The sequence below is a fragment of the Anser brachyrhynchus genome (genome assembly GCF_964034855.1).
Source record: "Anser brachyrhynchus genome assembly, chromosome: 2".
Lineage (NCBI taxonomy): Eukaryota > Metazoa > Chordata > Aves > Anseriformes > Anatidae > Anser > Anser brachyrhynchus.
The window spans coordinates 138,210,503-138,325,208 of NC_137695.1; the positions used below are offsets into that span (position 1 = coordinate 138,210,503).

General features: G+C 40.5%; 3 protein-coding genes and 1 long non-coding RNA gene across 11 annotated transcripts in view; 2 read left to right on the top strand and 2 right to left on the bottom strand.

The window, feature by feature from the left end:
- The window catches only part of LAPTM4B (lysosomal protein transmembrane 4 beta), a 61,499-nt gene extending 40,094 nt beyond the window's left edge, over positions 1-21,405 (top strand). Inside the window, exons 6-8 of one of the 3 annotated variants that reach the window (XM_080583139.1) lie at positions 1-57; positions 19,332-19,406; positions 20,544-21,405. The exon at positions 1-57 is cut by the window's left edge and continues 39 nt beyond it. In XM_080583139.1, coding sequence (XP_080439265.1) covers positions 1-57; positions 19,332-19,406 — 132 coding nt within the window. In that variant the 3' untranslated portion in view covers positions 20,544-21,405. The other 2 variants (XM_080583140.1, XM_080583141.1) reach the window with 2 other exon arrangements.
- Positions 21,406-30,613: 9,208 nt separating this feature from the next.
- On the bottom strand, positions 30,614-37,710 carry LOC308191099. The gene is made up of 3 exons (XR_013947698.1): positions 34,984-37,710; positions 33,458-33,674; positions 30,614-33,080 (listed from the first exon to the last, which is right to left on the bottom strand). It is a non-coding gene; the product is annotated as an uncharacterized lncRNA (long non-coding RNA).
- MATN2 (matrilin 2) lies at positions 33,923-102,607 on the top strand. Of its 6 annotated transcripts, none has more exons than XM_080583123.1 (27): positions 33,923-34,137; positions 43,603-43,770; positions 55,882-56,451; positions 59,954-60,076; positions 64,630-64,752; positions 69,485-69,607; positions 74,056-74,178; positions 78,024-78,146; positions 80,817-80,939; positions 82,515-82,637; positions 82,790-82,912; positions 83,262-83,384; positions 83,476-83,598; positions 83,810-83,932; positions 88,138-88,260; positions 88,355-88,477; positions 88,568-88,690; positions 88,866-88,988; positions 89,211-89,333; positions 89,474-89,596; positions 89,763-89,885; positions 91,661-92,074; positions 95,549-95,701; positions 99,868-99,939; positions 100,518-100,628; positions 100,874-100,960; positions 102,261-102,607. In XM_080583123.1, the coding sequence occupies exons 1-27, from the start codon at positions 34,008-34,010 to the stop codon at positions 102,311-102,313; spliced, it is 3,972 nt and encodes a 1,323-aa protein (XP_080439249.1). In that variant the 5' UTR covers positions 33,923-34,007; the 3' UTR covers positions 102,314-102,607. The 6 variants fall into 6 exon arrangements, with proteins under 6 accessions (XP_080439249.1, XP_080439251.1, XP_080439252.1 ...); XM_080583127.1 differs by lacking the exon at positions 33,923-34,137 and adding an exon at positions 34,195-34,691; XM_080583124.1 differs by lacking the exon at positions 33,923-34,137 and adding an exon at positions 38,474-38,704.
- Positions 102,608-103,991: 1,384 nt separating this feature from the next.
- Positions 103,992-107,517, bottom strand: RPL30 (ribosomal protein L30). Its single transcript, XM_080583143.1, has 5 exons — positions 107,409-107,517; positions 107,266-107,316; positions 106,308-106,453; positions 105,455-105,585; positions 103,992-104,170 (listed from the first exon to the last, which is right to left on the bottom strand). Exons 2-5 carry the CDS (start codon positions 107,284-107,286, stop codon positions 104,121-104,123), a joined length of 348 nt encoding a protein of 115 aa, XP_080439269.1. The 5' UTR covers positions 107,287-107,316; positions 107,409-107,517; the 3' UTR covers positions 103,992-104,120.
- Positions 107,518-114,706: the final 7,189 nt, after the last annotated feature.

The following is a 114,706-nucleotide window of genomic DNA, read 5'->3' on the forward strand; positions in this document are numbered from 1 at the left end:
ATTAATGGCAGGAACAACTCAGATGTGTTGGTGTACATTACCACCAATGACACTGCGGTAAGGGTGTTAGACCACAGAGAAAATATTTGTCTGATATTGTGTCAATATCTCTATTTTCTATTAATTTCTAACTCCTTAGTTCGCCATCTTCATTCCTTCAAGAGTCCTCCTCTGTTGGTTATGTTTAGACTTGAGTTTTAATGGCTTGGGGTGCTGTTGTTGAAGTGACACCTGTTGCTAAAGTACTGGTTTTATTTTATGCATGGTCTGCTAAAGAATCAGTGTTAGGCATAAACTACAGCTGATCTCATGGGCCCAGGAATGCCTCCAGCCCTGAACTCTCCAGCTGTGTGATAATCTCATGTTAAGATGTGAGATGGCACAGCCCCCACTGCTGTGTGGGATGAAACGGGTCATTTAGCCTGGAAGACCACACCATGGGATGCCACAGCTGGAACTACGATCAGTTCAGGGACTGATTAGGACCCAGGGATGCCATGCTCTACACCTGCTGCGAAATGTGAATTTAGCTATAGAAACTGTGATTTAGGGCACTCAGCACTCAGTGGTAGCACTTTGCACCAACACAGAGAGGATCTAAAAAGCAACACAAGTTCAGTGATTCATCTCCCAACATGTGATGGGTTTTGTAAAGTAAGGAGACAACAAAACAAAGAGCAACATGAAAGAAGTGAATAAACAGATTTTAACCACAAAAGATGGAAGATATCGGTTCACTTTATAGTATCTTAGTGCTGACATGCACACGTGCAGAGTACTACTGCTAAGCAAAGTCTTGCTGGTTGTAGAAGGCAGTGAATGAATGCAGTCCATGGAAAGAGCTAGTTCTGCTTGCAGTGATCTCTGTGGAGCTGCCCCACATTGAGGGCAGTGTGCCAAATCAGTCCCTGGGTGACACCACTGGTTTATGGAACAAGTTTATGTAAATTATGTCTTTACGTAATTTATATAACCGAATGACAGCAGCATGATCGTGGTTCTTGGGATCATTTGGGTAAAATTTCAGGACTGCCCTCCTCAGGTTTTCCAGAAGCATGGGTGGTCTCCACATGCTGAGACATTAGACCAACAACTTAAAACCTTGAGAATGAGTGACTCCTGTGTGGATTCAAGGGCTAAAAAACTGCTTTCACATGAAAGCTGTAATTCTCACATGATCTCTGGCTCTAAGAGAAGCATAGGAAGTTTTACAGGCTACGATCAGAGCTGGCAAACAGGACATTTAAGTATAAAAATATGGGTTTATTGAAAGCTAAAACATATTACTATTTTCTTAACCGGAATCTACTTTGAGTAAAATCATGAGTTTTATGTGAAATAATTTTGATAGCCCTTTTTTTCAGCCTGTAGGTTGTTGTAACTCATCTTGAACCATTGCTAACTACACAAACCACAGCACTGGCAGGCTTGGCAGTGGGAGAATGTCAGCTGAGCTATCTAGGAAACTAAATTTACCAAGGCTTTTTAAGACCTGGGTTAAAAACACATGCTCCACTGCTTCCTTTACAGAGCAGAAGACTTTGGTTTTTAGACATGCATGGCTATGAGAATTTATCTCAGTACTTCTGTGTTCACTATAAAATTACGTGTTTAATTACCAAAGTAATCTGAGCTGCCTCCTCATCTTTAAATTTCTTGTGAGTGTTTCTGTGGGGAAAGGAAGCCCTTTCACCCTGTTTTACATATGGCATATTCTTGCACTGAGAGTTTAATTTAACTTTGCTTATCTTGATCTTAAAAGACAGCTACCGCACAGGCAGGTTTTGAGAAAGGCTGCATGTCCCTGGCTAGTGCCCTGACCATTGGACATATTTTCCTTCCCCAGTATTTACATTCTCTTCATGTGAACGTGGCCAGAATCTATTGCTTTCAGCTACAACGTATTTGTTCATTCCTTGTAAGTTCAATGGGATGATGTTAGATCAGGTCCTGTAGAAAGCGCTGTGTGGGAATTTCTCAGCTAACCATCTTCTTCACCACCAAATTCTGGTTCAGGAGTACAGAAAGGCTCAGGAGCAATGCCACTGGAGAAGAGTTTCTCAGGCCCTGCCAGAGAGGCAGGAAGGGAGAGTCACTAACAGTCTGGTTTTTGAACGCATTACTTGGGATGGAGGCAAGCCTCATGCAAAGCCATGTCTGAGTGCTTCTCTCCGGCCAGGATGAGTTCCTTCACCTCCAGGTGATGCAGTCAGGTTCCAGCCCTTGCACATCTTTCCCTGACGAACTCCATGGCCACCTGCCAGCGCCCTGCACTCAGGGATGTGATGGAGGAGCTGATGTACTCCTGAGCAGCCCTTCTTTCTTATGCTCATTGCTAAGCTTCAGCAAGGAACAACAGAGTTCGTAGGGTTAAATCATCATCCTCCTGTGCTTTGAATCAGAAGATTGTTATTCCCTCCCTTCATCTCCCAGTCTGAGGACTGAAAAAGATTATTTTTTTCACAATGCATAGGCTGAAAGAGATCATCAAAAATCTCTTTTCACATAATTTTTAAAAGTAAACTCAAGACAATTGGAAAAATGTGGTTTGAAAACGAAGCATGGAAGAATAAGACTTAGAATGTTGAATGCTGAGGACCTTTGAGAGTTTAGGATTCCTGAGTAAGCCTCATAAAATTTGAAATGTTCTGATAGGTCACTGCTGTCTGCTGAATTGTATAACATTCCCCCAACACTCAAGTGTATTTATGTATGAAACGATGGGTTTGATGATAGGAAACTTCTTTTGGCAAGGCCCTTCACCCCAACGTGCTTTTTAATTACAAACTACAAGTTTCTGAAAAAATGTGGGTTAATCTCTGCCCTCTACTTCAAAAGAAATGTATCATTTTTAGAATCAAACCTGCTGCCTGAATTCCAACAGAGCTGTAGGTCCTAGCTGTAGGGCATATTCTTGTATTCAGGGATTTTTTTTTACACATACTTGTCACTAGCACTAGCTAAAAGAATAGCAATCCATACAAATGGAAGTAAAAATCTGAGCTTAAATATGGGACTGGGCATAATAACTACATTTTAGTGTAACAAGGTTTAAATATATCCTGATACTTCTAAAATCTAGAGATCAGGTCCCAGCTATTATTTCCTAGTATCCCTTGTGCTATATACAATGTGCAAGTAATGCCTCTCATCTATACGCTGCACCCAAGATTTTTTTTTAAAGTTATTAAGTTTTCAATTGCTAGACATGGCATTACCAAAAACATACATACTTCATACAGGCCAACTGTATGAGGTTCAATAAGGCCAAGTGCCGGGTCCTGCACCTGGGGCACAACAACCCCGTGCAATACTACAGGCTGGGGGAAGAGTGGCTGGAAAGCTGTGCAGAGGAAAAGATCTGGGGGTGTTGGTCGATATCTGGCTGAATATGAGCCAGGAGTGTGCTCAGGTGGCCAAGAAGGCCAACAGCACCCTGGCTTGTGTCAGGAATAGTGTGGCCACTAGGACTAGGGAAGTGATTGTCCCTCTGTACTCGGCTCTGGTGAGGCCGCACCTCGAGTACTGTGTTCGGTTTTGGGCCCCTCAGTACAAGAAGGACATCGAGGTGCTGGAGCATGTCCAAAGAAGGACAAGAAAGCTGGTGGAGGGTCTGGAGAACAAGTCTTTTGAGGAGCAGCTGAGGGAACTGGGGTTGTTTAGTTTGGAGAAAAAGAGGCTCAGGGGAGGCCTTATTGTACTTTACAATTACTTTAAAGGAGGTTGTAGTGAGGTGGGGATCAGGCTCTTCTCCCAAGCACCGAGTGATAAGATGAGGAGAATTGGCCTCAAGTTAAGCCAGGGGAGGCTTAGGTTGGATATTAGGAGAAATTTCTTCACTGAAAGGGTTGTGTGGCATTGAAACAGGCTGCCCAGGGAAGTGGTTGAGTCACCGTCCCTGGAGGTCTTCGAGAAACTTGTAGATGTAGAACTTCGTAGCATGGCTTAGTGGTGGACTTCAGTACTAGGTTAAAGGTTGGACCAAATGATCTTAGAGTCTTTTCCAACCTGAACGATACTATGATTCTATTTAGTATGGAGTTCAGACATGGACTGGAGCACAGGTTTGTTTAATGTCAAATTTGAAAGATCTGGCATATATATTAGGATGATTAGAAATTCAAAATCTCCCTGCAGTTATGTCAATATGTTCAATGAAGCTAAGAAATTTACTGCTACAAACATTGTATTACTGTGCCTTACAACAAATTTGGGGAGAGCTGTCTTTGAAAAATATGTTAAAAAGGACATGTACCTTATTTCTATTGTAATTTGCACTCAGGGAAAATAAGTGTCAGTAAGAGATCAATAACAAATCATCAGCAAACTCATCCTTGAATTCAAAATTCTATGTACCAACAGGATTTATCCTGAAAATGGAAAAAAATGGGTAAATCCATGTTCTCTAATATCTACAATTACAGACAAATTGCCATAGAAAATTGCTTGAATCACATTTGTGTTATGATTGCTTGATGACTGCTGTGTGCCACATTTTGAAGGGACACCCATGCCTGTTGCAAGAGAAGATGTGTCAGCTACTATATTTATTCTTATTTATTCTCTGGTCTATTAAAATCTTGGCAAAATCAAATTCTTGGATGTTCCATTGACAGATAAATATGAACTTACTTATAGCTTCATAAAGATAATTATTTTCCCTCTTCTGATGTTTGAATAGGGAGTTGCCTGTTTTACCTGCTTGAAAATATATCTAAATTCAAATTTAAATGGAAATATAAAATTCCTGACTGAGATTTTCTCGAGAAAAAAATCAGATCCATACTAGCTGGGATGTCGTGGTACAGAGGTAAAAAGGGTCCATAGTTACTTTCTGACTGCAGCAGCTGTGAACCCTTCTGAGATGCTTGGATTACAGGTCCCTTTCTTACAAAAGGAGGAAACATCTTTAATATAGAGCAACAGTGTTTGGTTCAAAAGAGCAAGAATCTGTGATTTTATTTAAGTGGCTCTCCAATCCAGCATGTTGTTCTGAAAATAATAACCAGATTATCTTTTGTTTTACTGCATTTCTTAATTTACCACTGGCAAAGCGCATAAGCACACCTGCACATCACATCCAAACGTGATTAGAAGAACGGGCAATTCCTTAAGCACAGTTGCGTGGGCCTTCTTCTTGTTACTTACTTGCTCCTTGGCTCTGTGCGTTTGGAAGTGCTTGGTGGGTCTCACAATGAGTTACTCCGTTTCTATCCAAGAGCAAGCCCGTCAAGAATCTGAATTCATGTCGAGTGTATAGGTCTCAACAGCAATACTCCTTCATCTTCTTGGCTGGCTTCATGGTGGAAAACTACAGGTGTTGCCTTCCAAGAGACGAGCTTTTGTCTTGTCTGCCCTCACACAGAACTGCTCTGCCAGTCCTTGTCACCAGCACTCCCCTGCATATGCTCTACCTTCTCCCACGGTCCTTCTGAGATCCTCACTGCAGGGATATTTAATTTTTAAAAAATTCCAGTTGTCTCCCTCCCTTCCTTCTTACTGTCCAATTCTCATGCCACTAAAATACGTAAGAATAATTTCAGTGTGGACTAGTTTGGTGGGAAAATTCACAGCACAGAAATTTCCAGTTAGTTCTCCCTGACCAAACTGTTTCTTATAAATAACACTTGTAGATCTGTACTGTAAGTAACCTGATAGCTATAGTTATTAGCTACCAGATAATCTGATTTTTGTCACTCAGTGTAAGTGGTTTAAGCCATACTTTTTGCAAGCGTGCCATCTGGAACAAACGAGCCTCCTCCCCACTGCTGGCTGTGAATGGGATGCTCACGTTACTCCCGTGAGATGAAACATCCTCATTCTGTGGCCCCTGATCTAAGTTTGACACCAGAGCAGTGCACCCAGGTTGGCTCCATGAACAGTGTGTGTTATGGGGTGGGGGGACCAGCTGGTGCTGGGCTGGAGAACAGCCTGGACCCCAGCCGATGGGAAGACGTTACCCTGTTATGCCCAAGGGGTTGGTAATGGCAAAAGCTGGAGGTCCAGCTGTGTACCTTAGTCACAACAGCCTCAGGGTTGCTCAAGAATACCTTATCATCTCACCCCTCTAAGCTTTATTCCAGTACTGTAAAAGATGGCAGTAAGGTGGCTCCCACGCAACAAACCATGGTAACCTGAAGGTTACTTTTTCTACTTTCCCCATCTGGGATTGCTTTTTCCTGCCAACTGCTTCGAGCACTCCATGGATGAAGATCAGTTTTCTACACTGATTTAAACTGTGACTGCAGTACCCTGGAAATGACTGTCCGATTTGGAAAAACTGCCAAGTTATGAGTGTGGAGGATTACCCAAAGTTAGACATTTTGTTCTCCGTAGGAGGAATGGCTCCTTTGTTCTCTTGGACAACCGGGGAATTTCATTATTTTATTTTTAACACTCACCATAGCCAATCAGTGGAAGCCAACCTGGTCATGCTGCCAGTGAGGATAAAATGTAAAGCCGTAAATCTCTCCTCAAATTGGGATTTAGATTCTTACGTACTTTACCAAATTGCTCTAATGGATCCTATCTGACATACATTTATCTGCAATGGTTAATAAGTTATTTGGTAAGTTATTCATTTTTGGTTTTGCTTTCAGCACAGATACAGTTCTTTTGTGGACATGACATCAACCGTGTAGTTTGAAATTAATCTGCCAACACTCTTCTTTCGTTTGTTCTCCCTTTCTCAAAGCAATAGGAACCTGTTTGAGAAGTGCAGAGTTCGGTCTTTCATTCCTGCTGGATGATTCCTCTGAGCAGAGGCAGGAATATTCTTTGGTGAGGTTGGAAGAGCCACTCTTTGTGTTATTGTCTCATTCTGCATGTGTGGAGGGTGATTAGTTTGTGTACAGAAGGAGAGAAGGATCCTTAGACGCTTGCCAATTAAACAGACAGAAATGTGAGATGGAGCCCAGAGGCAGCCAAACGGTGCCCAAGAGTTCTTGTTTCTGATAGGCTCTTTGGGACCTGTGATTTCCAAATACTGAGCCAGTTTTGAGAAAGTACGTGTCTGAGTTCAAGGTACCTTTGAGAAAATTCCTGCTTTAAAGGTATTTTCCATAATGCAGCATAAAATTCCTAGAAACTTGGCAATGCTCACCAAGGAGTTGGTCTTGCATGGTGGTTTGTATGCATACCGTTATGGCTGGGCCACTACATCAGAGGCATCTTTTTCCACTGAGTAGTAACCATGAGCATACTTTACAGTGAGCACACACCACAAATGAATACCGCTGCCATGACTCACTCTCTGAGCCCTTCTCGGAGCCTCCGGCTGCGTGCAGGCAGAGGAGTTCCCACCTTCCCTGGTGGAAACTGTCTGATAAAACCTGCAAGAGGGAAAGCAGGTAAAAACAGGAGGCAGAGAAGAGAAAGAAGAAGCAGAGGCAAGAAAACAAAAACAAAAAACCACAGCATATAAGCAGAACTACCGAGCACTTGAAGTAAAGGTGGTAATTAGTTAGTAGCCATGAGTAATAGTCTGCATGTGATCTGGAAGTGTTGCTTAAGGGCTGGATCTGTTTCTTTGCAGAATGGCTCTTACGAGCTTGAATTGTACATTCCCACAGCAATGTCTTTAATCAGAGAATCTTCAAAGGGCTCAAGTCCCATGTGGATGCCAGCATTCACGTCTCTCTCATGTGTGCGTGCGCTTCCTCTTCTAATTGATTCCGAGTTGCAGAAAAGTATCCTAACAGTCTGCTTCTGCCAACAAACAGCTATACGGCTGCTCCAGCACTTCACATTCTACCTGCAGTGAAGTCTCATCCTTTTTCAGTTGTCCTTTAATCTTAATGAAGAGATTTTGTTGCTCCTTCGTCTTTTTTTTTCCACCTTTCCCATCTTCCTATCATCTATACACAGCTCTTTCTTCCACTGCTTCTTTGTTTATGCAAGGATTTTCTCTTAAATTCCAGCATTCCCTGAGGTCAAAATTGCTTCATGCTACCTGCTTGCTCTGCTTTTTTGGGCTATTTGCTAATCACAGTTTTTGTTACAGGTCTCACCTATCACTTACTGGCTGATGTTAGAAGCCAGCTGTGCTGCTCAGACAGGCTATTAATGGTGTCAATTTGGGGCAAATGCCCTCCAAAGATTAAAAATAAGGTTTCCAGAACATTTTCACTTGTCATTACAGTCATTACACTTACACTTACATTTACTTACAAGTTGAATTAGAAATCAAGATACGTGTTTACCTATTTTCCCCAGTGTAATTAAAAAATAAAAAATAAAAAAAATCTAGTGCTGTTTGCAGCTCTGAGAGCTCAAATACTGGAATTACTCTAACACATGAAAATCAGTAAGAAGTTTGAAATAGAAAGAGATAAATCTGTTTTCACTGTTCATAATTAAATTTAAAAAGAAAAGACATAACAGAGATGTGTAATTTGAATCTTCCAAATCTTTTTCAATTCACTAATTAGGAGTGTTGCAATGTAGGAAAAAATAGAGTGTTTATAAAGTTGCAGAGTTTCTTTACAGACCCTTTTTTCTTTTTTCCCTAGCAGGCTCAATTCATTACCATCTGGCGGCTGCTGTTTTGTGGGCTTGAAAAAATGAGTTGAAGTCTTAGGTATAATTCTGAGGATATGTATCAGTGCGGCAAAAGCTGATGACAGCTTAAATCCTTACTGCCAAGGATATACGGGTGTACAAGCTGAGCCCTGTGTGAGTTTTCCAGGACAGGCTCGAGTTGTAGTTACACTGTGCAGTGAAGAAGAGGGGAAGCCTGAATCCGCCCCAGCAGTGTTGTGCAGACCAGGAAGTGCAGCAGGATGTGAGATGCCAAGCCCTGGCAGCAGTCAGCCATGCTGTGGCTGTATAGCCACAGAGCTGGCCCATGCTGGGAGCCCTGCTCCTCTGCTAAGCTGCCTTTCATCTTTAAAATTAGCTCCGCTTTTGCATCGCACCCCCTTGTACAGCGCGAGCCTGGCCATTGCCAAGTGGAGGAGCAACTCCTTGCATGTCCCAGATATTTTAGCCCTGAGCCTCTGTGCCAAAACTCACCCAGCACCCTAAGCTGTGTGGATGCAGAAATAACATCCTCTGTAACTTGGGTGGGAGGGAGCTGCCGCCGCCGGCAGTTCAGTAGGTGGCATTGTTCTCCTAGAGATTGTACTGAGGCGGTGCTCAGCACCGTATCACGGGGGAGTACAAGCAGCTGCAGTTGTTTTGCCGAGGGTGTGACAACAATCCAGAAGGCTGACTTCCTGCAGTTGTTAGCTTCTGGTGATTTCTGGACCGTTCTTCCAGTCTGCCTTCGTTTTCCACAAAGGCGATAGCTTCCAGTAGAGCAACTGCTTTCTTGCCAAGCCTCCCTCAGGACTCTTTATGGACATAGGACTTTCTCCACTGCAGCCTGCCCTGAGCTGCACAGCGCTTACGGTCTCAGTCCTCTGTCTTATGAGCAGTGAGAAAAGCGATGTCTGCTTTAATTGGACTCCATGACAAACCCTCCTTAACTCTGGAAAGAACAAGGCTGAGCTGTCAGTCGTGTGCCAAATTTAGATGTGAAAAAAATCACGAGAGCTTCTGTTTGACAGGTGCTTTACAAATGTGATTTACTAACATTAACAGATTTCCACATAAACATACGGCTTTTCCCTCAAGCTGTCAGTTCATCACCTTTCATGACACCACTGCTTTGTAGTTTTAACACAGCATTACAATAATTCTGTTATAAACAAGGGCTTTCATTCAGCTTTCTCTAGGAAATGCCTAAATGCACTGTGCAATATATAAATATTTTTTTTTTGTATTAAAATAGTAATTGGTGAAAAATATTTATGGAAGACAGAACTAGGCATCTCAAAGTCCCATATCTTACTGCCCCCAAATGTTATGATGAGATTTCTACCCCCAAATTTTACAACTGGCCCATCTCTCTGTTGTGGTGCCAAAGACCAGTGTTCAATCACCCCACATCCCTGGGCAGATAGGGAGGTAAAAATGGTCCATCTGGTGAGATGAAGATAAAATGGAAGCCTTTCCAGCAGTATCTGTAAAGCAAGAATATCTCCCACGAGATGACCATTTCTATTAAACAATTTGGCTGCCCTGTGTGAGCTATTTATAGGTTCCCATCTTTTTAACTCTTGAGTGGCAGCAAAATGTAATTATAAGAGGAGACAAGGTTGGAGATGCATGTTAGTAATTAAAAAGTCCATCAAAAGATTAGTGTGCTCTCACAGTCTCTGCGCTCAGGACAACAGACCAACCATTTGGTACACAGGGTTGTAATATACTTCTCCAAGTCATCAGTACTGGTGACATGCAGTCAAGTACCCCTTAGGAATCATATATTCATCCAGCAAATGCTCATTTTGAAAGCATGAAGGATGTGCTCTGTCCACACACGATCATGATGCACGACAGGAGGTACAGCAGAAGAGGGCTGGCCAATATGTAGGAAAGGCTTTTGTGGCCTGAGGTGAACTATCACTCCATGCCTTTGAATGGGGAGGGTAATTACACCATTATTCTGGATGACTTTTATGAGGTTGCGCACGATGAAAAAAGACAATAGTTTCCTCAATCCAATTTTCTTCCCACGCAAGAGCAATCACAATCTGTCCCTAAATATTGCTGTGTCCTAGTAATATATACATTTATTCATCTATCTGTAGCGCTGAAAACATTGTGCTGCTTCATTACAGAAATCCATAAACTCATGTAAAGTAGCTGAAACAGTGTCTTAGAGAGCTGGTGGCTTGGAGTAAATAAGCAGTTTTGAGAAAGGAAAAAAAAAAACACAAAACAAAACAAAAAAATACCAACTCTAACTCTGTACAGATGATTTTTCAGCATTGAGGCCTACTTTTTGTCTGAATGGAATTATGAATTATCTCAGAGCTATTCTGCTTCCAGTTAGTCCATCTGTAATCATTCTAGTGTGGTTTCTAATGGAAATGCACATATATAAACATACAAACTTCCTGTCCATGTCGGGAGGAAGGTTTCCTGGGATTTATTTGACAAATAACGAATCATGAAACACTTAAACAAATTGTAATTAACTAGCATGTTTGGGGCAAACTTTTCAAGCAAATGCGGCTGTCAATAAAACAAAGAAAAACATTTCCTATTTGATATTAAATACTATTTGGTTCTGACATGAAGCTCTGGTCCTATATCCAGGGCTTTTTTAACTGGGGATAGGGGAAGGAGAAAAAGGCAGATGGGAAGTTTTTTTTGTAAACATTGCTCTCTTAACTTCTTCAAAAACAGTTCCTTTGGTTGCACTCGTGAGCAGGGCAGCCATTTACACTGTAAACAGCCACCTTGAAAGCAGATATTTCTAAGCAGCAGAGAAAAAGAATTGCTTCCACAGGGCTGTTGATCTCATCTGGAAGAACATAGCTAATACAGATCAAGTGGGAGAAAGTGCCTGGTCCTCTCTTGAGCACGGAGAAAGCTTCATTCAGATGGAGGTCAGCTCCCTCCTCAGCACCCCTCTTGCTTCTCTAACTTGCCTGGTCTTGACCTTGCCAGTAATGACCTGCCCATATATGCTTGCTTCGTCTTCATTTCTTTTATTAATAAATTTCTTTTATTTAAGAAGTTTCTTTTATTAAGACCTCTTGCTCTTCTCTTTCTTCAACATCCACCACTAATCACTGTGGTCTGCATGGACCTCTCACCTAATCCAGCAGAGCTGTCCATACATGTACATGCTCAGCTGCAGCTAAAAAAGCTAAGCTCTACGTCTTTCTCCAGTTCTTACCCTGCATGAAACATTTAATAATTGCTTCTTGCCTTAGAATTACTTGTATTTTCCCTGGTTCTCCACTCTGAGGAAAAAGCTCGCTCTTCACCAGAAGGCTGTCAGTCTTTTCATACAGTCAACATAAAGTGTGTCTTCATGCTCATGGGTTAAAAGGCTTTTCTCTGAATTCTTAATGGATTTTGTTTTAATACTTCCTGATTCAGTCTATCTCTCTCTCTTGACAATCTCGGTGTGTGTAATCCATTGTTCTTCCAGGCCAGATTGTCCATCCAGTTGTATTTTCACCCAAATCTGCTAGGTATGCTAATAATCACCCTAAAAGTTTATGTTAACCCATTTTAATTTTACATTTTCCTCTGTCATCTGACTTCTCAAAAACAAAGCACAGAAAGAAAGAAACAAAAAAGCACACATTGCCAACTTGACAGGAAAACATTGCAAAGAGAGAATCATTCTCATCCTTTTCTGCGTGCAGAGTGAAGCAATCAGAAATGCACACAGAAATCTGCTTTCCCCCAGTGACCTTCATAATATTTGTCTCCAACACGAGGAGAGGGCTGTTGGGATTACCTTGAACCGGACAGGTCATGTCAGCAGCCTTCCCTTCAGAGCTGTTTGTAGGCTGTCTGCTCGCTCCACTGCAGCTGAACGTGGTTTAGGTTGCGGTTAATGGCTTCTCACGGCACCGCAGCTGTGGAAGGAAATCCCTCTCCTCTTGGTCGGGTAAATGACAGGAGAGAAGAGAAGTAAGCACGGAGTTAGAGAATGTGATTGCACACTGTGAAACCCACTCCAGACCACACAACAGTAACACCTGTACATTTATCATGCCTTGCGTCTGTCGGTACAAGTAGGTGCTGGGTCTCATGCTGGGATTATTGAGATAAAAAGAACCCAGAACAGAGGATTTTTGCAACTAGGCTTGTGTGGCTTGAGGCTTCATATTGCAAACAAGCTGTCCCTGAACCTGATGCATTAGCCCTGTGCAACATTGAGGAGAAATTTTGTCCTGGATTTGGAAAGGAAGGGGAAAAAAAGGCTAGTCGCAGCAGAGGAGACCTTCAGTAGCTCTTTATTTCAGCCCGCAGCTGTGCCAGCACTCCTCCCGTCAGCACGCCGGCGCTGCATGTTGGGCAGAAGTTCCCGGACGAGGAATTCCTGTGGTTCAGCACTTTTACCCATGACTTGGTCCAGCAACACTCCGGTGATTCCTGCCCAGGCCCTGCCATACTCTCCATCACTTTGTGGTTACTCTCCCTCCCTTTTTAAGTAAAGAAAGGCCTGTACTCATTGACACTTTGTACATCAGCTGCATGAGAGAAAAGGCTCCTTTTGCCCTCTCTCTCTTTCCTCTCTGCGTATCTGCATGGGCCTCCTGTAGGGATTCCTGGCAATGGTCTGGGTGTCTGGGATGCAAATGTCCCTTCTGCAGGAGAAAGAGAAGTACTGCACACATAGCTGTGGTGGAGAGTGTGGGGTAAACATTTCCAGGCAGAGGTCAAATATTTAGCAAATATACATTTATTTTGTAAGTATTTCCACAATTTAGTCCATGTTTCACACAGTCATATGCAAGTTTCACCCAAGAGAGTTTTAAATCTGTCTTTAGGTCTGGAACACTTTTCAGGATGTTTCAAATAATGTGCCTGTTTTACAAATGTGAAATCCTTCTGCAACCAAGTCAAACGATTTGTTAAAACTCAAAATGTCAGAGACAGGACCAGGACTGAATTGCAGTAGTGATGACCCTAATCCTACTCAATCATTCGTTGTCATCTGTCCCTCTTTATATATCGTGTATTGATGTAGTGTGAAGTCCTTTAGTGTCAAGGTCTGAAGCTTTTATTGAAAAAACTCTCAGGTGCTGTTTGCTGCGACCCCCTGCAACGTGTTCACATTGCTCCACAAACTCTCATAGTAAAGCTGGAAGTTGCTGCACCTTGGAAATGCTCACCAAGGTTATAGAGAACAGGAAGATGATCACTTGTTTATGAAGTGCTAGAGTTCAAGCACGTATCCCTCCCAAATTCATGAAGTGATACTCTTGTGTTTCACAGCACAGTTGTTGAAGTACAGAGCATCCATAAGGCTGGTCCCAGAACATGCCTCTCACTTCAAGAAGCAGGGATGGGTCTTGGCTGAAGGAAGAGTTCTCAAACACTCGGCAGCAGCTCACTCCTCTGTATTTCATATGTAAAAAAAAAGAATTTAAATTATTTTACAGTAAATCTGTCTTTTTTACATTTTTTTTTATCCAACCTGATTGATGCATAGGATGTGTTTGTTTGTTTGTTTGTTTGTTTTCAAAGCTATTCTATAATTTATAATCCTGGATTTACAGACAGGAGATTGAAGGGCTGATGCATCTCCAAGCTGAAGTTTGAGAAAACATCTTGAATGCTGACTACCACCATCAGCACATACCATAGAAATTTTTAATCTATGGCTTTTTTTGGCATTATCAAGTACATTTCTGTGCTAGGAATTCTCAGGAAAAATATAGTTTAGAACTGTCTCTAACAATGTTTGTTTCTAACAAGAAATCAACAAGGTATTTTGCCATGGGAACTCACAAAAGCCTCACATAGCTGCTGCCAGCCAAAATATTGTTCAAACCAGAAGCTGTTTTGTGACAATTGTACCATTGCACTCTGTGAAGAGTACAAATGGCTGTGGGAAAATGTTATTCAACGCTCTCTGAAGACACAGCAAGATTGCTGTTAAGTTCAGTGAGTCTTGGGTCAGGTCCTCAAGAATGCAGAAATAATCAATTCATCAAATTTTTAAGTTTACTCACACAGGACTAAGCACATTTTGTCCTGTAGAAATGTACTAGACACCAAACATATCTAAGATCTTGAGTTCAAACAGGAATACATGCAGCAATATGATAGAACTTGCACATATGCTGAAGAAAGAAAAATTTCTATTGGAAATTCTGCTAAATGGGGAAACAGCTGCAAAAAATATAGAAGGATTATTGAAATGATGCAATCCCCCCCCAACCCCCCAAAAAAACAACAACTTTGGGCCAAGATTAATTCTGAACTATTTGAATATATAAGTATTTGCGTGTGTTTCTTTTTAAGCATATTTCTAAGCAATAATTTTAAGAACTTCCACTCAAAAACAGATTAAACAGGATGTAAAAAATAAGAAATGACATATGCTTATACTAACTGAATATGTTATAGCTAGTGGGAAACTTATATGGTAATTATTTCTTCCAGAGAAGGTCATTCTTTATCTTGCACTTTAAAATAGAGAGAAGCTTATGTAATACAATTATCCAAATACGTTGGATGACACCAGCTAAGTCAGGACCAGGATTTCTTATGGGTCAGTTCTGGATTATTTCTGTGTATTATACAAGACTGCTTATCACAAAATGCTTAAATGGTATTGGGAGCAAAGCCCAGCACCCAGGACTCTCTGTCCCACTTAAGCACTAACTATGGGGTTATGGAGCCACACTTTCTCTTATTTTCTCTCCTTCCCAATGGATTATTGCACACTTGGCTTTGCTATAACAACAGAAATGTGGAAAATGGCCTTCCAACCTGCCTGATAACCTTGTGTCTGAGGCATTCATATGAGAGATGGGCAATGTGGATTCAAACCATCTTGGTTTGGGAGCCCCTAGACCTCTGATCTCACAGTCTCTGGGCAATGCTTTTTATCACTAAACATTATACAAACAGCAAGTAATGTCAGCTCCTTTTTTGGATGCATATTAAAGGATGATATTACAATCATCTGTAGTTTTTAAATACTGTTTTAGGGGTTGTGAAAGAAGTTGGGAACTTCTGTCCTTTGGATTTTAGGCGTCCTATAGGACTGGACCCTAATCTTCCAAACGTGTTAGCTGGTCTAGCCATAAAACCCCAGAATTTCACTTCACAGAAATCACTGTGTTCCATAAAATCGGGGCCATTTGTCTTTACTCTTCATAATGACTTTCAAGTGACAATCTCAAACACTCTGTGAGCATTAGTCCCAGAGCATTCAGGGGAACAAACATACATTTTACTCAATTCACAACAAACAAACAAGGAAATGTTCTAATGTAGTGTCCAGGAAGCAAAATGCTTCAGTTGTTTTAGTGCATGTTCTGCCTTGGGGATACCATGGACCTAAAGTATTTTTGACATTCATTAATTATTTTAGACTGCATCCATTCTATTTAGGTTCTCAGATAAAACTGAATAGTGAGTTTCTGTCCACTTTTCCAGCTTCTGAATTCACCCTTTGGCTCAGTGACTGGCTTCCTTTTTAAGTCTCTAGAGAACATAATGTTTTGCCAGAATAATTAAGCAGTTTTATGTCCAAGGAACTTATCTGCTTCCATTAAGCCATGCTGAGATTTAAAATTAAGACAATAGATGAGAAAAATACCATCATCCAGATTTTCATCTCAGCCACTTTGGTGTAAATTCATCCATTAAAATTCTGAAGGAATTCTCTTTTTCTTGAGATTTTTCTAGGTGGTTAACTGTTTTAACAGTAAACAGTTAAAAGCTGAGGTAATTCAGCTCTTATCTTTCTCCCTTTGGCCAAAATGGACTTAACTGAAAGGACAGAAAAATTATTAAGGGAAGTAATGGCCTGAAACTGTTCCTGTCAAAAACAAGGAAAATGTAGTCTTACAGGCAGAGTTGCAAGATTTATAATTATAGTGTTTTAAGAGTTATTAAAATTGTCTTGGAAGCTGAATGATGACTATTTATACTTACAGTTGACAAATGATTAAGTAACAGTAAAAAAAAAAAAAAACACCGCACTGAAAGAAAACCAGTCCATATTTTCTTTGTCTAACTCAAACGCTGCTAGGCAAAGGTAGTAATTTTGAATAGTGCTTATTCTGCACTCATTGGTTTTTACAGCTCACAATTCTGTTCATGTCAAGGAAATGGATGATGAGGGTACTCCAATATTTAAACACAAAAATGAGTGTGGAGTAAGCCTGTAAACTCATCACTGATGGAACTATTCACCAGCAATAATAACCCTTGCCAGCAATAAAGTGACCCTAGACCTTACAGAAATTTGAAAACACTCTTTAGCCTTCTACTGTAGACAATTTATTGTGAAACTTACGGACCTCTTTAGTGACCTCCCCAATTCATACCTCACACACGTTGAATTTTCCAACAGAAGTCCATATGCCTTAGCATATCACCAATGGCTTCTCCAAAATGTCTCCTCTAGGTACTCCTGTTTTCCCTCTCTTCTTGTGGAACTGTTGGGAAGACAGAAAGCATTTTCTGGGGCTCCTTGGGGTCATTGACCCACATATGATTTTGGGGTCCATGGAGCAAAGCAGAGCATTCACCTCCCCAGAGCATGGTAAGAGCCTCGCGAGGAGGCTCTTCTCCTACCTGAAGGATTTCGTTTCACACAAGAGTGAAGGCAGCCAAGAAGCTCACTCGTATCAGCAAATCCTTCAGGAGACCTATTGCAAATGACAGTAACCACAGTGCTGAAGTAGTAATATTGATGTAGCCACAGTAGTTTTAGGATTCATTGATCTAAAAGAGAGAGGATCAGAGCACAGGGAGAGGTATTGTTCTTTATTAATCAACTGGTAGACTTGGGAAATGGACAGCTTTTTGGATTGAGTCTGCTGTCATTCATATTATGCCTGATGAAATGGACTCTGAACCTAAAAGGAATAGACAACAGTTTGGGGCTGAGCAGTACAAGAATGCAAAAAGAAAGCTAAATCATCACAAAGTGAAGTTAATTCATTTTTAGTCATCTGTGGATTAGATTTAATTAATAATTATATTGTTTTATATACAACTAATGAATGTGTTTCAATACGTTTGAGAAACTAGTGCTTTTTTCAGAAACACGAGGATTTTACTAGAGACCCTAGAAAACTGTTAAACTAGTGATCGGCACCAAGGATAGGATCTCAGTTTTAATGTTCTTCACAGTTTACATGTTCTAGCAATGTGATTTACTGAGGTAACAATGTAACACGAATTTATGATTTTTTTATCACAACATTTATATAAAGTTCTATATGTTGTTCTAATTTCACTAGATAAGTATTCTGCCTTAAGTTGTTTACACTTAATTGTTGATGCCATTTATTAAATGCTTATTAAATGCTTGTTAATACAGAGCTTTTTAGATTTTGTAGTGGATGTATGCATCATGTATTACATTTACAAGTTCAAACATATGGTATTCATAAAGAGCAACAACACTGACAATTTCCTTTTCTAAATGGTGAAACTTTTTTGATTAAGGGCTGAAGATGCGAAGGTATCTGTTTTGTAATCCAACAAACGTGCACAGATGTACTTGAACACACAGTGCATGTTTGTAAACTCACGTAAGGACAATGTGAATCACCCTTGGAACCATCCTACAAAGGACTGATCCAAAGCCTATTTAAATCTATAGAAAGATTCCCACTGATTTTATTATGTCGTGGCTGATGTCCAAAACAGATGACCACGGATGTTTCTTCACAGAAAATGTATTATCAACTTCTTTAAAAACTGGTGAAATCCTCCCATGGCAAAACTCCTATCAATTTTAATGGTGTCAGGGTTTTCCCTGTGCATGTTTAGACATTCAGCTTCATGTGCCCTTTAATGACCAAGAAGTGATGTTGATATATCTGGAAACTCCATTGTGAATAATTGATTTTCAGCTGCATAAAGTATCTCTGCCAATGCACCACAGCTGATATTTTTACACCCTATTGATAGGTTTTAGGGAATGCACACTCATTCTTCATTTAGACATCCATTTTACTCTCAGTCCCTGCTGGGATTCACAAACCAAGTGCTCTTTCACCTTCTCACATGCAAGCTATTTAATGTCAGTGCTGGTGACTCTAAAAAATTGCATGATAGCTAGCATGCTGGCTTAAAGAAGTAGAAGCCTTGGTTCAAATCCCTCCTCTGCCCTGTGTGGCCTGAACTTGCACCTCCCATGTCCTAGGAAGCTGTCTGGCCTCCCATGAATGGGGATGATATATGATTAAAGCTGTCCTAATTTCTATCAGATGTTTAAGTATTTACTCAAGAGCTTATGGTAATGTATGTCTTCCCTCTCACAGCTGAGAGCCCCTAAAGCACAAAACTGGAGATTTATTTAGACGTTGGTAATTTGTTCTCTATTTTCTTTCCTTCTTGCCACCCCAAAGTAAATCTTAGCTATTCCAGTGAGAGATCAGAAAGAGAGGTTTGGGGGACATTCCTCACTCTGGTTTAGCAGCCTGAGCAGTCCTCCAGGAGACATGGTTTAAGCACTCTAGACAGAGGACAGCTGTGGAATAAGCAGCTACTGTCACCGTCAGATTGAAGAAATTCAGGTACCAGCAAGCAGTGGCCTTTGGCTGAAATCAATCTGTCGCTGCAGTCAATAAGAATGAGAAGAAATATTTTCCTTCCTAATGAAAACCAACATATAAATTGAAAAGGAGGAACTTTAAACTAATACTGTTTCATTTTCTAACTAATCAGCTCCTGATAACTCTTTTTTGTTATTTTTTAGCACAAGGACTTTTTTTTTTCCCTTGTAATTTTTATCAGCTGGCTTCTTTTTAGAAAATATAACTTTTTTTTTTTTTTTCCTGCAGGTGCTGTTGCCACCATATGATGATCCTGTGAACGGAGCTGCTAAAGATCCACCACCACCTTATGTGTCAGCATAAGTGAGAGTGTGCTATGTACCTAGGGAGGATAGCTTTACTTTTCAGACACTGGAGCAATAGTTTGATAATTTCACTTCCAGGGTATAACCTCTATGGGTTATACATTGCTGTTTTGCTGACATATTGAAACCTAAATTGTATGATTAAAATTCTGTAGATAGTTTTAATAATTTGCTGCAACTACAGTAGTGTGCTGAACTAGTTTCAGAACAATTCTGGGTAGCGATAAGGTTACAGTAGTTGCTGAATAGCTTTGCCCACCATGTCTGACATGCAGTGCTACAGGATAGAGAACTGGCATTCTCAATCAGGTTCAGAGTGTAATGTCCTTTTTTTTTTTTTTTTAATTTATAAAACTTCCAAAGAATTATAAATGCAATTCTCAGATGCCCACTTTGACCTTCAGAATACAGACCAAATCCAAAAGGTGACATTCAGCTTCATTCCTGTTCTGCAAAAATCTATGAGTAAGCATACTTACTCATATGAATAGTGATGATTGCAAGAAGAATGAAAGTTATGTACTATTCTCATCAACCTGGCTAGTAAGAAACCAATTTAATGGGGAAAAATAAGTATGGGAAATCAGAATAGACAAAGCACTCTGTGATGTGTAACAAGGCAGAACCTGTGGTCTACAACGACTCAGTCCCAGCCTGTAACTATTCTAATGGTCAAAACAAAACAAAACAAAACAAAAACAAACAACTTCTTACCAACTTCTGGTAATTTTCTTTTCCTGCCTATACACCATTTTTCTCTCCAGAAACTTCTCAAATAGCATTTTGAGGTCACAAACTCCCTGTTTTTAAAGTCCCATGGTTAGGTGGCAAAGCTGCATCTTTCGCACTCGATATGCAAATGTTTTCCCATTGGAATGTGCCTGTAAATATCGCAGTGTTCTGCTGGGTGTGAAGTAAATTATGCAGATTCCAAGATATATGTTCCCAGCCTATGGGAAACTTATGCATGTACCTTCCTGGAGCATTAGCAGATACGTTTAGCGTGTTTCTCGTATACATCAGCGTGAGGATTTCAGATTCCTTTTATAACTGAACTGGTTATGCTGAGAATCTTCCTCATGGGACTCATCCATCCACGAATGCTTGCGTGAGGTATTTTTTTTTTCTTCCCCAGAGAAGTGCCTCCTGCACATGTAATTTTTTGTTGCTGACGAAGATGCTACTTCTAACTGAAAAGGATCAGGACAAGGAAATACAATGTCTATCTCTACCTCTCACCGCTCCCCCCTGTCGTGCCTCCTCAGCATTTGGGGTGATTAAGCAGGTTGAAGCAAGGCTGATGCCACTGCACAGAGGAAAATTGCAGCGCAGAGCTGAGGGATGGTTTGGAGGGGCACCAGAAGAATCCAAGGGGCCATCGCTCCTGTGGCTGGGCTGGCACGTGAGCCCACACCCTTCCCAGGGAGGACGTCTGTTCTCGCATGCAGTGCATTGACTCCATCCTGCAGACTGAAGAAGAGTGGAGCTTTTCCTGCCTTTTTCTGGAAAAGACCTTTCCAGGGGAACACAGGACTGACAACTTCTTTTCACAGAGGTTCTCACCGTGACAAGTCCTTGCAGAGGCCATGGAAGGAAGGGTCACAAGCTCTTTCTGCCTGTCTTTTCCACACCTCTGGGAAAAAGCACGTCCCAGTCTGCCTCTTGGCATCTTACTTTGTGGTTCATTCACTCTGAGTTCAAACTAAGCAATGCTTTTGACTGAACCAACCCTGAAGTCCATCCATTGATCTCTGTCACAGTCCCGTTGCTTCCTTCAGAATAACTCCATGTATAATGATCTCCTTGCAGTTATCTTTGGGAATTAGTCCGAATTTAGGGGGTTGGGCTGGCTGGTTGGGCTTCTGAGCTTCATCTTCTTTCATTCTTGACAGATTTGTGAAGGATTTTAAATAGTCATCTGTTTGAGAAAACCTGGTTGTAAATACATTCCATCTATGTATACAAACTTCTCTACAATAAAGGGTGTTTCCTCAAAACTGTGGAAATCTTTTTTTGCTGGTCTCCCAAGCACAAACCTACACTGATTCCTCTCCAGTCAATCTGACACGGCAGGATTTTCTCTGTAAATTAAGTAAGCAGCAGTTTTTCATCCAACTTTCCATCCATATTGTGTAAGAGGAGAAAAGAATAGTATAAATTTATCAGATAATTTATTGTACGATAAAAACAAGAAATAATTGAAGTTTCTATTTTGTTGTCCAGAACTGCAGACAGTTTCCCAGGTCTGATGAAGTATGTGATGCAGAACAGGGATATACTGAGCTCTACTGAAAGCTATGACTTCTTTTTTTCCACCTCATTACCGGGATAATATTGTGCTAATTCACATGAAATTTCTGTAGACTCTAGCTTGTCGAAATAAAAAGAATTCTTCACGCATACCATACATGCATAAGTGTGACTGCATGCGTGCTCCTGCCAGTACTCCTTGTGTCTTGGAGCTGGGCCAGTTTGAGTTAAAGGAGGCAGGGTTGTGGAGGGGGCAGATAATGCAACCTACGTTCAGCTCTGCTGATGTATTGGAGGACCCATGGGGGAAGACGAGTTGCCTTGCTCTCAACGAGGCCAGATTCTCCGGGTCACATGAAGAGAGAGAACCCCAGCTGAAGGGATTTTTTGTTCTCACTTGTTGAATTCGTTCTCCATTTCTGTGTCTAATCCTGGGGAACTCACACTACAGCTTTTCTGTAATTCATTTTTATTAGTCAGTCATCTGTGACACACAAAGCCATTAAAAACCTGGCTTGTTAAGTTGTTAGGAGCTTTGGGGACTGCTTGCTTTTCTCACTATTCCTTGCAGTTTTCCATGTCTCCTAGATATTAGGAGTGTATACTTACTCAAATTCTCTCCTGTTTTCTTATCTTAAACTCTATTATGGCAGTTTATTACTAATAATATCTGGTAACTTGAAGAGTGGAAAGAAAATATTTTCAGGTATGTTCTTATGGAACATCATAAATATGGAGTCAAAGTCAGCAAATAGCAGTCTAAACCTTGACAGTACCAGAAGTGTAAGTAGATCTTTTGCTGAGGTCTTTTTTTTTTGATTGATTGATTTTGTTTGTTTCTTTTAATATCAGTTGCAAGGCATCGTAGGCTTCGCAAAGCCAACACATGCTAAAGCACAAATCCCATTTCTCTCATCTGTGCCTGGTGCTCTTATTCCTGATGGAGCAATGTGGCTTCCCTTTCTCAAACACACATCCATGCATCACACTGCAGAAAGTAAAGAGGAGTTCAAGAGGAGATGAATCATGCATGTAGCAGGGCTGGCTACCTGGCTTAGAGGAGAAGCTTGCTAGCCAGTAGTGTGGCACTTGTAAGTACATGAAACTTTCTAAAACAATTATCGACTATTATTTTAGTTGCTAGTCTGTCTGTATTTCTTTGGGAAAGCCCTTGGTCTCTAAAAACAGCCCAGACTTGATATTTTACCAAAGGCCACATCAGATGAATTCATGGCCAAAAAAAGCTTGGCAAGGAAGCAGAGGGAAAAATAATGTACATCCTTTAAGCAACACAGAGAGACAGGTGTCATTGCATTGAGAGGTTCACTGCTACAAAACTGGTTGGTTTATGTGCTCTCTTTCTCCCATGTTATGGTCAGGAGAAAATATAATTGCTCCTGTAACCTGCTACGTTAGCTGTAATGCCAGTTCTGATTCAGATTTTCATCGCTGGAAAGGATGCTGCCTTGATTCCTACCAAACTGTCTGGTTTGACAGAGGACTCTGAGCATATAGTGGCTGCTTCTCTGGAGCTAACCTATATCCTTGCCATTTATATGTCTATACTGGGTATACTAGGTGCAGAATTTGCAGTCAGGTACCACAAAAAGGTATTTCTTGCAAAATGTTGGTGCCTGTGGCTACAGATGTTCCAGCACTATCTCAGTTCACAGCTCCGAGAAACCCCAAACAGCAGCCCTAGCTATGTAAAGGGAGGCTTGGCTCTGATAAATCGGGATTAGAGTTCTTTCAGGGAAGGACTCTGGTATTTGTAAGTGATGGCTCCACACCCATGGATTTGACCCAAAATGGTTCTGCAACGTGGCCAGTTTTTCAGCTGAATAGCTCAGCAGGGTGTGGAAGCCAGATCTGTGACCTTCTGCCTGCATCCTCCGTCTACCTCCAGCAGGATACGAAACAACAGGAGTGAAAACCCCATTGTCACTCTGCCAGCAGATATCAAGTCATTTCAAAGCAAAAAGGCAGTTCTTCGAATATATCCTAGACAATGATCTACTACAGTAGCTTATTTTAAACAAAGAGCTTATGTGAAATTCAATGCAATAATTTGTTTTCTTTCGGTTTATTCAGACCTTGCTGATAGAAGGGCTTTCAGACAGTCCTGAAACATCTTTGTCCTCTGTAGCCAAAGCTGGACTTAAGTAATTGGCCTGAGCTGAGGACACCGGGTCACTTGGAAGGCTGAATAAACAGCAAGGAGATGAATCAGGCATGTAGCAGGGCTGGCTACTTGGCTTCAGGGAGAAGCTTGCTAGCCAGCAGGGAGAGGAGCTGTGAAGCTACTCTAAGAGAGGGAGCTGCAGCACAGTAGAGGCTTTGCAGCCATTCCAGGTCTTCTGCTTGCTCTTCCAGGTCAGCATGACCAGGAATATCAGGGATGAGCAACATGCAGCTTTTTAGCCCCGAATTTGGGCACCGTTCCAGTACCTAAGTGCATCCTGCTAATAACTCTAACAAGGTTCTGCTTTCATGTAGACTATTTCTGAGTATACAAATACTTTTTTTTTTTGATGTGAGAGATTTTTTTGAGGTTTCTTTTACTTCATCATCAGGAGCTCTGGGGAGTTGATTGCCTGCAATTTTGAAATTGGTTCCCCCTCCAAAGTGCCCCATTTCAAGTCCATTAACAACAGCAGGGGAGAGGAGGTGATTGGAGCCAGAGGTCCAAAACTGGTAGACTCTTAGCATCAAATCCTCTTAGCACGATCAGTGTCAGGATGAGCTCTCAAATACAGACACCGTCCTAATAAGACAGCCACGTTCTACTTTCTGGACGGCAGATCTTTTGGGCTCCTCTCTGGGCCACGGGCAAGCACAGACAGATGCCTCATCTCTTATGGAGAAAATGTGGCTGTCCAGACAACTACTTTTACAGTTATATTTTGCATATCACCCGTACACCAGTCTAAGACTGGTGGGACGCTGGGAAATTGATGTTATTTGTGTTAATGATGTCATTCTCAGCAGTAGCAGGTGCACCCACCTGAGGACAGCAAGGGCAATAAAAGTACAGGAACAAAGGTGAGAGCTGGCAATTAGTTGCCCATATTTATCTTTTGTGAGTTCCTGAATTCCTCTCCTCACCAAATCATTAGAAAATTGGAATTGGTTTAATTTCCTTCATTGCATTGGAGCCAAAGATGAAATTAACTTTATCAGTTGCACAGGCCAGCTTAAATTTCCTGCTATTGTGTGATCCTGCTTCTTTGCTTTTCATAAAGAAAAAGCAACTAAAGCAGTTCAAAACGCTTTTAATGAAGCAAAGTAGTTGATACAGCAATTCGTTGTTCTTTTTCCCCCCAAATAAAGAAGTCTGTTTTAACTAAAGTGTCTGTGGCCAAATTTTCATCTTAGGAAAGCTGGTTGGTTTGCACTTTAAAAGTATACTTTCTTTGTGTTTTTTTTTTTCTTCTTCTTCTTTTTTTCCCCATTTTATTTTGGTTTGCTTTGTTCTGTTTTACCTTGTGAATTACCAACAACAAACAAAATAAGCCCATAGCACAGCACAATACATGATAGATGGTTATCTTCTTGTTGCTTTTTCCTCTCTTTGCAATTCCATTTTTCAACCTGGATAAAAAGCTCTGATTCAGTGTTTTGCAAAAATAAAGTACAATAAAATGGATGCATCATTATGCTGAACAGATGCTGTGAGCACTGCAGGGATCTAGAAAAGAAAAGAAAAGAAAAGAAAAGAAAAGAAAAGAAAAGAAAAGAAAAGAAAAGAAAAGAAAAGAAAAGAAAAGAAAAGAAAAGAAAAGAAAAGAAAAGAAAAGAAAAGAAAAGAAAAGAAAAGAAAAGAAAAGAAAAGAAAAGAAAAGAAAAGAAAAGAAAAGAAAAGAAAAGAAAAGAAAAGAAAAGAAAAGAAAAGAAAAGAAAAGAAAAGAAAAGAAAAGAAAAGAAAAGAAAAGAAAAGAAAAGAAAAGAACCCAGAGAAACATGGACCTCAGAAAAAGAAAAACTTGACTGTAACTGCTGTATTCCTATTACCACTGGGCAGTACCCATATGCTCCCATAATTTCAGACGTGTGGCTGTGCAGCCACATTTAGGTAAGTGCTATATCTAGTCCGCAGAGCCGCCTTGCCTGTGGCCTCCTGTGAAAGGCTACTGGGGCAGCAGAGCCCATGGGCGTTGAGCTGGGACCAGTTTATTTTACACAAGTACCCTGAGGATGGGCTACAAATGCTGGTGTCTGAGAAAAGCGGGGAGGTGAATGTGTCTGAGGAAGTACAGCTTCACCTTCACCAGGTGGAATCATAAGCTGGGAGAGTTTTGAGATACGGTCCCTGATCATGGGTTTGTGTTGTCCGTATATATCCATGTCGACGAAGAAGATGTCTTCTCTTTAGTTCATAGCTAGCATTTCTGCATTATACTTGACACGGATAACAAAGTCTGTAATTAATTCTACTTTGCTTTTGAAGCAAAAGGAGTTTATTCATTTTATTGTGAGTCTGTGAGTTTTCTCTTTTGGTTGGACTGGATTTGAGTTGGATTCTCTTTACTACCCAACAAGGTTTACTGCAACTACAAGCTATACTAAGAGGTTACTACAGATCTGCTCATAGCTTTTATTTCACTGTAATTTTGCTCTGATGCCTTTTTCTGTGAAATACCATCTTATATTTGGATAGATTTTCCAAGTATTTGGGGGTAGGGAGGTTGAGGACTTTTTTTTACATCACTAGGAAGACATAACATTATTTAAGATATGCTATAGCTACAACTGTATAGTGGTATTTTCAAGAAATCTTTCATCTTCTGTGCTTTCAGCACAAAGAAAGTTTTCTTTCTCTTCAGTCTTTAAAAGCACAGTGGTCCTGTGCATAGCCAAAACATTGGCAAATGCCACCATTGCCAGTGGTGGTACTCAAAAATCATGTTTTGGAGAGTTCCTGAATTAGAATTTTTAGACTTCAGGTACACTGGGAGATTCATCATACATAACTATAACCTAGAGGGGCTGAACACAATCCTTGGGGATTTTTTTAGGTCACCTCCTACCTAAATTTGTCTATAATTGTGTGATCTAGTGCACAAAAAATATATATATATAATTGATACAGAACTGCTTGTGGAAACAGACATTGTCAAACTATCCACACTATCATTTTTTTTTCTTTTTTTTTTCTTTTTTCCTTTTTTTTTAAATGGGTTATGAAATGGATCGATACGGGCTTCAGTGCAACCATTATACGCTTGGGTATTTCTTAGACACTTTACTTGGTACAATATAATATTTTGACCAGGGAACTATAATGATATAGCAACAGCATTGCACATATGAAATAGATTGCAAAACAGCTGATAAATCTCAGCTGTAGGTAAGCAACGAATTCTCAGCGAGTGACTGTTTCAAGAGAAATTCTGCAGGGGTCAGTTTTTGACTCCATAGTATTTAAAATTCTTAATCCATGACTTTAAAGAGCATACATCATCAATAAAAAGAAAAAAAAAAAAAAGACCAGATTATATTTTGCCTATACCTTTAGCCTGTAAGTAATTGAAGCAGAATGTTTAAAAAAAAATAAAAATAGAATGGGTTGGTGAAGAGCTGAAGGAGCTATTAGAAAATATGCCATCAAGGGAAAAACTCAGGAAATGCAATGTCTTTAATAACTCAGATTTAAGAGGTGACTTAAGGACACAGTATAAGTAAGTGCATAGGGGACAAAACTTTAATAAAAGCTATCTTAAATGTAACAAACAAAAGTGTAACAGAACCCAATGGCAGAAACCTGCAGATAGAAAAATCAGACTAGAAACAAGCTGGCTTTCTGCTATCCTACACCCCATCCTTCATATTTGATAATGTTTTGTAAGGGCTTTTTTACTTGTTAGCAATTTTTTTTTTTTTAGTAATAAAGGAATGCTGTTGCAAGGCAATTCATAAATTAATTCAGGAATGTACTAATGCAAGGAAATTCAGTCTCTTTTTATGTGTAGGAGGTTTAAACAAGAACTTGGATATTTTATTCCAAAACCGATGTCTAGACATGTTCAATGGCTGTGTACCCTTACAAATGCTTAAACTTGCTAGATGTTTTGCTGTTCCCTTGCTGTCTGCAGTGCTGCATGGTGCATTGGGTTTTCTGCAGGCTGTGGAGCCCAGCATTCACCTGCTGCCTAGGCCTCAAGGGGATCCAGATAAGGAAAAAGGTCTGATAATTGTGTTTAACTCCGGTTTGGACAGAGACGAGTGGGCTGGTGCCCGGCCCATGCACAAGCTCCCCGAAGCCATTCAGCCACCTGAGTCCCCCTGTGTGCTCTTCCAACTCACTCAGCACAAAGAAATTTGCTCCCAACAAAATGCAAAAGTGGCTTCTAGCTTATTATGCAGCACAGCCCAAGGTGCAGGTGGGACTTGGCTATTACTAAAAACTGCTATTTACACAGAGGCTTGGATCATCTGCCCTGGAAACATGTCTGGGAAAGTGAGCATAGGACGATGAGCGCAAGGACTTGCAGAGAGCGGGGTGGACCTGCAGTCCTCTCCTGGCTCTTGGTGTCCTCTGCACAGCCTGGCAAGGAATACGGGACCAGCCCTGACAGCAAGGACCTGCCTTTTTTCATCTCTTACCATGGAACAGGTTTGGCAGCACCTACGTTTTCTCATGCACTCTATAAAGCACCAAGTTCTCCAGTGACTGTTGCCACAAACCTATGTGTTGCAGGACCAAACTTCCAGGAGTAAAATCCATTTTAAGGTGATGATTGTTTTTAAGAAACCACCAAAACATCTGAATGCATGCTCATCTTGAAGACTGTGAGTGATCTCTTTTGAATCTAAGTTCAGCACAAGCTTTGATGCGTCCTGGATGAGGCCCTGTGGACATACCCCTTCATCTTCTCAAGGTGGTTAGCAAGTCAGACTTAACTGGGTATCAGCATCATAGCAGTACCACAGCTTCAGTCTGCAACGTTTAATTGACACCACAGTGGTTCATAATATCCATAGTTCTCTGTATCAATTAATGTACCTTACCATAACAGCCTTTTAACAAAATATATTTCTGCTGGGTTGCTTGGAGGCAGGTAAATTGAGTCATATTTTTTGTATTAACATTAAAAAACAAAACAAAAAAACCAACCAACCAAAAAAAAACCTACTCTGTGTAAGTACTGTATTTTTCTTGACACCTGTTACAAGACAGTCTGCTTCATTATTATATTCTATGATAATAGAATATTCTATGGTTTAATGTTGTCAATTTATTTCATTAAAGATGAAATCAGGGCAAATCTCAATGACAATGGCAATAACAGATCAGCCAGGCTGGTATTTCTGCTGCAAATGATGCCACAAAAAGCACCCAGGGGTAAGGCTGGCTTAGCAACTCTTTATTTGCTTGGCACCTAAATCATCACAACTTAAATGTTGTTGTCATTTTCTTTTTTTCATCTTGGAACTACAGAGTTCTGTACAAACACCACTAAGAGCCAGATGGCTTCAGTTCTGCCAAAGTTGTAGCTTGGATGAAACTCAGGTGCCTGTTTTGAGCATAACACAAATATTACCTAAGATTCCCTAAGAACCTTGTTATTTTGCTTACGGTCCAGAAACTGCTGAAAACTGGTGAAAAAAATTGGAGTTTTTTTCATTGTGCAGGGCATGACTTAGAGCTAGCAACTTGTATGCTTTCTGGATCATGTTGTAGCCTAAGTCTGGCTCCTTGTGTATGGTGATCTCAATTTTATCTAAGAGCTGAGTAAGCAAATACTCAATTTGTCTCTGAAAAAGAAAAAAAAAAGGCTGAATTTAAGCATGGCATGGCTTAAGTTGCCTAGTGAAATGTTGCAAATGCAATTTTACTGTACACATGTTGAAAGTTACATCAAAAGTGAAGTGTGTGAATATAGCTGGCAGAGTGGCAGTCCCAGGGCAATGTTTCAGCCAGTTAAAGTAGGTAGGTGCTTTCTGCAGTTGAATACAATTTTCCTGAGGATAATGAAGAAAGGACTTAGCCTACATATGAAAAATATTGGCTTTTCAAGTGCCAGCTGCGGGAGTTCTCACTTTCTTCTTCCATAACATTTGAAGGAAACAAATGGATTCTCCAGGAGAATTTCAGTAGGAAAAACTTTGGTGACTACAATATCTGAGCTTCAAGAAACAAAACTTTTACCTTTTGCCCAGTTCTCTGAGCCACTGCAGGAGACTTTAGTCGCCTATCCACGGCAACTAGAAATATGGAAGCTTCAGACTGCTATGGTGGGGAGAGATAAAAAAGAAGAAAGACCAAAGTGAGGCTGTATAATATCTGGCCAGTGTGTTACTTGCCTTTTTCAGATGACTTAAGAATATTAAGTGATTCTTAGAACTACGTACAGCGCCAGACAAAGTCCTAATCCTCAAACATCTGGACCTAAAACACAGCAAAATCAACACAGAAGTGTGGGAGAAAAGTAGATGCATGCTCTCTACAAATTCATACTCCTTCAAACCCTTTGATCCATGTGATCCATGTCACTCTCCCTAGTTTTATATATATATAAAATGAAGTTGACAGAACAGAACCATGCATCACTGACCCATTGCTAACCCTCAGATGAGTCTTTTCAGCCAAAAGCATGAAATAAATTCTTTGTCAATACATTTGTGTTTGAACCTGTACTGAATTTGTTGTCAACCAGCAGCACATTCCTGGAATGATGGGGAGTGTCAGATGAATGGAAAGGATCCATGCAAAGAAACAGTATGGATTTTCAAAAATATCTTTCATCCTTTCTTTTTAGAAGCTATATAATGTATAAAAAGAATCACACAAGCATCAAGGAGAGAGCTACCTATGGAACAGCTGCTTAAAACAACAAAGAAAAGAAGTTAAGTACACACCATAGCAAAAGGATAAATTTTTTTTTTTTTTCTGGAATGATGACATTTAGCATGTTAACAACATCTTCAAGATAACAGATTAAATATAGCCTTGAACCCTATATGCTTATCTTTTATTTAAGTGGTAACAACAAAGTATTGTGCAGTAATTGACAACTACTTTATATTACAGTGGCTATAACCTCAACAGCCATGTAAGCAAAAAACAAACAAACAAACAAACAAAAAACCCTGCCTTGTCTTTATTTAGGAGGAATAGTAGTGAAGCAATGATGAATACAGTTTTACTTCTGAGCTACAGTAGAAATGTGAAAATCTACTAGATCTAACTAGAAGGAATTTGTGTTGCATGTTTTTTAAGATACTAATTACCAGCAGAGCCAGCATTTCAGGAATCAGTGCAGACCGCTTAATTTCAGTGAGCACTGGTCCCAGGAAAGAGCATCTCTTCTAATTATATAATTAAGCCTGGTGCTTCCATTGATGGACTTCAGTTTGCATATGCATTGTGAACTGTGCTTGGTTAATTGCAGTGCAGCATGGCTTATAAACCCTGCTAGCTACTCATACATATACATTATAACATTTCCAATCATACGGCTGTCAGGAATAAACTTTTGAAGTGACTTAAAAAATCTGCTTTGATTTCACTACAGATTAATACAGATTAATTAATAACTGTGAGCTAAGTATGGACCTAGCTAATGACAATACGAAAATGGGATGCAGGAGTGATCAGTGGGGGAAGATAAAGAAAAGTTATTAGTGATTTCTAAAAGATCAGTTTAAAAATTTTGTTAACATTCAACTTTTTCACTTATGAAATTGGCAGTCAAAAGTGGAAGTTTTCTAGTAAAACATAAGAGAGTCAATAGATATTGCAAATGGAACAGAAAAGGAGGATCTCATTTGGAAAGAATTGAATGATCTTAAGAAAGAAAGAACTAATAGAGAGATGAAATGCCATAGTATAAAATGAAAGATCATATATTAGCTAGGATTCATCCACTGGAAAACAGGTGCAGCTGCATATATTAAGGATACAAGGATGACCATCTGCCAGCAGTGGCAATGCAGCCAATTAAAATGATAATGAAATCCTAGACCACATCAGGCAAAGTATTTCCAGTAAATAGAAACGTTCTGGTGAGAGCTCACGTGGCGTATCATGTTCAGTTCTGTCACACACCTTCACAGGAACCAGCTCAGCACATGCACAGTGAAATCTTGCTTGTTTAGTGAAACAAGAAGAAAGGCTGAGAGAGAAAATGATTGCTGTCACTACATAAGCCAGCTAGGAAAGCCTTGGAGAAGAAAAAAGAGCTATTCAGGCTAAAAGACAACATTGGTGCTGGAAAATAAGTATTAAATGGTCATGAATACTTTTAGGCTAGACATCCATAGGAAGTGTCCAACTATCAGAAAGAGGAAGGTCTGGAAGAGTCCTCTAACAGCCGGCACAAAACTAGTTCCCTACTGTTTTTAATAATTCCCTATTCATCTGCTTTTAAGATGGAACTTACTTTCTGGAATGATTTACATTATGTCATGGCATGTGATAACTAGAAAGCAGACTACATCACTGGGAGTTTCTTCCAGACTGAGAACTGTCCTAACAGATACTGAGAGAAGCCAGGAAAGGGAAGAGGAGACATAGAAAGCCTCTGATATCTCATTGGCAATCTTCAAGCAGCTTAATAATTGCTGCAGATCAAAGCATAACTTCATAGGAGCTTTTTTCCAGGTTTTTTAACGTAATATCTCCCAGCTTTGCTCTGCCTATCCTCCCAAATGTTGGCAGACTGAGCAAAGTCTCTCACAAAAAGAGAAGTACCACAGTGGGAGTGGAGGGCAGTAGCTCAAGGAAAGACAAGTAGTGAAGAGACAGTGAGAATCTGCAACATGGAAATACAGAGAACTTTGGATACCCTATTAAATAAATGAAATAGTTGATCAATAAAGTCAAATGAAAATATAGAGAATAAAATGCCTTTTTATATGGAGCAGGGACCACAGAGACATTCTTGCTCATGGCAGAGGGAAAAATAAAGGTTGCAAAAAGTCTCTGATTCTGGGAGTGGGGTGTTGCAGTGTCAGCCCTTGAAACAGAGAGACATGAAGCACAAGAGCTGTTTGAGGAGCTTGGACAGAGAGATGCAAGAAGTCCTTGGTGTACGCCGTGAGCCTGACTACGCACGTGGTGGAAGGTGTGACCTGCACAGTCCCAAGAGAGGCCATGTAATTGCTCTGTGCCAGGCTCATTCATCAAGCTGCTTGTCCAGCAAAGGTCTCCCTGTCTTCTAAACTCTCTCTCACAAAACAAATAGATGCCTTAGCATGCTGACTCACTGCCTTCATACCCCTGCCCATCTTCTCCAGCTGTGATACCTTGCATGTGTTCAATCTGCTAAGAGCAGCAGGCTGCACAGCGTCTGCGAATAGCTAGTGCTGGGATTTCTTCTGTGTAAATTGGAGCTGAAGCTGCCAAGCTGAGCCTCTGCATGCTCATGTCGTCTTCTCATCACGATTCTTGCTCTCCTGCTTCGTGTCTTTCTCTAGCAACCTGGTAAATCAAGCCACAGCACAATAAAATCTTTGGGATACAGACTGTGTATTTTGAGCCTACAGAGCATTAATGGGCACTGTGGCTGGGGCCTCTTCCTACGCTGCATTACAAAGGATGAAACAGAACATGCAAACTGTTCTGCACCTGGCTTCGCTGAGTTTGTTGTAATGTCTATCCACAGGACTGTTAGTTTAGCTGTCTTTTTATTTTTACTTTTTCCTTTCTTCTAGCTACAGGAGAGATTCAGGAGACAGTGCTCAGCAGGAAAGATGGGGTGAATCTGGTCCCTCTCAGTTTGAGATACACTTGTCATTTACACCTCTCTTTCTGGGGATTAGATTTCGTACACAATTATTGTGCCTTGCCAAACTCACCAAAATCAGCTCAGCTGATTTCCAAAGCCTGTTCACCTCCCGAGCAGCACTGGGAGGTACAACCCGTCCCTCTTTGACCTGGCTGGCACCCCATGCAACGTGCATTCTTGTAACGTGAATTTGCAGGGCTTAGAGATTTCAGAGCTTCTTGTTGGAAGTGACGAACTCGGTTCGTCTTTGTTGTGCTTGCTTTTGCTGGTTTTGCTTGTTTGTTTACCTAAAAAAAAAAAAAAAGAAAAGAAAGAAAGAAAGAAATAACAATTGCTTTGGAACAAAGTTGTATTTTTTGTTCTTCTTCATGAGTAATAAAGCTGTGTTGATGTAAACCCCATGCTTTGCTTTTTCCACCTGGACTGCTGACGGTGCAGCTGCAGGGACAGCTAAGCAGTGCCCCTTCCCTGTGCCCGACCCCCTCACCCCGCCACCTCCCGCGGCATTTCCCCTGACGGGGCTCCCACCAGCTCGCTGCAGATGCAGACGCCGCGGCGGAGACACCGCATGATTCACCAGGGACTGTTTGCCTTGGCCCTGGAGGCCCTCCGTGCGGGGAATGGGATTTCCATTCCCCAGCTTTTCCCTCGGCAGGCGTCCCTGGAAAGGAGCACGGCCCCGGCTCTCCTCTGCCGGCGGCCTCGCGTCCCCCTGCTGCGGGGAGAGCCCCCGGGACGGGGCAGGGACAGGTCTGACAGGGGAGGACAGCGTGGGGGGGGAAGGGGCCGAGGTGGAGGGGGGGCTCGGGGCTGAGACCTCAACCGGTGGGGAGGGATGGAGGCAGGGAGAGGGGCCGGCAGCCCGTGTCCGTGAGGGGGCAGGCGGCGGGCAGCGGGTCCCGGCTCCGTGAGGGGACGGGCGGCGGGTCCCGGGTCCCGGCTCCGTGAGGGAAGGCTTGGGGCCGTCAGAGGAGGGAGGAGAAGGAGCGGAGCCGACGACCCGCGTCCCGTGAGGGGCTGCCGACCCCGCTTCGTCCCTGCCGGGGGGGCGGCGTGCGGACAGCCGCGTCCCTGTGAGGACCGCGTCCCTTCGGGTGCGCGCTGAGGAGAGCGGCGCCCCGGCCCCCCGCGGCTGCCTCCCGGCGAAGAGGCGGCCGGGGCGGGTCGGGCAGCGAGCCTGGTTCCTCCCGAGGGGCCACCCCTCCGCCGGACACCGCTCGGGGCCGCCCGGGGCCGTGCCGAGGAGGAGGAGGCGCTGCCCCGCTCGCAGCCGCCCCGCGGAGCGGCCCCGGCAGCCCCCTCAGGTAAGGGCGGCGGGTGGGGGGCGGCCGGGCCGGGACCCCCGGGGTGGGCAGCGGGAGGGCGAGGAAGGGGGGTCCCGGCTGGGGAGGGTGCGGGCAGCGGGGTCCTGCCGAGGGGCTTCGCTGCTCCCCTTCCCCAAACGCTTCCGTGGCCCTCGGAGGTGCGCGGGGTAGGGAAATTTCCCCTCACGCCCGCTTCCTCGTCCGTGTTTCACTAACTCATGCATTGTCCGTGTGCCGGGAGGAGAAGCAAAACCCGGGTTTTAAGCTCGGTGAGGAATTGGAGGCACTTTACCTGGAAGGATTTATTAAGGAGATATCTCGCAGGTGTCCCCTCCGGCTTCTCGCAGGACGGGGTGCAGCAGGGCTCGGCCTCTGCTGTGGGGAAGGGGCGAGGGGCAGCGTGCTGAGGGTTATGTGCCTGCTCTGGGAACCCGGCCTAGGTGGTGCTCTTAATCCTATAAAAATCGCGGTGGCACCCTTAATGACCACCTAGTCCTGCTTCTGAACACAGTACTTGCAGGGTTATACCGACCCGTGCCATTACGCTCGACGGTGGGGTGGAGTTGGCTCAGAAGGAAGATTGCAACCCCCTGGTTAATTTAATGCTTCCTAAATGCCTGGGTTTTCTTTCTGGGTCATCACTCAGTGATCCTGACTGCAATCTGAAAAGGGGGCATGCTGCTTTATGTGTTATAGCTGTGCTGCTGTCAGGAAGCTGAGGACTTGAGAAGAAATTAACATACTGAGTCCCATCAAGAGCTTAATGAAATACACATTTGTCTTTTTCACAAAAACCTGAAACTTCTGATCCAAAATAATTTTCGAATGATACACTATTCTTATACATGTATCAGCTTTAAGCACCAGCTTTTTTATCTTTTTCTCGTGTACTATATACCAATATCATTATAGGCATATCCATCAAATTAAATTTATTTTACATCTTTAGAAAATGCAGCACTTAATTACTTATGGCTAAGACCTTAAATCCTGCGGACAATATTCACATAGTTTACGTGAGTCTTTCCATTGACTTCACTGGGATTTCTCACAAACAAACCCTGCACAAACACACACTAGTGGTTAAGAGCTGGGACCCGGCTGTGATTGTAAAGATGCTTCAGTCAGTCCGTGCAAACTAGGGAAAGGCTAATCAGATGTAAATGCTCTCCCATGACTTATAAACTATCTCCATGGGAAGGTAAAGCACTAACCACTGCTATTTAATTATGATCTGCACATCATTAACAAGCTCCTTTAATATAGTGTACTCATTGTGAGGTGGTGCTTTCTTTATGAGTAAGGGGTTTTGGGAATGGAGTGTTTTATAACCCCAAATTATTGTTTTGTGTTGGTGCTGGTACTGGGGTCAGTGTGGGTTTGCGAATATGTTTCAGAGCTACTGGATCTTTTTTGTAAAGAAAAACTTTCTGTTTGCAATTAGGAGCAGTCCATTATGGTTTGTGACTGTACTTCAAGGAGACAAAACTAAGCAGCCCGCATACATATTATATGTCGTATAATACATGCTTTCATATAATTTCCTACTCTGAGTTGTAAAAGTGAAATTTCTCAGCTTTGCCATGCTACTCTTCTGCGAACTTAGTGGAAACTCTGATGTCTAGATCCAATTCAGAACCAGAAAGTGCAAATAAGCCTGCCCCTAAAGAACAAGATAATGAAAAGGTCTGTTGTCCAACTGGCAACTGAAGAAAATTGTAACATGGAGATTGATGCTGTCATAAAGTAAGAATTCCCACTGCAAAGGCTTGCCGTCTGACCACTGGAAACTATGCAGAGTAAACCATACTATGGGTGCACTGTTCTACAACATCGCTCTTAATTTTTATATGGCAGGCTTCTGAAATGATTGAAATGATCGTCAGCTTCCGCTCCGAGCAGGGGTTGAACCTGATGACCTCCAGAGGTCCGTTCTTACCTCAATTAGTCTGTGATTTGGTGATTTAGTAGTTATTAGTTCTACCATGGTGTTACCAGGAAGTCTATCTGTGATTTAGATGAATGAGTTAGAAATAAGAGATCTCTGAGTGTTCCTTATTTCGTTAGTAGAGAATTAAATTATACCTGTAGCACATGTACTCTAAGCCCTTTAGATAATCGAGTCCATTGTGTAGAAGTCCTAATATGATATTTATACCTCACAACAAAATGTAATGCAGACTTAGAATATTGCTCTTTGCTTTTTCTGATGAGCTGTGTGTTTTGGTGTGCATACTCATCATACGTGTGTGTTTCTGCCCTCCATGCTCAAACAGGCAAGCTGTTTTCCCCTCATCCACAGCACTTCTTTGACTGCTGCCAGAATGTGGCTGCCCTTACATATTCCGTAGCATCTTCAGCCACGCTGCATATGGGAACTCATGCATATTGCAGGGTTTGTGGCAGTAGCTGGCTGACCACCTCATGTCATTCACCTCCCTTCTAGGAACTGCTCTGGAATGTGGTTTGGGTCTTCCCTTTGCTGTTTTGAGATGTAAGTTTATTCCTGTTGTGGTTTAACCCGGCTGGCAGCTAAACACCACACAGCCGTTCGCTCATCCTCCCCCCTCCCTCTCTGGGATGGGGGAGAGAAACAGGAAAGTGAAGCCGGTGAGTTGAGATAAAGACAGTTTATTAAGACAGGAATATAATAATAACAATAATAATAATAATAGTGATAATGATAATAGTATTAGTAATAATAATGTGTAAGAAACAAGTGATGCACAATGCAATTGCTCACCACCCGCTGACCGATGCCCAGCCTATCCCCGAGCAGCCGGCCCCCCACCCCGGCCAGCCACCCCTATATATTGTTTAGCATGACGCCAGATGGTATGGAATACCCCTTTGGCCAGTTTGGGTCAGCTGTCCTGGGTCTGTCCCCTCCCAGCTCCTGCTGCACCCCCAGCCTGCTCGCTGGCAGGACAGAGCGAGAAGCCGAAAAGTCCTTGGCCTGGTGTAAACACTGCTCTGCAACAATTAAAACATCAGCATGTTATCAGCGCTCTTCTCATCCTAATCCAAAACATAGCACCCTACCAGCTACTATGAGGAAAAATTAACTCTGTCCTAACTGGAACCAGGACAATTCCCCTGCCATGTTTGATTTTATTAACACAGGACACAACTCGGGTGTGGGCATTTGCAGCAGCGCCCAGAATAATTAGGTACACAACTTCTGGTTCTGAACCCACTGCAGACCTGGGTTGCTCTTACTGTCTGGACACTTGTTACCTTAGTTTGGTAAGGGAGTGTTTGATGTTGCCGAGTCAGCAATTAGTTTTATACTGTGGTGGCTTGCAGTGCTGTTATGGAAGGTCTTTGCATTTGGGTTGTCTGTCTCAGAATACACCTGAATTACTAACTGGCTTTTAGATAATGGTTTTCCCAAGTTCTTCTCATGCTACCGACAGCACAAATGGCCAAAATTAGCCCCTTAGAAGGAGCTACTGAATGTGTTAACGAGGGAGTGCTGCTCTGCTGCTTTCTAGGACTCGATGTCGTCCTAGGTAGGTTCGTGCACACTTCTGCAGGTAGTGCCTGCCATCAGGACTGGGGAACAGATTGGGGATTTGCAAATGTGGAGCACCTGCAACGTTGTTCCCTCTCAATGGCTTAACTCTATCAGTGATCTGTGGTTGATAGCCATGGTTTTAGGGGAGTTGTACCCATGCTGTTCTGAGCCTAACGAAGACCTGCTTGTGCCACAAGGAGCCATAGAAACTCCATTTCATCTGGGGGAACAGGATTATGTAGAGTGCTCCTTTGTAAGGACGAAGGCAAGATGGTGCTTCTTGCTGACGTGCTAAATATCCTCCTGATTGTGGCTGGCTGCCTCCACACAACACCTGCATAGCTAGGGACAGATATTTTCCAGTGCGGGGCTCTGAGGAACTCCACAGCTATTTTTCAGAACTGAAAAGTGCCTGCATCAGCAATCTGGTCCAGAAAGATGGAGGAAATTATTAATACGCTGTGTCCTGACACCCATGCCACACACAGTGATTTCAGTGAGTAATGGACCAGTAATGCATGTGCTGGCTTGTGGTAGTGGAATACCTTGGAACATGTTCTAACTGATAGTTAACGGGGCTCTGAAGTGCCTGCAGTCCTTGTTTTTATCCTTTTTTTTTTTTTTTTTTTTAAATTTCTGAGGTGGTAGAAATGAGAATGAGGTATTTTGTGTCTTGCATGTAATAGGGGCTGATTGGTTTTCCAAGTAGCTCACAGTGCTTGCTGACCCAATTTCATTGACTTACGTTGATCGCTTGCAGGTTCTTTAACTTCAGGAAAAGCTTTTAGATATAACCACAGTTTGCTGTTATCTTAAAAATGGGTGGATGATAAGGAGTGCTGAAAGGATTTCAGAATGTTCTTGCTTTTATGCGCTTGTGATCTTTGTATCAAGAATACCGAAGTTAGATCTGCAGGCAGCTTAATGGAGATAAATGTCTGTGTCTTTTAACTATCAGACAAGGAAAGCTGAAGGCAGCTTGTAGCAGTCATAACAGCTGTCGGTGGTGCTTTTTTTGTCCTTTTCCTTCCCATATATGATGAGAAACTATATAGGGTTCAAGAGAGGGGATGTTATCTGCAGTTACTAGAGGTGTTGAAGTCCCACATAACTGCTGCAAATTGCCCCTTCTGTGCACAGAGCCGGTTTTGGTAGCAGCTGGAGAAGGTGGTGGGGCAGGGGTTTGTGGGGTTACAGGGTCTGATTTAGCCTCCAAAATGAACTCGTCCCACACAAGAAGGAAGGAGACCACCCAGAATAGCAGTAGGCTTGAGCTGGAACATCTTACTATCCTGGTTTCCTGATTTCTTTTTGGACACGATCTGCCCAGCAAGGACCTGAATGAAAATGCGGTGGCCTTCAAAGCCAATGGAAAGTTTTCCTAATTCTCTGTATGAAAGAAATTTCCCTGCAATGGAGTAAGAGATGGAAGAACTCCGACTTTAGCACGAGCCACAGAGCATCTCTCCTCCTTTGACAATGTTTATGAGTTATCACAGGAAAGAGGACAAATCTTAGAAACACGCACCATGCGATGGAGAAGGTCATTGATTTATCACCACTGGCACTGAATATCCAGTAGAGCCTCTGCTCAAAACACAGCCATTAATCCCCTGTGAGAAGACTTCCATGGAAACATATTTTGAAGGATAGAAACAGGCATGTGGTGTTTGAACGTTGTCCAATGAAGGAAGTATGTATTTTAAAGATGAAGTCACAATTTCATTTTTTCAATATTCTTACACTGTAATTCATGGAAGTTGAAAAATGCATTAGAGGGCTTAAAAAAAAAGTTGGTTGTATGGGTATACGACTAAGTAAGCACAGGTAACATTGATAAGAAAAGGCTGTGGCAATGTTGAGTTCTTGACTAGCAGCCAGTTAGGGAGCAAAGGAAACCTGAAAAGAACAAGAGAACCTGTCTATTTACTTACTGTCTTCTAGGAAAATTATCCTTTTCTGTACCAAATTTCTTCAAGATTTGAAGCAGATATTGCAAACAGCCCTTCAGGTTGTACCTCTGTGAAAACGCTGCTCAGGACCCTCCTCTTCCTCTCTCCATGGGTGGAAGGAAAGAGCACTGGAAGCCTGGTGATCAGCCTGGGTGAGCCATGTGTCTTGCCACACCTCTTCCTGGTGCCTTTGGCTTTCGAGGTGTTTGGGATGGTTGTCATACACCAGCTTGATTTTGGGGCTGCCCCGGTGAGTTGTCTCCTGATGGCACAGTCATGAATACTCCTGCTGTAGCAGCCGGAATTGAAGGGCTTGAAACATATTTTCCAGAGAGTCACTGAAAGTAGGTGTTTGTAACTTGGGGAACACGCTTTTAGCTTGGTAGAGCAAGGGTTAGCCAGCAAAGCGATGCTACAGAGAGCTGTGCCAGCAGCCTGGCTTAGCCTGCTGGGAAAATGAGGTGTTAAATACCAAGTGTGGTGCAATAAACACTATCCAGCTTCGCCAGTGAAGACAGCGGACCTTGCAGAAGACCCAGAAAATAAACAGAGAACTGTGGGAGGGCTGTACACATGGAAGCTGTGCGACCACAGTGCAGGCTGGTCGTGTGAAAACACAAGCAGCAGTGGACACAAATATGTACCTGGAACTAGAGCAAAGCACCCCAGTCCAGAGTGCCATCACCGCAGGAAAGTGGTACAGAAGTTTTGAGTTCGGATTCAAGGTGGCAAGAGAAGAGCACAGGTTTGGATTGGTGGTGCCTTCTATCACGTATACTTACATGCTCTCACATGTACTTCATATACTATACTTTATACACGTCCTATATAGCTTTTGGATTTGGGAACTCATTGTTTTTTCTCATTTAAAATTGATGCAATTTCCCTTTTATTTTTATTTTAGATTATCCTTGTATATCAGAACTTGGAGATGAGGCAAATAAGTCTCTCCTCTGTTAAGCACTGGTTCCTTTTGAAACAGTAGTTTAAAATGCTTGTGAAGGTAGGAGTACTTTGGTAATAGGGCATTTATTGTTGGGACTGTAAGTAGGCTAATTTTCTAATTTTCAGACTGGTAAGGGTATTGAGATCTAAGGATCTATGTTTTCTGAAGCAAAATGAAATGCTATGAAGCAGTAGAAGCTATGCTAAGCTTGAATATGAAGATCTCCAGAAAACTAGGTACTGTTACTCAATTCTTCTGTTTCTTTAGTACCCCTTTTTTGTCACCGTTGACTCATAAAATCATGTAGAATTGAACATTAAAAAAATTTTTTTTTCAATATGTTTCATAATTCAGTGACAGCTAATGAATGATTCCTTAGGCATTTTGGTTTATCTGGTCAGCTAATCATATATTTGCATGCTTTATAAACATTTTCCTAGTAGAATTCAAATATTTAGAGCCACAGCAAACATTTTGTTTTTCTGATTTCTGAAGTTGCTTGTGGGCAGAGTTGATCCTAGTGAAGTTGTCACCAAATATAAAAGATTGCTGTGAAGGTATAAACTATGTTAAGGGGCAGATCGTAGGAGAGTTTAGTTGGAGGTACTTTGCAGAGCTGGGAGGGTGGTCCTTAATTCTTCGTCACAGCTTTCTTTGCTCACAGGACAGTTCAGGGATGCTCTCTGAAGGTGCTCTGCCACAGCATTGTTGGTTCTCTGCTAATGCACCATCAGGAACAGGTGAAATGACTTCACTTAGAGAACTGGCATGTCCTTGAGGTTCGTTTGCCTACTGGTCCTAACCAGCTGGCCAGAAGGAAGGAGGCCCCCTTGCAGAGTCCCGTGTTTGTTGCTGATGGCCTTGAGAAGTGAGAAGACGACCTGGGAGCAGCTTTCAGCAGTAACTACTGTTGCATCCAGCAAAATTTGGTCCCGTTTTGAGCAGTGCATGCCGTTTACAGAGTCCATCTGTTTCTGACTAGAGCACTGGAACTGCTCTACCAATAATACCATCCAGCTGTCCACGCTGCTGGGGCTCCAAAAGTTTACTGCTTTGTGGCAACTGTTATAAGTGGCAACTATTTACATAAACTCTGCCCTGTTTTGAATGTTCTTAAATCATATGTTACTGAGTGACATTAAACATTTAAACATGGTTGGGCAAAAGCCCTGTTCATTTTGCCCTATGGCATGTACACCAGAACATTGTGTTCGTATTTGGGGGTGCCAAGTAGGAAACACAAAAGGAAAAATAGATTGGTGCACAGAAAAGTAGTGCCATGTGTATACAGTTGTGTAGGACAGACTTAAGAAAAATGGATAAAAACCTTTTTATTAGAGAGAAAATATTTCCATAGAATTCTGTATTCTGCTAGTGGGTGCCTCACGGTGGTGAAAAAATGTAATTCTCTTGCTGAACCTGGGCATTTAGTTGTCTTCTGTTACAGATCTGTGGCTCTGTGTAACTATGCTTATCAGGCTTAGGACCCTATTAAAATTGTTTTCATTATTTCAGTTATTTAGCCAAAATTTAGCCTCACTGCTTGTGAGGTTGCCACCATTTCAGGTAGGACAGTCCTGTTTTTGTTGTGAAAGTGGGTAGCTTTATCCATCTCTTGCATCATCTTTTGACCAAGCTTCCACAGTACATAACAATCGTGTTTTGGGGGAAGGTAGAAGGAATAGCCATCTGAAAATGTCACCTACAGGGGACATGGCCAGAAGATGAGCTTTTAGCATCTCAGTCTTAGCTTTCTGCTTGTGGGCAGAGTCAGCCATGGCTTTTGATGGTACCTTAAGAAATTCCTGGACACGAATCATCTCTTAGTAGAGGGATTTTGCTGGTTAATTTGCTCATTGTTATAAAAAAAGCTTCTTAACTTGGGGAAAGCTCACTGCTAATCATCAGAAGTCATCTTCTTGAGTAAACAAGGTTTGTTCTGCTCTTTTACCTTCATGCTAACAATCAAGAACTGTCTTTTGAAAGAGAAGCATAAGCTGTTTCCAGTTCATGTTCACAGTTACTGTTTCTGGAGTATATTAATTTCTCTTGTCTTATTCTCCAAAATTTTCTGAAGCAAGTATCTGTCAGACCACAAGAACCATTAAACATGTGAAAAAATGCACACTACATGGACTGCTGAGTAGAATAATGAAAATTTATTTGTGTCCTCATATCCATCTGTGCTAACGAGCTCACTGAAAGAAAGTTCCTTTCTTGTTTTAAAAATAATTGATTTTTATGGATGTGTCTAAGAGTTGATACATTTACAATTTTAGCTACAAACTTCAACTAATAATATACATGAAGACTATGCAGGGTCTGCTAACTGCTACTTTATTATATAGATCTTCCTTCTTGAAGGTGTAGGCATATCATTAGATCTGACTGTTGGTGTGTGATGGGAGGGAAGCAACACAACTGTATGGTTGACATGGTTGTAGTGTATCTTTTTGTGTAATCACAGAGCTCATCTCCTTCTCTCCTTTACTGCAGTTTTGCATCCTGGAATGTCCCTTTACTTCTTGAAAATGATGAAAATGGTGGCATGCTTCTTCTTGCTGTTCGGGCACGCTCTGCTTTCCACTGGCTCTGTCATGGCAAAAGATCTCCCCGGAGGACATTTCATCCGAAGAAGGGATGTTAACTCACAATCTCTACTAGGTAAGTTACAAAAAGAACAAACCAAAGAAAAATAACAACCACCACTAAAAGCCATCTCAAATATAAAGATAATAAAGATAAAAGGCATAAGCACTTGGCCAAACCTTGGCTGAGTTAGTTTGTAACAGTTTTCAGGCAGGAATATGAGAGTTTGTTGACCTAGCAGCTATTGAAATAAGGTGTTTACTTTTGGGATATTAGATCTATTTTATATAAGTGCCATGAAATAAACATTTGCTACAGGACTCTTGTACTGGAAAAAAGGCCTTATTTTCAGTGTTTAGAGAAAATATGTTTTGGTGCATGGAGGTTCTGTCAAAGCTGTTTTTTACTATGCAAGCAACCTTTAGCTTTTTATATGTGCTTTGGGTAAGGGTGACTGAACTAAAATCATTAGCTATTGAAATGGGGCTTCTTGTTACATTACCTGATGTTAATCCCTTCATTCTGTCAAGTTGATTTTATTCATAATGAGTAGCTTATTTTTCCTGTTTTGCCAAAAATCTGAGGACAGAATTTGGCAGTTAGCTTGTGTCTGTTGTATTTTAAAACATAGGTTCATCTCTCTCATTGATCGTTGCCAGTTCCCTTTCTTACTGTCTCTATCAGAAGTAATAGATGTGGTCTTGAGATGCTTGGGGTTCAGCAACTGGAGGCTGAAAACCACAGCTCTGGAGACCTAGTCCATCAGAAGGCATGGATGTGAAACAGCAAAGAGAAACACTCCCATTCACTCCTTATTCAACAAGACTCTTAATCTTTCTAAGATCTTAAACTCTAAAATGAGATTAAACAGAAGTCCCTCCTGAAACTTTCAGGGTCTCCAGCAAATATCCTATCTTATTATTTCAAGAAATGAACTGTCTCCCTACAAAATGAATGCAATAGGTGCAATGTGGAGAAACTAACAGGTGTCATGTTTCTCAGCTTGGCTTTTTTCTGTGATTAAAAAAAAAGATCTTCTATAGTCCCTTTTTCATATTTTAAATGGTAGAAAATACATTAAAAGTATTAGCACCAAATATCAAGTCAAAAGGTACAGATTAAATTATTTCTTTCATATTTCAAAAGCCGGGCAATTTTGTGGCCCCTGCATTTGGAAATTTCTGTATTCCTATTCGGTTTGGCATGTGCAGGATGCAAACAGTATTGGCAGCTCTGGCTGAAAGAACCTTTTCGAGACATTAAATGATGCAAGAAACTTGGGACATTCTCTGGTCCAGCCCATAAAACTACGTGGCAGTTTGGAGTCAGCCTTCTGGACCTTGCATTCTGTTACAATAAATTAGGTCACCTGCTTCAAATTCTGCAGTTGCATATGAGCAGTGGCATAGTTAAAACGTGCCTCTCTGCAAAGAACAGAATGTGTAAAATGCATGCCATTCTGCTCAAAAGCTGCACTGTTCTTTAAATGACACTAGAAAGAGCTGGGCCAAATCATGATCTCAGTGGCATCAATTTTATTGACTTAATAAAATCACTCAGACTTAGAGCAATTTAACAGGGATTAGAAGCTGTTCCATTCTATATAATATATATATTACAAATAGTGGCAATGACAGTTGCTGCTGTTGTGGAAAGACTTGGTTGGCAGGCAAAAATGAGCAATATAGCTGCAAAGAACCAATGGATATGTGGAAAAGCAATTCAAGTTCAAGTAGTTTTTGTTGTTTTTGTTGGGTGGAGGTCTCTGTTTCTAGGACTAGAATGAAGGATTGTGTGTTGTAAGTATTAGTAACATCAAAATTTTATTCATTTTTTTCTCTATTACCAATTTTTAAAACAAAAGTGCACTGCTGTGACAGGTATTTACTGGTAAAATACTAGTAGTGGCTATATACAGAAGAAAAAGTCCTTGCTGCAGGAAACTGGCAATATAAATAAGCAAAATGGAACAGATGAAAAATCCTGTGGTATTATCCAAATAGAGATACAAGTACTTTGGGATCCAGCTTCAGGAGGATTTAGCTTTTTTGGCAGCCATACACTCATTCTTCATAGAGCTGTTAATTGTCTTGTTAGGGCTAATGAACTATAGGAAGGAAATTCTAAGAAAGCTTTCGGAAGGAATGAGCTATGTCTTTTCTGTGTTCTTATCCCCAGTCTTTCTGCTAAACCTCAATGTGTATTGGTTTCATTTTGTAGAACTTTACTGAGCTTATGATTTATTAGCTATAGTAATAATTCTAAACATTTCCATTAAAATCTGGTGTCTTGTGTGCAATTGAACACAAAGCTTTTGGAACTCAGCGTGGCCTTTGAAAGTCAAACTGCTTTGAGTAGGTTTGACTTTTCACGCTTCTCTTTCCTTAAACCCTGAAACAAACTCCTGAGTATTTAAAACCTGTCAACTGTGCTGATTTGATTAACTTCATGAACATTTTCCTAAATCATCCTTGCAGCATATTAGTTGCAGAACATGAGTAGTTTGTTTAGAGAGAGAAAATATTTGCGTATTTCTCATATTCACAGAACATATATTACATTGTTGGAAAGCAATGTGTTAATGTAGGTGTATCTGTGTTTGGAGTGGAGTGGTGTCCTGAAAGACCATGTGAAATAACAGAAAGAGATGGGATGGCCCATGGAAATCTATCTTTTCTGAAGCAGAGAGCAGTCCCCTCTCCCGTTAAATGACATACAAATTAAAACCTACCTTCTCTTTCCTCTTATCAATAATTTGATCCTGAGTATTGGATCCCTTGGCTTATCCTGATACCTCAAAGGAAATTAATCTTTTTGATTCAGAATCTTCTAAGGGTTTTACGAGAGCTCTGAAGAGTTTTTACTTAGCTGTCTGACGAAATCATTGTTCCTGCTGAGTGCAGCTGTTTTGTTAGATTACACACAGATCAGTGAAAGCGCAGTTTGCCAACTTAGTGTTGCTTTTTGGATACTAAAGAAAAGCAGTAATGGGAATATAGCTGGCTACATGTTTTTAAATATAAAATGAAGTCTATTACATTAGCTAATTTCCTTCAGGTATAACTGAGATGGACTTCTGCACTTAAACAGGCTGACTGGGCAAGCTCTCAGTCAGTTGCTCAGAGAGGTAATCCCAGTACTGGGATTTCAAGGAAGTGGTCTGAAGTCCACAGCACTTTTCAGCAGGTTCCAGGTTCAGAAGTGGCACATACCCAGTCCTTGCAAGATGCAGCTATTTTGTGCTTGATGTTGTGTGTCGGGGGAGGTGAGGAGGGGGAGCAATGGTTATGCTGCATCTTAGGCATTTATTGTAAAACAAAGCAAAGTAAAATGTCAGAACTGTGCAAAACCCACAAGTTTTTTGGGGGGTTGGCTTTTTTTGGTGAACTCTGTTCTTGTAATCAGGGCGTATATTTCGTGTCACGTCATAGGCATATTTCTTTGGAGATCTCTGAAGTAGATGCATTGGAATAATTGAATAAGCTGTGGATTAGTATTATAAGCAATGACATTCCATCTGTTCCTTAGGAATATAAAACGTGCACCTACCTGTTTTTGAAAATAACAACTTAAGTGAATGAAAAACCTAATCTAGGGGGCATTTCTTTAAATGCTGCATGATACCAGAGGAAAGAAACTACAAGAGATTTACTATACTGTACAAAATTGAAACAAAGGGAGGGGAAAGGAGGCCAAGAGGGAAATGTTCTTGGCCCCTGTTCAGTAGAAACTGTGGCTAAACTCAAGTGTCCTTGTCTGTGTTGAATTATATTTTGCAGCAAAATATATAATGATTTATCTCTTGGTTGTATGTATAGGGTTCCACTAATAATATGAGGGGAAGTAATTTGAAGTACACATGGCTCACTAAATTTATGAATCACTGCTAGTCTTTTAAAATTATTCCAAACATTCTTATATCCAACTCAGTTCATAAGCTTGTTTGTATATAACTTCAGGGTTTGAAAGCATTATCCAGTTAACTTTTCTGGGTTAAATTTTAGCCACAAGTGAGAAGGGAAAATACATGATGAAAGTGTGTACAGTCTGTAAAGCTTCTGTGGAGTACAGAAAAGATTTGTGTAGTTTTGATTGAGTTTATTGGACATTTATACCCTCAGTGCTGGCCAGAGGTCTCTAAATCCTGCTAATGTGGACTGCTGAACCACGTGATAGCAGCTGTAGGAATCTCATTCACAGCCTCAACATGTGTGTTCATGTAATTTCTTCACACAAATGCAACCCTGCCAAGTTTTTTTGTCCTCAAAGACGTTAAGCAGGGTCATTGCAACTGAAGTCTGCATTGCAATTGAAGGCAGGATTGTGCCATGATAACTGCAGCATGTTCCTGACAAGCTACGCTGATATATCTGGGGAAGTCAAAACTATTCCTGGTTATAGATAAAGACAGGAAGAGGTTGTGAATTACATCTTCTGAATTATCACATATTCAGTTGCATTTTAACTAAAATCCTTCTCTAATTAAAAGGTAACTAAATTTTTATAAGGATATAAGGTATTCAAGTACATACAGTTTAGACTCTTGCTAATCAAATCATAAAATTGACATTTAAATATAGATTATGTTACTTGGAAAATGAGAGCAAAGCATTTTATAGTCTGCAAAATCACTTGTTTCTTCCTTCTGAGTAGTGTAGGTACAATCAGTGTGCTGTAGTGGAATATTAGCAATCCCATGCTTTACTTTCCAGTAGTGATAGCTGGGAGGTCTCCTGTGGTCTTTATACTAAGGCTTCAAGCTTCAGCTTTCATCTTAATATCTCAGCTGTCAGCCTCTTCCCAGCAATAGCTGATACCTGTTATCTACCTGGTCTGAAACAGCAGCAGGAGTTTCACATGCCCAGACCCTGGTCTGAAGCAGCAGCAGAAGTTTCATTTGTCCAGCCCCTCCACTCTTTAGGCTCCTGAGTTTTGTTGGCAGTGAAAGGCCCTCTCCTCTCTCTGTGGCTCTCAGGCTTTGTGGTCTGCCTTGTGGCTTAGCCTCCCAAAACCCAAACAGGAGTCTTGGAGTCTGGGGAGGCAACAAGTGAGTGGTGACCGTACCCCTACCTGGGTAGTTGTTCCTGCAGAAGTTTTTATCCCTAAAACAGCCCAACTAATGAGCATTGTGGGCTAGCTGGGGCTGTGACAGGCTTCAGGGATTTGTGTCCTGAGTCTGCTCATGTGCAGCCAGCTGTTAGGGAGATCAGAAAGCCCGGCTTCTGATTTGTGTTAGCAATTCTTAGCCACATAACAACGTTGTGCTTGCCAACTGTTGTATTTGGATTTCACAGTTAATTTTTTAAGTCATTTATAAAATAGCATTCAATTTTCAGCCATTTAAAGAGCAATTCAGTAATTAATTTTGTATGTGATATTGGATTTCTAGTAGCATGAGGAATTTTCAATTTTTTCTGCAATAATTCTGTATTGCATAAGTATAATGTATAAGATTTCCTCTGTATAGTTATTTCCTCAAAGCCTTTATGTTTCTCACTTTTATCTCCTTCCTTCTTCCTGTCTTCTCTTTTTGTTTCATTTTCTTATGCTCTTATCTTTTTCCATTTTTTCTTTTTCTTTTTCTTTTCCCTTTTCCCTTTTCCCTTTTCCCTTTTTTTTTTTAAGCGTTTTGTAAGTTTTCCACATGGAGGAAAGAATATCTGTTGCTACAGAAAAAAACTGAGTCATGTACCAAGCTGCAAATGCTCTTTGTATTTCTGAAATTTTGTTACAACCCCCACAAATTACTGTGAAATGCCACTTCTGCTTGAAAAAAGAGTTTGTCCTGACAATAATTTGCAGAGTAAAATAACAGACTCCATTTTATTATGTATATTCTCAAAGAGTTCAAAGCCTCTTTTGCATTTTTATCTGGAAGGAAGATCAGGCCAAAAAAAGAACACTGAATGTTCAAAAGTGTGGTGTTGGTTTCAGTGTGAGTACTTCAGCTTAAGAATTAAAACAAACAAAACAACAAAAACAAACAAACAAACAAACAAAAAACAAAACCCACATATGTGCAAAATTAACTTGAAAAGCCTGGAAACAACATTTGCATAACCTAAGGGATAGCTCATTTTACAGGCGTGTGTGGATAATCAGACAGTATTGTGGCTGAAGAGGGGGATTTGCTCTTTAAAATGCTTTGGAAGCTGGAGAAGACCTTATTTAAGTACTGCTGAAGTGGTAGGACTAATGGTTTGCCAGTGGGTATGATGCCCTATGCATTTTTGTGGGTAGTGGGAGATGCTATATGGCAGTATCCCGTGGTGCTGTTTCTGAAGCTATTCTGGAAGAGCCTAGTACTTAAACTGTTACCAATGGATAGAAATATGTGGTTTCAAGTCAGCTGATCAATGAGTAATGTCGAGGTTGCTAACAGCTTTCCCCATAAACAAAGACACAAGTGGCTTAAAAAAAGTATGGATAGGAGTTTTTAAAATATTATGCTAATGTCCTGAAAGGAGGACAGCATAAACTTATTAGTCAGCTCTTTCCACTGAATTTTTGACACTGCTACTAACAGCTATTTACTTGTTCTGTCTGTTCCTTCTGTAGTAATTTCTGTGTCCCTTGAGTGGCATCCAAGGTAGCTGGGGCAAGATAGAAGTTTCAGATCTTCGAGGAGAAAGATATGAAGATCTCCTATAAAGCTGCCTTTTTTGTGTTGGTTATGATGGATTTGTCGTTTCACAGATTTGTGCAGGAAACAACAGTCGCAGGCAGAGTAAATGCCTCCAGGTTTTCTGGATTCAAAGTGGCATTACCTCTGTATACCATCATGTCTCAGAAAACAAATTCCTCATCGTTTATGTGTATGAACTACACTCAGCTGAGAGCATACAACATTTGATGCTGGTAGGATGCAGTGGGTAGATGTTGATGCTGTTGGGACTGACATAGGGATACCAGGGTGTTTCATCTCTCTGTCCTGGTGTTCCCCTGCTGCAAAGGAAAGCAACCCCAGTTCTCTGTCCCTGGTCCTTCTGGCTATGAAAGCAGCGAACCAATAGTTTCCATCTCAGAAATGATAAAATCTGTAAGAAGAACTGAGAAGCTTGAGAACATCCCTACAACATACTTTAGTTTCATACCAGAGGCAGCACCAGTCTCGGTAAAGAAATGGAGATGTATTAGGAGTCAGTTTGGGACTTGAGTTAGAGAGACTTTATGCTAATAATGACCTTGTTACTTTGGAAAAGATGACAGGGAAGTAATATAAATAGTGAGGTGAAAGGAGAGCAAGGTAATGCAACTCTTGCTGTGACTAGTAGTAGAGAACTTGCATGTGGAAGGAAATGGAAAAGTGTGGATAAGAGCCTACTGCTGTACAGTTCTCCCAGAAATTTTGGAAGTTCCGAAAAGATTTTGTCAGAGGCAACAAAGAGATTTCTGGAGGCTGTGTTCCATTTAGAGAGCGCTCCCAGATGAAGAAATGTGTAAGGAGGAGTGGGTGAGCTGCCAAACTCATAATGAATCTTTGGGTTGGAGCCAGAGGCCAGTGAGTTTGGGAAACATCTCAGAGCAAGGATGGGGCCAGGGAGTATGGGGGCAGGTCTTGGACCCGTGGTCTGTTCCACAGCTGGGAAGAGGTGGAGTCACCTGCAGGACCAAGTGCAGCACATACATGTGCCAGGTAAGGGGTACTGAGCAGATCCCAGCACCTACTTCAGGAGCTAGGGATGGTTATATCTGAAATCCATCAAACCACTCTTTTTCATGTGTTTCAATTAGAATGAGAAAAGAGGTGGAAGTAAGCTTGCAGAAAGTATCTCACTAGAGCCAAGAAGTGCTTGGAATTATTGCTATTTTTAATTTATTCCTGGCAACAGCCACAAAATGTGTTTTCCAAACAGGAACAATGTTAAATTTACTGCTGTGTGCTTCATGCTTGAGTTTTGCTAATGAAGCTACTGCACTTTCCTAGAAGGTGTATGTAGACAATAGGTACGTATGCCTTTCTTCCCATCAGAGTGTCTTACTCCTGGTGTATGTATGAAAGAATTGCAAATTTGAGTATTGTGTGCTTGCTCAATTGTACAATGAGAAGGTCAAACCTTCTGATTGAACTGAGAAATCTTTTGGAAATATCCGTACCTGTCAAACCCGATCTTTCTGGCTGGATACTCAGCCAGGGAAAACCACAATTCTGGAACTTTAAGAAGAAATAATTGATACCATCAGGTTCATGCATTTTGCAACAAATTTGGCAAGAGTTGTACCAAGGTTTGTAAAGAAAGAAGTTGTAAAGAAAGAAAATTTTGTAAGAAGAAGTTTTGTAAAGAAAGAAAGGCAAGTAAGGTTGAGGGACAATGAAGTAATAAAATGACAAAGAAAGAAAGGAAATTTAGGAAGAAGTTTTATAATGTGCTAGCTGGGAGAATAGTCTTCTCCTGTTATTTAATTGAGTGAAGACTTCGGTTCTGTTATTCAGATAAAGATAAAAATCTATAAATAAACCTTGTTGTTGCTGGCAATCTCACACATGTAATTTTTGTATATACATCACTGTAGAGTGAGCTAAGAAACGCAAACTATTGAATCTTAAAATTGTCACTAATGCATCACCTGCTCAGGCAACAATTTGTCTACGATCTCATTTTTTCTTAGCTGATCTCATCTTTCCTTTTGCTTAAATTGTCTTAGTCTATAGCAAAAGTCTTCATGGAACTAGTATTTACTTGTTATAAATTACTTTTTCAGTGTTTAAATATCTTAACACTGGTGTAGTATTTACCAAATGGAGTAATTAAGGAATTGTAAAGATGTAGGACAACAACAGAACATAAATAACTTCATTTTAAACAATCTTTTCAAGGGAGACAGCTTGCAAAAACTGTTGAAAAAAATTATCATCTAAAACTTGGATCCTCTGAGTGTGTTCAGCTTGAATATCCCAAAATGGAAATGTTAGAGGATACCGATAAATTAAATAATGCCAAGGGACATTTTTGGGCATTGGGACTCCACCATTATTATTGTTAAATTTTTAGAGCTGTCTCTGGCCCATGTTGATTAGCACTCCCCAAGCAACTTCTGTGCCTGATGCAGAGGATATGGGGGGCAGGGGTTATTCCCAGCAGGCAGTTTGCATGGAGCCACTCTGTTTTAGTGGGAAGGTGAATTTAATGCTGTGAATGTGGGGCAGCTGACCTCTGAGCTTAGTTTCGATTACTGAAAGTAACTCAATAAAATTTTCAGCTTTAGAAATATGAAGTACTCTTTTGAGCTGTACTTTATGAATCTATCTCTAGTTGGAACCCAGCTGGATTCTTCCAGGGAGAACCAAAATGTCCTTGCATTGTTCATTTGGCAGAGGTGGCATCACAGTAACTGTCATTTCTAGAGAAACTGGGTATTGAGCAGAGGAGGAGAACGTGTTTACTCTTGACCTGACCTTTCCTTTCCTGGCCTTGCCTTGCCTTTGGATAATATATCTCACATTTTGAGGCTTTTTTTTTTTTTTTTTAACTTCTGTGTTGGCAATACAAAAACTGTGCTGACTTAGATATAGGTTTCTGGATGAGTAGCTCTTCTCAATGAATGTGTCACTGCTCATAAGAATTGTAGAAGGGAGTTACTTTGTGGTTTGAAGACGTTTGCCAAACTTCTGAGAAAGTTCTCTGTTTAAACTTAAGAGCTGGTAGGAGGAAGAAGTTATAGTTTGCAGGGCAAGTGCAAAACCATGGAACTGCTAAAAGGGCATCATTGAAAGTTTATCTGAGGGGATGAGTGTTCAGATCTGTTAGCCATTACTGATTGCCACTCCTCAAAATACCACCCAACTGGAGTTTCGCTTAGTAAAAGAGTTATACTTTATATTTCATGGAACCCAGCTGAATCAACATTAATAATTACAAGTTTGTTAAAAATCCCCAGAAGGCAAAGACTTTAAATTTTTTTATTTATTTATTTTGAAATGTTTGGCATTTCTGTAGATAGAATTTTTCTATTGAAAGTGGTTTTGAAATATACTATATTACATTCTTCTGCATAACTAATGTTGCACAATGGGGGGTATTTCTGGTAGTACTATCTACTAATGCTCTCCAGGTTTCTTCCCACCAAGATTCATTCCTGACTTCAAAATCAGGAACTGAGTCTCTTCAGACTGGGATCCGAATCTATACATTCAAATTGAAAATCCACCCTGAAATTCAAAAAATTCAACAGCAAGGCTTGTGTTTTGAAATAGCAGTCATTTTGCCCTCCTCTGTCATTCCCCTCATAGGCACGCACACATTCTTGGCCTTCTTTCTGAATCAATCTTTCTCCTTGCCCTGCTCCATCAAGTCTTATCTTAGTGTTACCTTTGTATTATAACTGTGCTGGGATATCTCATATTAGTAAAAATAATAATTAGATATGTCATTGATCTACTAAGTTGTAAAACAGTTAATGTGTCAGGATATATGTATTCCATCAGAACTGGGATTTTTATTTTTCTGCTCAGTTTGGCTTGCATTCAACATGCTCTGATTTTGAAAGACTAAGCAACTCGAGCATATTCCTACACTTATGAATAAAGCCACACTGTAGACTGCAGAGTAATAAATCCAAGCATTTTTATGTCATCAAAGAGCATTTTCATTCTGTGCCCACAAATGTTCTTGGTAATCTATGAAAGAGGCTTCTGAGTTAACAAGTGAGAATAGGCATCCTTCTCACCCCTTTCCTTGGCAGCTATACGTGGTTAGCATTCATCAGCAGTCACAATTGGGCTCGTGTAAAGGCTTGTGGAGAGGCAGATGTTGTTCCAATTGAGTCTTTGATTGGCCCACTTGTACTTGTGCTGTATGACACGGCCTTTAATTATACAATCAAATAACTACTTTTTTCACAGGGCATCTGCCTCACTCAGCGCACAAGATGGGTAAGAGTGTTCTGGGAATTGAATTGGGTTTGGCAGGGAGGGACGCTCCTGGTTAAGAGCACCTCAGCTTAGTAAGGTGAGGATGCTACTGCAGTTTGGTGAGTTTTCTCACTTCCTGTAATCTTTCTATTAAACCTCAATTCACTTCATATCACCATCATCCCAGGAAGTATTTTAAAGTCCTTTTAAATTTCTACCATACACAGCCTCCTGTGGCAAGGCTCATAGCTCACGTCCCTCTGCTTGCCATAAGCCTGCCATGTGCTGGCTTCCTGTATAGGAAAAGCCAGTGAACGGCCAGTCCTTATCCATTCTCACCCTGCAACTCGCATATGTCAGCAATGGATGCTGAGCAGAAGCCAGGGGGTGTACCCAGGGCCTTGGAAAGCTCGTAGCATGCCCAGAAGGGGCAGCCTTCGCTTCTGCTGTTACCCACGATAGTTTCATCTGCCCGTCTGTGCAGTTATCATAGACATACCTTGTGGTATTTCAGCTTCAGTGGCTCTTGGAAAAAAAGGCTGTGTTGATGACTGAAACAGAAAATTTCAGGAAGTGTACGAGCGGTCTTTTTTCCAAGTCAAACGCCATTGTAGAAAACTGGATTTTGTCTCTGGTGCAGCCACAGAATTTCAGTGTGATGCTGAGCTAGTCCAATAGACTCGACTTTTCCCAGATGGCCATTAATTATGTGTTTGAAATCATGGGGTTTGATTTGCAGAAGTGCTGAGCACTCACAGCTGCAGTTGACGTCATTGAGAGCTGTACTTTGTACATGCAAATTGCTCCTTAGTGCCAAGTTCCCTGAAAAATCAGCCCCTTCACGTCTTGGATCAGTCACTCCAATTAACAGATGCTTTTGACCTGGATTTCTCTGTGTCTGTTTCTTTGTTTTTAACAAAGGACTAATACCACCTTGTGTCATTGGAGTGCTATCCCGTTAGGATTTCTCAGTTCTCAGGCACTACAACAGCAAGCATTGAAGTGCAGCCCACTACAATAATAACTATGTAATTCAGAGAGGGTTTCCGTCCTGCATGGAGTATGCGGTCAAAGTCTCAACAGTGCCTGTTCTGAGCACTGATCTCATGAAAATAATATACTCATCAAGTAACAGGCAGCTACTGCTGTTCACCAGAGACCAAATTCAGATTGCCCAAATAGCTTTAGTTCTGGCATCTCCTATTTTTCCTGTATTTTGCCAACACTTGTCAGGGTATTTGTTTAGACAGCATGTTTGACACTTCAGGTCAAGCTAATCTGATCTGCATTTCAGAATTCTTGTAAAGAATTGTTGTTTTCGTTTTGTCCTCTAGAAAATACTTGTAACAGAAAACGTCTGGATCTTGTCTTCATCATTGACAGTTCTCGCAGTGTACGTCCTTATGACTTCGAAAAAGTGAAGGAGTTCATTTTAACCATCTTGCAGTTCCTGGACATCAGTCCCGATGCCACCCGAGTGGGCCTGATTCAGTACGGCAGCACTGTCAAACACGAGTTCTCTCTGAAGACGTTCAGGAGGAAGCAGGAGATCGAGAGAGCAGTGAAGAGAATGATGCACCTGGCGACTGGCACCATGACTGGGCTGGCTATTCAGTACGCCGTCAACATCGCGTTTTCAGAGTCGGAAGGGGCTCGACCTCTGAGCCAGAACGTGCCTCGCATTATCATGATCGTGACAGATGGGCGACCACAAGATCCAGTGGCAGAGATTGCTGCGAAAGCTCGCAACTCAGGAATCCTGATTTTTGCCATTGGAGTGGGAAGAGTGGACATGAACACGCTGAAGTCCATTGGGAGTGAACCGCATGAAGAGCACGTATTTCTGGTTGCTAATTTCAGTCAGATTGAAACACTGACCTCTGCCTTCCAGACTAAAATTTGTGGTAAGGCTTTTATACGTAGGTTTGAATACATAGATTGGAAAAAAAAAAAAGAGGAAAAAAAAGTCATGCATTGTCATTTTTTTGTCCTGTGGAACCTATTCTGTTAGAATATATATGCTGAAAAAAAAGGGAGGGTAGCTAGACAACATTCAGAACAACAATCATACATATGGGGAAAAGCTAATTCTACTGCTACGTGCCACAAAATGTGATGTAATTCCTAACGGTCATAAGCAGCGAGGCAAACACACATACCATGATTTTCCTATTCGTTGCATAACAGCAGTTAGTTTACAATCCTCTGCTATTTGAGCATTAGATAAGTTGTTTCATCTAGATTTAGATGAAAAATCCTAGAGATTTAGGAAAAACCTTTACCATGATATTATTCATTCATACAATAAAGTAAATAATATTTTAATAGGTGTTAATTTACAATAGATAAATCACTTCCATCTGTAATTCCCTGATACAAAATTACCTTTTACAAATATTTTGGCATATATAATTAATTTTATTCCAATCTTTGTACTTAATATAATGGCATGAAACGGAGGCATTTTCAGCAGAGTCCAGGGAAAGAATGCATGGTGAGACTGAATGCTCACTCATCTCTTATGATGCCTTTGCCAGGAAAGAACTGAGGCTTATTGTCAGGATAGGCTGGAGAATTTTCCTTACTTGGTCTTTTCCAAAACTGTTTCAAAGAGCAATAGAGCTCCAGATGAACTGCATCAGCACAGAACATCATCACAGACATTCATCAGATAATAGATTTTTTCCTGTTTCTTCCTTGCTGTGGTATTAGCTGGCGTAGTAAAATACATTTAAAAACCAAGAGAGAGTAAACTAAACATGGATTGAGAGTTTAAATGGAATGAACAGCAAATGCTACAAAACTCCGTTTTACGGGATTTTTAATAGCATTTTAGAAATGAATCCAGTACAAGTACTACTTAATCTTTTTCTGACTAGGCAGTACCCAGTAAATGTATTAAAGTTTGATAGTTCATCTTAAATCCAAATACACGTGATCCTCAATAAAACCATCCCCCTGCAGATGGAGGAGTATGGAGGCAACAAGGATTGCTGCTGCCTCCTTTACTCAGTGAATGCCTCCACACCATTTGCTGTTTCAGGAGCTGAAGGTGAGATCCAAAAAAAAAAACTAACAACATCAAAAAAAATCACTTAAAAACCCAAATTAAACACAGAACTTAATGTGTTAGCATCCTGTGGATTTCATCTTAAGGAACTAAACATCAGATAGGATCCTTAATGTCTTGTTGAGTGTGGGCTGTGAAGCAGCATTCGGCTGTCTAAATTTGAGAGAGAATCTAAGCATCTCATAGCCTGGAACACCTAGGTTCCTCCCAGGAAATGGGGTTAGCTTTTAAAAGTTCTCCCTGCTGTGGACCTAGAGGGATTATCATTGTAGCTGAGTCAAACATCTGGACACCTTGCTTCTTTCCTAGAGCAATCAAGGCACCCCTCTCTGGTCAAGTCTCCCGGCACACAGTCTCCTAGGCTTCATGCCTTGGGAAGAGAACTTGACTCCTGATTAGTCTTTGGGTCTGGGTTGCCCTGGTGTCTGTGGGAATGTGCCTTCATGGTTCCCATGAAGATAAGAGAACTTGGCCAAGTGATGAAGCTCAGTGGACAACATAAAAAGTAAACTGAATTAACCACTGTTTCCCATGGATAGCAGAGATGTCCCAGACCTTAGCAACTAAATTCTCAGAAGAATCCATTTAAGCTGACTGGGCTTCATCCCCTGCTAAGTCAGACTGCAGTTGCTGCCTCTGGCTCCTAAAGATTCAGTGGTGTCAGACATAGCAGTTGAGACCCAGGGATCCTGGGGGCCCCTTTTTATTTCTATGCAGCAAGGTAAAGGAAAAGGAAGCAGTATCCTGGGAAATCAGAGGCATGAGGAATGAGACAAGAGCTGGAAACTCAGAATGGAAATAGAAGAGGGAACAGAATCCAGGAATGGAGATGTAGAATGAATAAAAGAGGAGTGAGAAAGACACAGAAGTCAGGCTGGAGCCATCAGGAGTAAAATAGTCTTTATTATTCTCCTGAAAAGTGGATAATGGTGTCATCCCCATTTCACACTGGAGGAATGGAGGCACAGAAACAGGGCTAAAACTATCAAGACCGTCCACTAACTTTAAATCTTTGACTCAGTGCATTCAGTGGTCTGATTTTCTAGATCATTTAGCATTTTAACATAATAGAATATATGCTTCCTACATACCCTTCACTTGCAGCTGAAAGAGGTCCAGCAGCTTTGTATTTACACAGATAAAATACTTGAGGAGTTTTGTTATGGCAGGATATGAAGAGTTCAAAAAAAGCTGATTGGGAGATTTGGCAATTGTGGTGGTTTGTATATTAGTAATAAATGCATAACTCTGGCAACCATTCCCAAGACTGGATACATAGCATGTATCTCAAAAAAAACCACTTTTTTTTTCATAAGTTCCACACGTACCACATGTTATTTTTTAGGCTTCTGTTGTAGCTACTAGATTACCATTGAATATCTATTCCATAAATTTTGGTGTTTGTCAACCTAGCACAATAAGGAGCACATCAATCCCTAACTGTTATTGAGCAGAATATATTATTTTCCTCACATTGTTCTCTGAGAAGTAATTCACCTGCTCATTATAGGAATGACATACAAGCAGTGCTCTAGCAGAAGGAAAACATCAATGAGATTTAGTAATTCCCCAAAAAGTGCTGATATGGGGAAAAATAGTTAAGTAATGAATTTGACAGAATAGGCTCACTATTCTTTTTTTTTTTCTTCTTCTTCCTGTCTCAGTCTGTTGCATTTTACTAGTTGCTATTAGAGACATAAAATATAAACAGATAAAAAAATAGAGTCAGGAAGAGTTATACGCTAGCATGTAGCTCAGCTCAGCTCCTCCTTACTGAGTCTTGGAGATGCTTCACCTCATTATAGTCATACATTGCCCATACATTCCTCAAAATTAATAACTAAGCAAGCAAGATTCTTCATTGAGTTGTTTTCCAGTCATTCTTCTTTCGTATTGTGCTGTGGGGTTATTTTCTTCATTCAGGAAATTAAATGTTCTCTAGAACAGTTTGTACTTGAGTTACACTTATTTTCTAAATTTGAATGTGGTAGGTTTGTTTCATTGTTTTCAGGGAACCACCAAGTAATTAGTGTTTCCAGATACTCTGTTGTAATTTTTTTGGTTTGTTTATATCTCCATTCCACATGTAATTTCATGTCCAAAATCATGCCACCAACATCAGCTAGACAGCTAATATATAAATTCCTATTTTTGTTAGGAATAGACATATAACACTGTTTGGTAAACCTACACTCAAATGTAAGTTTAAGCTTCCATTTTTGTGTTGACTGTTGAAATTTAATTTGAAATTTTTAAATGGCTTTGGTAAAGCTTTTTAAACCGTATATTATTTAGTTGTGACACGCAGTTAATAACCTCTTACTTTTTTCTTTCAGTTCCCCATATGTGCAGTATAGTTGAACATCGCTGTGATCACTTCTGCATAAACACCCCCGGCTCCTATGAATGCAGATGTAAACAAGGATACATCCTGAATGCTGACCAGAAAACTTGCAGCAGTATGTTATCTTTTTAACTTTTCTCTTTCGTGCTCCCAAAAAGCACTTAACATCCCATGCTCTTTGAGCTGGGCTCATAAAGGACTGAGCTCAGTATGTAATTAATGCTAATCATTGCAAAGAGTCCAAAAATGTAAAGTCGTATTTCTTTTGCCTTTTTTTTTCTTTTTGTAAATGAAGTTTTCATAAGCCTTTATGAAATACATCAAGCTAATTTTTATACATGACTCTGCAGAAGTAAACTGTAACTACATGAAGTTGCTTTTGAAATTTATTGGTGCAATAAGATCAAGAATGAAACAACAGTCAAAGAAGGAACTGTTTCATCATCCCACATGAAGTGAGTCAAACTAACTTAGTAACCTGTCTAGATAGCAACCAATACTAAGTGGTACAGAAAGGTGGAATAAACCCCATACTGGAGAACTGGGAAATAACATGCCATTCTGGAAAATTCTTCTCAACCTCTGCTTGAAGTCTAGCCTTAGGACCTTTAAAAAAATAGTGTCAAAAGTCTTGCTTATGCTCTCATTTTCTTTTTTAAAAAGATCAACTTTTTCAAGTTTAAGTTATTGTCTTTAACTATAGTTTATAGTAACAAACTGTACTTCAGTTTAATTCTGATCTTTGTAAGCAGTATTTCTTTTGTCCATTTTGACTTGCTTCCTAGTAATTAACAGCAGACTACATAAGATGGGTGTGCCAAATTTATTTCTGTATCCACCATTATTTTAAAGCAATTGTGAGATACTGTTTTTTACCACTTAGGGAAAATGCACTTACAGTTTCTTACCCCACAACGCTCCATGGATTCAAGCCAAATTTGCCAAACTGATTTTAGCCAGAAGAATAATTTTGGAAAATGTTTTTTCAAAAAGCTGGAGGAAACTGTCATGGTGAGAGCATAGTATGTCCCCATCATAATAGATAATTTAGAAGTGAGGTGAAGGATGCATGCTCAAATCCTGTTCTTGTGTTTGGAACTCATATGTTCAGCATCTTAAATAATCAGCTAGTTTGGGATTAGAGTTTGTTGTTGTTGTTTTTTTGTCTCCCTTGTTTAGTGTTGTATTTTACATCAAATACTTAATGACCACTGAAACAATGGGAGTATGTTAGTATCTGGGAGGACTCTGCTGCTTGAAGATTAGAGTCCTTACATCTGCAACAGGACACAGTTTCAGTCAGAGCCTTAGCAAATAGAAATGGGGACAAAAGGATGTCAGCACTGGAGTGATGTGGGCATTTTTGCCAGTGTGTGGGAGCGTGTTCAGACCCCTTGAGCCCAATAGGACACTCCTTTTGAATTGTTCACCTCCCATGCTGTTGAGCTATGGGATGAGCTAGATTTAAGAATCTTTGTTTTCATTGCCTTTCTTACCAGCATCCCTTACTAAATGTAGACATTTGTCATATGCATGTGTGAATTATAGAGGAATACTTAGTATTAAATTTAACACTTTATTCCAGGTTTTGTATCCTCAAGAAGAAGAAGAAAAAATCAATCTGAAATATATTCTAATTATTACTTGGTTTAGCAGCTAAGCCAAGACAAGAACAGTGACAAGAACAACTTTTAACACAGCCTATTCTCTATGCTTCTGCACATTTGTTGTAGCTCTCCCAAAAAAGGGCGGTCAGAATCCCAAATGAGGCCTCCAACTATGCAATCACATTTCAATAATATTCCCTAGCCTCTTCTTTCCTTTGTTTCCCTTTTAAAATGCTACTCATGCAAAACTTTTGTATCCTATAAACCTTTCTTTTAAACCCTCCTTGTGCCCTTGATTTTCTTGTATCAAAGAATTTTAAGGAAGAATTCTTCTGCTTTCAATTTTCTGGAATTTTTTTTAAATACAAAATTTATCTTTTTGAATTTTCTCTTACACATTTTTTCATATCTTCACCCCTAATGTCACTTTGGACAATTGAATTTCAAGAATAACACTGGAAAAAAAAAAAAAAAAGTGGAGAATCAATTAGATTTAAATAATGGAGAAAAATTGAGAATTTTATTGCAAATATGAAAAAATGTTTCTTTATTGTGTCTTCTGGTTTGTTGTGTTATATTTCCATAGTTTTTATCAGCCAGTAGTTCAGTTTTTGTTCATTGCACTGCTTCATGTTACAGATTAATTTCCAAGAAAGTTTTGGAATTGTGTGTGGTCTTCCTACTGGTGACCCATGCACAGTAGCCCTCGATGTGTTGCTTTATACACTTTTTCAAATTCCACTGCTTCTTTTTCTTCTTCTTTTTCTTCTTCTTTTTCTTCTTCTTTTTCTTCTTCTTTTTCTTCTTCTTTTTCTTCTTCTTTTTCTTCTTCTTTTTCTTCTTCTTTTTCTTCTTCTTTTTCTTCTTCTTTTTCTTCTTCTTTTTCTTCTTCTTTTTCTTTTTAAGTTATGACTCAGTCTTACTTTACTTTTCCCTGGTTACCTATCTCACATGATATGCTTAACTATGTACTCGTTTTGAGTAGGTTTGATTTTCCTAAATGTGGAAAGGACATGAGTCATTCAATGTGTTTGCAGCCTACTTCTAATGGATATTTTTCCACATCACCAAACTATAAGCTAATTTTAGCAATAGTGTACTGGACATCTAATATTGAGAGCCATCATACTGACCATAAATGTTCTAGGATGATGCAGATCATTGATGAAGGAGGGAGATGATGAAGGAGGGAGCAGTCTACCAAGGTCAGACCATTACGTCTGAAAAGTCCCCAGAGAGGTAACAGCATTCGTGAGCAAAGGGGAATGAAGCTAGACAAACTGGAGAGCTTATTTGTAGAGGGAAGCTGGAGAATGGCGATGGAAAAACCCCCAGTCTGTGACCGTTTTAGTTACTTTCATTGGCTGCTGATTTTTCACCCATGCAAAGAGACAGCATGTTCCTCACTGAACCTCTAAGTAAAATAAATCTTCATTATATTTATGTTTAGTGCAGTACATGGTCAACATACAACAGATGTATTTATCTAACTTTTGGATGCACTTGTCAACTTGTTCATGAACAAATAGTTTCCTTACATATACATTTTATCACTTGCTAAATTAAGCAACACATAAAAGATGAATGTTATGGAACTAAAGACATACTCCTTTCATTTTTCTGAACTTTTTTTTTTTTAATGTTGTGAGAGTACAGCATATCAGTATTCAGTTCTTAAAAGCTCTTAACCAAATGGCTTAAATCAGCAATAAATTAACAAGTTTGCTTCAGGTTGGAAAAGGGTGCATTTGTCTTTTGAACGGATGGTAGTTTTGTGCCATAATGCATTTCAGTGTTGCTTTGAAGGAGAAAAAAAAATGCTATATTTGTGATTTGTTGCCTTCCACATGAAAATAATAATTAAAAAAAAAAAGGCAACTCAGCTATCTTCCAAAACAAAGCCAAGAAAAAAAAATCCTTTGTTCAACTTAAAATATTCTTTATTATTCTTTATTTATGTCATTTAGCTGGTTTTGCATCCATGCAAAGGATGGAAATCATTAACATGGTTTTACATCCATGCAAAGGATGAAAACCTACTATTGCTCCTCTTACCAACTCTCATCTAAATTGTCTAGAGAAGAGTGGTTGTGTCAGATAATGGCTGTTCTGTACTCATTACACTGTTGGTGTAATTTAATCTCTTTCATTCTTCTCTAGATATACTCAAATCTTATACTAATACACAGAGTAGTACAAAAGAGCAAATGTGGCTGAAAAAATTATTTGTAGAGTTTATATTGGAACAAGAGAGTTAAACAACTGTTTATACTGTTCATCATGCCGCATGATATGAAGCAGAGCACTATAAAAGAAAATTCATATTTGCTTGGCTAGTTTCCTTAAATGTGTTCCAAAAGCCTTTTTTTTTGCAGCTGTAAATGGTAATTATGTGTTGAGCAGTCTCCGGGCCTGATCCTGAACAACACAAAGTACTCTGCTTTCCAGAAGTTTCACTGGTGAAACTTGGGGTTCTCAGAAACCTTCAGTCTATTGTAAAGAAAGCCAAATGTGCTTCATTAGACCAGGAACTGAACTGACCTCATTTGCTGTAGAAATTTTTCCCAAGAGATTTTTTGCTTGGGAGGGGTAACTTGCTATGGTATGTTGCACAAAACTGAAAAATGATAAAACTCAGAAATGAAAGGCTTTTGGTGCCCCATTTTCTTTTTCGTTCCTTTTCTATCCTCATCATAATTTATTAGGGTTGATTGTACACAAAATTAAAAAAAAAAAAGACAAATACAAAAAATATTAAAAAAAGAGAAGTACACCCATTAAATGTTTCAGAGATATATTCAGTCAAGCAAGTCCACTAGGCACCAGTGTCCCAGTAATTGTTGTTGCCTTCAGCTGAAGGAATAACTCCTCAGCTTTGAGTGGTTGTTGTTGCTGTTATAAAAGTTTCACTATGTGACAGAATATCAGCATGTTCTGTTTTGAAATGAGCTCAACTCTAAAGAGCTGTTCATAGATTTCTGAAATTTATTTCCAATATGCAGTCTGCCTGTACAATATGGAAGGGCAAAGAACTTCATATTCATGCAATTATGTCTTGTAGCTCAGGACCTCTGTGCTGTGGAGAAACATGCCTGTGAGCAGATTTGTGTGAACACGCCTGGGTCTTACGTCTGTCAGTGTTATGAAGGGTATGAACTTGATGCAAATGGAAAGAATTGCATTGGTGAGTATGAGTTTAGCAATTCACTTTTATCTTTTGACACAAATCAAAGGAAAATTAAATGTAAATTAATGTCCAGTTTGGCCATAAACAATGATGGCAAAGCTGTCTTCTTCTACATGGGTGGTAGATAAAGAAAAATATATATTTACATGATTGTAGGCCCTTACTTATAAGGAACAATGACTGGGAAAAATTGTTCCAATGAATTTCACACAGAAAAATAACATTGCTATCTTGAAACTAAGCATCTAATGTTTTATTTTAGATCCATGCAGGTGGCCAGCACGGTACTGGCATGTTATATATGGCCATTCAAAAACAAACAAAAGCAGACGAACTTGGTAGTTCCTTTTCAGGCAGAAATTAGACAAACACAACGTGAAAGTGGACAAATTATTACCATTTCTCACTTGGTTTTATGGTTATGCCAAGAGAACTTTCAAACTCTTTGAAAGGATGGCTTTAAGGAATGGTTGGTCCCCATTAAAAGAACCCATCCAATAGGTGTCTTTAATTTTTACTACGGGTAGTACAGAAGCAAACATCAGGTCTAAGACAGCTCAAAACAGCAAGCATGGAAATACAGTACAAAAAATTTTGGACAAAAAACATACTTCTTTTTCTATTAGCATATAAGTATCTCACTTTTTATTTCTTTTCTGTTTATACACAGTAAATATTTTTAATATAATTGTGGTACATTAGGCTATTGCCCTTCTCATAAATGTTTCATCCCATACTACATTTCAGAAAAATGCTGTCTTCTGTAATCCACCACAAACATAACCTGTCTCTTATTACCTTCACAGTTGCTATGCAGAATAATCCTATTTTGAGGTGCAAAGTAGATGACAGTTTATGGAACTGAGCAATCTGCTTATAGTTTCACATGGGGCACACAAATGAGGTTTTGAGGTTTTTTAGACTTGGAATAATAAATGCATTTTTAAAGAACATTGACTCTACTTCTCTGCAGAAATGTTTACCGTACATGTAGCCTCACGATCCTCATAGGAGTGTTTACAGTTCTTAACATAATTTTGCATCAACATAATTTGGGCACTAACATATCCCTTTAAGAACCTGCATTCTGAAGTTGAATTGTTTTGAAAATGCAGCTAATAATGGTTGCTCAGGCAAGAAAGCCTTTTAGATGATTATAGCCCAAATTTCTACATCTAACGCTCCACAGGATTTCATCCAGTAACCTTAGCCTAATCCTCATGTCCTTCACCTGTGTCAAGGTCAGACTTTTCTCTGCTATTGATGTGATTATATCACTGAAGGGAAAAAATCCATGACTTCTCTTAGCAGATTTTTGTATCCCTAATTCTTTTTTACCATATATTTAATCTGAGATATTCATATTTATTGTCGTCAGCTGTTATTGCTATCTTGTTACGTTCTCTTCCTCATTTCTGAAGGGCTAATTTCTCTAGTTAAGAATTGAAGGCAATGCTAACTGCTTTATTAACACACCTGTCAGCCAGTTACCTGGATGGCAATAATTAAATAAAAGCTCACAACCAGCAACTTACAATGCATTCATTTAAAGTAACCATTGAATGGTGGAGTAATCTGAGTGTTTGCAACACACTGTTTATGATAAAATGTACAGATAATTATGGTTAGCAAAGCGCTACGATTTTGCCTTTTAAAACAACTTTTCATGTTAACTGTCTGCCTTTCATATGAACAAAATCCTGCCAGTTATAAGTTTGGTGGCGATGAGCCCTTCTTTCTACATTATGCTGCTGAACACACAGCCCTCTCAATCTTGGTCCCACTCTCCCCATCTTCTTGGTGTTGCTGGCCATGGTGTCTTCTCTTCCCTGGCACTGGTGCTGAGCTGTCCCCATACTGCTGCAGCTGTTGGGCGTGGGCTCTTTTATCCTGGCAATGATTTGGCTGCTGGCACCTGACTGCAGTCCTGGCACTGCTGCATTTTTTGGCTGTTTTCTAGGTTTTAACAAGTCTTCCATGAGTCTTCTCTTCTACTACTCCACACTGTTTTTCATTCTCCTTATGCCTTTACTTATTTTGCCACATTTTCTTCCTAGGCTTTCTTCTACCCTTCTCCTTAATTTAATTAATTCTCAAAAAAAAAAAAAAAAAGAAAAAATACATAAACATCACAGTAGTAAAACAGCAATATTAGAGAAAGGTAACCTGTGCTGCTCACATATCGGAGAGGGCAACCTGAGCACCTAGGGTGTGAAATTGGTAACTAGATGTAAAAGATAGCTCTCATCACTTAGCAACTAATTCCAAGCAAGAAAAACATGGTGGAACAAAGATAGGGAGATGACAACTGAATTTATTGCTTGCTTGCTTAAAAATATCATTAATTCAGAATTAATTAGAAAAGTTTCTTATTGAAATAGGCATGGGCCAAAATTAAGATTTCACATTCTGGTGCCTATCCCGCGACTCTTGTGACAATAAGGAAGTATAAGTTTTATTATTTTTAACAAAAATGAGGAAAATATTATTTTGCTTTGGTCTTATACAGCTGTTATGCATTTTCTGCAGGATTGCAGTGCTTCAGTATAAGAAATGTAGATTTATAACTCTTTTCAGTCTTTTCAGGAAGATTTAAGTCCTCCAGCAACTTACTTGCTGATTGACATGCTGTTGACAACTTTCCCGTCTAAGCAAGTACCACCAAAATGAAACGTGAAGCTGAAAGTGAAATTAAATTCTAGGTAGATTACTAATGCCAGTCTGCAAGGATAAGCCTGCATGGAATAAGGGACTGGGGGAGGGAGTGGAAATAAATAATACATATCTCCAAAAGCAACTGTCAAGAGAATATTCTGACTTCCTAACTGTCAGTGGAAAGGCTTTATTTAAATTGATATGCTCATTATTGGTAGAGGCCAACAGACCTACTTCTATGAGTAAGAGGTTCCCAGAATTAATATATGTGAAGCAAAGCAAGCCTGGTAAATTCAGCATCTTGTATGAATTATTTATTTTGAGGTGTTTCTTTTTTTTCCTTTTTTTGCCCACAGTACATTAGCAGCTGCATAGACCTAAGAAGGCACAGTCCTTCCCTGGAAGAGATTGTCATCTGAAAGTGCTTGAGGCGATAGTTACTCAGATGTTGATAATGAAGCATTCTAAGACCTGTTGAACCATTCAGATGTCTCTCAACTTCATAATAATTAGTTGGGCAGTTACAGATGTTCTGGTAGAAGTGCATGTTCATTACGGTTTAAATGCAGAGGAGCAGGTGACTTTATGGAGGGATTTAAATAGGCTATTTCCCAGGTATGGTGTTGTATAGAAAGAAATTGTATATTCTTTCACTTATTTATTACTGTGTGTTTTAAAACACTTGAAAATGTGCATGTGGTTAGAATTAATTTAAGGGGAAAGCTGACTAATTACATGACACATTATATCCTTGAAATATATATTCAGCAAATACATTTTTATATGAAGCTATTCAGTGTGGAAACAGGAATGTACTTGCCAGGAAAATGGTCTCACATGGTAGACAGTAAGTAATCTAATTTGACATCATTCAACACATTTATTCCTAAGAATAAATCTTCCTAAAGAAGCTCTTTCAAGGTCACTAAATGTATTATCTGCTTTCCTGACCAGACTTTGACTAAATATCTTAGCACACCTGAGTGTGCATTATTTGCAAAGGGAAGGCTATTAAAGAAAAAAATTGTTTTCATTAAAACAAACTTACAGCCTCTTAAAACAGTTTGGGAGTATCCACAATATACAGCAATAAAAAAATTAGTCAGTTGGCAAAGAGGGGGAAACTTTAAACATCTGTGAAGCTGGGCACATTGCTCTCTTCTGCAGAAAGAATTAGGTAAACTTGCCTAATGTGGGCCTGGAAGCTTTTGGGGGGTCAGAACACCTGCCTCGTGACTTGTCTTTGATTTCTCCTAGGGCTTTCTGTGTAAAGAAACAGCTCAAACTGCAAAGAAATAATATAATTTATTTTGCTCCTTTAGCACTTTGAAATAGGCTCGTCTAAGTAAACTCTAAAGTGTTATATTATCACCCTTCTGGCAATCTATCTTGCAAATATGGATTTGTGTAATAGGTGACCAGACTTACGAAATACGTGACTAGACTAACTATGATGTTTGATTTCTCTCACACAAAAGGCATTATATAAGCAAAATATCAGTGGTGAAAATCAGCTGAAGCGTCAGACTTTGTAGCTGCACCTGATTTGTACAGGATGATTTTGGACCAAGGTAGAGGGGATAAATGTGTCATGACAGTCTTCAGTGTAGGAGGTATTGCCATAGGTCTCTTATGTATTCAGGCTACTGGAACTAGTCTTGATAACTAATATAGCTAATATTTTAAGGAAAAGTAGAACAATTCCAGGTCTGGATTTGGAGAGACAGAAGACAAAACTAAATCAAACAAACTTTGCTTGGCCCTGGTCTCTGAACAGAGTTGCTGACTGAGTCATGGTTTCCAGATCGGAGAAAACGCTTTGAGAAGTTTCCTGACAATAAGGGAGCTGATAAATGTTCAAAGGATAGGAGAAACAATCTGGGATTCAAATGAATCTGATGTACCAACTGGTAAAGTACACTGCTTTCTGCAGAAAGGTTGTTCAGGAGAAAAATGATGTCAGTTTTTCCTTTTTTTCTTGTAGTTACTGTGTATAACTAGTACCATAATCTCTATGTGTAATAGTTCTAACTTTGTTTTTCTGATTATATATGTTGCTCTTGTTCTTTTTCAGTTGTAGACTACTGTGCTGTGGATAACCAGGGTTGCCAACATGAATGTGTTAACACTGAGGACTCCTATTACTGTAGATGCTACCCAGGGTTCATTTTAAATCCAGACAAAAGAACTTGCAGAAGTAAGTAGTGATAAGCTTTAATTATGCACAGTATGTACTCTTTCTGTCCAGTTCTCAGCAGTAATTCTCCCACTGTTCCTGGGAACACTGAATAATATGTTAGGTATAGAAAATGTTGGAGTGCCCTTGAATCCAAAGGTCATAAAAGCAATGAAAGTTGTTTTTGGAGGTAGTTTGGATTTTAGGGGGAGAGAGTAGGTGGAGGGGCCCCTTCTGTAAACAGGAAGCATTTAACATGAGACCAGGCTCCTTTTTCAATAGTAAAAGCCAAAAGCTTTGTCTTGCATATTCTCTTTGATTATCCATATATTTCATTTCGAATATCATCTCCCTAGCTGGATAAACAAACAGGTCTGTACAAGACGATTTATAATCATCTTGGTTTGTAAGACAAGCTAAAATTAAACAGAGTGAGTAGTTCCACAATCAGAGAAAACATTGCAGCCTGTTTTGCTATGGATTTTCCTCAATAGAGAATTCTTTGATACTTGTGCCAAAGCTCTGGGAAAATCAGTAGCCTCTATAAAACTTCCATGTTTCCACCAGCTTATCATAACTTCAGAGGTTTCCTTGTTTGTCAGACTTGATTGACACTGGACTAACAAGTTCAAAAGTTACCAGAGCTGGGGGGGGATATAAAGCGGAAGAGAACTAATAGACCAGAAAATACTCTTGCTAAAGCTTCCCTTAATTGGGAAAATAAGCTAAAACCTCTGTAGTATGTAATGTCATAACTCACTTCAGGAAATGTGAAGGGAAAACTTTAATGTATACTCCTGGTTACCTTTTTTCATAAATGCAGACCTTGGTAATGAAACTTTAGTGTCGCAGCTCTAAGCTGACAAAACCCTTTAGTTTTTAGCAAAGTGAAACTGCTGATGCCATTGATGAATATAATCCATACTGTCTAATAAAGTGAACAAACATTATTTCTGTAGCACTGTATTTCAGTGGTTTTTTTTTAAAGGCTTGGGGGCATTTCAACATTTAGTGAAAGAGATGAAGTTAACCTATTGACTACAGTGCATATTATGCTTGTTAAGTCACTTAATTTTAACATTTAGAAAGAAAGCATCTAATTCAGACTGCACATCTGACCTTATGATTCAGGGAAAGAGACATACCCTCAAGCAATTCTTCTTGCTGAACTTCAGAAGACTTCTGTTTGTCCAGTTGTAAAGTTTATCAAGGTTTCTCTATACTGCCGTTTGCTTTCAGACAATGTCCCTAATTTAATGTCACCCACAGATTTGCTGAAGGCATACAGATGGAGTATTGCAATGGACGGCTACAAACTCTTCAGAAAGGATAGGCTAGGAAGGAGAGGCAGGGGGCTAGCCTTCTATGTTAGGAAATGTTTTCATTGCCTACAGCTGAAAAATGGTGATGACAGGGTTGAGCGTTTATGGGTAAGAATCAAGTGGAAGGCCAATGAGGCAGATGTCATAGTGGGAGTTTTCTATAAACTGTCCAACCAGGCTGAAGAGGCAGACACAATATTCTATAAGCAACTGGGAGCATTCTTGTAGTAGCTAGTGCTTGTTCTTGTGGGGGACTTCAACTTACCAGAAGTCCCCAAGGAACAGCACCCCGCTGGATCTTTTGCTTGTTAACAGAGAAGGACTTGTTGGAGATGTGAAGGTTGGTGGCCATCTTGGGCCTATGCCCAAGATGATTATGAATTAATAGAGTTTTCCATTCTTGGAAAAATTAGGAGGGGGGTAGCAGAACTGCCACCCTGGGCTTCCAGAAGGCAGACTTTGTCCTGTTAAGGCAGTCCTGAAGGGCAAAGGAGTCCAGTAAGGCTGGACACTCTTCAAGAACGCAATGTTGAAGGCGCAGGAGCATGCTGCCGCCACATGCTGAAAGATGAGCTGGTACGGAAGAAGATTGGCCTGGTTGAACAGAGCTGTGGCTAGAGCTCAGGAAGAAAAAGAGGGTTTATGACCTTTGGAAGAAGGGGCAGGCCACTCAGGAGGACTACAAAGATATGAGGCTGTGCAGGGAGAAAACTAGGAGGGCCAAAGCCCAGTTTGAGCTCAGTCTGGCTACTGCTGTTAAAGACAAAAATGTTTTTATAAATACATAAACAAGAAAAGGGAGGACTAAGGAGAATCTCCATCCTTTATTGGATGTGGGGGTGAAACATAGTGACAAGAGATGTGGAAAAGGCTGAGGTACTTAATGCCTTCTTTGCCTCAGTCCTTAGCAGCAAGACCAGTTGTTCTCTGGGTACCTAGTCCCCTGAGCTGGTAGGTAGGGACAGGGAGCAGAATGAAGCTCTCATCATCCATCAGGAAACGGTTAACATCCTGCTGAACCATGCAGATGTAGACAAGTCTATGGAGCCAGATGGGATCCACCTGAGGGTACTGAGGGAGCTGGTGGAAGTGCTCACCAAGCCACTTTCCATCATTTATCAGCAGTCCTGGCTATCAGGGGAGGTCCCAGTCAACTGGCGGCTAGCAAATGTGACGTCCATCTACAGGAAGGCCAGAAGGAGGATCCAGGAAAATACAGGCCTGTCAGTCTGCCCTTGGTGCTGGGGAAGCTCCTGGAGCAGACTATCTTGAGTGCCATCACACAGCACTAACAGGGCAACCAGGCGATCGGGGCCAGTCAGCATGTGTCTGTCAAAGGCAGGTCCTGCTTGACAAACCTGATCTCCTTCTACAGCAATGTGACACGCTCAGTGGATGAGGGAAAGGCTGTGGATATGGTTTGGCTAGATTTCAGTAAGGCTTTTGATACCATTTTCTACAGCTCAAACTCTCAAACACTTACTAAGCCACTTTACCTTACACTTGATGTCTTCTGAGCCTTGCTAATAAAATAAATCTTGAAGAAAAGAAGAGGGTAGATTTTGATGCTAACGAAGTTGAGACAACATGAGAGCTCTTCAGAGCAAAAGTGTGTTCTAGTTCCCATATGTTATGAATCACACTGCCTTTGAGTTCACATAAACAACATGAAGGAACAAACTTCAGAACACTGGATTTAAAATGTTTGTAAATTAAAACTTTTAGCATAAATTTCTACATGTTTGGCTTATGTACTGAATCTCAGTGACAGCTGCCAACTAGCCAAGACTCACACCCATGCCAGACCAGATCACTCTATCAGTAAGCAGGCCTGGGCCAAGGGCTCCAGTTTTTGAGATCTTGTGATTATCAAAGAACCGTGGTTTTCTGTTCAAAAACAAAAAGTAAAAAGTAAGCTTCAATGCTCAAGGCTAAAAAAAAAAAAAAAAAAAAAAAAGGCATGAAAATGTAAATGTTATCAGTACAGTCATGCATGTCTTACAAATTTTCTCTGGGAATTACTCCAAATTTCTCAGAATGAAATAAAAGGAACATGGCTCATTAGGGGAATCCTGCCAACACCAGCAGAGTACTCTTTGTGTGGCAGAAAGAGAAGAGGGCAGTAAATTCAGATTGTCAGTGAGGAAGGTAGAGGTAATTCCCAGCTGCTGAGTTAACTGTTAAGAGGACTTTTGCTACTATTGCTGCTTGGTCTATTATTAGTGAAGGCTTTCATCACATATAAAGGCTCGATTGCATTAGTCTACTGCATATACTAGAAAAGAACAGTTCCTGCTTCAGGAAGCTAATTATCTCTGGGAATAATAATTAAGCACTGAATTTCGGTTTTCAGGTTTAATGAAGTGTTCAAAAGTGCCGGATGTTATTAAAAATATAACTTACTTGATTTCCGACTCATTTATCTATTTTTACCAGTGATGAAGGATTAAAACCGTTCTTTCCCTACAATAAATTTGTTAACTCCCCTTATATAAAGCTAAGAGATGGCCACATATCACATCTAAGTGAATGTCAGGTTCTTTGACTTAATAGTGGTTAGCGCTACAGGGTAAATAGCCCAGTGCTTACTGCAGTATTATCTTCCCTTCTAAGGTACTTTGTACAAAAGTAGTAGCTGTTTCTAGAGTTTGCTCATCTTTCCTATGATGAGCGTTTTAAATGGAAGAGCTATGTAGCAAGCGCTCAAGGCTTTTAAAAACACTGATGCTTTTGATGACCTGGTTGTCCCGCTTTGATCTAATGAATAGCATTCAGAAGCTTGGTTGTGTATTTATTACAGATCATATCAAACTTGCTCTGAGTAAAATAAATAGGCAATTTTGATGCGGCAGTGTATAGGGCTGAGCTGTGAAATGTTGAGAAATATTTAAGATTCTAACTTCTGTACTGCACGTAGTACATGTGTTCTCCAAGAATTCATTTAAGAATACATATCAGGTCTACCCTAGTATAACAGATTATTTGTCAGAAAGGAACATTTTATTTTCACAGTTTGAAACAATATGGTAAAAGTTCTAAATGGTGCACAAGGAAAAAAAATAAATAAAAGAAAATGACGTAAAAGTTTTTTGCCTAGCTTATATCTGAGGAATTATATTTCTCACTGACACAATTTTTTCCATTTAGGACCAGACTATTGTGCTCTTCAGGACCATGGCTGTGAACAAGAATGTGTTAATACAGATGATTCCTATTTTTGTCGATGCCAAGAAGGGTTTAGACTTAATCCAGATAAGAAAACATGCAAAAGTGAGTAATCCTTTGGACATAATGAAGTTCATCTGCTTTTATTTCTTAAACCAGCTGTGAATGGTTTCCTTTCTGAAAGGATGAAAGTTTTCTCTATTATAAAGGTTGAAACAAATCTTTCTTTATAAACTTGAATTTTAACTGAGCCAGTCATGCTAGAAAAATACATAGTTTGCTGTTTCATAGACTAAGTTGTATATTACACATTTTTTTAAGAGATGCAGGAAAACTTAAAGTATAATATAGAAACCACAGTGGCTAAAAAAACCAAAAAGTTTGTTTCTTATTTTCTGACTTTCTGACATTGTCCTGTAGTTACACAAACAGCTTTTTTTTTTTTTTTTTTTAATTTTACCTTGCTTTGCTGCTGAGTTGCGTTAGCCAAGGACAGATGTATTTCATTAGCTTTGAGAAAGTAATGGATTGGTAATGTAGTTATGAGAAGCAACTTAAAATCACACATGAAACCCCATACAGTTTTCTTCAAACTGTATTAACAGCCTCAGCAATGGTAGGGTTCCAAACCAATTGTACATATTATTTACTTCACAAAGCCTTTTGTGTTACAGCTTGTACTGAGTTGGGGTCCAGAAACTCAGCAAGTTTTCAATGTAATGCTGTTAATAAAGAACTATCTTGACCTGGTGAATCAGTTCTAGGGGGGGAATTGTACTGATATTTTATAAGTACGAATCTTGATTAGAGCAACATAATTATATTTCTAGACCCTCATAAAATTTATCTGTTTTTACAACTATGTTTTCTTTCAGTCTTAAAGATGTTTTCTCATGAAGCATCATTATGTACACAGTGTGGTTTTTACAGCAATCCATACTCTGGCTTTTATTATCTGTATGGTATTTTAATACATCCAGGTTTTTATAGAATGGATGTACCTTAATCAGTATAGGAGTAAAAGAACTATATTGTCTGGAATACTTATTGCTAAGGATTTAATTAAGAATTAAAGACAAATCATAACTCTCTTTTGGGGTACTTTTCCTTAACTTTAGGGGACTCTGGATTTGGCTGTAAATCTGGTGACTTTTTCAGGATTGAGCTCCCATTCCAAAACTTGTTATAACAAAGCTCATGTTAGATAAACTTGTAAAGTAAAGTAGAACATTTGCATATATGCCCTCATTATAAATCAGGAAGAATACATCGCTGGTGACCAGCACCAGGCATTCCTCCTCCACCGTGCACCATGGTGCATAAATTGTAATGACTACAGGAGCAGGGGTATGGAGTCAAAGTGCAGTCTTGCTTAGCCAAGTATTTGCAGTCAACTCACAGATCCACGACTCACTATCAGATGTGCACAGTTTTAAAAGCTGTCCAAAGCATAGAATCTGGTACCATTCAACAAAAGTGAGTTTTTCTAAGCTGTTTTACTTCAGAAACCCTCACGACTGGCTTGAATTCTTTAGTGCTTTTCTCTCTACAGAAGTAAACTTCTGTGATTTTGGTCAGCATGACTGTGAACATGAATGCATTAATACGGAAGAGTCACTTGTGTGCAAATGTCATCCTGGATACACCCTACAACACGATGGCAATACGTGCAGAAACGAGTATCTCATGCACTGCAGCAACTAGTTACTGCAGTGGGGTGAGGTGTGAACAGAACGAGAAAATGCTCCTGAGTCCCTTCTGAGATCTTTTTGAGCTATGCAAACCTATGTTTCTGTAAAGTCAACCACAAGCCAGCCCTAATGAAGTCATGATATAGTAAGATCCCAGATTCAATATGGAACTAAAACATCATCTTCTCCAATACAAATAACTGGGAAAAGGTGTTCAGCCATGGTGTCAAACACAACGGCAGAGCTTACTCTGGAACATCTGTATCATTGCTATGAGCTATTTAACTGCAGCACACTTAAAACTAATGTATGTAATGTAATGTAATATGTGGAGATGTGTAGAAATCTCCCCCTGCAATATGTTTGCACTTTCATCAATCTGTTTAATAAAGTGTCCTCTGTTAATAAGAATGCTACTAAAGGAGGGACCAGTGTTGCACCAGAAGACACCAACAGCACTACCCACTTCCCGTCACCTAGTTTTCAGCAGATACTGTTGTTGTTTTTTCCAGAGAACCATTTTGCACGTCATCTAAAATATTGGTAGCGTTTTTGCCTGATGTACTTATGATAAATTTTTCCAAAGGAACACTCTGTCACTGAAATTAAAAATAGTTTATATGCTAGGGAGTAATTATTTTTAAATAAACTATGTGTGATAAAGCCGTATTTAAAGATACTTGGATGTGTTGCAAGAACTTTTTAACAATTATGTTTTTAGGCTATCACAAGTTGAATATCTAAAAATAAGTATTTCCCAAGACACAATTTTTTTTAAATACAGACCTTTCCCCTTTTCCCTCCCTTTCTCTTCCTTAAAAAAAAAAAAAAAAAGGCAAATATGATGAACAAATTTACAGTTATACTATTTCTTAAAGCCTGGAAATTAGTTGCTTTGTGAGTACTCCACTCCTTGAAAGCATGTGTTAAAAGATTCTGCATTAGAACCCAAAGTATTTAAATGTTAAAATTCACATTAGTGTGGATGTTTGTATTGTAAAAGATGGTGCCAAACTACAGATGCATTTTTTCACAGACTCTTTTTTTTTATTATTATTTTCTCCTTTTTTCCACATTTTTTGTGTGCTCTGAGAAGTTACACAAGCCTCTTCATGGTGATGTAAACCCTTGGAATAAGGAGACTGTTCCAGCTGGAACTTGCTTCAACTAGTAAAAACTTATACCTCAGCTTTGCTTGTTCAAGCCAATGTTACCTCTCCTTACGTATTATGGTAAATCTGGACTGACTCCTGCAAACGCATTGCCTAGTTAAATAAACTAATAAACAGCAATATTTAAACCTAAGTAATTTTATGTTAAGTATAGGATTTTTTTTTTTTTAAATGTAGACAGCTACAGACGTGTCTGTTCACATCTGTAAATGATTTGCAAATAGAGACATGAGACTCTGTTTGTGTCTGAGGGAACTCCACTACTTTTGATCAAGTTAAGCTAAAGTGATTTGGGCCTATATAACTAAAAATAGCCATTAGCAAGATGTGAAAAAAATCTTATGAGAAAGTTCAGTATAAATCTTTTTTCCTAAAATGTGCTTTTTCTATACTTACGGAGTCAGCAGATTACATAGTACATTTGCAAGTGCACGTATCTCACTCTAAAGCTTTGCTGTCTGTTCTGTGGACCAGTTTCATACAAGATTCAATAAATATTCCATTTTATCTGACTTGGAATCAGAATAGAAATAGGAAAACAAAGTAAATGGAACAAGTTTAGACACTCCCATACTCATAATTTGTATCTTTTCTCCACTGGGCTTGAACTGCTGTAACCTGTTGGCAGGATAGTTTTAATTTGTGATTGCTCATTTGTTGAAAAGATTTTACTGTTTATGAAATAATCTGGAAGCTATAATTTCTTTTACGAGAGTTACTAATATTCCTACTTCTCTCTGAGAAAATTTTATGGTGAACAAAAGAGAGAGTCTTGCCTTTTAAAGAAAGAAAGCACAATCCTGTGGGTAATATGAGGCAGGACGCTTTGCCTTAGTTTCTCTTTGTGACATTCGGCAAGTACTTCATCAAGTTTGTCGTCTGCTGTGTGGGGTTGTTTTATTCATTTCACTTAGGTGTTGTTAATTAACTCATGTTGTTCAAATAGGTGGGAATGCTGCATAAATAAAAAGCTGTATTGATCTTTTCCCCTTGGCTCTGCCAAGGTATTGTGCACAAACTACAATGTCATAGTGTTTGTACCTAAAACTCCATTGTGCTTTCTTCAATTATGAACACAAATCAATAGGAGTGGACCACTGTGCTGAAAGTAATCATGGCTGTGAACATCTGTGCCTAAATACCGATGATTCCTATGTCTGTCAGTGCTTTGAAGGATTTGTCATTAATGAGGACCTAAAAACCTGCACACGTAAGTCTTCTTCTTGATCTCAGCTCACCTGGGAAAGGTTTCTGTTTTCATACAGGGAAGAGGACACACCTTCAGCGGAGGGAAGTGATACCATCCAGAGGGACCTCAATAGTCTTGAGAGGTGGACCTCTGTAAAACTCATGAAGTTCAACAAGATGAAGCACAAGGTCCTACACCTGGGTCAGGGCAATCCCGAACTTGAACACAGACTGGGTGATGAGCTAAGAGAGCAGCCCTGTGGAGAAGGACATTGGAGTACTGGTGGATGAAAAGCTCAACATGAGCTGGCAACGTGTGCTTGCAGCCCAGAAGGCCTACCATATCCTGGGCAGTGTAGCAGCAGGAGAAGGGGTAACAGTTTTAAACTAAAAGAGGGTAGATATAGATTAGACCTTAGCAAGAAATTCTTTACTCAGAGGGTGGTGAGGCCCTGGCACAGGCTGCCCAGAGAAGCTGTGGATGCCCCATCCCTGGAGGTGCTCAAGGCCAGGCCGGATGGGGCTTTGGGCAACCTGGGCTGGTGGGAGGTGTCCCTGCCCATGGCAGGGGTGTTGGAATTAGATGGGCTTTAAGATCCCTTCCAACCCAAACCATTCGGTGGTTCTATGATTCAATTTATTCTCACAGATTGAATTTCAAAAACACATTAATAATGCTTTGAAAGCAGACACAGAGAGTAAAAGGACTTGGGAAAAGGCACTTGTCAAGATGACTGTAAATTCTAGTGTTTGCAGCAAGTCTTGGAAGATATGTCCATCCCCAGTTGTTGAGGACAGTTTTCCAGTCACATGACACATGTGTCTGACTGACATTTTAAGATTCGTGTTCCCCAGGCAAACTGCATCATCTGATCTGGGGCAGAAGTGTAAGTCCCATACAGCTTTACCGCTCACATGGGAGCCCTAAATAAATGAACAAAAGTTGTCCTGACAGCTCTCCACCCTTTATAAATCTAATGATCACTGAGAATCATTGCAGTTTCACAAATGGCCATATTAGTCTTTCATTGGAAAAAAAAAAATATATAAAAAGGGCCGGGAAGAGAGGAATGTGATCATATTTTGCCTGGTTACTTTTCCTGGACCTGTCGTCTTTGATGAGAGAGTTTTGGCCACCTTTTCTGCAGATTGCAGAGGTACATTGTTCTTCAAGCTTGTTGAGTGTTGGAGTAGCTCCAGACTTAGCTCCTTTACTTGCACTTGGGCCACACAGTTTTAACAGAAATCAAAATGATACAAAAATAATCTTGGATACAAAGATAATATTGGGAAAAGTGAGGCAAATCTGCAAAGGCAATTTGCCTTTGTCTTTAACCTTATCTTTGCCTCTGTACTACCCTTTTTAGCCCCACGCAACATCTTGGCAGATACTGCTTCTATCACTGCAAAAATCAAAAAAGGGACAGATAGTAATGCAAAATTAGTACTCTTATATTGTACATATAATAGGGATTGGGGTGTGCTAGAAACAATTTATCTGAAAATTCATCTAAAAGAACCACTGGAAATTCAGAAAGAGCTGACCTGTTTTTAATAGTTGATCAACTTGCGAATGGAAAAATCCTTTTCCTTTGTAGTAAAAAGAGGTGTTTTATTTCACTCAGTCATTTTCCTCCAGGCTGTAGTTGGAGACCCATCAGCAGCATTAAAACTGTGCTGTGGCTTCTGGAATCCCTCCATGCAATAAAACTGAGAGATTTTGAATGGTGGTTCTTCTTGCCAGTGTATCCCTCCCCTCATATTTATTTAGGAATAAGATTTGTCCTATTCCTGAGCTCCTGAGATGAGTCGCTGAGATATTGTGGGTTTTTTAGACTGCCATGAAAAGAGCTCTGGCACTTGGGATGTCTTGAATGAGTGGCTGAGTGGGATTAGCATTTAACATATACCACTCCTAATGGGAAAACATCGGGGACATGACAACACTGGTGTGATATATAGAGGCACAGGTATCTTAAGACAGCTGGAGGAACACCTGAGTGGTAAACAGATTTCTGCTTTGACAGCTTAGTACAAAACAATGAGTGGCACTGTGTGTGTAACCTATAAAGAGCAGTGAGTGCTGTCTGCGGATTCCTGGGGATATTGTGTCTTTGTACTATGCAGAAGAAACACTCAGGAAATTTGAGATGAAAAAATGGACCACATTTGACTGTTCTTGTCATTTTCAGTTCTTTGCAAAAGCTTGGATAGCCTAAGCCAAAGACCACTGAGGTCCCAGAGAGGTTTTCTGCTTGCTGCCACAGCAGCTAGGTCAGGCACACAAGCAAGTTCTGGGGAATGCCATGTTTACCTCAGATCATTTAGAAACCATTTTTGAAGAGTGTTCACAAGGTAGCTTTTCTGTCTTTGCCACTGTCTTTTATAAAATCATTGTTAAAGTGCTGTTTTTATTATAATTCTGTTTGTGAGTACTGAGGCATGGACTCTCTTGAGTTATTCTAAACATTCTCAACTCTGCTTACAGCAGTCAATGCAAAGTGTACCACAAAGCCTTCTTAAATTTTATTGAAGGTGTATGTATATTATCGGATAAGGAACAGGATTGTTGCTTAAGTGATTCAATGTGTTTATATTTACTTGCTTATATGCAATGCAAATACTAGGGATGTAAATAATAGTTTAATTAATTATTAATATTTAAAAAAAATAACTTTCATTGCTCCTGCAGGAGTTGACTATTGTGCTCTGAGTGATCACGGCTGTGAACATTTGTGTATAAATGGTGACAGATCTTATACTTGTCAGTGTTTTGAAGGATACAGGCTTCGGAATGATGGGAAAACTTGCAAACGTAAGTTATTATTCAGCAAATCAGTGCTAGATTTTTATTTCACACACACAAAAAATCTGTAGGGTAGGATTTGATTGCCTAAACATGGCTTTCATTTGTGTCATTTTAAATGCTCTAGGATTGCAGAAGTTCACAGTTTCCCCTTTGGTGTCCTGTTTGCCAGCAGTATGTCAATGTCTTGGATACTCTAAAGGGGCACTGGGTGCAAACTTTTAGGCACCTGAATGACTCCCTGAATGTCTGGGACATACAAAAAGTAGCTCTGATGCTGGTCTGTTGTGGATCCAAAATTATTTTACTCCAACTTACACCCTTATATCAGACAACTGTAATTTTCTTCTCAAATCAAGGCAAAAATATATAGCATTTCAAAAGACTTATACAGCACAAAGAAGCCTGCAATACTAATGGAATGTTCACTTTTCCCCAATGTGGTATAAGGGTCATTGCAAAAGAGATACCATAATTGCATTATACATTTGGCTACGTTACGCAGTTCTGAAGAGTGACAGATATAAAAAGGAACTGAAAATTTCTCTCCAGTATAAGAACACACACTACGTGATCAAAGAAGAATTGTGCATAAGCCCTTAGAAAACACAGAGGCATGAAATACTTTATAACTATAAACCAAATCATATCCAAAGATCTCATCAACATCTGCTGTTAAAAGTTTTTTTTGTAGATGTTTTTTAAAGTCATCCAGGCCCTAACATGACAAATTAAAATCTCCATATTATCAGTTTGTATTACACATACCACATCAACAACCTACTTTGTTAGTCCATGCGAACAGAGACAAATTTTGCCTGTCTTAAAAAGTACTGACACTTTAACATTGCAAAAAGCTAAAAGGAAGTGAAATTTTGTGTCCATGCAACAGTCTTGGCAAGAAAATAAAGGGTGGGGAGAATAAAGTGTAAGTAAGAAAGATGTTAGTTTATCCAATGTTAATAAATAGACAATTTAATTTTATTTTGAAATATAAGTTGTAACTAAATCACCTATCAGGAAAGCCCACTGAACATCAGCTTACCCAACTATAGCTGGCAATTTTCAAGAATGCCACAGCAGGATTATACAGTTGGTCTTTCTCATTACATTTAAACACTACATAAACTGAGCTTTTGTAATTCTAGTTTACAGAAAAATGACAAACACCATCTGAACTTAACCACAGGGAAAGAAAGCATAACTACATCAGGTTTGAGCAGGTTAATTACTGAAGATAAAATGATGGTGATGGAAAGATACGTTTCTCACCAGAAAGTTTACTTGAAATGTGGATGTGGGATTTAGGTATCTTTGGAAATCTCTGTGGGTAACTAATCTTCATGCTGGGGACACATGAAATTATACAAACTCTGGAACCAAAACGGTGCACTTTTCCGTAGTAATAAGGTTATAAAATTTGTACAACAAAGATGTACCTTTTTGTTACAACAGAAATTGACAGCAGGTGGTATAAACGATTTGCAGAATTGAGTCTGGAATACCAGCAAGAACAAGAACATTCAGTAACTGAACATCCTGTCCTTAACTAACGCAATTCTTAATCTGTTAAATTACTCTCAGGTAAAAATGTCTGCAAATCAGTCAACCATGGCTGTGAACATGTTTGTGTTAGTGCTGACAATTCCTACATCTGCAAATGTCGTGAGGGATACATATTGAGAGAAGATGGGAAGACATGCAGAAGTGAGTAACCAATATATATTGAACATTTTTGCACGTGCATTAGGCAAGGAAAGAAAGGAGTTTATCACTTCTCACTAGAAAACATCATTTTGATACCTACATTTTTAACATGTTTTCATTCAAAACCATATTTATATCTGAATCATTCTCAGGACAGGACATCTGCAAATCAGTCAGCCATGGCTGTGAGCATATTTGTGTTAACAAAGATGACTCTTATGCTTGTGAGTGTCATGAGGGTTTCCTGCTGAGAGAAGATGGCAAAACATGCAGAAGTAAGTACTCTGGTAATTACTAGTAGACTTTTATCTACAGTACGTAGATCTGTGGAAGTGTTTTAACTAAAAGCAGTAGTTTATTCATGATATACTATTGTTATACCTGCCAGAAGCTTGTAAGAGACTCAGTGGACAGAAATGGTGTATTTTAGTAGCTAAACTGATATGACTGTAGACAAAAAAGACCCGCAAATTTTCAGGTACCAAGAGTTAGAAGTGTTAGCTGCCTAAATTTTTGTCCATTTCTTCCAATGATCTCAGTAGACCTAATGAAAGCTATTACTTCTCCCTGCATAATATATTCATTGTAGATGTGCTTTAACCAAAAACCGTCAACTATTCTCAGATAAAGACATTTGCAGCTCAGTTGCCCATGGCTGTGAACATGTTTGTGTTAATGCTGATGAGTCATACATCTGCCAGTGTTATGAGGGATTTGCATTAAGGGAAGATGGAAAAACATGTAGAAGTAAGTATCCTTATCTTTAATAGAAGTTTTCCTTATAATCTGTGCATTTGTAGACATGTTTTAAAGTCTGGCACCATTATTTTTTTTCCAGATAAAGATGTTTGCAATTCTGTTGACCATGGCTGTGAGCATGTTTGTGTGAACACTGATAATTCATACATTTGCCAGTGCTATGAGGGTTTTGTATTGAGGGAAGATGAGAAAACATGTAAAAGTAAGTTACTTGATGTTAATGTGTTTTTTACACTCAGGGGTCTACTGGAGAAGCATGTTGTGTTAGAGGTAGGTCTTATTTATGATTTTACCTGACAAAAAAAGAGGATAAATTCATTATTTTACTAGGAGGTTATTACTTTTAGCATTTATATTTTTGGAAATGTACTCATTTATTAAACTGTAGTAAATAAAATCTAGATTATTCCTAGGTAAGGACATCTGCAAATCAGTCAATCATGGCTGTGAACATCTTTGTGTTAATAATGACGACTCATACACTTGCCAATGCCATGACGGATTTGTACTGAGGCAAGATGGGAAAACATGCCGAAGTAAGTAGCTTATGAATAAAAGCAGATATTTCATTTCTCTTTTACTTGGAAATTATTCAGTGATTCACAGTGGTCAGAACGGAATATTGTCCTGTATAGATCATAAGATTTTTAGGAATTAATTATTGTTGGAACTAAAGCTGTATTTCAGAAAATCAGCCAGTTTTAAGTCTTTATGTGGCTTTTAAAATGTGAACCTCATTTCTGGACTATGCCAAAATTTAATCTTGAGCATAGGATGTTGCTACATTTTACTTTGATGAGTTGAACTTCTAATTGCCACTGTGTTGTTCTGTGTATACTCATGTGGACCATAATTTAACCTGTTCCTTAGCTTAACCTCTTATCATGGTCTTTAGTACATGATAAGCAGATGAAACTCCTTCAAGCTCTTTATATGTTTTCTTATCTTTTCATAAATCTCTTCTTGCTCTCCTAAAGCCTTTTGTATTTATCAGCATCCTTGCGGGGACACCACACTGGTACAAAGTCTTACAATACAAGGTACAGTAGGGTCTAAGGTATAAGAACTATATCCCTAATTCTTTTTTGAATCTACCCTTTTTTTTTATGACCAAAGATAGCATTAGTCTCTGACCATACAACTCTGCTAAAACTCATGTGTAGCCAGTTATCTACCATGACCATAGCCATATAAGGCTCTCAGTCACACAAGTGTCCCACATCCTGTGGGAAGTATAGCCTTCATTCTTTTTTTTCTAAATATGTAACTCTAATTCTGGCTATTTAAAAATATATATGGCTTGTTGTTACTCAGCCTGCAAAATATTCCCATCTCCTTATATCAGCAGCTGCTCTATTTTTATTTGCCATTCCTTCAACTTTGGAATAACCTGCAAACTTTGTCAGTGATTATTTTATATTTTCTTTAAGATGGTTCATTAAAATGTTAAATAGCAGAGAGGCATTCCTTAGAAAGAAAGCCACTTGACAATTCCCAATTTACAATATATCCTGAAGACCTCTCTAGCCACTGTTAATCCATATAATGTTTATTTTGTAGTTATTTTTGTTTTGTTTTCTTAATCAAAATAAATACCAAGGCTGATACCTTACTGGATTCTCCATTGTATGAATAACCTGAGCTTTACAAAACAGCATCATAGTCAATTTAAAAAGATACTTATTTACTTTTCCCAGATCTATTTTTCCATAATACCAACTTGATTAATTTTCTTTCTTTGATTTTCTCTAAATCAAGGTCGACATTATCTATTCCATTGTTTTAATGCAGATTAGTGTCAAGCTGACAGGCTTACAGTGAATTATTTGTCCTTTTCAAACACTGTGTGTGTATGCACAAGGGATGGAAACTCCTCAGTGTTTTGGGGCTTCCTTGGAGTTCTGGGAGGTAACAAAAAAATAACACTAAGCAAAAAATAACACTAAGCCAGCTCTGTTACACCTCTTGGCTGCAAGTGATCTGGAGTTACTGCTGTTTCTTCAGTAGGTGCTGTGTGACCTACTACTCAGCTCATGAAACATCATTCCAACAATATTATCAGTAGCCTATTTCATAAGTTCCAGTTTGAATATACTAAATCTTTTTTACCTTTTCTGGATTAAGATTGACAATTCTATTATTTCTGTCTACTAATTAACAATATACTGTTAGAATGATTTGGTTTTTTTAAATAGCCTTTAAATAACTTACTCATACTACCTTCATTTTGTTGGTCATGCATTCCCTTTTCCTTTATCTTATTATTTCCATGTTTTTGAATTTCACATTTTCATTTTCAGTAAATAATGTGAATTTTCCTTTCATTCATTATTCATATCTTATAGCTGTTTTCTGTTTCAATTTCTAAAGGAGGTTGGTTTTTAACTACTCTGGTATTCTTTTTTGATGATGTGACTAAGTTTTTTTGGCGGTATCTAGTTAAAGTTACCTAAAATAACCTTATATAATGCAGTCATCATTACTTTTTGTTTTTATATTTTATTTTTTCCTCCCATCACAAAATCCATAATTGCTTTCAGCTATGTAAAATTTATCCTTGTGAAGTAATAGCTGTTTGTTGCTGGCTTGTATTTCATTCTGTTTGAAATCAACAAATATTGCACACAGCTGTGCATAAGCTGATGCTAACTGATGCTAATTTTTACTTTCATAACCATTTCTTGTTTACCTGCTAGAACACGATCTAGTCTAGATTGTTATGTCTTGAATGTAATGCTTGTTGAGTTAGAACATTGTCCTCTATAGTGTTTTTTGGAATTTTTGTATTGGCAGCATGAAACTTCCAGGTAATGCGTCTCAGACTGAAGTTCTTGTGAAAACATAAATGTCTTCCCTACACATTGAACTTACTTGCTCTGCTAATTGCTAAGAACCAAGAGAAGACAGTTGATGTAATCTGGATTTTGGCAAAGCTTTCAATACAGTTTCTCACATTATCCTTCTGGACAAAATATCCAGAATACAGCTAGACGAATACATAATACAATGGGTGAACAGCTGGCTGATGGGTCAGTCTCAAAGGGTGATAGTGAATGCGGTTACATCAAGCTGGCAGCCAGTCAGTGAGGGTCCACAGGGCTCCGTTTTAGGGCCAGTTCTCTTCATTGTGTTTCTAAATGATCTGGACAGGACTTGACTGCATAAGTAACTTTGCAGATGACACTAAATTAGCAGGAGCTGTTGATTGTGGAGGGTTGAGCAATCATGAACCACATGAAATTTAACAAGAGTAAGTGCTGGATTCTGCACCTGGGATGGGGCAACCCCAGCCATATGTACAGACTGGGGGATGAGAGGCTGGAGAGCAGCCCTGAGGAAAGGGATCTGGGAGGTTTTGGTCGACAGCAAGTTGAACGTGAGCCAGCAGTGTGCCCTGGCAGCAAAAAGGGCCAACCATACCCTGGGGAGCATCAAGCGTGGCATTGCTAGCCAGTCAAGGAAAGGGATTGTCTCGCTTTGATCTGCACTGGTGTGGCCTCACCTCAATTACTGTGTGTAGTTTTGGGTGCTACAATATAAGAAGGACATAAAACTGTTAGAGTGTCCAAAGGAGAACTATGAGGATGGTGAAGAGCCTGTAGGGGAAGATGTATGAGGAGTGGATGAGATCCCTTGGTTTACTCAGCGCAGAGCAGAGGAGGCTGACAGGAGGCCTCATGGCAGCCTGCAGCTCCCTCACGAGGGGAGCGGAGGGGCAGGCGCTGAGCTCTGCTCTCTGGGGACAGCGACAGGACCCGAGGGAACGGCATGGAGCTGGGACAGGGGAGGGTCAGGCTGGGGGTTAGGGAAAGGTTCTGCTCCCAGAGGGTGGTCGGGCACTGGGACAGGCTCCCTGGGCCTGTGGGCATGGCACTGAGCCTGCTGGAGTTCAGGAAGAGTTTGGACAATGCTCTCAGACATACGGCCTGATTTTTGGGTTGTCCTGTGTGGAGGCAGGAGCTGGACTCCGTGATCGATGTGGTTCCCTTCCAATTTAGGATATTCTATGGTTCTGTGATTCTGACCAATCTGAACTTTGCTGTCAGAGGTATCCACGGTTATATTTCCTATGTAAAGGTAGTTCTGCATTAGCAACTGGGAATATATTTTTTTTTTTGTTGCAGTGAAAAAGCAACAGGGAATGCTGATAGATGGCTTGACTTCCTCCTGTACTTTCTCCTCCTCTATCCTTCTTGAAGAGGTTATGATGAACTGGTTTTAACATTGCACTCATACAAATTCCCCCATCAGTTTTCAGCAATTTATTTATCCTCTTAAATGAGTAGTTCCTATTCTCCTGGATTTTGCTTATGCAGATTCTTGGCATTGATGTAAGAGTCCTAAGGAATTGTTTTGCTTTGTGTCCTGTGGTGTTTTGCTTAATTTTGTTTTCACTAGCATGAATTTATGCTAAATGACTATGCTAAATTACTCCTTCCTTTTTCTCTTACTGCTGTTAGTGTAGTGTCCCCCTTAATCTAGTCAGATTAATCCTAAAATGATTCATTGTCAGTGGGAGACCGTCCAAACCGTGCAGTTCTTTCTGCTCAGATAGTAAAGAACTCGTGCCCCATGTGAGCTAAACTGCCAATCATTCATCTAGCCAGAAATTTGCTTTCAGCATGCATGCTTCCAGATTTCTGTGCTCATGGGATTACCCCTACAGTCTTTATATAAATATAAATATATATATACAAGTTTAACTGGGAAATCACATTAAATATTATCTGACTATTGCTAGGCAAGGATATTTGCAAATCAGTCAACCATGGCTGTGAACATTCCTGTGTTAATGCTGGTGATACATTTATTTGTAAGTGTCAGGAGGGATTCCTGCTACGAGAAGATGGAAAAACATGCAGAAGTAAGTAGTCCAATATTTATCAGCAAACTTTTTATCTGCAGTTCATGCTTGTGTGGAAACGTATTAACTAGCAAGAGCTGTCATCTATTCTCAGATAAAGATCTTTGCAAAGCAGTTGACCATGGCTGTGAACATGTTTGTGTTAATACTGATGATTCCTATATCTGCAAATGCCATGATGGGTTCCTGTTGCAAGAAGATGGGAAAACCTGCAAAAGTAAGTAGCATGATAACTTAATTTGGTGAATGACGCATATAATCAAGACCTTTGCTGATATATGTTAACTACTGACTCTTTTGTTTGCAGACAGGGATGTTTGTAATTCAGTCAACCATGGCTGTGAACAAGTTTGTGTGAATACTGAAGATTCCTACATCTGCAAATGTAATGAAAATTTCATACTGAAGGAAGATGGAAGGACATGTAGATGTGAGTAGCCTGAGCCATAAGAGTATGGTTTTTTTTGAGGCATTTAAGTGTTGCACCTGTGAGTGTTTCCACATGTGTATGTTTATTTGTGATTTCTAACTACTTGAGCTACATTTTGAAGATATTATCTCTCCCTAAAGAATCTCATCTAACAAGCTCCATCCATTCTCCTCAGATAAAGATGTTTGCAAATCAGTTGACCATGGCTGTGAGCATATTTGTGTTAATACTGATGATTCCTATATCTGTGAGTGCCATGAGGACTTCATACTGAGGGAAGATAGGAAAACTTGTAAAAGTAAGATGTTTGATCTTCATTACGTACTTTCTGATCTGTTCATGAAACATATCATGTAGTGCGTTCTTTCTGTCTTTAACACAGCAATAACTTCATAAAATAACATGCAATCAACTTAATGGAAATGAGCTCCTTCATGGAAGATTATTGCTCTAATTTTTATGTTTTGTGAAAGTTATTTACCTGGATAACAGTGTTAAATATTATTTTCATTATTCCCAGGTAAAAATATCTGCAAAACTGTCAACCATGGTTGTGAACATGTTTGTGTTCCTACTGGTGATTCATACGTATGTCAGTGCCACAAAGGGTTTATACTGAGGAGAGACAGGAAAACATGCAGGAGTGAGTAGCTGGAACTTTTATGGGGAATATGTTATTTCAGTCATAAAAGCGATAACAGACTAAATTTTCTCAAAAGTGTCTTATGCCAGTTTTGCATTTGAGAACAAATCTAATAAGGAAATTCTTTTAACAATTCTCAGATAAAGACCCGTGTAAATCCATTGACCATGGCTGTGAACATGTGTGCATTAATAATAACAATTCATACAGCTGTCAGTGCCATGAGGGTTTTGTCCTGCGGCAAGATGGAAAAACATGTCGAAGTAAGTAACTGAATAAGTCTATCAGACACTCTTCTCCAGTATTACTACATAAAAAAAATCAAAGATGTTCTACTTCTTTGTCATATGTTCTTCAAATGACGTTTGAAATATTTGAATTTAGAAATATTTTAAATAGAATACATATAAATATTTCAATTTTTCGTAGGCAAAGATGTCTGCAAATCAGTTGCCCATGGTTGTGAACATATTTGTGTTAATAATGATGATTCATACATCTGCAAATGTCAGGACGGATATGTACTAAAAGAAGATCAGAAAACTTGCAGAAGTAGGTACATTTTATTTGGAAAGAATTTGTTTCTTTGATTTTTAAAATTACTTGACCTCACTTCAAATGCCTCACTTCAAAACTGATGTATTGTTTGAAAGCCCAAAGCATATGTGAGTGTGATGGGAAATGTCTTGAACAATTTAGCTTGATGCTCTTGTAAACAAAAAAATAACAAAATGAACGGTTGTTTTGATACAGTATCAAATACAATAATAATCCTTTCCAAACATCAGGAAAAAAGTCAGAACAAAATCTTATTATCAAGGAATGTGTACTTTAAACAGATTCATATACTGTGGAGCTTTTATCTTTATATACTAAATTTTAAAATATCATTAATTCTATTTTCTTATCTTCTAACGTGACATCCTTGGAACATGATATGCATTTATCTCATCACCCTTTTAATTTCTGGAGGAGAAACTCATCTACTGGAGCTCAGTAAAAATATTTATTCTGCAGAAATGGATGCCTTACTTGAGGAGAGTATTATTACCAAAAGAATGGTAACATGTGCATGGCTGATCTCAGTCATAATTAAAACAGTTTGCCATGAACTGTTGCCCTGTCTCAACATACGCAGTGATATTGAGGTGGTTCTGATATTCAGTTCATTTCCATTGTTTTAGTACATGACACATCTTTTCCTCAGATGACTGCAGAAAGGAATTCTTGGACAGTGGTTCTAAAAAGGAGCTATGGTCTATGAAGAACTGTCCAAACTTTAAAACTGAAATTGCATATCCCTACTGACTTGCTAACAGACAGCTTCAGTAGTTTCTGCAGTCAAAGCAGAGTGCTTACAGGCTGCTTTGGTTTTTGCAAGTGCACTTAACCAAGTATGAGAACTCCAAGTTTGTCGGTATCTCCTGGATTACCCACAGCTTCAGTGGGTAAAACAGAAAACATTAATTTCAGCAATGAATAAGGCTTCTAACTACAAGATTTTTAGAGAGTTACAAGCAAAACAATGTGTATAAACCATTCTGATCCAACATTATCAGCTAGGCACCCTTCTAGCATTTACTGTCTCCCCTATAATTTTTAGCTGTTTGCCATTGGAGGTTTAAATTTGTGTTATAAAACACAAGCATCATCTGAATTTTGTCCCTAGACATGAACCTCATCCCAAGCTGTACGGCAGTCTGCCTAATCCTTCTCTCTCAGCCTTCCCCAAGCTTTTTGGCTCTTGCCTCATTATTGCCTGCAACTCTAAACATAACCTCTAGATTTTCAACTTATATACAAGTATAGCTTCAGCAACTCATTTCTTTTTACCACCTTTATGTTTTTGATACTTCTGTAGTACAAATACAGCTTCAGTGATTCTCTTCCATTTATTTCAGTGTTGGTCATCTACACAAAGGTAAAGTTAGCATACAGGCCTATCCCTAGAAGAAAATGGTCGAAACTGTTTCTATATCCTAGCTATGTTCTTCAGTTACAGTTTTCCCCACTTAACTGTCTTTCTTAAAATTTGCTTAAAAATCTATTTTACAGCAAACTTAAAAATGTGAAGTATTCTACAAAGCAGCACATCTTGATAAATATTCACTGTGATTATAGTTTGGTTATAAACTCCGGTCATGGGCACACTCTTACCTTTTGATATAGACTGTACACAACATCTCTAGACACACTGGCAAGGTTGTCTGAGCCAGGATCAAGGTACTCTAGATGACACCTGAGTTCATACAGTCCCTATGTATCTAGGTCCTATTTTCAACTTTGTGGACTTTTTCATGGTCTGAACACTGCTGCTTATTTCATAGGATGCACCGAAGGCCCAGTTGACCTGGTGTTTGTGATTGATGGATCGAAAAGTCTCGGAGAGGACAATTTTGAAATCGTGAAACAATTTGTCTCAGGAATATTGGATACGCTTGAGATTTCACCCAAAGCGGCTCGAGTTGGTTTGCTTCAGTATTCCAGTGAAGTCCGCACAGAGTTTACATTAAAGCAGTTCAACTCAGCCAAAGACATGAAGAAAGCTGTATCACAAATGAAATATATGGGGCGAGGTTCCATGACAGGACTGGCTCTGAAGCGAATGTTTGAGAGAAGCTTCACAGAAACAGAAGGAGCCAGACCATTTTCAGCAAATGTCCCTCGAATCGCTATTGTATTTACGGATGGACGAGCCCAAGATGAAGTCTCTGGGTGGGCTGCTAGAGCAAAGCAAACTGGTGAGTGGAAGTGTCTTTGATTCTTTCTTAAAGGCAAATATTGTGATAAAGAGGATGTAGAATCATAGAGAATCATAGAGTAGTGATAGTGTAGGTGTGCTACAGTAAAACATTACAGGAAAACATTGAAATACATTTTCTGTGTTCTGAGAAACTGCATTAAGAACCAGGCCTGATGACCCCACAACATGGATAAAATAGCCAAATTTTAGACGATTGTCCTGGTTTCAGCTGGGATAGGGGTAATTTTCCTCCTAGTAGCTGGTATTGTGCTATATTTTGGATTTAGGATGAGAATAATGCTGATAACACACTGATGTTTTAGTTAATTACAGAGCAGTGCTTACACTAAGCCAAGGACTTTTCAGCTTCTCACACCGCCCTGCCAGTGGGCAGGCTGGGGGTGCACAAGAAGCTGCAAGGGCACAGAACAAGGACAGCTGACCCAGACTGGCCAAAGGGATATCCCATACCATGTGGCAGCATGTTACACAATAAACATGGGGTGGCTAGCCGGGGTTGGGGAGGAGCCACTCCTCAGGGATAGGCTGCGCATTGGTCAGCAGGTGGTGGGCAATTGCATTGAGCATCACTTGGTTTTATATTCCATTATTATTTCTGTTGATGTTATTATTATTTCTCTTCCTTTTCTGTCCTGTTAAACTACCTTTATCTCAACCCACAAACTTTTACTTTTTTTCCTCCCAATCCTCTCCTCCATGTGCCTAACGGCTGTGTGGTACTTAGCTGCCTGCTGGGTTAAACCACAACAACTATGCTGCACATATTTTTTCTGTTCTTGTTTTATTGACTTGATATGACAATCACTGTGATGTATGAGTAGCGTAGCCCTGGTCAGGACTGCGACTTCTTTGTGCGAAGAAAAGGATATGAGAAGAGTATGCGCCAACAAGGTTGCTGTTACAATGAAATATCAACCAAGTGCTTTAAAAAAAATAAAATGAAAGATTCATACACTAAATAGTGCGGTCTGGGAAAATATGTGGTGAATTTACAGGACTGAAGGAAAACAGTACTAAGCCAACCTTGCTTACTTACTGAATGAAACCCCAGCTCCAGACTGTTTACACTGATATTTGTAGCACTACAAGCCAAATCCATCCCTTGTGTAATTGCAGTGTAGGCAATGTAGTAATGTTGAACATAAAATTGGCCTTGAATGCTTTATCACTGATATCTCCAAGTCTTTAAAAAGCAACAGACTTCAGCATGACTGGTTCATTCATTAAGTTGAATAAGCTTCTGGTGAATGTTTTGCTTTCCTGGCTGAAGTGCAATTGTAGGCAGATTCATGACAAAAAGTAAGGAGATGCTCGAGCAAAATATTGAAGAGTTGGAAAATGCATATTTTATGATGTTATCAGGCCCAGGATTCTTCATCAAGAAGGCTAAAGTTGCAATTCAGTGAGTGTGTAGCTGTTACTCTTCAGTGACTGTAGAGAGACACCGAACCTTCTTATCTTAAGTTTTATCTGAAACCAAACAGCTGAGAAGTCACTGTTTGCTCTTGAAATCTCACAAAAGAGCTTGAAGTACTATGAAGCTAATTGCTGTATCATGGATCAAAAAATCAAGACTAGCTGTGGACATTTTCTATGCCAGAAATGACGTAGCGAAATGTTGTGTCAAGTGATATGTTTGCAAGAATAAAGAAATCCGTGGTTAACTGCTGAAAAAGGGGATATTGAAGATCACCGTGTTTTCTACTCATTGCTTGTTTACAGTCTTTCCAATTAGAGGGCTGTGAACCACTTCCTCCTGCCCAGGTATCAGAGTGAAGAAGACTATAAATCCTCTTTTCTTTTCTCCCTAGCACGTCTGCAGGGGAGATGCCTGTATGGAGCATCCCTGCTGTGAGGGCCTTTCTCTCCTAGACCCCCAGGATTCCTTTCCCATGTTCTTCTTACCCTCACAGGTTTGGGTGCCTTTGCTGTGCCTCCCCACCCATCCCTTAGAATGAAAGCATCTAGTATCCATTTGCTCTGAGGATTCCAGTGAAAAACTAATTATTTATGTATTTTTTAAAAATTATTGGCATCTTTCAAGAGTCTGACCCATTTGCTGACACATAATGGGTCTCCCCACCAACCCACTAATTGCCTTTATCGCACACACCCTGCATGCACAGACACACACAGACCAGGAACTCTCAGTACAACTGGGAGGCTGACTTGTATGATTCACAGAACCACAGAGTGGTTGAGGTTGGAAAGGACTTCTGGAGGTCATCTGGTCCAACCCCAGGACCAGTTGCCCAGGACCATGTCCAGATGGCTTTTGAAAATCTCCTAGGAGGGAGACGCCCCCAGTCTCTGTGGACAACCTGTGCCAGTTCTCCATCACCTGCAGAGTGAAAAACCGTTTCCTGATGGTCAGAGGGAAGCTCCTGTGTTTTAGTTTGTGCCCGTGCCCTCTTCTCTTGTCACTAGAACCACTGAAAAGAGCCTGGCCCCATCTTCTTTGCATCCTCCCTTTGGGTATTTAGAGGCATTGATGAGATCTCCCCCAAGCCTTCTCTTCTCTAGGCTGACCAGTCCCAGCTTGCTCAGCGTTTCCTTATAAAAGAGAAGTGCCAGTGCCTTCGTCATCTTGGCCCTTTGTTGGACTCTCTCCAGTATGCCCAGGTCTCTGTTGTACTGGGGAGCCCAGAACTGGACACAGTGCTCCAGATGTGGCCTCACCAGGGCCCAACAGGGTCAGGATCACCTCCCTTGATCTGCTGGCAACACTTTGCCTAATGCAGCCCAGGCTCTCGTTTGCCTTCTTTGCAACCAGGGCACATCACTGACTCATGTTCAACTTGGTGCCCACCAGGACCCCCCAGCTCCTTTCTGCAGAGCTGCTTCCTAGCTGGGTGGCCTCTTGTGCTGGTGGTTGGGGATGTTCCTCCACAAGTGCAGGATTTTGCACTTCCAATTGCTGAACTTCACAAGGTTCCTATCAGCCCATTTCTTCAGCTTTTTGAGGTCCCTCTGGATAGCAGCATGGCCCTTGGGTGAGTCAGCCAGCCCTGCCAGTTTTGTGTTGTCTGCAAACCTGCTGAAGGTTTGCGCTGCCTTATCATCCAGATCCTTAATGAAGATGTTGAATAGGGCCCAGTATTGACCCCTGAGGTATACCACTAGTTAGTGGCTTCCAACTAATTCTCTTGGATGTTTTACAGTGCTCTTTATGGGTTCATTTACAATTAGCAGTGGCCAACCAACCCTCATCTCTTTATCTTAAAAAACATCTATCTGTTAAATGACAGCAAAGCAGTTTCTGCACATCTTTTAAATAACTGAAGCATATTAAGCCTGTTCAAACACATTTTTGAAGATATACAGCACGTATATATATTTCTTGTGCTCTCCCACTCTCTCTCTAAAATGACTAATACATTTTCCTTTCATGGAGGAGCAAGGGTTTAGAAATGCCAATGTAATAATTATATGCACTTTCTTTTGAATCTAGGTATAATTATCTATGCCATTGGAATAGGAAAAGCAATTGAGGAAGAACTGCTGGAAATTGCTTCTGAACCATCATATAAGCATCTCTTCTATGCTGAGGATTTCACAGCTTTGGAGGACATAAGTGAAGAGCTAAAAGTCCAGATCTGTGAAGGTAACAGTATTCCCCTTTGAGCTAGAAGAGGAATGAATGCTTATAGATTTATTTTGCAGGCCTAAAGTAACAAGTAGTTTTATTCATGGTGACCTCTGTCATAGTGGGTCATCGGTGTCAGACTTTGCAAGGCATGAGTCGCTCATGGTAATTTTTCTGCTCTTTAATATGTGAGGAAAATATATGCCTAATCTATCACCAGGTAAAGGTATAGAATAATTTCATTTTCTTTATTTTCATAATGCTTGTATAAAATCTACACTTCTGTGCTTAGAAGGATCAATCGCTTTCTTTTTGCTACACTGAAGCCAGCCGTGCACTGAACCCCACCCTGCCGAAGCAGCATGATCTAGTTCATTAGGAATGTGGGAAAATAATAATGGATTTATAGAGCCTAATGAGACTTGTAAATTGCTCTTAAGATCAATAGCAAGAAAACAAACTCAGCAAAACAAATTATCAAGATCTGTTGTGCGTATTTTTCGAATATTAAAAACAGTTCATTGAATATATATTCAAAGCTACAAAGAGTAGATCTCAGTTGCACGTAAGCTCCACGTTTTGGTTTACAAATGTGGAAGGTTTGCTGCAGAAAGCACCCTTCCTCATTCTGGCACAAACAGCCTCAATCTAAACATTCCCAGCTGACATTTTGCAAGGTACAGGGGGAATGTGAGCTGGGATGGAAGCTGTTCAGCTAGAGGAAGGACGGTATGTTTCTCCCACTCACACGTTCCCAGGACTCAGCATTATTTAGAACATTCAGATTTATACCTGAAGTAAAATGCAGAAGCATCACTGTGAATAATACTGAGCACAGCACTAGAATTGTATCGGGTGGTTTAATTTTCACTACTTCTGTTTGGTTGTTTTTCTTGAAATTAAATGCAAACAGGTTTTACTTTGTTCTTTAGCTTTATTGTGTAAAATTCACTGGCAAGCAGCTGTGCATTTCTTCCTCATACAGATGTCAGGGAAGAATCTGAAAAAAAAGAATGTGAGAATGTTTCCTAGGTTGTATATTTTGTGCTTCTTATAGTTATATGAATCTTCTAGCTCCGTCTTTCTGAAATTCAAAATACTGTGATAGCATAAACCCAAGTCTGTTCATTAACCTTCTTACCAGGAAGATAATCTCCTGATGACAGCGTGTCATCTTAAAAGCTTGGGGAGACGCCAAGGCCAAAATTGGCTGGCAACTGGTATAATAATTCTCACTCATTAGCAAACCCCAGAGCTCAGTGATGGAAATGCATCCTTCAGGTACCCACAGCAGTGTTTAGCAGCCATTTTTTTTAAATATATTTGATATCATATGAAAAATAAGTAAATTCCGCCCCTCTGTGGCAGTTTCTAAACTGCACCTCTAGTAACTGGTTAGAGGTGGTGCCTCACAGCTTCTGTCCTCCTCCTCTCTCACCTGAGGCAGTGCCTCAGCTGTTTGTTCGTTTGTTTGTTTTCCTGGACACTCCAGGAATTTGCTCATCAGCTATTGCTCATTAACTCATACCACCAGAAATTCTGCCTCCATGCTTGTTACACAAGCTGAAAGTTTTATTTTTCCTTTCAGTTTTTCCTCTCGGCTTATTTTTTTTTCCCATCCTTTCCAACAGCAGTAATTTCATTTTGACTCTAGCCTTAGTCCTCAGCTGAGGTCTTCTAAGGCACCAGACTGTGAGGGCAGGGATGAGCTCTCTGCACTTTGTGCAGCTCAGACATGGACTCCACTGACAAAGCCTCTTATCCCCAGTCCCAACTGTGGATGGGCTGCATGTGTACAAGCAAAAGAGAAGTCCTCCAACTCTGTTACGGGGTAAGGCTTTTTCCTTTTATTCTGCAAGAAACCATCAGCTCTGTAGAACAGTTGCTGATTACTATTAATTATTCTCGATGACTAGTAATTTAAAAAAAAAAAAAAGGTGTTTTTTCTCTTATGCTTCTTACTAAGAGGAACTCACTTGGAAGGTTCCATTCATTGCCTTGGTTAGTATGAATTTCTCGTACGACTGGAAGCACTAACAAGGCTACAGCGATGTCATATTTAATAGGCACTCATCATGATGGTTCCACCCTTGTTCTGAGCACATGCGTTACGGGAGCCTTTAATTACACAGCTACATGTATTTTTGTCACAAGGCCCCCCCCAGCCCTGATCAGATGACGCCTGTTGGTTAACATTGTTCTTCCAAATTGCAGATCATTATCGCTGCTGCAAGTAGTCAGACACTGCCTTTGAAGATACTTTCTTGAAGGCTTTTTCTAACGTAATATTTAGATTTTGTTCCAAAACAGAACATTAAATACAAACACCTAACTTTAGTGTGGCTTCCTCAACAAATTTGAAAATTTATGCTGACTACACTAACTTTATCAAATAACTTAAGGTTAGCAGCCTCTGTCTGTACTTGTCTGATTTGACAGAGGTGATGAGATAGAACTGTTTGGGTCCAAACCAGTCTCTGAAGCCTGAATAGGAGTTTCTGAAGTGCTCAACTACCCTCCCAAACTGGAAGCCTCTTGCCCCACCTCTACCAATGTATCCTGCCAGTCTTGTTTCTTCTCTGCCCCCTACATGTGAATCCTTAACTCCTTGTCTATCTGTCAGCCCAGTGTCGAGATCTCGGACTTCTCACATCAGTCCTTCCACCCTTCCTAGACCGTCTCATTAGCCTACAGATCTTCAACTACTTCTAGAGCGATTTCACAGAATCACAGAATTGTAGGGGTTGGAAGGGACCTCCAGAGATCATCGGGTCCAACCCCCTGCCAAAGCAGGTTCCCTGGAGCAGGCTGCCCAGGTAGGCGTCCAGACGGGCCTTGAATATCTCCAGAGAAGGAGACTCCACAACCTCCCTGGGCAGCCTGTTCCAGAGTTCTGTCATCCTCACCGTGAAGAAGTTCTTTCCTCATGTTGGTGCGGAAATTCCTGTGATCCATAAAATTGCACAGAGCCTCTTCAGCTCCAGCCGTAGTCGGCAGGATTCGAACCTGCGCGGGGAGACCCCAATGGATTTCTAGTCCATCGCCTTAACCACTCGGCCACGACTACACACAATTTACTACTTAGTGTCAACTACTCAAGGCTCACCTTACCTGTTTTGTCCCACCTACACTGGGAATCTCACCATCCTTGTTCCTAGGTGGTTATTCTTATACTAGACACCTCACCTACTTTGTTTCCTCCTCAGCTCGTGATCTCATCCCACACCTCTCTGGACTCAGATCTAAGCTCTGAGTGTTCCCTTCACCAACAGGCTCCCAGTCATGCTTTCTGATGTAGTTCTGCCTGCTGAACTCTGGTCTTACTCAGCCACTCATCTGTTCACTCCCTGTTCCTTGTGCTCAGCATTCAGCCCCCACCCCCCAACTGTGTCATCTGCTTCCCAGCAGCTTAGTACATCTGCTTATTATTGTGTATCCGTCAAAATTCACAATTAATTGAAAGTGAAGCATTAATTTTCTAGAAGAGAACTCACTCCTAAGAAACAAAAGTTGTCTCTCCATTACCCTCTAGTGGCAGGAAGCAGGTAGCGTGCAGAACACCCTTGAGATGGTTATACCTGTAGGTGTAAAATAGGGGGTTTTGTAAGTATGAAATAGGTTTCCATTTCTCTAAAGACACACTTTAACTAAAAATTGGGTATGTGGAATCTGGAATAAATTCCTGCAGTCTAAAGTCTGTTTGATGAGCTATATACTGGTACTGCTGCTAATAACTGTAGTGCATTAAAGAAACTCAACTGCACCCTTCTCACCAAACACTCCCAACTCCCCGATCCACATTTCCCGTTACAAAGGAGAACACTGAAGGAGAATGAGACATGTCTTCCTTCTGCAAGCAGTTTTTATTCTTACTCAGTCCACCCCAAAAGGACCAACAGATGACAGTGAAACACACAAGAATTGTCACTAAAGGACACCACATAGGTTGCTGTAATTGCAAAGCGCTTCACCACCATGAAGTATTTGTAAAGCACTTCCAGTTTTGGAGGAGTTCTGATAGTCAGGTTGAAGGGTCAGTCCTGGTACGTATCACCATGGACTTCTTCCAACCTGCACAAGTATGATGTGTTCTCAATGTATGGTGAGAGAGAGACAAGTAAGAAACATTTCCATTTCTGTGAAACTTTTATTACTTCTTTTGTGACCTCTTTTCTTTCTACCAGCCTTGAAAGATTCAGCTCGCCAGCAAGATCTGTCATCTGGAAGGCTTCGTAAGACTGGTCCACAGTCTTCAGGTTGGCTGTTTTAACACAAGTGTCCTGCTGTCTCCCTGAATCGCCGCTAAGTTAGCTGCCTTCTCCATGGCTGCTTCTGTACAGAACCCTAACAGTTCACATACAGGAGAATTGTTCACCCATTTCCCACCCTAACCCCCTTAAAAGCTACCCTCTTTTCTGCAATTCACATCTGCTTTTAGTACAGAAAATTTTGAGACCCACCGTAACAGACGCATGGCTGCATGCTCCCTTTTTACACCATCCAAATGAATTTCTTCAAGGGGAAGCTTGTATTTCAACACTGCTTGATTTTTAAAGCATGTTCAGCTTTCAATCACTGCTGTTTCTCACAGGAACCTCACAACTCCCTTTCAGTTCTGCAACCCACAACTTAAATCATGCACACAGTAAATACAGCCTAACAGCTTGGTTCCTTCACATCTTCGTATCACTAGTCCTCTCCATGAATGATCCTCACTGCAGTCAGTGAGATTACCCTCTAATTAAGGAGAACTCTGTGCATGTGAGTAGCAAAAAATAATGCATAATTACGTGAAGTGGGTTTCATTTTTAGACTTTTGGGGGGTTTCCTGCAGGACCTGAATCAACCACAATAACCATCACAGATGTCCTTGCCTGTCCCAATCTTGCAATACACCATAAGTATCATTTTGAAGACAGTCACACTCACTCCACCAGAACAACAGGTAATTAGGTTACCTTTGTTTAGATAATCCAGACTGCTCTTTGATTATCTAGGCTAAGAAGTGCCGTGTACTATTTTCCAGTATACAAGATCTGTCCCATAGCATTCTTTTGGATGTTGACCTGTTTTGAGAACAGGGAGCTGTATTAAACCTACTCTGCATTTAAGAATCTTTGTCTTTCTCTCCCTCAGCCCATTGGATTTATTCGGCGTTTAAGTCTATGCTTGACTGTTTCTGTTTTTCAGCAAAAGATAAAGACCAATGCAAATGTGAAAACCTTGTGACATTCCAGAACTATGCAACCAGTGAAGTAAGAAAACTCACACAGCGATATATCCTTTCTTATATGTAAAACAAGAGGGATGGGTTAAAAGAAATTATTAACATAGCAAGTATAAGCTGCCTTCATGGCACAGATCAATCTACTGCAATGAAAAGCTGAACTACTTAGTAGATACTGTTAATCTCCAAGAAGCAAGGCTCCTAAGACTTGAAATCTGTTTCTCCTTCATAGAAGGGACCAAAATATTAATATGGATCTTTCAATGATCTGTAACAATTAACACCTTCAGGATCAGCAAAGAAAGCACTGGTTAAATTCAAGACTGATACTCTGCTTTGGTTTCCTTCTTCAGATGTTAACAAAACAGCATTTAGTAGCAACAGGAACCATCAGATATTTCCCTTCCGAGATGCTAGGTGAAGCACCAGAGGCAGGAAGGTGCTTAAGGTAAGATTCCCAGTGAAGAGGAAGCAGAGGACACAGTGTCTGATTATTTTTGCATGAACAAATATGCACACAGAAAAGGAAGCGTAGATTGATAGATTCGAATTCCCAAAATTAAGCTTCACTACGAGGTCAGCAATGCTACACATGCTAACCTGAAATTGCCTAACTTGCCTGCCCAAGAACTCCACTATCAGGTGTGTGAGAGATGAGTGGTGCTCTTAAGCCAGCTCAACCATCAACCACAAAACTATTTCTCCTGTGTCTGTCAGATACCCCAAAATATACAGATTTCAGCAAATGATAGACAAGCAAATCCCGGAATGTTGTCCACCAAGCCCGATTTAGTACCTTCTCAAGAGTACCCCTACCAGCTCTTGCCTTACATCCAGCTATTTTGTGTATCTCAACAGCCAGCCCCACTGTTACTTCCCATCTTCCCAAGAAAAACCCTTCAGTAGCAAGGAATCACATTTTGCTCATTTGGTTAAATTATTCCTTGCAAAGCAGAATTATTTCATAAAGGGGGGTGTTGTAGGCCAGTCCCAGTGGGCAGCTAAGCAACACTTTCCCCTTCCCCCTGATTCCCAGGGGGACAGGGGAAGAGGAAAAGAGGAATTATAGCAAAACTTGCAGGTCAACAAAAAAATTGTTTAAGCAACAACAGAGAAGTGGAAGGACAAAGAAAACAAGTGATGCAAAGACAATCACTTCCCACCTCCCATGAACAACTGATGCCCAGCCATTTCTGAAGCAAGAGATGGCTAACCTCCCTAAGCCCTCCTAATTTCCTATTTTATTCCATGCTATGTAGTCATGCTCTGCAATATGCAACTGGTTGGACACCTGACGTTATTTTTTAATATTATATACTATCATTAGCTCTTTCCTTAACTTTTGTCTACTGGAAGAAATGACGAAGAGAATGGAAGACTTGGAAAACAGGCTAAAATACTGACCAAAGCATCAAGTGTACACTACACTGTATATTTATACATACAAAGTTGTGAGAGCTATTTTGTTAAATCAGTTTAAAGTAAAATAACAAATCCTTGTCTCAAGTTAAATAAGAGTATTTTGGACTCCTGCATCTGTAATACTACGTGTTCTGTCTTGCATTGATTGCAGATAAGAATTTTTTTGAAAGTTTTATATATAAACAATTTAGTAACTAGCAAAAATTCTAATTCAGTAGAACTAAACTGAAATAAGCTATGCAAAACATTAAAATGCTGTTATTTTTGATGTGAAACCTCCACGTTCTGAAGTATTTTTAAGGTATGAATTTATTTGGGTTGCTTTTCTGTACTTCCCTCCTCCACTCACTCTGCTCCTATTTCGAGCACCCTGACTGCACGCCTACGTGTAGTTGTATGTACGTGCATGTGCAAGAACAGAACAGTGGGATGGCATTCGCAGCAGTTAGATTTCATACATTCTTTCCAACAAGTGCAGACTACTGAAATCAGCTGGAAGTGAAAATACGAATTTATGTCTGTGTTGAAAATGTGATGAATGTAAATGAGCAAAGCAGGGAGTCTGCTGGCTTATCACAGTAGCACCATCTGAAGTTCCAAGTACTCTTTCTCTTGCCACAAGACCAGGTTACCTCACCCTCCTCTTGGTCAGCATTCAGCGATTCTTTCATTTTTCTGAATGCAACTATTTTCATTATGAAGACATTCTTTGGGCAATACAACTAGCTGCACGCTTGTCTGACAAACGCTAAGATGAAAATGAAACAGCAAATCGCTTCCAGCCATTCTGGCTAACTGAAGTGCTTTCAAGTTTTACCCCCACTCCTTAGCAGCAAAAGCACTCTTCTGCTAGCTCTACTTTCACACTGCTGCAGCACCAGAACTATTTCTTGAAGCGACCTAAATCTGGGGTTTAATAGATAGACACCGGTAATTCCTTCTTTGCTCTGACACGTTTTGCCTCTTTACTGTCTCCAACCTGAAGTACACAACTTTGTATGTTCTGCTCCAGAAACCAATGTAGCTGCAGCAAAATTAAATTATCACTGATAAACTAGTAAGTATGCACGTGTACAAAGCAACAAGGTGTAACAGGTATTCTGTGTTTTAGCACTCTTTGGCAAATAGAATGCAAATTTTGTGAGACTGCTGGTACATACTGATTGTTGTTAAATGTTCCTTTCATTGCACGTCAGCAAAGTGCCAACACCCCACTTAGTAGTCACTAAGGAACAGTCCTGTGAGACTGTGGTCTCACACAAAAAAAAAGACAAATCCAGAAAATGCCAACCTCCTCAACAGTAACACGTGTACATATTTTCTCTTGGAACGAATATACAGTAACTTGCATTAGTAGTTTGTGACTGACTATGTGAAAAAAATACTAAAATAAACTTATTCACACTTTTAAGTAAAGCCATTGTGATCCCCCAGCAACATCCCAAATTTGCTACTGTGCCTCACATTATGACTTGTCTTCCCATTAGCACCCCAAAAACCAAAACCTACGGGAGCAATACCCTGTTGGGATTTGACACCGTGCTTACTGTGGTCAACTCCTACTCCACTTACCTTGTCAAGAGCCCCAACTCATACAGAAAGCAACAGGCAAGTTTTGTCCCGCCAATGTTACTTCTAACAGAACAAAAAACACAGTGGTGATAAAGAATCTTCTTTTATATAGTTTGTTCCCTAAAACCAGCAAAGTATGTATAATACAATACAAGTTTTTTTTTTTAAAACAGATCTGTAACCAGTTTTATTGTAGAAAGAACACCATTACAGCATTTACTTCTCACTGGTTTGTTCTGGCATGCTTCTAATGATGTCAGAGTCACCTGTAAAACAAAAATACATCGTTACAAGAAGATCTACAAAAAGATCCATTTCCAGAAATAAGCAAAAAAAATAAGAGATTCTACAAACAAAATGTAAAAGTAACGTGGAAACGGTGTATTTATAAAAAAGTAACTTTGATGGCTTGATAACAATACTTTTACCTGCATTTTTGTTAATTCATACTCAGTATGTTTATGATAATTATGCACTTGTCACTAGCATTTACAAAGCCAGTACTAGAGTGACAATCTAGTCCTGGAGGACACAATGCACAGTTTTAATATAGCGAATGTCTAGCCTCCCCTGATCACGAGAATATCAGGACAGCGAGAATATTCGCATTGCACTACACAGCAGGAAGTCTGAGTTGCAGTTTTTTATCTTAACATAAAGCTCTTAATCTGACAGCCACAAAATAAAACAAACCTAAAAGCATTGTTTTGGAAACAAAGCTTTACCTGCTATTTGAATACAACCAAGCTAAATAAAGGTTTCTAAAGAAACAGTGAATTCAAACTGACATCACTTGGGGAACATTTGATGAAAGTTAAAAATCATTAAATCCGTACGTATGCATTTAATTAAGATAACTCTTGGTCAAACAGAATAATGGAAGATAATTTGATTCTTCTCCTAGAAGACTCAGGAAAGAAGATAGGCAGTCCCCTAATTAGCAGACTCTACAAGGAACTTGAACAACTCTGAACAAAGAGTGCTACCAAGCCATAGCAATTACACACCAATTTACAGTTTTATCACTTAATATGATTTTCAGCTCTGGTACCGGACTAGTATCCACTTGCACATAGCTTATTCTAGTATAGATCACCCCAGGAAGCAAGACAAGTCACAATCCAACAATTTGTTTTGCTGAGACCCTTTGTCTTGGATTAAGAAAGTTCAAACCCAATTGGCACAGACGGCACGTGACACAAGCTCACGTTCTAGCAGAGGGCTCAAACACAAGTACCGTTAAGTTGCTTCCCAGCCACTGAAAGAACCCTCATTACAGACTGACAGGTAGACAGAAGGCAAGCTCACAAGGTTTAACAGTGAAAGGAACTACACACAAACTTAAGGAAGAGTACCTGTAAGTTCTAAGAGCCTAGGACTCCCAAAAGAATGGGATCTTGGGCAGAGAAAATTAAGAACGGTACAGGGAAGTAGAGCAAAGCTACAACATCACGCCTGCGCATTACTTGCTAGTGAGCAGCAGTGCTCAGACAATGGAGGAACCGCTGATACACACCCGGCTTGGTCATTATACGGCAGCAGACACGTACCTGGGTCGATGATGGCCAGCGTGCACACTCTGTAGTATTTGCCACAGGCTGTACCCAACTCAATGTTGTTGCCGCTGTAATGGTGGACGCCGGTCTTTGCGAGCATAGCGTAGTACTCGATCTCCGACTTCCTGAGATTCAAAAACTGGGTCTTAAAGCATTGACAAACAATTCTGATCGAACATAATACAGCAACAACAGTGCTAACTCCAACCACAATTAAACTCTACAGTTTTCTTCCTCTCCCAGAAAAACACATCTATTTCTTGCCAGAAAACCTAACAGTCTCCTACATTATGTCTGCATCTATACTTTCTTTAACCTGTCAGATACTCCTTGATGACAAAAAGGGCCCTGAAATTCAACAAGGAACATGTCAGAAGATGGAAATTGCCAAAGACTTCGTTTTCAAAAAAAATATTTCTATGGCCAGGAGCTTTAAGTTATAACTTAACTTTGACAGCAAATACTGTATTCTTCAAATATATTTTAAATCAGTGTCAACTACCAGTTTTTCCTACCTGTAAAATTACTTTCCGATATACTACTTTGAAAAAGCAGGAATTGAGTCCCACTACACTTTCAATAAATGCTATCACAGTGTGAAAAATCTCACAGCACATTCTCTAATGTGAACTCTTGGTATTAGGAAGCTAAAAAACATCTGGGAAGCATTTTAATACATCCTGACCTGAAATTCATATACACCAATCAACCCACCATGTTTAATTCACAGTACTATGGAGCATGCCAATAAGCTACTCTGTATTACCAATTCAAACAAAGCACATGCTGTATTTATACAAAGCATTCGCCTTAGCTTAAAAAAGTAGTAATTCATACATCTGCTTACCTCAAAGCTGGGCAGTTGTTGGCGAGGATGACCAGCTTGGCTTTGCCCTGCCGAATCATTTTCAGAGTCTGTTTGTATCCTAGCACATATTTACCACTTTTCATAACCAGCTGAAGCCTAGAGTTTATAGACTCCAGGGACTTTTTCTGAAGACAGAAAAAAAAAAAAGCTTTATTATATGCTACTTTGCCTTTGACAAAATGGCAGGAAACATAAGGTGAAGAAATTTCAACTACAAGCAATCTTTTCATGACTTATTATTTGCACAACATACAATTGTGGATAAGAATGATGCTGATACTATACTTGCCCAACTTCATCAAAATGCCTCTTATCAATTACACAGGGAAAAAAGCATTATTGGTGCTACCTATGTTAATCAACGTAAGTGGTATAAGAAACCTGCCTTTGCAAAGCTCAGCTATGTCAACTCAAAATCCACACCACCTCCACCTTACGAAGCCGAGCCAGGCTCTGCATACGGCACTTCCCAGGGCACGTGTTGACAGCATTAAGCGGGTAGGCAAAGCCAAGCAATCACATGCAAAACGAGCAGCTCCCCCAACACGAGAACGTGGTGCTCGTGCAACAGCAAGTGCCACCACCTAGTAAGAAACCCATGCTTGCTAAAACAGCCTTGAAATTATAGTAAAAAGATGGCACGAAACGCAAAGTCTGAGCTCCACCACCCTACCACCCACACCAGGAGCACAACACCAGCTCCCCTTTCCTCCCCTCTAGCCCAGGGACCCCGTGAGCAACCTGGGATGTTCCATGGCGGGGAGCCGAGCCCACAAGAACCGGCCTCAGGCCGTGCCCCTCAGAGGCCCCCCGGGCCCCCTCGGAGGCCCCCCAGCTCCCCTCAGAAGCCCCCCGGCTCCCCTCAGCGCACCACCCGCCACCGGCAGAGGCCCGGCCGCCACCCCACGCGGCCACGCGGCGGCCGGCCGCCACTCACCGTCTTCTTGGCGGCCACCATGTCGCTGGCTGGCGTCGGCTGGGGCGGGAACTGGAACACACAGAGGACGACCGGGGGTCGGGTTAGCGCCCGGCTGCGGCCCCCCGAGCCCCCCCGCGCCGCCCGGCCCCGGCCCCACTCACCGCTGAGGCGCCGCCAAGATGGCCGCCACGAGCCAAAGGAGCGAGCCCCGGCACGCGCCGCCTCTCCCCGCCGCGCCAGCTCTCGCGAGAGGCGCGAAGGCGCCGCAGCCCCGCCCAGGCCCCTCCCTCCGGCTGTCAATCCGCCCCCGCGCGCGGCTCCCATTGGCTTATCCGGGGAGGGGGCGGGGCGAGGCGGGGGGACGTGCAGAATACGCTCCCCGAAATGGCGGCCGCGCCTTAGCGGCCCAGCGGGGTGGTCGTGCTCGCTCGCTCTCCTCATCGTGTCCCTCATCCCCAGCGCCTTACGGCGCCCTGTGTCTCACGGAGCGATTTTAAACGCTTGTTTTTCTCCCTCGCAGCCTCCGGGAGGCTTCAGACGCTGCTCAAGGGGAGGCCCAGGCGGCCTGCCTTCCCCTGTGAGGAAGGGGAAGAGATGCTGATGGGCAGCCCCTGACCGAACAGGGCCCCAGTGCCGAGCTGCGGGCGTTATGGCCCCAGCGGGTGCGGGGTGGCTCCTTCGTGGCTGCCCGTGTTGGCAGGTTCAGCTTTGGGCATGCTTCATAAACCCCCTGGCTCTACTCAAGGCAAAGGCCTCTCCTCTCCCTCTCTCTCTCAACACGGGGCACAGAAACAAAGTCCTACCCCTGTGGGCTTTGGAAACAACTGTCTTTGAAAATACCGAGAAAATTTCTGAGTACACGCTACTGGAGAATGCAGTTAGGGTGTGAGAAAGTTACAGCTGTGATAGTGTTGTCTGTAGGTTCGTGCTCAGTACAACCTGCCAATAAGCACACACAGTCAAAATCTACACAAAGGTCTTTTAATTAAAAGCTTTGGGACTACAGGGGTCCCATGGCGCTTCCTGGCATGGGAAGACATCCCAGAGCAGAGTAAGTATTGGGGAGCAGTGGGCAGCACAGGTTCAGGTGATGCCCACCTGGACACTGCAGGGACTGAGTTAGGTTGGGATCTGGGGTGTTATTTTGGAGTGTTCCCCTGTGAAACCCTGCAGCAGCTGAGAGGCCCAGTCTGTCCCAGAGGGTTGGCCCAGGATGCCTGGGGACGAGCCCCAGTCTCTGTACTCTCTGCAACACTTCTTCTAGGAGCAGATGCTTGCTTTCTCTGTCCACGGTCAGACATCTTCCATACCAGTGTTCACTGCATTTCAACAGCACCCTAAGTACTGATGGTATAAGGGAGAAGGCATCCGTCATCTCTACGGATCTTTGGCACCGCTGCATGCAGTCAGTCAGCCCAACCCATCTCTGCTGCAGACGTGATACTGGCTATGCTACCTCTAAATCTACAGGCCAGCTAAATCGTGCCTCGTCCACAGTCAACTCTTTTCAAAATTATACGGTTCCCTAATAGAAACATCAGGACAGGGAGGTCTGCCTGTAGTACAGTAGGTCTTCTGCTGGTATGACTTTGTGCTCTTAGGGCACACCGCATCATGTGCGTCTCAATGTATGTGTTTTATGATGAAATTACAAAGCTAGCATAAAAGCATTTATACATTTGCCTAGGTTGGCATAAGCATGGGAGAGCATTGTATTTGTTGGCTTTCGGAAGTTTGATGCCTTTGTGTGTTATGTAGAAAAAAAATGAAGAACAAAGCCAATACATACCAGAATCAGTTACAGTAGGATGCTTATGTGAATATAGTTTATTTTGATTAAGGAAGGGAAATAATTTCTAGAAATATATTGCTATGCCTTTCTACTGATATGGATGCCTTCACACAGATTTTTTTTTTCTGGTATATGGTCACACACCTTATCAAATATTTATAAAAGTAAAGCCTTTTCAGTGGCAAGCAGCCTTTGGTCAAAATGCGTGCCATCATCCCAGTCATTTTCTTGTGTACAAACTGGGTGACAACTTTAGTTTTTAGCAGGCCAGTTTAAGAACCTAGATAAAAATCCAACCTGCTAACATTAAGATGAAAATGAAATAAAGGTATATAAGGGGAAAAAAAATCACCAAGCTTCAGCTGACCTTAAATTTAACAACAGAAATTCAAATATTGGTCCATCACTGATTGAAAAGTTCTTTGGCAATAATTTCTAGATTAAGAACATATGAATAATATATGCACTATTTAAGTCATAATATGAAAAGTTACATTTTGATGGCTTCCTGTAGTCCAACTTTACTTATTGAAACAAGTTTTCAATATTTTCAGCCCTTCACAGAGCATAATTACATCAATTTTGAAGCATTTTTCAAACTTTTCTTTGTCAGCTTTGTCTCATTCTTTTCTTCTTCCTCTTCCTCTTTGTGTCCCAACACTCAGGTGCACTGCTGTTATTCCCACTGCCAAGTTGTGCCTTTTCTTTTAATTCTTTAAATTTTTACCTAGTTGTTTGTGGTCATCTCAAATATTCTTCTTGCGTTTTGAAATTACTCACAAGAGAGTATAAAGCTCAGTGGGCCTAGTGAATTCCTCAGTGCAGTTCTTCTGGTCGACTATGCCATGTTTTATGTTATTTTGCAAAATTTGGGAATCCTGCACAGCTCCTGAAGAGGGAGCTGTTTGTAAGGGTACTCCTTGTAACCTCAGCTCAAATTAGGAGAAAATGTAGTACTTCCCTTAAAAGCTTGTAGAACTAGTTCTTTCCAGTGATGTGTTTTTAAAGAAAACAAACAAAGAAATGCCTTTCTGAAAGAACTTTCTGTCAGAAACCAGTCACTGGGACCCAAATTGTGACACTAATTCTGGATATGTGGGGAAATAGAGTCAGAAATAGGCCTTTGCACTTGTTCCTCACACCCCAAATCTCCCTTATGTGGTCGTGCAGGTATCTTCTGAGAGTCTGTGGTTCATAAAATGTCTCTCATAAAGGCAAAGGGCTGTCTCAAGTCAGATGAAGTCAACAACAGTAGTAAGAAAAGGCTTTGGCCCCTTGAAAATTCCTTAACCAATATTACATGGCCACTAAATATCAGTCAGCAGCTTGAGTGCATGTGCATTTACAATGCGCTGTTCCAGAATTAAAGCACGGGGAAAGCATTGAGGCTGCGTTTGGCATGCAGGCCAAGTGCCGTTCCCTCTGCAAGGGGTGCTGTGCTCCTCCCCATGATTAGGCCACGTTACAGTGTTACAGCAGAAAAAAAGTAAAAAAAAAAAAGTAAAAAAAAAAAGTGAGGGAAGCACAGATGCCACCATTTCCAACAGCAACAACAACAACAAAAAAAGTCTCAGGGTGAAGAGAGCCAGGGAGCAGCTGCCAATGTCAGGAAAACCATCATTACTTCTCCCATCAAGGTCTTCCTGCCCTAAAGGAGCCACCATGGACACATCCAACCCTCCTGCCTGCCCCAGTGGCCAAGTTGGGCCAGGAAGATCAACTTCTTCAGGGGTGAAGCTGGTCTTTTTTTTATGGTGAGGGTGACAGAGCACTGGAACAGGCTGCCCAGGGGGGCTGTGGAATCTCCTCTGGAGACTTTCAAAACCCACCTGGACGTGTTCCTGTGTGACCTGATCCAGGTGTTCCTGCTCCAGCAGGGGGATTGGACTAGATGATCTAGATGATCTTTCAGGGTCCCTTCCAATCCCTAATACTCTGTGATTCCGTGAGGTCTCTCACCACCTTCCTCTTGTGTGTGTGTAATCAGGTTCTGTAAGAAGACACCAGTTAAAGGTATTTGGAGGCATAAACTAGGAGCACGAAAGACATAGGACTTCTCAGTCACCGGTGGAACACTGACATAGCTAAAAAACTGAAGAGCAGCTTCATCATTCGGGATCTGGAGGAAAATGCAACAAACTCAGCATATGAAAAATCCTAAGTGATGTAGAAGGCAAAAAATGTGCAAGATCATAAAGAAACCTTATTTCCTTTGAGTCTGGACACGTGATCACAAATTACTGAGTCATGGCTGGATTAACAGTCTAATTGTCCTGCTTTAGCTGGGATCATAATTTCATGATACATCAACTTCAGCAGAGATGGCAGCTAAAGGAGTTCCCAACCTGAGCCTTTTTTTTTTCTTCTTTTTTTTCAGAGTTGTTTTTAACTCAAGCCAGTGCTTCATTTCATAATGCCATCTCAGCTGTACTGACACAGGCCATGGGATGTCCTGCTGTGGGTGGGAATGAGCTGGGACCCGGGGAGGGGAGAGGCGCAGGGCAAGGGAGGAAGCTCCTGAGGCTGCATCACCACTGACAGCCAAAACTACAGAGCAAGCCGTGGTAGCAGAGCGTACGCATGCTTGAGGAAAGCCAGGCAAGTTAACAGGTTTTGCTTCACAGCGGGGGCTGGCTAGGATCGTGGATGTGGTCTCTTGCAAGTTCAGCTGCAAGCAGTAAGTACTGACCATACTCTGCCAAGGCACATGCATTTCTGCAGAGAAATCCCAAAGCAACTTTCTCCCCACGTTGTAGAAATTCAGGCATTGCCCCCTCAAATGCGACGGCAATAACGCCATCATTGGCTTACTAACAGAGGAGTGTCCCTCCCTGATCATCTAAAAATTACGTGTAATCTGATGGCAATAAAATGAAGCAGTAAGAAAAAGAGAAAAGTGCACTAATTATGTATGCTATTGCAGATGATATACGATCAAGTGGGGGGAAGTAATGGAAAGATCTCTGTTGAATGAAGAAAGATAAAGAATAATACTGAAGTCTGAAAAACAAGTGGTACATGGATACTATTTGGCGTAGCCTGGGATGGATCATTCTGTTAAATTCTCTGAACTCTGTTTTTTATAAAGCTGAACCAGCAGCACTGCTGACTTTTAGAGAGAGCGCGCATCTCCCTGACAGCCTGGGACTCGTGTGGCCTCTGCAGACATTCAGCACAGAGGAACGGCTGAAGCTGTACCCCTGCTTGCCCCCGTTCCCTGCACTTGAGCAGGGAATGGGTAGAGCTCACAACTTGCTGCTTGTCAGAGCTGCTGGGTGACTGATGGGATCAACCTCTTACCAGCAAAGAACCGGGAAATTTTGTGTGATGTGATTCAGGGGTGGGCTTTAAGTCACCACCTCTCCTAAACCCACCGCAAGGCTGAGGCTGTGTATCTTTAGCTGTGCTTCAAGTGCCAGAAGTCACATTCTAGCCATGAAAAACAAGATCCAATTCAAAAAAGGAAATTGACCATTTGAAAAGCTAGGCCCACCCCTTTCTTTTACCAATGTGGCCAAAACATACTATTTTGATAGGATGCAATATATAATTTCATGATAATGTATACAATAAAAATGCAACATATGGAAAAACATAATCCTTTCTTACACTTCAGTCCCATTAAATTCTCTGCACAATTATATAACAACTTCGTGTGAACACCTGCGTCCATTATTTTCTCTTTTTGCACTTGTCAGGGCTATTAAAAGTGACAGACCGTGTTCTCTGACAATAATCACATTTACAGCAAATGCAAACATGTTCATCCAATTTTCACAGGGTCGTGCACTGAACTATCCCCTTCATTGTCAGGCAAACAAATACAGCTCTTTGTTTCAGACCATTGGGAATTTGGAATCCAAGTAATGTACAGGTCTCTTGAGTCAGTATTCAAATCTCTTCCCAGCCATCCTTCCAATGACTTTACTCAGAGGAAGGGAAGGGAAGGGAAGGGAAGGGAAGGGAAGGGAAGGGAAGGGAAGGGAAGGGAAGGGAAGGGAAGGGAAGGGAAGGGAAGGGAAGGGAAGGGAAGGGAAGGGAAGGGAAGGGAAGGGAAGGGAAGGGAAGGGAAGGGAAGGGAAGGGAAGGGAAGGGAAGGGAAGGGAAGGGAAGGGAAGGGAAGGGAAGGGAAGGGAAGGGAAGGGAAGGGAAGGGAAGGGAAGGGAAGGGAAGGGAAGAGCTGTAGGGAAAAATGGGCTGAATGCAGAAAGAAGGTTACCTTATTAGGGTACAGGGAAAATCTTGAGGTTAAATACTGTCTGTTATGAATACCTGGATATCTGCACACCTTGGATATGCTTTCAGTAAGTAAAAAGATGTTTAGCAGTGCCTGTGTGTGTGTATACACATGTATAAGTACATACATATAAAAATATATTCATATATATATATGTATAGCAATCTTAGAGTGTCAGTAAAACAAGATATTTACATTTTCTAAGGGCCAAATTGTTCAGAAATCCAGAGATACAGATTTCTAAAAATAGCAGGTAGTCTGATAATAAGACCTTCAGATTCTCTCCTTTCCTGGAAAGCACGAGGTACATCTCAGAAGCTAAGTGTCAAGGTCATTGGCATCCTAGGCAAAATAAAAAGCTGTGTTTCAGAAAGCAGTTTGCTGTGGTTCATAAATCATCATCACAGAGCAGCTGTAAATGGAGCTACACAAATCTGCCTCAGTGGAAAATTTGGCCTCAATTGTCCACCACAATGAACTCTAGGATATTTTATTGCCTGGTCCGTATTGTTCTTTCTGTAAAGAATAGGCAAAGAGTTGAGAAAAGGAGTCGTAGTTTAAAAAAGAAAACTCATTATTAATATCATGTTTTGAAAAGTCTACTGTAATATGGTAAGTCCCAGGCTGTGGGTATATAGTTTCAGGGATCAGAAAGTAGACATAAATTTACTAGTTGGAGTAGGAATCTTGTCCAAAATATTCAAAATGATGATCAGCTGGTGAGCTCCAGAACGAGTTAAATTAGAGAATGCCAAGTGCGGGTAGCCCAGTCCTGCTGCTCCTCGCCAGCTGGTTGGGACTGAAGGGCTCTTGGGAAAGTGAGCCAAAAAATAAATTCTGTTACAGAGAGAACAGTCACTGGAACAGCTTCCCCGGAGACGTGGTCGAATCCCCATCACTGGAGGTGCCAGGTAACCTCAGCTAGGTTCCCTTTTCCTGGGGAAGCCTGAACCTGACAATCTTTCAGGTCCCTTCCAGCCTGGGCTGTTCTGTGATTCTCACCCCACACCAGGGGGATCTCATCACTGTGTGTAAATCCCTGAGGGGAGGGAGCAGCAAGGACGGAGCCAGGCTGTGCTCAGTGGTGCCCAGTGCCAGGACAGGAGGCCCTGGGCACAAACTGGCCCCCAGGAGGCTCCCCCTGAGCACCAGGAGCCCTTCTGTGCTGTGCGGGTGACGGAGCCCTGGCACAGGCTGCCCAGGGGCTGTGGGGTCTCCTCCTTGGAGCCCTTCAGAAGCCGCCTGGACGTGGTGCTGGGCACCCTGCTCTGGGTGTCCCTGCTTGGGCACGGGTGGCACCGGGTGGCTCCAGAGGGCCCTGCCGGCCTCAGCCACTCTGGGATCTGCAATTTATGGATCTCTCCTACATCAGCACGGTCTCTAAGTCTGTCTGACATCCCTGCCAAGACCCTGGACCCTCCCACCTGGCA

What these genes read in the sequence shown, in the direction of transcription:
- MATN2 (XM_080583123.1), top strand. Translation starts at nt 34,008, where the DNA reads ATGGGATTTCCATTCCCCAGCTTTTCCCTCGGCAGGCGTCCCTGGAAA. An exon ending in AGATAAGAAAACATGCAAAA is followed by an intron (nt 74,179 to 78,023) that starts GTGAGTAATCCT and finishes ACAAATCAATAG; the next exon opens with GAGTGGACCACTGTGCTGAA. An exon ending in AAGAAAACTCACACAGCGAT is followed by an intron (nt 100,961 to 102,260) that starts ATATCCTTTCTT and finishes ACTTTTGTCTAC; the next exon opens with TGGAAGAAATGACGAAGAGA.
- RPL30 (XM_080583143.1), bottom strand. Translation starts at nt 107,286, where the DNA reads ATGGTGGCCGCCAAGAAGACG. An exon ending in TGGTGGCCGCCAAGAAGACG is followed by an intron (nt 106,454 to 107,265) that starts GTGAGTGGCGGC and finishes TTCTGTCTTCAG; the next exon opens with AAAAAGTCCCTGGAGTCTAT. An exon ending in AACAACTGCCCAGCTTTGAG is followed by an intron (nt 105,586 to 106,307) that starts GTAAGCAGATGT and finishes TTTGAATCTCAG; the next exon opens with GAAGTCGGAGATCGAGTACT.